This window comes from Neolamprologus brichardi, chromosome 20 (assembly GCF_056152115.1).
Source record: "Neolamprologus brichardi isolate AB-2024 chromosome 20, ASM5615211v1, whole genome shotgun sequence".
Classification (NCBI taxonomy): Eukaryota; Metazoa; Chordata; class Actinopteri; order Cichliformes; family Cichlidae; genus Neolamprologus; species Neolamprologus brichardi.
This window is the reverse complement of record NC_142123.1, coordinates 33,760,979-33,901,960: the sequence shown is the minus strand read 5'-3', so window position 1 is coordinate 33,901,960 and position 140,982 is coordinate 33,760,979. Positions and strand designations below refer to the sequence as shown.

Here is a 140,982-nt window from a genome sequence, read left to right as displayed (position 1 = left end):
AATCATTTGGAGTCAGTGGGGAGAAAGAACTCCCTCTGAATGGGAGTAGGCCTCTGGCAGAACCAGGCTGAGGAAGAGTAGCGTCTCCTACAACCAGTTATATGATTACAAAGATGAGACAGAAAAGATGAGCATTTTATTTGGTTTTACTCTGGATTAAGTCTTTTTATTCTTAGCTTTCCATGTGTTGGTCTGAACATCCCATTTGGTTTGATTTGGTCCACTTCATCTGAATCTGTGATTTGTTTCTGTGGGTTGTTCCACTTAGGCCAGATTAGCGCCAGCTGCTCTTTTATTCCACTTTTCCGGTTTTAGTCCGTTTTATTCTGGGTTAAGCCAAATTCCTATTGGCTTTGTTTAACTGGTCCGATTCATTCCTTTTGTTTGCTTTAGTTCTGTTTAGTCTGGAGCCTGTCAGCTGGATAAGTGGAAGAAGATGGATGGATGGATGGATGGATGAATGGATGGATGCATGGATGGATGAACAAATGGATGGATGGATGGATCCATGGATGGATGCATGGATGGATGGATGGATGGATGGATGGATGGATGGATCCATGGATGGATGCATGGATGGATGGATGGATGAATGGATGGATGCATGGATGGATGAACAAATGGATGGACGGGTGGATGGATGGATGGATCCATGGATGGATGCATGGATGGATGGATGGATGGATCCATGGATGGATGCATGGATGGATGGATCCATGGATGGATCCATGGATGGATGCATGGATGGATGGATGCATGGATGGATGGTTTTGCTGGGTTTCTTCAAGCTTAGACCCAGTTAGGTGCAGTTGAACTTTTGTTCCACTGTGTTTGGTTTGTAACTGTGATTAGGCCATTTAATAAATGTCAGAAACATTCTTTTATGGTTTGTTTTATTGGAGTTTGCTACAGTTTTGGTCTTTTTCATTCAGTTTGTATTTATCTGACTTAGTCTTGCTGATCCAGCTGATTGACTCTGTTCAAAGGGTTTAATTTGACCCTTTTGATGTGTTCAGTTTGTTTTTATGTAAGGTCCAGTTTTGTGGTTTGATTTGTGGAGGTGGATATTCTGGACCAAGGGCTGATGAGGATGGAGCTGCCGGGCGGGAGGAAAACAGGAAGATCTGAGAGAAGATTCATGGATATAGTGAAAAAGGACCTGCAGAGTGTTGGTGTGATGGAGTGAGATGGAGGCAGAGATTTATCTGATTATGGTCGATTTAAACAAATTCGTTCCAGTTCGTTGCAGTCAGGATTAGACCAGTTTACTCTGGTTTGGTCCAGTTTGTCAGGTTTGACCCTCTGGTAAAGTGTGGTTTGTTCTGTTAGTTTGTCTGGTTTAGTCAGTGTGCAGCTATTCTATCTGAATCTATTCATCTTTCTCTTTTCCCTTTCTTCCACTTTGCTCTTTAACCTCCTTTCCTTAATAATCCTTTCTTTCCCGTCTCTTCCTCACCATCTGTCCCACAGATTTCCTTTCTTTTCCTTTTCTTTCAGTCCATTCTTCCTCCTTCTTGTCGTCCTGATTCTGTTCTCAGTTGTTTGGATCAAGTTTCCTCCTCCTTCTCTGCATCCCACAGCTTCTCTCCCACCTTCTGTTTCATTATTTCAGCATGATTTCACCTGTAATCAGCAGCATCTGCAGATGGATGACCCGTCCTCTCGTTCTCCTCATGTTTTTGTCTCTTTCCTCGCAGTGTGGAGGGCGACTCTCAGTGTCCAGAGGCACTCACCTTTTCTGATTCATCCTTTGGCCATCCACCTCCCTTCCATCGCTATAGCAACAGCCCCCTCTCCAGCCCCTGTGACCCCTACGGCTCTCCCTCCTCCGGTGGGCCCCTGGGAGCCTCCCACACACATACACAGGTACCGACCCTAAAACACATGCACCGTCTATCTGCAGCTACTAAAGGTGTCTGAAGTTTATTCTGAAGTTTATGAAAGGAAGTGTCGCCTTCAGCCACATTTTTAAAAATCCTAATCCTCTCTGTGTAGAGCTTGGTGGCCCCGTTCTGCTGTAGTGGGACATTTAAGGTGGAAGGGGGTCGCTTCAAATGATGATGAATCTGAACCAGCAAACGTGGTTGGAACAGCAGCGATATCTCGTGGGTCTCCAGGGCAGGGGAACAGACAGAGGTCCAGAGGTCAAACCGTGGGCAAATTATCCCAATGAATAAATGACACACATTGATCTCTTTTTAATCCAACGTTCGGCTGAGAGCTAATTAAACTAAACCATTTACTCTTTTTTTTGACCAAATTAACAGTCTGACAGTAAAACCTGTATCAGTGGGTTATGTGTACTGTCTCCCTGAATAAATAAAAGCAGAAGTAAATCAAATCTGATTACATGTCTTCTCATCATGTCCTCTTCCAGGGCAGCTCACCCATCTCGCCTCCCAGCCCAGCGAGCCTCGCCTGGGCTCAGCGCAGCCGACACCAGCCAGCCAGCCTGGCGCTCCGCAAGCAAGAGGAGGAGGAGAGCAAACGCTGCAAGGCTCTATCTGACAGCTATGAGCTCTCTACAGACCTCCAGGACAAGAAGGTACAATGCCACAACAAGTCGGCCTCATAAGTAACACCTCTAAAAACACCACTGGAGCGGTTCCTGTGAGAGGTTTTCCGTGTAATCGCCTCCATTACAAAGCAGCCTTTCCAATCACCCGCAGGGTAGAGGACACATCAGGACACCTTTATTTTCTGCCCTTCTTTTTATCCATAATGCACACAGAGGCCGAGACACAGCAACGTGGAGCATGGACCAATAAGGAGGTTTACATAGGGAAGAGAAAAATTAGTGAAAGAATATGTATTTACTTTAAAATGAAGCAAAAGTAAAGGTATATGGTTAAAAATGTTAGCAGCTAAGGAGCAGAGCTGCCTTTGGAGGCACGAGGCGTCATTTAAAAAACCTTATTGGTCCGTGCTCCTTTTGTTTCCACTGCAGTTTAGGAACTGTCAGATGTGCCGAGAGGTGTAATAATTTTCGGTTTACTCACTAAAAACACAAAACTACACACATCGTAACACGAACATCACAAAGGTTCGCTGAAAGTTTCTACTGTTTTGTTTCCTGTTTCCTGTAAATGCAAAGATCGTTTCTGCTCTTCCCTCTCTGATTGGTTGCGTGATCGTACGGCCTGATAGGTGGAGATGCTGGAGAGGAAGTACGGGGGCCCGTTCGTGTCCCGGCGGGCAGCGAAGACGATCCAGACGGCGTTCAGGCAGTATCGCATGAACAAGAACTTTGAGAGGCTTCGCAGCTCCGCCTCAGAGAGCAGGATGACCCGCCGCATCATCCTGTCCAACATGAGGTTGCAGGTACACGCACACTTGTAAAAAAGCTCATAATGAAACACACCAGGTTCTGCTCGGTTTGTTCTAATGATCCGTTGTTTCTTCGGTGGCTGCAGTACTCATTTGATGAGCGTCAACCACAGGGTCAGGGACCACCAGGTCAGCAGGGCTCAGAGGACGCAGGAGATGTGGACGACTCCTTCTCTAAGCAGGTAGAGATGTTTGAGCGTCTTCAACAGTCATGAAAAATATTTAAAGAACACGGTGTGAAGTACACATGTGCAAAACGTGCACAACATTATTACAATAAATGAATATAATTATAATTCATTCATAAAAGAGTTTGTTGATACATAGTAATTATTATTCCTCAGGCAAAAAAGGATGTGGGGGTATTGTTATTACCCCACCCAGCTGCAAGGATGGGTGGATGGACGGGCGGGGGCTGCGTGGACAGAGGGGGGGGCTGCGTGGACAGAGCGGGGGGGCTGCGTGGACAGAGCGGGGGTGGACATCTAAGATTGTGAATGCGATAACTTGAAAACGAGGCAACGTAGAATCTTCAAATTGATGCCATAGGTGTAGCTACTAAAACTCTTAGACAAGTCCAAATCTCAGTAACCTTGACCTAAAGGTCAGAGTTCAGAGGTCAAATCTGCTGAAAATCTTGTGAATGAAATAACTTGAAAACGAGGTGACGTAGGATTTTGAAATTGATGCCATAGGTGTGTCTGCTTGGAGAAGTTTTAGAGTAAAACACCTTCATGAACCTAAAGAAGTCCAGTTGCTTCTTTTTAAGTCCTCAAAAGGTCTGAGTTATAGCTCAGGACCATCCGACCTTTTAAAAGTAATATGTAAAGTTTCAAAAGTAATCTCAGACTTGCTGCTGATCAATGAAAATAAACTCATTTTGTCATAGTCTGTACATTTTTTAGTTCACACATAATACTATCTAGATTATTAAAGTCTTTGAGTCTTTGAGATTCTCCAAAGCTGAAACAAAACTGCTCAGTTTGGTTTATAAAGCTACTCAATCAGAGGTTGCCAGTAAATACAATAGGAATCTGGGGGAAGCTTTATTTTCAGCAGTTAATCTCTAGAAGTGTTTGAATATTCTGAGTTTAAAAGGGAGAAAATCTCAGCTAAATGTTGGATGGTCTTAAAAGAGTCGCGATTATTGGAAAATGAATTGGCCCAGACAATGATCCCTGTGGAGCCCCACAAACAAGCTTTCAACCAGAGGACTGTTAGCAGCTGCTGCCCCAGCGGTCAGGGCAGCAATTAACACTGAAACAGTCACCGCAGGTTTGGAAGTAAATGTTCATTGATTGGGACCAATGGACGCTGAGGAATCTCCATCCTCTGAGACAGGAGATGCGTTTCAAAGTTTTAGAAAATGCTAATAGGCAGACCTTAACATATTTGTACGCGTAGATGTTTCAAATTAAAAGCCCGCTGGATTGTGCAGGAACTGTTACCTTGAGCCTAGAACCAAACAAATAAATATCCGAGTAGGCGAGGCACTCTGTGAGGATTGGTGGAGTCATTCTTTTCCTGATAAGCAGAAAAGTAATTATTTTAATCCTTTCCTAACCACAAACGATTTTCTGTTTTTGGCCCTTTCCTGACTCATCTTCCATTTTCTATTTGTGTGCCTCCGAGTACTCATATTATATTAAAAACTAACAAAGAAATCAGGCTAACTCAGCTGATATCTTGTTTATCTGTTATAAAGTGCTGGATGTCCCAGAGTTTCCTGAAGCTAAATGAAAATGAATCAGAAGTGATTAGAGCGGATCCCCGGGAGTCTCTTCCCATCCTGCGGCAGATTCTTAGCCGTTCTCAGCAAAGGTCAAACAAACAGAAAGAAACATGAGTGCAGATTTCCACAGCCGTCTTTCTCCTGACAGGAGTTGTGCAGCGATTTTCTTCTTCTGACCTTCTCATCATCAGCTCGGGATATTTTTTCTCTTTATATTTTCTCTGTATTTTTCTGTGTCGTGACGTTACCTTCGTGCACTGCAGGTTAAGTCCTTGGCAGACTCCATGGACGACTCCCTCACCTGCCAGTCCGGCCGTGAAGACTCACAGGAAGCGGGAGGAGATGGAGAGGAGGACGATGACGAGGACGAAGAGGAGGGCGATGAGGAGGAAGAAGAGGAAGAGGAAGAAGGGGAAGAGGACGAGGAGGAAGACGAGGAGGAAGACTACAGACAGTGTGCGTGGCGCAACAGCACGACATCTTCCCGACGTGCTGCGGGCCGGACGGGGGGAGGAGGGGGGAGGGCGGGGGCAGGAGGAGGTGCCTCCATGCATGAGGACAGCACCGCTACCTCCTTCAGTGATGTCACCCTGTACATGGATGAAGGCTGCCTCCCCTCCTCGCCGCTGTCCCGTCCCGCCTCCAGCTCTGATACAGAGTACTGGGGAGGAGGGGGAGGAGGAAGTGCAGGGGGGAGAGAAGACAGCAGGGAGACGGAGGGAGGCAGCAACACGAGCCGGAGGAGCAGCACCCCCTGCACAGAGTGTCGGGGCGAGTACAGAGGCAGGGGTGGAGGAGGAGGACATCTCCCCGTCCTGACCATCGAACCGCCCAGCGACAGCTCAGTGGACATGAGCGACAGGTCAGCAGCACTTAAACGTCTCGTTTCAGAATCTGCATGAAAACAGACGCAGACGCGAGCGTGCTCACCAGGGGGCGCTGTAGAGCAAGGTCGCATGCACGGTCAAAACACAAAATTCCTGCAAGACGTTTGAAATTAGTCAAAACTTCACATGAACACATGAAGTCCATATTTAAAAGATGAGCTTCCAGCTCGTCACTGCTGACCAGTGTTGGTCAAGTTACTTGAAAAAAGTAATCAGTAACTAATTACTGATTACTTCCCCCAAAAAGTAATCCCGTTACTTTGCTGATTACTTATTTTCAAAAGTAATTAATTACTTAGTTACTTTTTAAAAACATGATTTACAACCTGAATAGGTGATAAAGTGATAGATCTTTCAGCCCAATTCTACTTTTTCTGCATAATCATCATACAAAATGTAATCAAATGGAAAAGTCTCTTTTTAAAACTTGTTTTATTAGTTTTAATCTTTTAACTTTATGCATCAAGCAAAAATTAAATTATCTGCAACATTCTCTGACTTGAAGAAATTTGTTTAACATTTAAACCTATTTTCTGCACATTCCAGCACATAAAATAAAATATTTTTTGTGTGTTTACACTCAGTCTTTCAAATAGATGCAAGTAAAAGCTACTGTCATAGCTACTCGGTGCTTGTTTGGAAGTTTAGGGGTTTTTTCGCTGTAAAAAGAAGTTTTCTTCCCACGCACAACGGACACTAATGTTTTTGTCACTTTTTATGGAATCAAACTCAAAGTAAGGTCAGTACTTCCACGCTTTAAACACTGCACGCTCATACTCTCTCTGCACTCGATATATGATCCATTGTTGATCTGCACACAGCTTACGTCACTGTCATGAGACATTCTCACAAAAAATCTCAGTTTTAGTAACGCAGTAACGCAGCGTTCCTACGGGAAAGTAACAGTAATCTAATTACCGTTTTTGCAATAGTAATCCCTTACTTTACTCGTTACTTGAAAAAGTAAAAGTAATCGGATTACAGCCCATCTCTGGTGCTGAACATTAGAAACACTGCAGGAACTTTAATGTATGATTCACCGTCAAGCCTGGAAGCTACGTTCACCTTTTAAAGGAGGTCTAAATGAAAGTGAGGCTGAACCCTGCTGTGATTTTACTCATATGTTTATAGTCTCAACCTCTAGTTTTACTTTATATAACAGCACAATGTTCATTTTGTATATCATGGTCTCGTTTAGAGACAGATGATAACGTGGCAGTCGTTTAGGGCGTGGCTCACCTGGGACTGACAGGTTTCTATCATATAACCGTGCAGTGTCCACAGATTCTCAGGCAAATGCTCATCTGAAAGTTGTGCCTGTATTTTTCCACATCCTTAAAATCCTCCGTCAGTCTGATTACCGCTTTGCTCCATTAGAATCAGGTGACTTGAAGATGTGCATTTGTAATTCTTTGTATCGTTCCCATCTTCAGGTCAGAGCGAGGGTCTATCGGACGCCTGGTGTACGAACAGGAGCCGTCAGGAGTCGAGCGGGGAGGAAGTGGAGAGAGGGATAGGAGGGGGGGAGGAGTGGAAGGTGAAAGTGGAGAAGATGAGCGAGGAGGAGGAGGCGGAGGAAGCAGCGAAGCCGAATCTCCGCAGGGAACCATCAAACACAAACCCAACGGTCGCTCGGTCGCCACGGCGCAGGGACAGACTCGCAGCCCCTCCAACGTCCCCCTGCCGATGCCTTCGGCCCGCACCCTGCCCTCGCACCCGCTCCCTCACCCACTCCAGCACCCCCACCCTCACCCTTCACCCATCCCCCACCTCCCCACCATCCTCGACCACCACCCTCAGTACACCCAGCATCACATGATGCACATGCACCACGGACACGGCGGCAGCCCTTACATGCAGCACGCTCACCACTTCGCCCAGCACCACTACCACCACCTGCACCATCAACACCACCACCTCCCTCACGCTTACCCCGAACCCCCTTCTTCCCCGCTGCCATCTCCCGTACCGCCCCTCACACCTCTCTCCCCCCTGCCGCCGCTGACGCCCTCGCCGCTGTCCTCGTCCTCCTCTGCGCTCCAAAGCATGGAGGCGCAGCAGCACCACGTTCACCACCCCCACCTCCACCACCACCACCTGCTCTGCTCTGACGGAGACAACGAGAGCGTCAACTCCACCACCACCAACTCCAACGATGACACAACGGTCAACAACTGCAGCTCCGGCTCTTCGTCCCGCGACAGCCTCCGGGAGCCAATCGGAGGAGCTGCGCTGGGAAAGCAGACCTATCAGAGGGAGAGCCGTCACAGCTGGGACTCGCCTGCGTTCAACAATGACGTGGTGCAGCGGCGGCAGTACCGCATTGGACTCAACTTATTCAACAAGTAAGAACGTCTGCAAACATAATCCAGAAGACTCAGACTCAGAGCGATAACCTGCCTCCTGTGAGTTCAAAGAATCCAGACATAAGTCCGGGATCAGTAACACCTGATGTCAGACACAAAAATACAGCATGGAGGAAACTGTCTGCTCATACTGCAGCAAACAGAATAACATATGTAACCCAGCCCGAGTGTGCAATCGGGGCTGCTTAGTGTCAGACCATCTCTTCTTCGTCTGACAACAGTTCAGAGCCTTCTTGGTTGTGTCGTTATTTCTGAGCAGGGAGGTGGAGAGATAAGCACCCACACTGTTAGCAGCAGTGTCATTCAATTCAATTTTATTTCTACAGCGCCAAATCACAACAACAGTCACCTCAAGGCGCTTTATATTGTACAGTAGATCCTACAATAATAGATACAGAGAAAACCCAACAATCATATGACCCCCTATGAGCAGCACTTTGGCGACAGTGGGAAGGAAAAACTCCCTTTTAACAGGAAGAAACCTCCAGCAGAACCAGGCTCAGGGAGGGGCGGGGCCATCTGCTGTGACCGGATGGGGTGAGAGAAGGAAGACAGGATAAAGACATGCTGTGGAAGAGAGACAGAGAGATCTGTTGACACATAGTGAGCTTGGAACTTCCTCAGTGTCTGGACGACGCTCTGAGGAAGTTCTGAGGAAGTTAGTGAGTCATGTTGTTAGAATGTTTCATTCAGCATTAATGATGCCTTCGTAGACGTCTAAGTTACCCGTACTGTTGTTGATAACAAGTTAGATGTTAGCTTTAAATGTTAGATCATGTGGCCTCCATGATCCCAAAAACGAATGTTCGTTTATTTGATGGCTCTCTTCCACAGAGCGTTGTGCTGTCTCCCTCCCCTGACCCCAGCCGGTCCCTCCCTGAGCCTGGTTCCATCAGAGTTTCTTCCTGTTAAAAGGGAGTTTTTCCTCCACCGAGTGCTTGCTAAGAGGGGGTCATGTGATTGTTGGGGTCAACTCCCAAGTTAGCTGTAGCTCATCTACTAATCTGAAGGTTGATGGTTCTGCATGCCAAAGTATCCTTGGCCATACTGAACCTGATGCTCTCTGACGTGGTCATCGGATGTCAGAGAGATAGAAAGGGCTTGTTTAAATGTGTGTGAATGGGTGAATGAGGAATGTTTTATAAAGTGCTCAAATGGAGAATATAAGAACTGGTCCATTTTACCGTTTACTTAAAATAGTAAAAGAAAACTCAGGTGTTACATATACTCTATCCACTCGTTACCACTCGTGTTTCCCGACTAAGAAACATCTTAAAGGAGAAGGTGGTGACATTTCTGTTTGTTTTTTCTTTGCATGATTCTGAACATCTGTGAATGACCGATGGTGGTTTTCAGAAGTGTTCTTGAGCCCAAGCTCTAATTTCCGCTGCATCATTTTGTCTTCGTAATGCGGTGCTCCCCGAGGGGCTGAAGAGAGCACTGCCACCCAGTGTTGGTTTTTAACCTGCTCCCATGTGTACAGAGGATTCTCTGGACTCTGAATGTTTTACTGAAATTAAGTTTCCAAGTTTAGAGGAGTTGTTTTATGTATCAGAATTTTAAAAAGCCAAAATATTAGACTTCTCAGCAGCGTAGAACAGAGCAACCAATAAAAACAAGACAACCAATAAAAAGAATTTCAGTCCCAGAGCAAACAACTTAAGAGGCCGTGTTTCCTCTGGTCTACAGGAAGCCGGAGAAGGGGATCCAGTACCTGATTGAGAGGGGGTTTGTGTCAGACACGCCAGTGGGCATCGCCCGCTTCATCCTGGAGAGGAAAGGCCTGAGCAGGCAGATGATCGGAGAGTTTCTGGGAAGCCGGCAGCAGTTCAACAAAGACGTCCTTGAGTGAGTGCAAATGTTAAAGTCCTTTCAGTGAATGTTTTACTGTGGACAGGAGTCTGCGTTTATGTGGTTACGAGGTAGGCTTGTCCTAACTGAGCGATAATTATTGAAAACAGTGAAAGTTTAGCTTTGACTGGGGTGAAAGACCTTTACAGGGTGGTGAAGCAGACAGAACAGCTTTCTGTCTGCTTCACCACCCTGTCTATCTAAAGCCAGCAAGGAAAGCTGGCAGTGAATGTGTTCATCATTAACAGCACAGAAAGATCTGACTGTAATTAAAGTATCCAGTGACTTACGTCTGTTTTTACAGATCGTTTCAGCTGCAGCTCTCAGTCTGAGAGAAATGACTGAGAACATGAACAAAGCCTGTAATACATCACTGTGTTGAGTCATATCACAGCGTTTCCTCAGACTCATCCAATAAATTCATCCATGCAAGGATTTGTATTTTTTATTGATATTTACTGAGAAAGACGACTTTAGATAAGCTCTAACTCTTCAGGACATCCTGCTACCTCGGGGGGATCTTCTGGAAATGCTGACACTGGTGGGTCAATAGGCAGTGGTTTCATATCTTATCTTAAACATACCATGCTCTGCACCAGGTAAGACGGTATGAGCGGTGATGTACCTCAGAGAATCATTAACTACCTTCATAGTATTGAAACACCGCCTTAAACCTGAAGGGACCACATTAAACCCCGACTCCTGCTTCACAGGCCTCTGAGCTGTCAGGAGCAGGTGAAGACGAGGCTTAAGGAATGCGTTTGGGGATAATGATCAGCGTTTTCTGTCTCTTTCTTTAGCTGTGTCCTGGATGAGATGGATTTCTCAGGGATGGATCTGGACGACGCTCTGAGGAAGTTCCAAGCTCAGATCAAAGTTCAGGGTGAAGCCCAGCGGGTGGAGCGGCTGGTGGAGGCCTTCAGGTATTAAACTGCGTCGCGGAGGGTTTGATCAAATATCAAAGAGCTGAGTCGTCTGTGCAGTTTGTGATGCTCCCTTTGCTCTCGCTCTGCAGTCAGCGATACTGCGTTTGTAACCCGGTGCTGATCCGGCAGTTCCAGAATCCAGACACCATCTTTATCCTGGCCTTTGCCATCATCCTCCTCAACACAGACATGTACAGCCCCAACGTGAAGCCGGAGAGGAAGATGAAGCTCGAGGACTTCATCAAGAACCTGCGTGGTCCGTATAGCAGCGCCCTCATAATCAGTCTGAAACGATGCAGGGCTGTAAAATGTTCAAATCAGTGTTTGAGTCTGAGAGCAGCAGAAATGCTGCAGGCTGTTGTCATGTAAACAACAAATAAATGGTAAAACTACAGTTTAGGAAAGAGGCTGAAACCTCTCGACCTCCTCCTGGTGTGGACAATGTCCGCTCCATGTTAAAGGAATTTTTACCCGTTTGAAGCATTATTTAACCGTTAGCATGTGGCTAAAACAACACAGGTGGAGAGAATGTGCAGTTGTTCATTCTCATCTCATTTAACTGATGAGATCCAGAGCGAAACACTCGGTGCAGCACTGCAGTGTGCTCTGAAGCTAAGAGTGAAACTTTGCTGGTGTTTGTGCTGTTTCTGTCTGTGACTCAGCAATTTAGCCAAAAGACTTAACGTCAGATTTCTAGAGAATGACACATTTTTGTCTGACGACAGCTGGAACAAATCTGACTAATCATGGCACAGACAGTCACTGAGATCACAGCCGCAGACAGCAGCCAGCCATGTGGATGAACTGAGGAAAGGAAGCACTGGCTGATAAAACAGGAGTAAACATTGTGCCTGCACAAAAGATACATGTCAAACTCTTACCTGTGCTCCCAACAGGTGTCGATAATGGTCAAGACATTCCCCGGGACCTGCTGGTGGCGATCTATGGAAGAATCCAGAAGTGGGAGCTTAGGACAAACGATGACCACGTGTCCCAGGTCCAGGCGGTGGAGAGGATGGTGGTCGGCAAGAAACCCGTAAGATGCTCGTACACCCCGAGATGAAAATATCTGTTACACTGCACAAAGGTTTCAGGTGCTAAAGGTAAAGTGAGTTAAAAATAGCACCATGATGGGTTTTTATTTATAACTTAACTTTATAGCAACAGCAAAGCTTTTGATTTATCCAGACTGGACTACTGTAACTCCCTCTACTCGGGCCTCCAACACTCGTCTCTTTACCGGCTTCAGGTAGTTCAGAATGCAGCTGCGCGTCTCTTAACAGGTACTAGAATCTATGAACACATCACTCCAATTTTAGCCAACTTACACTGGCTCCCTGTTAAATATCGTATCGGTTTTAAAATTCTTCTGTTCACTTTTAAAATTCTAAATAATTTAGTGCCCAGCTATCTTTCCGAACTCCTCCACTTGTACAATCCCAATAGAGCACAAAGATCGTCCAATCAGATGCTCCTAGCTCAACCCAGGTCTCGACTGAAGTCGAGAGCTGACCGGGCCTTTGCAACCGTAGCACCTAGAATAACCTCCCTGTTCATGTTCGTACCGCCAAGTCTATTCAGTCTTTTAAATCACAGGGATGGACGGATGGACAGACAGACGGACAGACAGATTCAAATCCAAAATTCAAAATTTATTTGTATAGCACATTTGAAAACAACAGAACTGACCAAAGTACTTTACAATCAGTAAAGATGGATGGACAGATGGACGGATGGACGGGTGGGTGGATGGATGGATGGTTGGGTGGATGGATGGGTGGGTGGATTGATGGATGGACGGATGGACGGGTGGGTGGATGGATGGATGGATGGATGGATGGATGGATGGACGGGTGGATGGATGGATGGTTGGGTGGGTGGATTGATGGATGGACGGATGGATGGGTGGGTGGGTGGATGGATGGATGGATGGACGGATGGACGGGTGGGTGGGTAGATGGATGGATGGACGGGTGGGTGGGTAGATGGATGGATGGATGGACGGGTGGGTGGGTGGATGGATGGATGGATGGATGGACGGGTGGGTGGGTAGATGGATGGGTGGATGGATGGATGGATGGATGGATGGATGGATGGTTGGGTGGACGGATGGACGGGTGGGTGGGTGGGTAGATGGATGGACGGATGGATGGATATCCCTGCCTCTTTTTTAGTACATAATAACCTTTTGATACAGGGCAGGTCACAGAAGTGTGTGTCTGTCTGTCTGGGTGCGTGTTGCAGGTGCTGTCGCTGCCTCATCGCAGGTTGGTGTGCTGCTGTCAGCTGTTCGAGGTTCCCGATCCAAACAGAGCTCAGAGGAGCGGCGTCCACCAGAGAGAAGTCTTCCTGTTCAACGACCTGCTGATGGTAAACGATGCCCTCTGTGTGTGACATGTGCTTTTGCTTCTCACAGGGATATAAAGTCACCAGAACAACTCACTTAAATCTAAACCAAGGTTAGGTTTCAGTTTGTAGAGTCATTTAGTGTGACTTTGCAGAGTGTGTGTTTGGTTATTGCACCATTTAAGGACCAGTGTGACCACCGATTCTTGCACAACCTTAAGATTCACTCACATGTGAGATAAAAGGATTTTTGCATCACTGGAGCACCATTTTATCCCATAATGCCCTGCTCATGTTTAAGCAGTGCTGCAGAAATGTCAGGAAGTCTGACAGCGTGACTTTACGAGAAAAGACCAAAATAAACAGGATTTGTCAGCGAGTTTTACCCATCGGGTCTCGTGTTTCTCCAATGAGACTTTAAGTTTATGGTTTTCTCCACTGTTTTCGTCATGCATGCTTCAACAACCTGCTCAGCAGCAAACTGCAGAGTTTAGAGTCGAGCGAGCGAGTGCAGATGAACTGGAGAGAGTGGAGACCAAACCGCAGCTAAAGGAGACGCTCAGTATTTGGCTCAAATTCTCAGTTTTCTGGTCAGATGCTGCTTGATTTTTGCTGTTATGTTTTTAGGCACTGCTGCTAAGATTCAGTAGCTGAAGCAAAATCAGTAAGAAGTCCAGGGCCCTTTCTCAATTCTCAAGAACGCGAGCACGGACTCGCAATTTGTACAATTGGAACACCAGCGTACTTGATGATGTCACAGGTCCGGAGTTTTTACTGCCGTCCCCTCTTAATTAAACTGTGAGTAATATGTTATGAAGCTGAACTTTAATCACAGCAAACCGATTTTAATCGTGACTTATATATCATGTTTAACCTCAGTAGCGAAATCTCATTAATAAAAATAGTGTACATGTTTGTCTTAATAAAAACAAGCAGGTGAGATGTTAGAACGCTTTTATTTTTATTGTAGTGGACACTCAATACAATAGACAGCTGCTGGGGGTTGTTTAACCTGAGTAACGAAAAGACCGCGGGGGGTTGAAAACGATGTGCTGGGAGTCGGCTGTTCTCGCTGGCTCGAATAATCCTCGATCTCGCTGTCTGCTGTGGAGCTGCGGGTCACAGACGTTTCCGAAAACGTCGGAGCGCGTTTGGAAATATATGATATCCTGATAAATCGAGCAGATATTTGAAGTTTGCTTGAAAAGAACTTAAAAGTTTATTTTGTGACCCAGAAAGAGTAATATTTAAAAGTTTTTAGTCCCGCTCGTTCGCCATTGCCCGTTTGAGTTTTGGACGAAATGCATTCTGGGATATTTAGCTGTACCAAGTCCACACAAGTCACCACGATGCATGCTCGATAAAACGGGCGGAGAACACATCCGGGACTTTTTCGCGTTCTCGGCTTGATGCGTACTTCGAATTGGAACAGTACTTGGTCTCCGACTGATGACGTATCACGAGTACACAAGAACGCAAGTACGCACAAGTACGCATATTGAGAAAGGCCCCAGGTTTATCAGCTGGGAGAGCTTGGTTTAGACTTCGACCTTCGTATACCCAATTTCACGTTTTTCTTCACTCGCTGGTTATGGTTTGAACTCTCTGAGGGAAGACAGTGTTTTGTGTCTGCAGTCACCAGGAGCACAGAGAGATTTTAATTATCTTTTCTTTTCACTTGTTTCTTTTTTTAAGTTTTTTACAGATGCACATCTGCTTGTTTTCAACACCTGTCGGTGTTTTGGTGTTTGTGTGTATTTTCATGCAGGACTTCTTTACCTTCTTTTCCCTTATTTTAATTCCTCCTCCTCAGGTGACAAAGATCTTCCAAAAGAAGAAGACTTCTGTGACGTACAGTTTCAGACAATCGTTTCCTCTGGTCGACATGCAGGTCCACACTTTCCAAAACACCTGTAAGTACTGCTCTCTGCCTCTGCTGCCTCCTCTCATCCATCTTCCTCCGCCTCTCTCGTTTCAGTCTCTATGTCTCCTTTTCTTTTTTGTAATTGCTCGACTCTATTTTTACCCAGCAGTCAGCAGGCCCACTGAAAACAGTCACACATGCATGAAACACACGGTGCTGTAAATATATGAATACCCTGATCGCTGCACACGTGTTGTCTGTATGGATTTGCTCATTTCTCAGTGCTTTGCTCGATTTAAGGATATTTCCAAGCATATTTTTGACATCCCACTGAAAAAGATGCTGCTGTTGTCGAGCAACTCAAATACTTTGTTCTTTATGAGAAACTGAATCTGAACATGCTGAATCTCTGTAGAATTACAACGGTTTAATTTACAAGTCCTGCAACTTCCTGCTAATTTTGTGGCAGCTTTTCACATAATTGCAGGTCTCTTTCCAAGAACGTCCTACGTAATTTGGTATCGCTGACTGCAGGGGAAATGGAGAAAGTGTTAGTTGCTTCAGTAAGCAAATACCTGCTAGTTAACTTCACGTTTTAAGAAATAAAAATAAAAGTTAAAACATTAAAAAATGTGGAAAGTCTAAACTAATGTGTCTCCATTTCCTTATATTATTTCCACATGAACAAAGCGCTTGGAGGTTTCAGCTACAGTAAAATACCAGCTAAGTTCAAAATGAAGCGTTCTTGATTTCTTTGATCATAATGTCAGAGTCTCCGTCCTAATGCTAACGTCGCTAACGGACGAGGCTACACGGCTGCAGGTTGTCATTGTGTTATCGCTGTACTCATGGCAGAATGTAAATGAGGTTCACAGAGGTTTAAAAGATGCAGAGTTAGTACAGCTGTTGTACAGCTGCTGTGTGTACAGTCTGAGGGGACGGAAAGCTGCAGCGTAGCTAAGTGTAGCGATCTGGTAACAGCATATCCACAAGGAGGGTTTAAGGAGACGAGACGTCAGCCTGCGAGGTGCCTGTGTCACTCAGCATGTCTGCGATGCTTCAAATAAAAACCGTCCCAAATGTCGGAGTCACGGGAATTCATCAGGATCCGTCTTTAACATTATCACAATACATCTGGTATCTGCTGGGGCATTTCACAAGTGTTGAACCAACCAGCCACAAACGTCGTCTTTAGGTCACATCTCTCTCATCCTTTGGACTTGTGAAGGTGAGTTTTTGCAGTTTGGTGCCATAAAACATCCAGACACAGCCGTCAGGTGGGTGATACATATTATACATGTCAGCGAGTCGAAAAAAGGGGAAACAATAAATACGTTAGCTTGCCTAAAAGTTAATAACGGCTTAGATATGGCAGTCAAAACACAGAAAACAAAAGAACATGTTCTTATTTCTTATGCATTCAGTGGGTTAATAATTCAAACTGCAGCATTTGTAAAAGCTTGACCAACATTTACTCGACAGGCTGTGTTTTTCACGTCGCGTGCCTTCGTTTGGTACGAGCAGGACACTTTCTCTTGGATTTCATATAAAAAACAAAAATTGGAGGTTCTGTCCTAGTTGGAAATATTCTCAACAATCTGTTAATAATCTCTTGGCAAAACATTATTTTACTTCCTTTTCCAATTACAATTATCTGCCAGCCGTTTCTTTAAAAGACAGACACGTCAGTCAGCACAGCACCAACGTTTGAAAGGACGGTGGAAGCACATCACAGGATTCCCTAAATATACGTCTGTCAACCTGATAACGAGGCTGCTGGACGACGTTTCTCAAAAATCTTTCAGTAACAACGTTAACACAGTCCTATAGAGTTATGTTTGTTTGTGTGTGTGTGGGCGTGTGTGGTTTCCAAGCCTCTGCTTCTTCAGCAGAGATGAATTGGCTCTCAGCTCCACGCAGCAGATTGGAGTTGGAGGTGTTTCAAATCTGCCTGAGCGCCTGTTAACAGGATCCCTCACTCAGAGAGAGAGTTCGGCTCTGAAATTGCATACCCACCCCTTTCTTTCAAAGAGCCTGTATGTATAAATATATACGTGAAACGATGCAGAACCTCCCACAAAATCTCAGCTGACACAAAACTAAAGTCTCATTTGAAGCCATTAAATAGATCTTAACAGCTAAGTGATGTAGAAGCACCTAGAAGTGCCTCCACCACCACCACTGCTGGGTGCAGTTAAAAGGGCACAAATTCACACCGTGTCTCACACGTGTGCACTGGGGTTTAATGATGTCCTCAGATGATGGGAATCAACCATGTGTCTCACACTTTTTGAACATTTTGAATCCCCAGTGCTAGCATTTTGCTACCTGCCGTGTTGTTTGTTTTAGAGCTGGGCGATATATCGAGTTTTTAAAAAATATCGATATATTTTTATACGAGATATAAGATGTGACAATATCGTTTATATCGATATAGTCTATGTTACGTTATAACTATACTTGTGGAGCTGCAAGTTTGCCTCTCTTTCGTCCACTTTTGTCTTTACGCAACGTTACTCGGCCTCGCCTCTCCTTCACTGAACACAACTCCCCCTCCTCCCCCATCGCTTCACCTGCAGGAAGCGACAAGATGGACACGGCAAATCTCCGTTAACGAGTTACTGCGCATCGCTGGACGCCGTCAACGTGTTAGCTAGCTAACCACGCTAACCACGCTAACGCCATGCAGCCCAGAGGCGCTGCACAGCCTAAAATCCTTTCATTTTCTCAAAAGTTGACAGCGCGCCTTATGTATGAATTCTGGTTGTGCTTGATGGCCGCGAATTTTATGTGGAACACAGCGCTCAGCAATCTGTCAAAAATGTTTTAGTACGACTTTGCTAAGCTACGGAGCTGCAGCGCTTCATGGATTGTTGGAGCATTACGGCTACCGAGCAGCCTCGCGGAGTGATACGTACTGTGCTTCAACGTAATATTACCCTACTGTGTATAAGGACCATAAATGGCACCTGTTAAGAGACGTGGTTACGAAGAGGATTTCAAACTCAATGCTGTCAGTCACGCAGTAGAAGTTGGGAACAGAGCAGCTATGAAATCTGTCTTTGTTATTATGCTCAGTGTCTGTTAGTTTACATTTTGACTGCACAATTGTGAGCTTTTTGTTATGCACAAAAACAACATTGTTTTCTTTTATTTATGGAGCATTATTATTTAATAAATGCTCATAATTTATTTTTGAGTAAATTTTATGTACATCTATGCTCTATGTTAATAAAAGTGCCTGTGTGACATCTGGGACACAGCTTTGACTAAGAACTCTCTTTTTGTTCTTACTTTATGGCTTTAAAAAAATATATCGAGATATATATCTTATATCGCCGTCCAGGTAAAAAATATCGAGATATGAATTTTGGGTCATATCGCCCAGCCCTAGTTTGTTTATTTATTTGTTTGTTTGTTTATTTGTTTGTTTGTTTATTGTTGGAGCCAGCAGTTATCATCTTCAAATTAAAAGCGTGCAAACAGTAAACGAGCTAATAGGTGACACTGTAAGTCGTATTATTTGTAAGAAAACTACATTAAACTATTTTCCAGAGGAGACCAACTGCACGAAGCTACTACACCCATAATCCAGTAACCAGATATCCGAGTTATAAAAAGTAACCCACCTCACAGCTTTTTGTGTCAGGCTTTAAATGTCTTTCTTTCTTTATTTGTATAAGGTTGGACATTTTACAGTGTTTGGATTTATTCAGAGGTGTCCAGCTGCACACCGAGCATCCTTTGGTGACTCTCTGTCGTACAGGCTGCTACAGTATTGGTCTGAGGGACAGTTTTACAGAGAACACTGTAACATAAATCACAGCCATAACAGCTAAATCACTGTGGTCGGTCTCTGGTTGCGCACAAAAACAAATCTACCTGAATTGAAATTAAAATTAAAACTTTAACAATTCTGTTTTGCAGTGTTAGTCAGTGACTGGCTGCTCCCGTATGGGATCAGAACGATGCCACCTTATCCCATAGTCCAGCCAATAATGCGATTCACATTCGTATATACGCAGCTAATCAACGTCGCTGACAGGCTATGACAGCGTCCTTATGTGTTTTAGTTTTAGCTAGCAAAGCAGTGTGGCTGATGTGTTGGCAACTTAGCGACTTTGTCGCTATATTTAGCGAGTTTTCAAACCCCCTTAGCGACTTTTTTCCTAAAAAGCGACTAGTGACAAATCTGGCGACTTTTTCTGGTGTTATTGGAGACTTATTTATGACGACGCAGGGTTGGAATTGTGACATTAAAAAAAAAAAATTGCTAATAGAAATTTAATTTGTAGTTCTAAATAAATTCTAAATGCATTTAGGTTGTTTTTTACTCACTTTATGTCTCTTCCACGATGTTATTTCTCTCTCCAACAACGTAGGTTACAATTACATTAGCATGACCAATTATGCAAATTAGGCGATGACATCATCTAGCGACTTTTAGGATAGCCAATAGCGATTTTCCTTACGGAGGAGTTGGCAACACTGCGTGGCTGATGTTGAGTGAAGCCACGTTAATGACAACGTGTACAACCATCGGAGATGTGAGCAGGACAGACGAACAACTGACGGACAAAGTGTGGACTTTATACCAGTTTTTAAATTGTGTTGATCGGCCGTAAAACCAGAGTTATGATAAAACCCACCCTTTCTTACTGGTGGAAAAATGTACCATGTCGACCAATCAAAAAATGATATGGCAACATGGCGTTTAGTTGTTTAGGGAGGGGGAAGTTTTAGAAGTGACGGCGTGTTTGAGATGTGAGAGATTTGCGACGTTTAGCACAAATCTTGTGTAGTTAGTGTGTAGTTAGTGTGTAGTTAGTGTGTAGTGTAGTCAATAGTTTTGTTGTGTGTCAGAACAATGAGGCGACTGCTGAGTGTTACAGGTGTTACAGCAGTGATACATCTGCTGCTGTCAGGCCTGCAGGTATCAGGCTGTTGTTCTAATGTTGGGTCTTTACCTTACAATATGAAGCACCTTGAGGCGACTATTTGTTTTGATTAGGTCATCTAGTAAGCATCAACATCTTTAATTTAATTGAACTTTGTGCTCTCAGTGATATAGCCTTACACTGACCATGAACACCACAGCTGCTCTGCACCAGTCCCACAGAGTGCATTACTAAACATTACCACAGTACCACCAACCGGTATAGTTAACCTGCCCAGCAATTTCATGCAACATCTAAATAAGCAAAATATTAGTGTACTTTAATTTCATACCCCAGCATCACATTTGCTCAAAGACGCTAAAATAAATGAGGGCCATAACATGTAAGCTTTAACTGCTTTAACTTTAGTCTGTCAAATGTCACTGAGCAGTCCTTCCTCAGCAGCATTAGAAGATAACTCATGCTAATGCATACCGATTGGTCCATTAAGGATTTACAAAAGGAGACAGCTGTTGTACCTCGTTAAAATAAAAAATCTAACGAGACAGTGGGAGTGTCTGTGAAACCACAGCACAAACATTTGTGTATAAGAAGCAGCTGCTGGTCGTGGTTGAAGGTGATGCTCATCATGACATCAAGGAGGCTGTTGCCATGGCGTCATCAGAAAAAAAATATTACCCCCCCAAAATGGCATTTTGTATCCCACAGCTCCACAGAGCTTCGTTCACTCTCGGGAGCATTCCTGATATAATAGAAATCCTCCTTGGGTAAAATCAGACTGCGCCTCTGCACAGCTCACGATTATGCAATCTCCTGTCATTCCTGACACAAGTGTGCATGTTTTCCAAGAATCTACTTCTTCAGAGATGAATTGGCTCTCAGTTGCACGCAGCAGATTGGAGCTGTTGGCGTTTCAGATCTGCCTGAGCACCTGTTAACAGGAAGCCTCGCTCAGAGAGAGAGTTCAGCTCCCAAATTCAGAAAGAGGTTGTTTATTATGTAGCAGAGCCGCCCACAAGCTCGTGGCTTACCTAACAGGGACATTACATACCTGTAGGGAGCCATAAGATTATCTCTGAGACTCTGCCGGAACACGTGGATGAAGTCTGCTCCACACATTAACTCTGAAACAACCTCTGCAGAGTCACAGGTTTAGCTGCATTAACAATGCTCGGCTTTCTCATCTCTTCTGCTCTCACCTGGCAGTGATGTGGGTCTTTGCAGTGTGTTTCTTGTGGCAGACCACTGCGATGTGTCAGGCAGTGCTACTAATCATGGCACAAACAGCCAGTAAAGAGACTGTGGCTCATTTGTGATCATGTGAGACATTTGCTTTCAAACCTGTGGTCAGCATTATGTTCGAGTCTATTTGAATCTTTTCCTTAACTTAACCAACTATTCCATACCAGAGATGTGAAGAATAGAGTTACAGGGTTTTCATTTTCTTTAGCTTCTGTTTTTATTTCGTTTTAATCCAGTTTAGGTTTCAGAGTGAAAGGTTCTTTAACAACAACAAGCTATCAGTTTAAAGCCGTATGAGACAAGAAGCATATCCAGGGGGAGTAATCAAACCAAAGCTGTAAGAAAGCTGATGATTCCTGGTTTGCTCTCACATAATCCGGATATTTCCAGCCATAAAGCAGGACTGGACAGTCTCATGAGCTGCTGTGATTAAGGTAACTGATTCACAGTCTAGTCTCAATAAACACATGATATAAAGATTTCCTTCTTTTATTTCTCAGCATCATCATGGCTAAAACTAAACTTTGGCAGCCTTCTGAAAAAGAAAGAAGACTGTTGGCTGTAGGTTTCGTGAGACAGAGATGATAATATTTTGAGCTGTCTTCTGTTCCTTACGCTGTATTTGACTGGATTGCATCACATTACATCGTGTCACGTATAAGTCGGTCGTTCCAGTGTCGCCTCAGAGCTCGTTCAGTTGGTGCTTTTTGTTGCTGACAGTTCTGGTTCTCCAGTTGGAGCTAAATGGGTCCTGGGCGCTGATGACTGCGACCAGGACAGATTGTCCCATGTGATTCATCAGCACAGTCATGCATCAGCCGCGTGGGTGCGTGTGTTTGTGTGTGCACACGTCGCGTGGGAGGCAGGTAGGAAGGTTTGCGTGTGCGTGTACACAAATCTTATTTTCTCAATCAGATTAATGCCGCCCGTGAGGAGGGGTGAGGCGCAGAGATCAGCACACTGTTTTCTGATGAAACTGAAATAACACAGACTGCTCCAAATACCAATTCATTATTTTCAAAGTACAGGCTGTTAAATTACTTCAGTTTCATTACTGAACAAAGTTTAGAGTCTGTACAACTGTCAATCAAAGCAGATAAAACAATACAACATAAAACGCGCTTTAATGCAGTTGCTGCACATCTGCAAGCCACTTTGGAACCCACCTCCACCCCAGCTCCTGCTTTTAATGCATGTCTGCCTCCGGCTTTCCATCCACACACGTTGAGGCGTACATTACATCTGTTTGATTTGCAGAGCTTGGAGATGTGAGGAAGGATTTGAGGGAAGGAAATCAGTGCAAAACAAGCCCTTTAAAAAAATTGAATGGATCCATCCATCTGGATGAAATGTCCCTTAGATTAGACTCCTACTATGATTTCTACTTTCAGGGAGCGTTATTGTGCTCTTCATCAGAGTTATATTCCTATTCTCAGCTCTGCAGGGAAACCTTATTTATGTTATACTGCAGCCACTGAGTTCTGTTCACAGCAGGCCACTTTACCTGCCTCTGTGTCTCCAAATAATATCCACATCCAAAAAAAGAAGAAAAGACACTCTGCTCCCCCTGAAGCACGCCGGCGTGCTGCAGCGTCTTTCTTGCCTCCACAATCGTCACTTCAGATTTGAGTTGCAGGTATTTTCTTTTTCATTTGAATTACTTTCTCTTTTACATATTGTGACCATTTATCAACACCAGAAGAAAAATATCACAAAAAAACGTGAAAAAGAGGCAGTCTGAACCCCACACAGGTTAAGGACAGTTTATTAGACACGGCAAGGACGCTGACAAAGAGCCTGTGAGGAGCTGGGCTGGTGTTAGCATAGCAGAGAAAATACCAAGGAGCTAGAAATGGATGATGGAAAACTGGGAGTTAGGCTTGGATTTGTAAGTGAGAGCCTGAGACTGAGACCAAAGCTGGGGCTCGGGCTAGAAGGAAGCAGGGAAGAGCATCGAAAGGACAGAGCAGGTCTGGAAACTGGAGGTGGGTGAACCAAAAGAAGTGCAGACAAAGGGAAACATGAGCGATTAAACTGAATTCTCATGAGCAGAGATAACAACAGACGGCCGAACCAGGACTGACTGCTGATGCAGAGATGACATTGTGCTGGTGAGCTGGTGGCACGCCGTCCCAGCTCCAGGGTACGCGCCACCAATCATGTAATCAAACATAAAGGAGGAGAGCGAAAATAGAGGGCGTGGCAAAATGTCCTCTTTAAATACTTTGAGACCATTTGAGCTACACTAGCATGACGCAAATCTAACCGGATGTTGCTGACAGGTGCGCCAAATGCTAACAATCATCTAGTGGCTGGTGTTTGCAAAATTTGGGGGTCATTTTACTTTTTGGGAAACTATTACAGTTCAAGTTCATCAACAATCATCTCGCAGCACTTTCTAACCCCCAACCATCCAGAGATCAGAGGACTAATGAGGTTGAATGTCTTTGTGTTGTGTTTCACTCAGATTATCCTCACGGTATCCGGCTGACGTCCGCGAACCCCGGAGGAGAGAGGAAGGTGCTGATCGTCTTCAACGCTCCGAGCCAGCAGGACCGGGCACGCTTCACCTCTGACCTCCGAGAGAGCATCGCAGAGGTCCAGGAAATGGAGAAGTACAGGGTGGAGTGTAAGTGTCCCTGTCACAGCAGTGGGAGGCTCAGTGGGACCTTAAATAAAGGATAATTAGACAAAGCAGTACTGAAACCAGCAGTGGACACAAAGGTTGTGGTGGACGTGGTTGTAGCTGTTAGCAGTGATCGTCACGGGGTCAGAACCAGATACTTTGAGCGTGTCTACAGGTACAAATAACTATTTAATTAAAGTCGCTTCATTGGACAAAAATTTTTTTTTAAATAATAATTTTTCTGCCCCTCGTCTGGGCTCTGCTCACAGGCTTCAGACCAATCACAGGTGCTTTCATACACAGCGGAGGAGTTCCAGTAGAGCTTTGAGTCTGGAGGGTTTGAATTCCACATGAGCTGATTTGGAGTATGCACTGTGGGAGGGGTGGGCGGGGCTTAGGACAGGGTGCGCCGTTGGAGACTATTTTCAGAATCTGTTTTCTCATTTCTTTTCTCTTCTGGATTTGTGCTCACTGCAGCTAATAATGAGTTCAGGCTGATTGCAGTCACGGTATATGAAGAACTTCCCACACACTTCACTTTGGCAGGCTGCTCACATATATTAACAGCCAAACAATTATATCTGTCAACTCATCTTAGCATTTAGCATCCATATGTCTGCGAGTACAACACCTCCCAGTATCAGCGTGGACCGTCCGGGTTTCTGAAGTTCTTTTGCTGCTGGTTTCAGCAACCGAGGAATGAGTTGCTCCCCCAGGATGAGGAAGAGCTCAAGTATCTCAATCTTGTTCACTACTGAGAGAGGAAGGGAGCAGGAAATTGACAAATTGATTGGTGTGGTGTCTGCAGCGATGCTGTACCTGCCTGTTGTGGTGAAGAGGTAGCTGAGCTATCAGTTTACCGATCGATCTACATTCAGACCTTCGTCTGTGGACTCAAGCTGCGGCTAGTGAGCAGAAGAATATGAGTGGCGTACTTCTGGGTTCTTAAAAGAGGAAGAGTGAGGAGCTCGGTATTTAGGAAAGAGCTGCTCCTCCTACACATCGAATTCCTCCTCCATGCGTCCTAGCTGAGGGGTGTCAGGCATGTCCAGCTGAGAACACTCTGATGTCTGACAGGGAGAGCATCTCTGCTTAGGACTGCCCACACCCCAAGATAAGGGGCAGAAAATAGATGGGTGACATTTACTGCTGACACTGCGGCTCCAGCCTTATAATTCAGTTATTTATGTGCAAATTCAAATATTTCAATGTTATAATGCATCGTTTAGCCTGCATGTGTTGCCTTTCAAGCCTCCACGCCTGACTTCACCAGCAGTAGATTCCAAATCTGCAGTGAACAGCGATCCAGCCAGTTGTTGTTAATGACAGCTTTCCTGATTTTCCTTTTTCCTTTCAGCTGAGCTCGAGAAGCAGAAAGGCGTCATGCGTCCTGGCATGTTGACAGGCGGAGGACCGGGAGGCATGGGCACTCAAGGAGGCGGGGCAAACAGTGGTGGAGGAACCTTAAAGAGTGAGGTGGTGAACGGTACCCTGGGAAGGCCGAGCCTCGACGACACGTACGCAACAGTGGACGGACTCAAGCGCACGGCACTCAGCTCGTCGCTCAGAGACCTCTCAGAGACAGGTGAGGACAGGTGTTCGATGCGAGGCCTGCCTTGTTCACATGTTACAGATGTGTGTGGTTTTCGCTCTGCCTGTTCTGCGACAGAAGAGCAGCTCCAGGTTTTTAGTATGATGCATCGAGTCAGAGCAAACCTGTGCTCTTATGCAACTGATGAAATCTAAAATGGTAAAATGCCTGTAAGATGGAAGTTTGATGTGATGCTGTGGTGCTCTGTCTCCACCTGCTGGATAACTGTGGGAACTACAGCATGAAAATGCAAAACGTTACTGTGGAAACTGTGTGGTTTACTGCTGTGATTTAATCAGCCAATACAAGTAATGCACCCTTCTGTTAATTAGCACTGATGCACAAATATTTAAGTATGTAAATATCAGGCTGGTCAGCCTCATTAATAAAACGTTTGAACAGCAGGAAGAAAGTGTAGGTGATGCCCATATAAGGGTATTCCCTTTTCATGACATCATACAGATCAAAGAGTGGAAAAAACTGTTTACTGAGTGAAGAATGCATGTGAAACCACGTTTTAACCTGCCTCATTCTGATTGGGTGACAGGGAAGCGGGGTCGTAGGAACAGTGTGGGGTCACTGGACAGTACCATCGAAGTAAGTTGGGCGGGACATGACTTCCCAGCATGCCGTCTGTCACACACCCTGCTGATGCATGTTTGTCTGATTCATAACTTGTGTTTGTGCACGTATGACGTGAGCGCTGAAACATGGCTTCATTTGTATTCATGTCCCTTTTTCATTTCAGAGTTTAGCCACCGTGTTACCTCAAAATAGGATGGGTCAGCCTTTCTCTAAAGTTCTCTTGAGTACTGAGGCCTTTTCTGTGAAATAAGTAAAACATGAAGTGAAGAATAAAATGTAAAGTTGCTCCTATAAGGCATATTTGAAAATGTTAAAATAATTCAATCACTTGTTAGAATCAGTCAGCTGATTTAAGGATGACTGACAGCTTTGTGAATCAGAATATCCTGGTCAGAGCTTCGAGTTCAGGGAGCTTATGTCCTTGGGATTACAAGACTGAAAAGAAGACGCAAAACTGCTGTTCCTCTAGTGGCCACTTGAGGCTCTTTAGACGCTCGTCCCTTTGGATTTAGTTACGTCTTAACACTTCAATTATCTGCTTTGATTGACAGGCCTTCGTGATCTATCTTTCAGTCATCAATAATTACTTTCCTCTGTGGCAGAAAAGCACGTTACAGACACGTTACCTTCAGGAGCTCAGTGTGTGCATTTCTATTGTCTTTTAACCTCTTCCGTGATTCTTCTGCACGTTTGTCCTAAAATCTGCATGATTCATGTCAAGGTTTTTTTTCCATCAGAAAGATGAGATGGTCTGTGAGAATCTGAGGTAAATGCTGACCCAGTATGTTAAACTCTTCTTCTTTTCTTCTCAGGGTTCCATTATTAGCAGCCCCCGGCCTCACCAGCAGCGCCCTCTGCCTGATGGAGGTCTTTCCTACAGCCCTATCATGGTTCCTACATCTCCAGCAGCCTACCGGCCACACCGCCCTACTCAGAGCCCCGGTACGGGGGTGGGGGGTGGGCCGGGGCTCTGTCACAACCAGGGAGGGGTCACCCCCTCCCCACTCGCGAGCGGGGGAGGGGTTGGGGGCGGCGGAGGGATGCCGGCAGGGGGCGGACCGACTGGCGGAGGCCGACTAGGGAATTTCTTCGGCAGTCGCAGAGGCAAAGTTCCTGGTCCCCTGACGATGACCTCACCGCCTCCACAGGGTCCCCCGAGTCCCCTGATGATATCATCACCCCCCCACTACCCCGCCCCCGCGCCTCCCATCGCCCACCCATCCTCCCCTTCCCCATGCCCCTCCCCATCGCCCAACCTCGGGCAGTCGGACTCGGGAGGAGTTGGAGGGGGAGGCGGTACGGCAGGGGCACAATCCAAGCTCCAAGCGTTGCACGCCCAGTATTGCCACGCCAACAGTGGAGGAGGCGGAGTCAGTGTTACTGGGCACCAGCAGCAGCAGACACCACCCCCACCTTACCATCACCATCACCGCTACCACATGCAGAGCGTCCCGCAGCACCACGTCCTCTCGCACAGGTTTTCCGCACCCCGACGGCAAGGCCCGTCCGGCTGCGCTCCCTCTCATACCCAGCAGCATCAGAGGATGCAACATGTCATCATTCCGCACCCGCGCTACAACATGGCGTCAGGCTTCACCACGCCACCGCCGCTGTCCCCGCACTCCCCTGTCACCCCCATTACCCCACACGGACTCTTCCACTCGCACCCCGCGGCGGGGAGGCCAGGTGGAGGGGCCAAGCTCCCGCTGACCATCTCGCACTCGCAGCCCCACCCCCACGCTCACACACACTCTCACAACCACGCCGTGCACGCACACTCCCCGCTCAGCCCGTCCCCGTCCGCCTCCCCCTCCACCCACTTCATCTTCTCCACCCCGCCGCCCCAGACTCCCTCAGCACGCCTCGTCACCCAGACGCCTCCGAAACCATATACCCCCCAGTACCCACCGCTTTCGTCCATCCCGCCTCCCCCGCCGCATTCACCCTTGCCTCCCCCGTCAACCGCCCCGCTCTCCCCGCACCCCCCGGGGGTGGGGGGCAGCCAAGGGGGCGGCCCCAAATCCAAGCCCGTCAGCCGGATCAGCACAGTCGTGTGAGGAGGCAGAAGTCTAGGACAGTGGCGCGTCACCCTGCAGTGAGCCGCCGGGGGGTGGTAGTGAGCAGGAGAGGGAGGAGGAGAGGTGGAGGAGGGGGAGGACAAATGCAGCCGTATGAAAGCGGACGCCTGGTGAGGAGGAGAGCGGTGAGAGCGGGGAAGAGGAAACTTCTCAGCCTGTGTTATTTCCACATCCACTTCCCCCGCAGGTAGAAAGACGCACACACACTGACGGATGCTTCTTACAGGGAGCACATCCTCCCAGAAAAAGCTGCTCGCGGAGCGAAAAGCATCCAGAACGTGAATCATGCCGTTTTCAGTCACGTGAAGATGAAAACACCCACATTGTCCCGATGTCTTGGTGAAAACGTCCTCATCTTCCCCCCGTAGTGCCCTTCAGAGGTGAGCTGGGAGGACATATTTGTAGTTCTTCATCGACAGGGGAAGTGTTCGTGCCACATCGTAGGAATTTGTGTGCTGTTGTGGAAAAAAACGGTTCAGGGACCAGACGTGAAGGGAACAGTGCCTGAGAATATACACCCGAGGATTACGCCTGACGTAATGTACAGAGAGCGGAGAACGAAGCGAGTCCGGGTCGCGTTTTCCAAAAAACGCAGTCGTCTTACACCACCTTGTTTTCCGCACAAAAGCACTCTTGTTTTGGTTGTTGACATATTTACAAGCCATGAGGCGTTACGGACAAGCAGAGGTGGTTAGCGTTAATATGGTGCAGTTTCTGTGTCTTAGACAGGCATGCATGACCTGTGCAATAGCTAATAAGTGTCAGTGTGACTGTGGTTAAACTTCTATATGCAGGGGGAGGGAGTTGTTGTGATTTAAAGCCCCAATCCAGCATTTATTTGGCCATAAGAAGTGAAGAATACGGAACACTTGACCGTCTAGGTGGACAATAAACTTTCTAAAACCTTTAAATAAGCCATCATAACAAACACTCCAGGTGTCTTTTTACCTTTGCAAAAATAACTAAAAGCCTTTAGCGTCTGTGGATTACAGGGTTTCAGCAGGGACTGCTACGCTGTTGTTTTGGATTGGGACTTTAAAGAAATTCCCAATTATTTCCTCATGTAACGGGGATTTATTTGATCATTTGTGCTAAACCTGTGAATGCTCTCCCTTGTTATTAAGTATATATGAAAGCATAAGCCTGAATTTGTCACAAATTATGATATACTCAGATAATATAACACTGCAGCTTTCAGCTGTACTTCATGCTCCATGTTGTATGTGACCCTCTACGTTGCCACAGACGGAGATTGGGCCCAAAGCTGCCGGACAGGCAAATGAGAGCTGCGGTACCTAAACGAAGTGATGCAACTGTTCAGGTTAAATAACGTGTAACTCTCTCTCTAACTTATCATCTTAACAGAACTGGGTGGGAAATTAAAGGCTTGGATTTACTTTACGAAACCAACATTTTGACGCAAGACTCGTTTAATAATTCTGATAATCAATCTTCATCACAACGTACCAAACGTTTAAAATGTTTCATTTTTGTTTTGGTTCACAGCAGAACGTCGATCACTGATGAGGCTAAATTATGTTAAACATCTTCAGATAAAGATCCTTGAAATCAGGATTAGGAGCCGTAAAGAAAATAAATACGAGTGATTGTCTTTAGATGCACAGACAGATATTATTTAGATTATTTCAGGAGAGTACTTTTTTTATTTTAAATTACTGACATCCCCTGAACTCATCGCATGCAGGTGATCATAAAGCTGGCAGCTATAAACAGACTCATGATGTGTGATTGTGTGTTTAACTGCACGAGTGAGTGACTGAAGTCATTTGTCACAACAAACCAAAGACGACAGTGAAACGAAATTCAATAAAACTCGCCAGGTTTCATTTGTAATAAACACGATTTAGACAATCAGACTGGATTTTTTTAAACTATCAGAACTTCCTCTTGCCCTGCTTTCTTTATTACAACTCTTTAAAGGCACGTTTAAGGGTTAAGACTTTGCTTTAGCTTTGGCACTTAGCAGAAGAGGAGGGCAAAGACCCTGTGGCACCACCACTTGTGACCTTGTTGCCTTTGAAGTGGTTGTTTCAAAGATGGGGGCCAGGTCTCTAGCTGCCATCGTCACAGCAACTTTGGTGCATCGAGATATCGATAAAAATGCAATATGACGAGTCGGTCTGCTATCGATCTGCTGCCAGTCTGTGACTGAATGAGGCATTTACATGCAATCTGTTTGTGATCAGTGCAAATCTGCTGCCATCGACAGACACAGAAGTTCACATGAAATCCTTACAGTCGAACCTCATTGATTTGAAACAGAAATTCCTTCACAAGTAGTGACGTAGTGCTGCAGGGTAACGATTTAACTCCAGAATAACACGGGTGTAGGAGCTTAACCAGAATGCAACCGCCACCAGAGATGCAGAATATGTACGCCTATCAGGACGGGCTGACTCGGACTGATTAACATGTCTCTGTACAAGCCTTCACCAGTCAGTCTGAGCCGGACTGCAACTGTTTGGAGACAGGTGGCCTCCCATAAGGAGGTTGCAGTCCCAGTTTTATTCCAGTGTGACGGAGTCATAGAATTAAATATAGCAACTCAGGTTAGTCTTTACTAAGGTTCAGACAAGTGGGTCAAAGGGTGTTTTTCCAATAAACTTGATACAGCCGGCCTTTGTTTTGTAACCAGACTAGTTGCCCTCTGACTGACTGCCGTCAGAAATCAATTGGATTTAAGGCGCTTCAGCACCTACGCCTGTCTTCATATGTAATGGGTAGAAAACACTGGCAACAAGGAGCAAGCTTTATTCAAATAAATAAGAACCTACTCATCCAGATGATCTCAGATTCACCTCTGCACTTACTTGGGTTCTCAGCAGTGGTTTGAAACTCTCTATTATTTTACTAAGATATGAAACAATTGAGAAAATATGATAAATGGAAAATAAGGGTTAATTTCCCACCCAGTCCAAACTGCGTTAGCGTGTGAAAAACTCGGAGGGTGAATCAACTTTAATCCCATTCGATGTGTGGCAAAATAGAGAATAAGGTGCCTTCAGACATAGTGATGGTACAATATAAATAATAATGTTCACAAAAGACAGTTCAGCGTCTAAATCAATAATATAATGATTTGTGTCCATTCAAAACAGCAAATCGAAGCCATTTACTGCATTTTTTAAAAGTCTGGCTGAAGGACTGAGCCGCTCGTCGCCTTGTTCATCCAACAAAGACACAAAGGAGCCTGAAACCTGGACCGAATTTCATTCGAAGGACTCGCTAACATCTCACAGGACTGAAGTGCAGAACATGTTTCCGTGTCACACCGAGTGAAATCTTCTTGAACAAACTCATTTTTACACATTTTTGCACTTTGAGTTCAAATCTACCATGCCAGTATTGAAGTGTATTTCCTTTCTTCCTTTAATCAGTCTCACCGGATGTCAGGGCAGGAGGCCCGTGATGGCTGGTAGAAAGTTCTTCCACCACTTGAACGATTTTACCAGCCATTTGCATTTTTTGACTAGAAATGAAACTTTCAGTGTTGGTTGCTAGTCAGCCTCATATAAATATTTGCCAGAGTTTAACTGGTGGATGATGGGAAATTCCTCTGAATGCAAACATTAACGACATATTTTTAGTCTCCCTGTGATGACGTGAATGCACCAACTGTAGATATTAACTGTACAGTGTGTTCTGTTTTCAGTGGGGCCAACAGCATCGATCTGTAACTGAGGTTCAGAATTGTTTGGATTAACAAAACGTGTGCTCTAAAAACCAAAGTTCATCTGGGTTCTTCGGGCTAGTCGGGCTTCTTAGTGAGAACAGTAAAGCCCTGAGTGTGCGAGGTTTGTGGGAATACAGTCACATATTGGAATCGTTTGACGGCGTTCCTCAGGGAACCATCTTGGGTTCCCTGTTGTTTTCAATCTGAAGAACCCCTTTGACTTTTTAGAGCGTGCTACTGATATTATTATCAATATTGTTGTGTGGCAAGCTTCTACTAACATACTGTACTCCTTGGGCTGCTTTGTATTTTTAGCATTTTTAATTTTGTTATGTGCTTATAATGTGAGATTTTTTTTCTTTTCTGATTTGGGCATCTTATGGAAGTATTCAATCCTTTTTAATTTTAATATATTTAAAAAAACAAACAATAATGATTTTCTGTAACTGACATACAAGTTCTTCTAATATTTTGATTATAGACTGTGATAATTACTTTGACTCAACCCACAGCATGCTCAAGCAAACACACGCCTGCACACCTCTGAATCATCACAAAGCCTCTCTTCACCCTTTTAATGGAAACAAGCAACACCTCTGCTATCAAACAACATTGAAATTAACACTTCATGTTGAGCTGCTAAGAATTTTTGGACCGTAGGGCCATAGCATGCATCTACAATCACCTGCAGAAAGACTTTGTCTCTTTCTAAAGGCCTTACAGTAACCACGCCGACTCCAGACTAAAGCGGCAAACACCACAGAAACATCAAAACAAAGTTCTCGAGGAGCACTGGATCAAACCTACCTCGTAAGGGAAAACACAGCATTTCACTCAGTCTCAGTGCATGCCCAAGCACATCCTCAGTAAACATCCCATCTTAAAGCTCCGTACCCCTCGTTTGCATGTTTATGAACTTCAAACCGTATTTACTTTGTGTTACGGCGCCACCATGTTGAGATTTGTTACCTTCCTACGTCCACTGTTCGGTTTAAGTTTCACTTGCAGAGAACTTGACACTTGCTGCAGATAAATCATCACTGGTAACATCTAATAAGGCCCAGGGGCCAGACCATTCCCACTATACCAGAGCAATCACATAAAAGAAACAGAGAAATGATTGTAAAGTTCCTGTTTCTTCACTTTCTGCTATAGAAATTTCAGTTGTTTGTTTGGGTTTGTTTTACAACAGGTCCACAGTAAAAAATAAAGAAATTTTAAAAAGTATATATATACATATATATACATATATATACATATATATATATATATATATATATATATATATATATATATATATATATATATATATATATGTGTGTGTGTATGTGTGTATATATATATATATATATATATATATATATATATATATATACACTACAGGTTGATTACTGTCTATTCGCCCCATGGCAGGCATGACTGGAAACAGCCTATAATAGTTACACTGCCGGACTGCTGTGTCACCTGCAGGTGTCAGATTAGATTTCTCTCGTGTTTTGCTAGATTTTGCCTCTACTGCCTTAAACTGTGTGCTCTCTAAATTCTTTCTAAATTGCCACTTGGTCATCCAAACTGTGAGAACCCCAGATTTAGTCTTTGTGGACCAAAACAGTAACCGGTGACATATAAACGTCCTGGCTTCCTGGCGAGCCGTTGCCCACCATGTGCCAAGTGTCTGTGGGTTAGGATTAGGCCAAAATCTGCTTCTTCGTGTTTCAAGGCCACTTTTCTTGTTAGTTCTTGGATTGCTTTGCTACCATCGGAGCCAGCGGTGCAACACTTTTGTCAGGTCGCTGTCAATTCTTACACGCAAGAGATAAGAACAAAACTCACTGTGGTTGATTAGTTATCTGCAGCAGGATTCAAGTGTCTGTGAAGACACGAACTTGCAGTCTGGGAGGACACAAATCTGCTTAAACTGCGTCGGGACTCTTGTGAAAGTAATTTACAGTAAATCCAGTTTAAGAACATGCAGAAAAAAAGCAGGTATGGTCCTTTAAACGCTTAAATTAGGTCTTTTTCTCCCGCCCGGGTCTGCTCTCCACTATCGGTTTGCATGTGGTATTTATTACAGTATCTGCACTGAATGAAACTGTATTATAACATGAATGTACATAGCAGCCGTTAAATGAAAATAACATTGCGAGTACTCACTTTGCTCAGTTTGTCTGTGGCTGGGTTTGCATCGGGAATGGAAGGTCTGATGTTTTTTAAAGACCTGGAGAAACAGATCTGGTCTGACTGCAGCAGGCAAACAGGGAACATTTTTCAGGATTCAAAGCACATCAGATCTGCTTCAAGTACAGTTAAAAAATGTTGGATGATTCTGTTCCTGTGTAAAGACAGTCTGTGTTGTGTGCATCTATACAATGGCGTTGGACGGGGGGCGTGTCCAAGCTGCTGGACCGCTTTCTGGAGAGGACGTATTTCTTGTTTATAATGTAGAGCAAAGAGAGACTGGAATAGTCCTTGTAAAATTGTACGAGTAAAGTGTCAAATATGTGTCAACAGAGACGACATTATTTTAAAAATTACGTATGGAAAATTTTAGCTGTGTATATAAATATATATTACTTGTACTTTGTTTTTGAAATTGCAGAGAAATGGAAGAAGTGGAAATATTTATTGCTCTAAAGATATAAAAATCTGTTCATGTGGATGGAAACACGTGTCCTCTTTGTTTCACTGATTTCTCATTCAAGTGCTGTTTCAGCATTACAGCGGGTGGAAATCACAATCTTCATCAGACTTCATCATAAAACTGTAAATCTGTTGCTGCCTATAGAAGTCACATCACATTAAGAGTCCCATCAGAAGCTGGTAAAAATAATAAAATACAGAAATTCCTACATAAATGGTGACGTAGGTGCTCGCCAGCCTTCTATATCGGAAAATAACGAGAATGAAATTTCCTCATTGTGGGTTGTTTAGTGTCCTGTTTTTTACTCCATAAAAGAAGCATTTTAGCTCCTGCCTCCTTAAGACCAGGTGGTTGATTATACTTTTAAAATTTCATAGGAACAGAGAGAAAAAGATGCATTTCAGTTTGTGGCTTTCGTCAGTGTTTCTGAGCGTAATTCTTATTTATAGCTTGTAATTCTTCTTATCAAGCCAGTGACAGGAGGATCCAACCTGCGACAGTCTCCCAGGTATGGAGAGAAATTGAAGACACTAAATGTGTGGATCTACATAAGGATCTATCCCCAACATCTGCCTGCATATGGATTTGAAAACTGGTTTCCTCTCATGGTTTTACAGTTCACACATGGACAGTCCAGTTTCTTTTTGTTGTAACAACCTAACCTCCAGTCCACCCAGCATTGTGTGTATTATCATCAATATTCTCATCAGCACAGCGTATGTATGCTTTTAATGTGAAAAATGGTTCTCACACAGAAATTTACCAAAAAACGTGAACTGTGTGAAGCCTTTTTCAGATAACTAAATTACATAGTCTAAATAATCTTAGCACAAAAACAGGAAATTTGTGTTTGGTCAAACATTTCTTGGCAATAAATCTTATACTATCGGAAAAACTCTTAATTTCCCCTTAAATGGTGACACATTTGTGGCAGAGAAGATGTGTTTTTCATGGGTGCAACCCACAAACTCAACACTGCTGCTCAACCCACACATGCACCATCCTCACAAATATGGCGCCATTCAAGGGGAAGTAAACAGGTTTTTATATGCGGGAAGCATTGTTACAGCAAAGAAACAATCGACCGATTACAACTTTGTATTAAGCATTATGTACTGCTCAGAGAATTAAAGGAACACTTAAATCACATATTGGCTCTTGATAAATATTCAAGCCTTACAGAAATGCACTGTGTAATTTGTTGAGAACAAAAGGTTTTAACAATGCTTAGTGGAAACATCATAAAATGTTGTGTTCTCTTATTGTATTTATTTATTTTAGGCAGTTTATATTTTTTATTCTTTCAACAACCTTCAACTTTATCTAAATATCTCAGTCTGGCCCATTTTTCAAGAATGATTAATTTATTTAACATTTTAATGAAAATTTTTAAAAAATGTTTTACATTTTATGTGATTTATTGATTTATTTATTTTTTTAATTGAGTTTGAAAATATAAAATAATAATCTTCCGTTTCCGGTAAACCGGAAGTTCTTCTTTTAACTACTGCGCGTGTGCGTTGTGCAGTTTGTTTAACAAAGTTCATAAATGTGGTGAGTTACGGTCATTTCAACATAAATTACAGATTATTTTCACGCAGTGGTGACCTGGTGGACTTGTTAAACTCACCTGTGCGGCCGCAGAAGCTGTCACTGTGTACAAACGCTCATTTAAAGCTGAAGATTTAACACGAGTAACTCGCTGAGTTAGCAGGCTAGCACCGTTAGCTGTCTTTGCGTTTAGTTTACACCGGGCTAATGCTAACTGTAGCCGCTGAGCGATGAATGAGCAGAGGTCAGCGGTCAGTAACAGGTTCCTGTAGTTAGCACCTCCGTTAAAGGAAACAGCAGTTACCGTGACGTTTCAGCTGCCGGTAGGTCAGCGGCGGATTTAATTCACATAATTTATTTTAGGAGTCGGAGCGATTTGTAATCATTGTCCAACAACAAGAGTAATTATTAGTGACGTGTCGATCACGGAAACGCGGTGACGTGCAGAAGCTTTCAGCCGCTGTATCGTGCTATTGTCAGGGTAAAAATACCCTCTGCTCATTCTCTCCAGGCTCTTATTTTGAAACAAACCAGGAGAGAGCAGCTCAGCATGTGTTCACATGTGTCATGTGTCATAGTTCATGCTGATAAAATAAGAACTGTTGAGCCTCAAGATACTATGGAGAGTCTTTATTTCTGCATGCTGAGGTTCAGGTTTTCATAATTTAGTAAAATGATTTAACACTGAGCATCACTTCATGTTGTACTTCCTCCTCCAAACTGTCCGGTACACCTTCCTCAGCGCCTCCCTGTCTGTCCTTGGATCGTGGGTTAAATAGAGAGCGATGGCCGGTCCTGAGCTCCTGCTGGACTCCAGCATTCGGATGTGGGTGGTCCTGCCCATCGTGTTCGTCACCTTCTTTGTTGGGGTCATCCGACACTATGTCACCCAGCTGCTCCACAGCGACAAGAAAGTCAACCTGGAGCAGGTCTCTGACAGGTGAGTCTGAGAGCACAAACACATCAGAGCTTTGTTTTTTTCTTTTTTTAGAGAACTGAGTCCAGCAGATTTAGTAATATAATTATATTGCAGTACATCAGTCACATAAGAGTATTAATGCGATTTGCTGAGCATCCTGATCATATATATTGGAATTTTCACCTCTTCTTCTTTTTTTCACCTCTCGGCAGTAAAACGTTTTGGGGGTTTTGTTGTGTTGTTTTTCACAGAGGTCATGGTGAACCTGTTTCCCTTTTAGCTGGCAAATATAACCATTACATAAGCTGCAGATCAACAACGTGTCAGGACCGAGACGCAGCTTGACCCGTGCTGCGTTCACTGGTCGAGGGAGTAACAAAGAACAGAGGGAGGGAGTCCATCGTTACCTTTTACCTCGTTTTTACGCAGTTAAGCTTTGATAGAGCTGCTGAGTTTGGACTCATAAGAAAACCTGTCTGTTTACAGGATTCTTTATTGTGTCTTACGTCCATGTTTACTTATCAGACTGGTAGACAAGAAGAATGTTTGAAGTTAACACTGTTTGCCTTCAGGTGCTCAGCTCATATCTGACCTGTTATGATCCCTGATTGATCTCTCCTCGCAGTTATGTTGTGTGTCTGAAGTGAAGGTGGCGCCCGGGCAGCATCGTACCCTAACCGCTCCCATGTTCATGTTTCTGTTCAGCCAGGTGCTCATGCGCAGCCGCATCCTCAGAGAGAACGGGAAGTACATTCCCCGACAGGTGAGAGCCCCTTCAGTTTAAGCTAGAATTTGACCTTTAACCTAAACATTTATACCCTGTGCTTGAGGGCGTCAAATTTCCCCTCAGTACATCCTCCGTATTCTTTATTCTGTGGGTCATTATTCCATGCATCATGTATAAATCTGATTAAGAGCAGCGGATGTTTGTCTGTCTGCAAAGTAACCACAGACTGTTCTGTTAGAAGTTACAGACATTAAAAAATCATCCTTTAAATAATCAGCTGTGTTTAAATGTCACAGTCTGACTGTGAGTGCACAAAGTGTAAAACTCGCTGAGTGAAGTGTCTCCGCTGGTTTAGTCCTTCGCCATGAGGAAACATTACTTCAACGACGCCGAGACCGGCTTCTTCAAGAAGGTCAAGAGGAAGGTTGTCCCCAAGAACCCCATGACAGGTGTGTTTGAACACATGATCGTCCCTTCATTATAACCAGGTCTGCCTGTGTGAACTAACCGATGTTGGAGGGTGTAAATGTTTCTCTTTGGTTCTCGTCTTTAACGCGCCTCAGTTCTTTGTCTCGTGGTTTCTAAACAGACGCGAGTCCCTCAGAAATGGTTTAGCTGCTCTGTTCATGTTCAGTCTGTAAGCTCAGGTGTTAAATTCTCACTGTGATACTGCAGCCTGTGAACTCGCAGTGGACATTAAGCTCAGGATCGGGACGTCTGCATAGTGAGAAGCATTAACGAACCCCGTGCTGTGGATGGATCACCTCAGACGTCTGTAGTTCGTTTACTTTGCTCTTAATCAGTTGACAAGTTTGTAAACGTGTAGCTTTTTTTTCCCCATGTTTTGTTTTTTCCTTTAACCCGGATAAAAACTCAAACCTGTGAGAGCGTTCGCTCTGATTATTGGTCAGCTGTGTCTCAGACGGGAGCAGCAAAAGTAACAAGACGAAGGTGCTAGTAGGGCAACATGTAGACGCAACGTGTAGAGGCAACATGTAGATGCAACGTGTAGAGGCTACGTGTAGAGCCAACATGTAGGGCAACGTGTAGAAGCAACATGTAGATGCAACGTGTAGAGGCAACGTGTAGAGGCTACGTGTAGAGGCAACGTGTAGATGCTACGTGTAGAGGCAACGTGTAGATGCTACGTGTAGAGGCAACATGTAGATGCAACGTGTAGAGGCTACGTGTAGAGGCAACGTGTAGATGCTACGTGTAGATGCTACGTGTAGAGGCAACGTGTAGAGGCTACGTGTAGAGGCAACGTGTAGAGGCAACGTGTAGATGCTACGTGTAGAGGCAACGTGTAGAGGCAACGTGTAGAGGCAACGTGTAGAGGCTAGTTACCTCTACGGACCGATTCACACGTCCCAGAATGCAAAGCATACTTGGCTGTGAGAAGGTGTTTATTTGACTGAGACAGTTGTTTTGGTTCACACCTGAGTGACATCTCCGGTGAATAAAACAGTTTGATTTAAAGTTATGACATCACCGTCATCTGAAGTTCAGTCCGTCTTCTGCGTCTTCTTCCTGCCTCGTGATGGCGTTTGTCTCCGCCCATCAGACCCTCAGCATGACCTGTGATTGAGGTCGTATTTAAGCTCATCATCCTTCATCTTCCCGTGCTGTGTGTTTAGGTCCATCGAACCGCTGCAGGTCTGTTAGCTACCTTTGCGGTCTTTGTTTACGTCCGTTTACAACAGATGTGTGTTGTTTTAGGCTTCCTTCAGTCACAGTGTGGTTATAATCTTTGGATGGAAATCTGCTGTGAGATGATGAGGGAACACACTCGTCATTTCACTGCAGCTGAAAGAATCTGGATGTTTTTATCCAGCCGTGCTCTAAGCCTGTTGTTGTTGCAGACTCTAGCATGATGGTAGACATGATGAAGGGAAACCTGACCAACGTCCTGCCCATGATTGTGATTGGTGGATGGATCAACTGGGCTTTCTCTGGATTCGTCATTAGTGAGTTTGTCCACATCCTGATGTATGACACACACGCAGTTTAGGAATGATCTGTGAGCGCTGTTAGATACCTGACACGTACGCGCATCACTACAATCACATCTGTAAACAAAGCGGCACCCAGCAGGTCCGACTCGTCTCACTGGTTCCTGATGTTTTTTCACAGCTAAGGTGCCGTTCCCGTTAACGCTGAGGTTCAAGCCAATGTTGCAGAGAGGGATCGACCTGCTGTCGCTGGATGCCTCATGGTAAAAACTCAACTTGAACACTGAAACGCACAAGCTGCTCAGCAGACCGTGAATGCAGCACAGCAGAGATCAGAGTGCAAACATTTACCGCTGCAGCGTACGTGTATTAGAAACAGTTCATTTTTATTCAGCTTCAAAAGCATCAAACGGGACATACATCTGTCTTTTATTTACAGTCTGTTGCTTTGGCCCTGATGTGTGAATGAAATGTGATGAAAGTTTGTTTGTGAGTTTCATGAAGGAGTATTTTCCTTCCTGAATCTGAGTCATCTTACTTCCTGACATGCAGCTTCTTTAAAGTCACGTGAGTCGATGTTGCAGGGTGAGCTCGGCGTCCTGGTACTTCCTGAACGTGTTCGGGCTGAGGAGCATGTACAGCTTGATTCTGGGTCAGGATAACGGTGAGGTTTCACTTTCTCGTAAAGCTCAGCTCTGTTTCCTTTCACGGACTAACACCGGCGTTCCCTCTCAGCTGCTGACCAGTCCCGGATCATGCAGGACCAGATGACAGGCGCTGCCATGGCGATGCCCCCTGACCCCAACAAGGCCTTCAAGGTGACATTTACACACAACTGCACAAAAATGCTGCTTTGATTGTCTGTTTCCTCTCCAAAGTGAAACATGAAAGAATAACAGCGTTTGTTCGTGACCACACTGAACTTTGTGTGGGGGCAAAGCCTTCATCCTCCCAGTAACCAGTAACTCCCATTTAAAGTGAAGCCTGAGGATCAGGCCTGTCCACACTAATATGTTTTTGTTTGAAAACGCATCTTTTTCTCCCCGCTTTGGCCTCCCGTCCACACTGAGACGGCGTTTTCGGTCGAGGAAAACGCAGCGTTTTGAAAACGCTCTCCAAAGCGGATACATTTGAAAATGCCTTTTTTGGCGTTGCAGTGTGGAGGGCGAAAACGGAGCCTTTTCAAAAACAATGACACGTTTTAGTCATGTGATGCAGTCATGTGACCAATTAAACTAAGATAGCGGAGGGCATGTTGTTTTGTTTGACAGCCCTATTAAAGATTAATATCAGTGTACGTGCTCCAGCTTTTCTTCACATTCTTTAACTCTCACTCGCTTTTACAACTTTGCACTTTTGTGTTACTCGCAGCAACAACTCCACCTCATTGTTAGTCTGTTTAAAAAACTTGCTGCTTTTCCTCCACATTCTGCCGCGGCGTTTCAAAGAGCTGGAAAGTAAATAAACTAAGACAGAAATGAGGCCGAATCTTCTTGCGTTTTACGCATGCGCAGGACTTTTCAGCCGTTTCAATGTGGGCGAACAACTCTATGAAAACGATGGTGTGGACGCGGAACATTTTCAGACATCACCGTTTTCAAATTTATCCGGGCTAGTGTAGACGGAGCCTCAGTTTCCACACGCGAGCTGCTTTCTCACATTTTTACACGTTGTAGAATCGGCCCTGCAGAGGCTGCAGATTTCTCACCTGTCTGTGGCTCAGCAGGCAGAGCCGGTCACCCTCTGCAAAATACTGGAGCTTGCTTTGGCCCCTGAAGCATCCGCTGTGGTGTGAGGGCGCATGATTGATCTCAGTGTTAGCTCACACCTGAAGCTAGCATAGCAGAACTGTAAAGACGTGGATTAGTGCGTCTGCGTCCTTCACCTGAACCTGAATCATCAGGATTACCAGGGAAATGCGTTTAACCCTTTAAAGCCCATCAGAGTGTGCACGCTCTGATTTGCCTGTTTTTAAATCCTGCAAAAGTTGATTCTGTTCATCAGGACGTTTTCAGTGGGAGAAACGTTTCGTCACCAAGTGACGTCTTCAGTCTCAGCTGACTGCAGGTTTCCAACCTTGTAAACAGACATTTGCACACTAACTGAAACTAGCAGCACTGAACGAACACTGGGCTGGGAGGTCCGTTCCTTGATCATTAATATGCAAATTGTCACGACCACTGATCAAATAAATCCCGGTGCAGTTACAACCACATAAACTAGCGCAATCGTGTTTTTTTTGCATATGAAACCGGACGAGTTGAACTGACACGTCATGCACGCAGCTGTCCCAGGTCGCACTTTCCTTCCACGAATGGCTTTTTGCAAAAATCACATAAAAAGCGCTAACAAATACAAAACAAAATATTATAATCCAGAAACATCAGCTGTGCTGATCTGATCAGCTGTTCTTAGTCCGTCATTACCTGCAAAACCCAGAAGTGACGTCATTTTTCGTGGGACGTGTAGTTTTTTCCCTGCAGGGCCTTTCAGAGGTTTCAGGGTGTTTTAGAAGTCGTGTTTGACTTTGTGCGTTTCTGTGTAGATTGTGTGAGAACACAAACTGCACTGTTGGAAATAGTTTTATGCTGTTTTTTTGCAAATTGTGCGCAGTGATATTTATTTTCCTTTTCCTGCAGTTTATAAAAATAATTGTATCTTAAAACTGAAACTACGAAGACACTCCAAATACATTTCCTGTGCTCAGAAACTATTTTGTGCAACTTTCTTGCATTTACAGTTTTGAGAGATAAACCTCTGACATTTCTGTAACTACAAATATGTGTAAAAAAAATAAAAACGTGAAATGCTGCAAAAATGTCACTACAGTAAAAATATAAAGATAAGCTCTGTTGAGACAAAGTGATCGTCACTGTCGAGTTAAACGCTGCGACTCGTGTCCCTGTTGTTGATTCAGAGCGAGTGGGAGGCGCTGGAGGTCGTGGAACATAAGTGGGCGCTGGAGAACGTGGAGGAGGAGCTGATGTCCAAAGACCTAAACTTTGGGGGCTTCTTCAGCCAGGACATCAAGTCTGCTGTATTCTAGGACCACGAGGACGCGCTGGGATCCCGGGGATGTTCCTGAACCGCCCTGCTCTCCCCTCAGTCTGTCCTGATTCTCCGGGATCGTTTTCACAGTGCAGGATTTAAACACAGAGAATTATTTTTATGGAGCTGCCTCTGAAATCGTCTCTCTGCTGCCCCGGGCGCTTCGCTCACTCTCAGCTTTTGTACGTTTCCTGGAGTTCCAGCCGGGCTCCGGATCTTCCCTGGGTTGTTGTTAGTTTATATTTGAGAAAAATCTAAAAGAAAAGATTTTATTTGTACTTGAGATTTTACTTTGAAATGATGTTTGTGTTGTGTGTGTTTAAGTTACACATTTTTACATCTAAAGTCAGCGATTCAAGTCCAAATCCATTACACAGGAAGTAGTGACTTAGGACACAGGTCGGAGCTTTAAAATCCTCCACGCCGGCAGGCTGAGCACCTGCCGAGATCCGAAACGTTTCTCCAGAGCAACGCTGGAAACCGAAGCATCGTTTTAAAAAAACGGCTGGAACGTTTACAACAGGACGAAGCGGGCGAAGGCTTCATGTCGTCCCGCAGGACGTTTTGGATGTACCTCTGTGTGCTGTGGTGTGAAGCATGGAGTGAAATAAAGGTGCCATCACAACCAACCACATTTCTCATCCTTTCATCATTCAGCTCTTCATTCCTTTGTTTTTCTGCTTTTACCCGGTAAGCTGAGTTTGTTTCAGTGGTGGTGGGAACACATTCAGTGTGGCTCCACACATGGGTGGAGGAAGAAAACTGATGTCAGTGAAACAAAGCCTGCAAAAAGAACTGCAATTCCCCAAACGTCCACTAGAGGCTCCAGCAGCGAGTCAGTCCCCGTGTTAAAGGTTCACATGAAGCAAACATGTTGACAGTTTTTGGTGTCTGGATGTTTTGAGATCAATTTTAATTTTTAGTAAAGCTCAAATTTAAGGGCGTGGCCTATTTGAATGACAGGTGGCTGTATCTGAACGTCTGAGTCTTTGTGTTGTTTTAATAATCTGACCAATCATAAGGCTGCTGTGCTCCAGATGTGCAGAGTGAACTTTGGGGTTTGGTGTGGTTGTTATGTTGCACTGATGAGCGGGTGTCTGTGTGCCTCATGCTCCTATGCAGTCAGCTCGCCTTAGCTGCTAACTTAGTTCTACTTCTCGTTCAGCTGTGGTCATTTTAAAAACGGATGCGTCTCCTGTACGATGTGTGAGCGCGTCCTCCTCGTCACACACGCAATTAAAGCTAAAATAACGAGACAGAAGAGTACGAGAAAACTGGATGTCTGGTAATAATCGTGTTTTATTCATATCAAAAGATTGAAGTACAATAAAATATTCTCATCTGATATTTGACAGGAAGACCAAAGAAAGAAATCACCCCAAGCCTCCCTGCTGCTCCACCCAGGAATGATCATATTAATCTTACATTACTTACAATACAAAAATACTGTACACAGCGCTGGTTTAAAAATCCGTGAGCAGCTCGCTCTGCGCCCACCTCTGCACGCGCCTCTGCACGCGCACACCCGTCCTGTGTTTTCAGCCTGAATCAAAGGTTTGCGTATAAATACGAAAAATGTCCCACACCACCTGTAGTCATGTGACAGCTGCAATTATTCCATTAAAACAATAAATACCCGAAACAAAACGACCAAAATATACAGAGAAAAATTCATTTCTCATCCCTGACAGCTTTGTTTGATCCTCTGATTACCCACAATCCCCTTCAGCGAGCGACTGAGGCGTGCCTGTTTAGAAAGAAGAAATAAGGAAGTGAAACTATGCTTTATGGATTAGTATTTAAGTTTTATCTGTCGCAGGTCGACGTTGAGCTGCAGTTCAGAGCTGGATTTTTAAACGATGTCAGATCAACAAATGTTTGCACTTCAGGACGAATCGAAACTCGGAGGGGAGAAACAAACTTCAGAGGATGGCGTTTTTACAGGCGCTTATAATAAAAAAATCATTGCATTAATGTCAAAGTCAGTCTGATCATCGTTAGTTAAATCAGATTCAGCATGAACTCGCTGTGAAATCAACAACGTAAAGAAAGACTGGCCTGTTTTAGAGACTCGGATCAAAGCTGCCGCTGTAATCAGTGCATCTCCGAATACTTTACAGCAAACACAAAAGGTCGTCGCAGGTTTGAGCTGCTCGCGAATCAAGGCTTTAACTGAAACCTCTGTGCTCTTATTTCCTAAACATGTCTTAGCAAGATGACTTTTAACTTTTATCATTTAATTTCTGCCTCAAACATTTGCTACGAGAAACTGGCTTTTCGAACTCGCTCAGCTTGAATAATTGTAAAAACTTTGAATGTGGAAAAAGCAACAACGTGAACGTGAACTCGTCTGCTCTCAGCGCGGCCTCTTCAGTCAGCTGACGCGTGAGCGTCTGCGAGGTTTACCCCAGATAAACGAATGCTGGTGGGCACGTTCGCCGGCGCCCGTCGGCGTCATGTTTGTTGATGTAAAGAGGGAAAAAAAACATGAACTGGAATGACCTCTGTTAGTGGTAAATCTCGCAGATGTTCGCATGACCACAGAAATAAAACAGATGTGTGAAACTAATGCTGGTATTTTAAATCGGCCCTCTAATGACCACCAGGGGGCGACTTCTGTTTGTATGGAGGAACAACGACCCTCGCTCTCTGTGACCTCACTAAACACTGCTCGATGAGTCGCCGTTTAAGCCTCATGATTATAATGAGACTGTCTGTCTTTTATATACAGTTTAAGGAAAAAGTCAGCTGACTGCAGAACTGCTGCTGATTGGCCAAAGAGTCTTCCGAATGCGCGCTAATCTGGAGTTTGGTCTTCCCAACCTGGACGAGCATCAGACATCCAGAAAAATTCAAATGATTTTAATTAAACAGCTTTTCAAACGTTTGAATGTCAGATTACAAAAACTGAGTCAAGAGGAGATGAACTTAGAAATGTGAACAGTCAGAGCTTAAATGAGTTCAGTTCCTCCCTGAAGCAGGAAGCAGGCTGCTTCTCTGTATTCAGGTGTGAGTTTAAGCTCCGCCCTCCAGCAAACGTCACCTTCAGTCTTTGTGCACCAAACTACCTGAGTGTCGAGAGTTCACGGTGAAGGAGGAGGAGGAGCTGCGAGCGCCGCCTGCTGATGTGCTTTTTCCTGCTTTTGGTAACTTGGAATGAAGAGACGCCGTTAGAGGAAGTTCAAGTGTCGTCACCATAAAATTAATAAAATAAATAGACTGAGAATTCTAAAAAAATAAAGAAAAAACCAAAGAAAAGGCTGCTCTGATGGAGAAAGCAAATTACTCAATCATTCTGTTTCCATAGTGATGCTGGAGGCGGAGGCGGCGCCCAGCTCTGCGGCATCCTCGTCGTCTTTGCAGGAAGCAGTGTCACTGGATGTCTGGCTGGAGGAGGTGGGGCCTGCGTTGGGGGCGGGGCCTGCATTGGGGGCAGGGCCTGCGTTGGGGGCAGGGCCTGCGTTGGGGGCAGGGCCTGCGTTGGGGGCAGGGCCTGCGTTGGGGGCAGGGCCTGCGTTGGGGGCAGGGCCTGCGTTGGGGGCGGGCAGTGTGGGTTTTCTGATCTTGTCCTGTCGCTGGTAGAACAAAACGTAGGCAGCGTTGGTCTGTGGGAGGAGAGACGCACACAAACATTACGTTAAAATAAAGACGACGCGCTGCCGCTTCCAATGATCGTTAGTCAGGTGACAAGATCAGAGTGAAATCTGACTGAACAGGTGTGTGCGAGAATGAATGAGCGTGGGGGCGGGGGGTACTGACCACGATCTGGTCCTCTGTGGCGTAGGTCACTTTACTGTCGTCAAAGTAATACCACTGACCGTTGTCCTTGTTCTTCGCATAGGTGGTGTCTGCAGAAACACGTGATGGTTAAAGTCATGAAGTCATGTGACAAACAAATCACTGACCACAACATGAACGACGAACTTACAATGTCCATCTCTGAGGCCTCCGTAGTGATTGGACACGGCGATGAGGTCATAGCGGCTTGGAGGCTCCTCACTGGAGAGCGTCTTCCTCAGGAGGAAGCCGGAAAAGTCGAGGTCTCTGTAACATGAACACATGTCAGCTGTCAGTGTGCGACTCCTCCATCAGTGTGTGTGTGTGTGTGTGTGTGTGTGTGTGTGTGTGTGTGTGCACCTGAGGGGGAACTCCACGATGCTGTCCAGCTTCTCTCTGGTGAACTTGGTGTAGGAGAACCTCTTGAGGTGGATGATGAGAACCTCTGGCAGAGACCAGAGATCCAGCTTCTTCGTGGCCAGCTGGTGCTTCTTACACACCGGACAGTACCTGAAACACACACGGAGCAGATGTGAGTATCTGCAGGAAAGCTGTGCAGTGTAAAGTCACACAGTACAACATATACTGAACATGTCCCAACTGCAGACAGGCTGCAGATGTAGCCACGACATTCAGGGGTCGTTGTTTTTCTAAGCATGGGGCGTCTAGCCAGGACCCTTTTTCAATACCGGATGGGAATCAAACTTGTGACTCCTGCTACGAGGGCGTGTAGTCTCACCACTAAACCATCCAGCTGAGTGTTATTTTGCTGCTTTGAATGAAAGGTTTTCATTATTCAGTCAAGGAAGCAAAACAACAGCAAACCTACGAAACAAAGAATATCTCATCATGCCGGCGCCCCTCGGGGTTAATCAAGCACTTATTATCCGGCAGGAGGACGCCGGAGTAATTGGGGAGAACCCAGACTGGATTCAAGCTCAGGACCTGCTGTGAGGCGGCCATGCTACCCGCTGCACCACCACGCCGCCCAGCATCTCAGCTCATCAGGTTTTACATGTTGATGAATGTAAAACCTTGATGCATGCATACAGGCTTTGCACACTTGCCCACACTCATTCACTCAACACACTCATTGTGTTGACTGGACTGAAAGTGTGATCTGACTCCAGGGCTACCACTAGAGGGCGCTGTGTGCACCACAGCAGGTTAAATTACCACCACTGAAATGAAAACGTGGACGGCGTCTGCTTTTCAAACTCGGGGACAGAAGCTCCACCCTGGATCTGGACGTTACAGTAACAGACGTCTTTACCTGAAACAGCTGAAACCTTCAGAGTATTTAGTCTTTTAATGGAGCTTGTCCACCAGTTTACTTCTCACTGGTTTCTCACAGTGTGGTCAGCTCTGCTCAGACTCTCACTACTCTGTGTGTGTGTGTGTGTGTGTGTGTGTCTGTGTGTGTGTGTGTGTGTGTTACCATGGGTTCTCCTCCTCCAGCGTCTCCACAGTGGTGAACAGCTCGATGCACTGCTGCAGCTGAACAGTCATGTGCTGCTGAGGGACCTCCATGCTGGCATGCTTCACGTACTTCTACACAGGAGGAGGAAAGACAGGTTTTAATGTCAGAGGTGCCAGAGGACAAATGAGTGTTAAACGTCTGTCCTTCTGTTTGCACCTGTGTGTTCAATTACGTCCTCAAACCTCTCAGCCTGTTAACATGTTACAGGACTGCTGTTATTGTACCGTGGATGTTTACAGAGCCTCAGATCTCTCACCTGTTTAAACCACTGACCAAACACCAGATAATTCAGATCCATCTCTATATGAACCAACCTAGAAGGTCATGTTGTTTTTGTGACGCACTCAGCGCCATTTGTATTTAAACACGTCACCCTCAGTTATTCAGGACACGCCCTGTGAGTGTGTTACATTAGGGCTTAAATGTTGGCGCTGACCTCAGCCTCGTTCTCGTTGTAGAATCTCTTCTTCATGTCGGGCTCCCAGTCGATGGCCACGTAGGGCTGAGCTGCGGAGACAAAGGAAGCGTGAGCTACGCTGATACGCTGACAGGATGTGACATCGTCTGATAACATGGTGATTCTGCTTCTCCTGCTGCACTGATCCATGTTAAGCATGGTTCAAGTTTCCAGTAACTACCAATAATCCCCATCAGCCAAAAGCTGTGCTCCGCCCATCTGCTGTTCAAACCTACTGTTTAGCAGAGGCAGCCAATCAGAAGAAAGCTTACTTGAAGGTTGAAGTGAGCAAACGGCTCCACTCAGATGTTTTCATTTTATTCTGATTCATTCTCATCTGTCTGAAGCTCCTTCATCATCATCATCATCATCATCGCACTGATGAGTGACATCAGTGTGATGTCACAGAGGTTGTGTTTGTGCGTTCACACTCACAGCTGAAGGACACGGCGCTTCCTCCCTCTCCCATCCCCCTCTCGGTCGTCCCGTTGGAGTTGACCGCCTGGATGCTGAACAGACGCTTCCTCCTGACGTGACACGCCCTCCTCTTAGCCGGATGCTCATTGGCTGGCGGGCTGGGAGAGCAAGCCTCCTCCTGCTTGTCTTCTTCATTTTCTTCCTCGGTTGGCTCACGAGGCTGCTCCGCTGGAGGTTTCGAGCCGCGGTCGGCTTCTGCGGGACCGCTCGACTGCTCGCCGGGGGCCACGTCATCGGCGCTGATGGCGTCTCCGCTGCAGCCGGGCTCCGTCTGGCTCTGGGAGCCGTTACTGTTCTCGCAGGGGTCTCCGTGGTCCGGTGAAGGCTGGATGTGGTTCTCCTCAGCCTGTGGCTCTGTTGTGTTGCCGTCTGATTTGCTGTTGGGCGTCGTGTCACCGCAGGAGTAATCGGTCTGGGACGGGCCAGCAGGCTCCACTTCCTCCTGCTCGTCATCTGAGAAAACAACACAAAGCAGCAGCTGCAGAGCTCACTCAGCCCAGATAACACAAAACAATGTGTGAAAGACGCACAAACGTTGTGTCAGCGTTTTTATATTTGCTCGAGGAAAAGTTAAAACACTGCACAGCATGTCTTTATCCTGTCTTCCTTCTCTCACCCCAACCAATCACAGCAGATGGCCCCGCCCCTCCCTGAGCCTGGTTCTGCTGGAGGTTTCTTCCTGTTAAAAGGGAGTTTTTCCTTCCCACTGTCGCCAAAGTGCTGCTCATAGGGGGTCATATGATTGTTGGGTTTTTCTCTGTATCTATGAAGCGCCTTGAGGCGACATTTGTTGTGATTTGGCGCTATATAAATAAAATTGAATTGAATTGAATTGCAGAAGCCAAACAAATAAATTTATGACAACATGAAACGAACGGCAGCATCAGAACCAGAAAGATTTGTACCATCACTGATGCCGTTGGTCTGAGTCTTGTACAGCTCCTCTTCATCATCTTCCTCCTCTTCCTCCAACTCCTCAGACGGATCAGGAAGTCGCACATAACGCCTGCACACACAGCGACACCGCCCAGCAAAACTCAGTATATTCACAAACTCTGTGTGTGTGTGTGTGTGTGTGTGTGTGCGCGTTCTGCTCACGCCAGTCTCTGCAGGAACAGGTTGTAGAGCGCCTCCTGGCTGCAGCTGCTGCGCGGCACGTTGAGCAGCAGCGGGTGTCCGAATAGCGACGTGCCGTACGAGCCGCCGCCCGAGCCGTAGTCTCTGTAGTGCGAGCGCTCTCTCAGGTAGAGCGCCAGCAGCACCTGCTCCTCAGGCTGCTCCTCCAGCACGCTCAGCTCGTACCTGAACGCGGGTTCAGCAGGTGAGTCACAGAAAGTCTTTTGTGTTTGGTCATTAGAGGACTGATTCTTTTTTTCCTTACACAAAGATGTCGTCTCGGTCGAGAATGGCGCTCAGACTTTCGCCCATGTTGTAGATCTTATAGAAACGATGATTGAAGACGTCAGCGACCACCATCTGGAACACAAAGTCAGGGGGAGGAGCTTTAAGGGACAGTCTGCTTCATACGGATAAAGAAGGATTATTTTGAACTGAGTCATGCCAAGCTGCCCTAACAGAGTTCACACGCTACAAACTGAAGCCAGAAACTTTAAGAGAAGAGCAGACAAAGGCTGGATTAATGTGCAGTCAGTGAAACCACTTTTGATCTGCACGTGATTAAAAGTGTGTTTAACCGAACGGAAACCTCCTGAACACACTGACCTGAGTGGGCGGCACGCTGGTCATCTCTGACAGAGCGGAGCAGAGGTCGGACACTTTTCCTGCTTTAGGAACCACAACACGATGCTGCAGACACACACACACACGCACGCACGCACACACACACACACACACACACACACACACGCACACGTCACAGAAGTTAGAATTTTCCTGGATAAGAAGAGAACCAAAGACCAGAAACACACTTGGATCTCTTTATTCAGAGTAACTGCAGAGAACTACACGACCACGGTCAGTGATGAACAGTGTTGGTCAAGTTACTTGAAAAAAGTAATCAGTAACTAATTACTGATTACTTCCCCAAAAAAGTAATCCCGTTACTTTACTGATTACTTATTTTCAAAAGTAATTAATTACTTAGTTACTTTTTAAAAACACGATTTACAACCTGAATAGGTGATAAAGTGATAGATCTTTCAGCCCAATTCTACTTTTTCTACATAATCCATCATACAAAATGTAATCAAATGGAAAAGTCTCTTTTTAAAACTTGTTTTATTAGTTTTAATCTTTTAACTTTATGCATCAAGCAAACATTTAATTATCTGCAACATTCTCTGACTGGAAGAAATTAGTTTAACATTTAAACCTATTTTCTGCACATTCCAGCACATAAAATAAAATATTTTGTGTGTTTACACTCAGTCTTTCAAATAGATGCAAGTAAAACACAGCAGAAAATAAATAAAGTCAAAGACTAGCGGTCCTGTTGCTCTATTTTCACCTGTAAAGCAGGAGTGGGTAGGCGGAGGGTTACCCTGGTGCAGGTGTGCAGCGGTCAGTGGAAGAATCCGCGAGTTTCTCTGTGAGTTTCCCATTACGTCGTAGCTACTCGGTGCTTGTTTGGAAGTTTAGGGGTTTTTTCGCTGTAAAAAGAAGTTTTCTTCCCACGCACAACGGACACTAATGTTTTTGTCACTTTTTATGGAATCAAACTCAAAGTAAGGTCAGTACTTCCACGCTTTAAACGCTGCACGCTCATACTCTCTCTGCACTCGATATATGATCCATTGTTGATCTGCACACAGCTGTTGTCACGAACGTCGCACTCGCTTACGTCACTGTCATGAGACATTCTCGCAAAAAATCACGGTTTTAGTAACGCAGTAACGCAGCGTTCCTACGGGAATGTAACGGTAATCTAATTACAGTTTTTGCAATAGTAATCCCTTACTTTACTCGTTACTTGGTAATCGGATTATCTCTGGTGATGAGCGCTTACTTGGACAGGTTTGGCGTACGGGTCCAGGGAGACGAAGAACACCTCCATGACACGCTCCTTGCTGACAGGAAGCGGGACGCTCAGGTAGCAGAATGGGTCAAAGGTCACAGAAACCTTGTGGCACTCGGGACAGACCAGCGTGGACTTGAAGAGGCCGTGAAAAGTGTCGACGATCACAGAGTCGTTCCGCCGAAGGTGGTTACGCCACGCCTCCTCCGCCACTTCCTGTCAGATTAAACAGGAGCTGAATTGATTGCAGCTAAAACCAACGAAGACGCTTTCAAACACAGAGAATTACTGGAAGGTGAAATTTAAAGACAGGAAGTGAAATGAAGCCCATCACACGGCGAGCTGGAGTCGGCCTTTGCTCCGCTCACCTGGTCCTGTCGCCCATCGGCGTCCCGCAGCTCGATGTACTCTTTGTTTTTGACTCTGTTCAGGTCTTCGTGCAGCCCGTCCAGCAGGAAGGACAGCAGCTCCTGACTGTCGTGCTGCTGGTAGCCCAGAAACTGAGAGGCAAAGTGGCCCACCTTCGTCTGCACACAAACAGGAAGCAGGGAAACGTACCACCAATCAGACCGAAGCTTCTGCCACACAGACTAAGCTTACTCCCTGCCCCCCCGTCTCTCACCTCCACCCAACACCACTGGATGTAAATGTACAATTTACTTAAGTAAATAAGAAGAAGGAAATTCAAGAAGTATTTCTACGTTTGTAGCTTTCTGCTCTTCCTTCAGTACATTTGGGATGTTAACCTTTCATTTTTCAAGTTTTAGTTTAGTTGCAGAAACATCAGCCGAATAATAATTGATGTGCTCTGTGAAACACTGTGAGAGTAGCAGAGAAGTTTTGGGACATGAAAATAAAGCATCTGAGTGGCCTGAAGGCTTCACTGAATTTCTGCATTTACTTTTTGAGTTTTTCTGTTTTGCATTGATAGTTTAGTTTATTTTATTTCATGACATTTCCTTCAATTGGGAACAAAATAGAGAGAAAAGTTTTCTAATAAATCTCTAAGTTCACATTTCCTCCTGTTGCTTGTCCTGCTGTGACAGGTGGGATTAATAAAGTCTGTGTTTATATCTGTATTAGTTTCCTGTGTAACTGTAATCACACTTAAAAATGTTTTCAGGTCAGTTTGTGTCATTTCTGTCGTGCCGAGTCACAAACTCCGGCTCTTCTGGACGACCCGCCACGCGTCGCCGCCTCAGCTTTAGGGTGCGTCTCGACTCTACGGGTGAAACACACCCGAGTGTAACGGGACACCTGTCAGGGTAACGTGCGGCTACCTTGAAGACGCGCGGCACCACAGAGTAATGCCTCCCTGACCACATCTGCTTGATGACGTCGGCGTAGGCCTCGGCGATCTCTCCCTTCATTCCCAGAGGGTTGGTGAAGTTCAGCTCATCCACATAAGAGTTCTGCAGGAAGTACTCCGTCAGGGGCGGAGTGTTACTCAGACACTGCAGAGACATGAGGAGACGAGGAGTTACTACACATCTGTTAGTGATGGGCAGCCAATCAGAACAGAGTTAGCTTAAGGGGGGAGGAGCTGAAACAGTTGCTTAAGCCCGAGGATAAACAGAGGAAAACCGTTTGAACTGCGAGTTCTGCAAAGATACTTTAATCCGGGACAAAACTCCACAGAGATGGACGACTGTTTGCTGCTGATGGCGCCGGGTCAGAGCACGCTGCAGTGACGTCATCTAATTAAAACGTTAAAAAGTGTTCTCGTGCATGAAGTGATGTTTTCAGTGAATATTAACCTGAAGCTCAGCTCCAAGTGCCTTTGCAGAAATCCAAGGAGCAACACTGACACCACACAGGTGTTAATTATGCACCGAGCAGGTTTCAGGACTCGCTGTAAAACTCAAACTGCTAAAATCCAGTTAGAGAACTTCAAAGATACACAAATGTCCTCGAGTTCTGATGAACCAGGGATCCCTTTAGATCTACTGATTGCTAAAAAAGTGACATTTGGACGCTGATCTGAGCTCCACAAAGCTCGGCGCTGCGTCAGAGCAACAGAATTACAGGGCGAGAGGGATCAGACACGGAGGAAGACGCTGCAGCGTTTCACCTCTGCTCTGCCAGGAAATGCAGAAAACCTTTATGTGACTGTTTTACAAAACAACCAAAACATACAGTCTGCCATATTTACACAGTTACACATGTCTGGACTAACCTTCCACTTTATTCTGAGGTTCACACCCTGCACATGTTCAACAGTACCTGAACACTCAGCTGCAGCTCACACGTGTCGGCGTTTGAGCTGCAGCTGAGTGACGAGTGAAAGAGAAGCAAACGTCTCTCGCTGAAGGTGCCAAAATGAAAACAAGCTTCAGTCTAACAAGAAACACCAAACATACGTTTATTGTTATTTTCTCATGAGAAAATAACAATAAATGACAATGAAGTCTTCTAATCTGGTTCGCTAGTCGAGCGGGTCAAAGCACAAACGACAAACCACAAGTTGGAAGAAGAAGAAAAGTGTCTAATGTCCAATTACAAACTAAACTAGTTCAAATCATTCTATTTACACAGCGTCAAATCACAACAACAGTCGGCTCATACTGTGAGGTCGACCCTGCAATAACACATACAGAGAAAAACCCAACAATCATGTGACCCCCTATGAGCACTTTGGCGACAGAGGGAAGGAAAAACTCCCTTTTAACAGGAAGAAACCTGCAGCCTCTGCCACGACCAACTAATCACTGCATACTTAATAAAAACAACAACAACAGAACAAGTCAGGACGCCGTATAAAATCACAGAAACACATATTTGATTACAGCAGAAGATAAAAACCAAAGGTTTGTAAATCACAGCGTCGTCACAGCAACAGCGTCAGCGCTGCGTTTGCATTTATACAAATGGTGCTAATGGTCTGGACTGCACTTCCTGACTGACACTCGCAGGTATCAGGTATTTGTGTCAGTGGTCCCGGCTGCAGTCCAACCCAGGCCCCGCCCTGATGGATGTCACCTGCTCAGCCATGTGACATCTCTCTCTGACACATGATCCATGTGTCTGGTGTAGCAACCAAAGTAAAAATAAAATCCGTTTAAACCTGTAACGCTGAGTTCATGAAGCAGGTGTTGCCCAGGTTGGTGAGGCCGCAGACGCCCGGCTGCCCTCTGTACGAGTCCTGCTCCTCCACAGAGTTCCTCCTGCAACCGAGAACAGAGTCAGCAGCGTTTACAACACCTGAGCAGCGTTACGGTGACAGAAACGCCGTTTTGCTCTTGAACAGGAAACAAAAACAAAGGGTCAGCTGACCAAATATGTGGGAAAGTCAGCTGAAACATGCTCGGAGCAGCTGAATCCATTAAAGAGCACAGCTGTCCTGATATTTCATCATTCAGATCAACAGTCGAGTCAATGAAGGAAGCATTTTAACCGTTTTTGTGACATCTGGTGAGAGAGAGCGACAGACAAACATCACGATGGTGATGGTATCACGCAACTTCTCCAAACAGGAAGAGGCGAAATCAAAGATGAGGAAATGACAAATAAAAAAAGGAACAAAAAAACTAAAACTAAGCAGGTGAAGAAAAGCAGAGACGACGACAGCGACGAGAGAGGCGAGTGCTCTTACATGATCTGAGGCCTGGAGCTCGGCCAGGTGCCGTCTGCATTCCTCGTCTCCATGATCACCGTCTGACACACACACACACACACACACACACACACACACACACAGGCATGTTCCAGCTTATCTCTGAGGTGGACAGCTTGTTATTTTAGAGTGGTGCTATGAGGAAGTGGGAAACGTCAGCCGGACATGGAGAATTATTCCACATATGCAGCGACGTTAAGACTGTAGCGTCACGCTCACCATCCCCGAGCTCAAGCAGGCGTCCAGCACGCTCATGTGCACGTTCCTAAGACGCTCGCAGCTGCTGTCCGAACTCTTCATCCACAGGCGGCACTCTGAGCCCGGAGGTACGGAGAAGGCCTGACACATCGCCCTCTGGATCGAATCTACACACACACACACACACACACACACACACACACACACACACACACACACACACACACACACACACACACACACACACACACACAGTGTTTGAAACAGCTGTTTGTGAACCCTCAGGGGAACATATTCTGCCCCTGACATCAGCTTCCTGTTAACATAAAGACGAACACGTGTTAACACGACGCTCGTGATGAACCGCCCCTTCCTGCTCGTGAAACAGAGAGACCACAGCACTGACACTGATGCGAGAACTCTGTAACGGCGTGGAAGTTAAACTTCCTTTAATTAATGCTTCGACCCAACAAACTGCAGCGTAGCGCGACTTTGTATGTGGTGACCGAGGAATCTGTCCTCAGGTGAAGCTTCATGAGTGAATGTCATCAGTTTCAGTCTTTAAATCTTTCTGAGTCATTAGTTTGTAGAAAGACTTTCACAGGCTTCAGTTCCTCAGTAATAAGTAACTGTAAGCAGTTTATTAGTGTATGTATGTGTTTATCACACATCTTCACAGCTGCTGCTGTCAAATGTGCTGAATCTGATTAATAAAAGAAAACGAGCTCACATGTAAAGCAGGTCCCGCCTCCTTACCTAAACAGGTAACCTCTGAATGAACTGACAGCAGCTCCCCTTCACAGCTAGTTGGTTGAGAACAGGTTGTGTAGCCTGAGCTTTATCGCCTCATTGTTACCAGGCGGTTATTCACTCGTTTCCAAACTCTGTCTGCCGCCTTTGTTTGTGTTTGTGTTGCGTCACGCGGTGTGAAGCCGCTCCTGTGCATGTGACCTGGAGGACATGGATGCAGCGGCAGCCGGCAGGTTTGGACGAGTGTGGTTTATAAAGTCGGAGAAAGTAACTAAACTACGAAGCATTTTTGTCTTTAGGGAGAGAAAAGGCCGATTAAACGTGAACCTCGCCGACACACAGACCTACGGACGGACTCACGTATGCTGTCGGTTCGGCTGAACTTTGTGGTGACGGCGTTCTCCATGTTGCTGTGGAGGCAGAGGAAGATCTCGATGGGGTAAACCTCCACCTTCAGAGTGCTGGGCAGGTCCACCACCTGACACACACACACACGTACACACACACACACACAGACACACGCACACACACACGCACACACACACACACACACACACACAGACACACGCACACACACACGCACACACACACACACACACACACACACACACAGACACACACACACACACACACACGTTGCTTCCTACCCTTTGATCCAACATTGAACCAGTGCTTCACACAAGTGAATGATTTACTTTGTGGGACTTTCCTCCTGTCACCAGTTGAGGGTCGGCTCACCACAGCGTGGCTGCCAGCAGATTCATTATGGTAAAAGTTCACGGCTCCGCCCACAAAGCTCGCTGCTGTTCCTCGCCTCCTCGTGCAGCTCTGGCTGCTGTTTCACACCTCGCAGCAGCGAGTCTCATCAGAAACACGAGTCTTCATCGTGAAGTTTTATTTCAGTCAAGAGACAAATTTGACAAATCTGTCACGTAGCGAACAAAGACGGTGATGGCGTGCAGACAAATGTTTGCCTAAGGACGGATCGGGAACGTCATGATTTAAAATATCTGAATTTACGTGGAAGTTACATGAAAACGATGCGCAAACTTCACCAGGAAAAGAGAGCGTGTCACGAGTTATCTGGGCCGCTGAATAAAAAAGTCAAAGTTTTCATTCGCCCTCTTGTTTCTTTATCATTTCATTTCATTCCACCCGTCATATCAATGACAAGCGAATGTTAGTTTTGCTTAAAAGTCTCGTCCTTTCTCACGAGATTACAGGAAAACTGTGTTGACAGTCGGAGGACGAGAAACAGAAAGAGTGACGATCACGGTGACGTTCCTGCCCGGCTGCTCCGCCCTCGGGGGTCAGCACTGATCCTCGGTCTGACGACGGCGCTCAGATGTGAGAAAGAGATGCAAAACAGGGATTCCAGGAAGTGATGTAAACACAGCAGCCAGACTACGCGCAGCCCAGAGCTGTGCGAGGAGACGCCTTGAAGGCGAGAGCAGCCAGATTTACATCAGGGGAGGTTTTTCATTTTTATGTGTTTCAAACTCTCACCAACAGAAACTCTCCGCTCTCATTCTGGACTCAGGGCACCGCGCGGTGCGTGGTGACGTTACCTTGCGTTCTAGCGGCGGCTGATCGTCCGCCATGCCGTACCAAGACAGCAGCTTGTGCCACGCCTCTGCCGGCACCAGCACAAAGTCCTCGTCCTCCACCAGACGATCCTTCAGGTGGTACGAGTCCAGATCTGAAAGCAGGACGCGACACTTCGCTGAAGAAAACAAATCGTTTTGTGTCTCGTGAAGCAAACGAAGCGTAACTGACCCTCGAACAGCTCCGCGTTGTCGATCTGACCCGGGAAAGACGTCGAGTTCTGATCTCCGGTCTCCACAAACTCCTTCCATTGGTCAAACCAGCGGCGATCTACCACATACCTACAACACACACACACACATTATTACACCGCTCTTTGAGGACACTTTCATAAAACACTGCTGCCTCCATCATAAACTTTACGGCCAACAAATCAGCCGAACACGAATGAATCGACATCTTACCTGAGATTACTCCCAGGAACGGGAGGAAGGATTACTTAAAAAATCAGTTAATAGCTGGTAAACAAAACAAAGCAACAAAGTGACTGTTGATCATTTGTTTTCTTCAACCAAAATGTGGAAACCCCCAAAATATCCTGATGAAAGGCACCAAAAGCTTTGAATAAGTCGTTATTTTCATTATTTTTGCCTAAAAATGAAGAGACAGGATGATGTGTCACAAACATTATTTCTGTCACGGTTTTATTTTAGTGGATTTTCTTTTTAAAAACAGTCCAAACAAAACCAGCAGGCTGGGAAATCACACTAATGTAAAATCTACAAACAGATGACATCAATCACCGTAAACAGTTCACATTAGTGCGACATCACTGCATCCTGAGACGCCAGAAGCAGCAAATATCGGATGTTTTGCTAAAATAAATTCATGTTTGGGATTTCTTCTGTTTTCTTTGCGACCAGAAGCAAAATCCGGGGCTTAATAGGGGTGGGGGAAAAATGGATACTGTGTAGCATGGTGATATTTTGTTTCTAATAATGTATGGATACAGGGACAGCAGAAATCAATATTTTGTTACAAAAAGGTTTTTGTGCTCTGACTTCAGAGCATGTTGATCCTTTTTCTGAGCAAGAATCCTGACATTCCTTCACTGTCCAAATGTGTTTAACTTGTTTATGGCAGCAATAAACATGACAGTTTACTTATTTTAATTTAAGACATGTTTTATTTTAATGAAGTTTAAAACTTTTTTATTTAATGTAAAATTATATTTTGTTTTAATTTACTTTCAAATTCTTCAGTTGCTGAAGGGGCTGCATAGTTTTCATAAACTGCATAGTTCAGAATAGCTATAATTGTACCAGATGGTTGATTCAGTTAAGTTGGACTAGACTGTGATACAAACCGTTCAGTTTGTCAACAATAAAACTGAAATGAGAGAAAGACTGAGTGTGAGACTTTGATATTAGAGAAAATGAATATTGATAAAGTTTACCTTTATGTACAGAATCTGAATATTGCAAAATATTTTTAAAAATTGCAATAATATCGTATCGTGGGATGTGTGGTGATTCCCACCTCTAGAGCTTAACATAGTCATTACTTCATGATCCCACATTTCTAACCTGTTTTCATCACTTTCTGTCTTATCTGAAGCTGCAGCAGAGACATGACCTGCTCCAAAATTAGAAGTGAAACCAAAGCTGCTAAAACCAAAGCAGCAGAGCAGGAAGCGTCACAGTGGCGGGCGTTAATAAATCTGATGGCGATGAAAATCCGTCGCAGCATCAGTCCTCAGAGGTTAGACTGCAGCGTTCGGTCTCTGTGCTGTTCTGCTTTAAGGACTCATTATTCTTTTATTCCTGTTTGACAGAAAAACGCTTTGCCTGCCGACGCTTCATAAAAAATGTAGCTGGCACTTTCTTGTATGGATAAATCATTTTCCATCTGCTGATTTCCTGGAGGTGTAAATGTGAGCAAAAGGCCCAAACAGAAGCATCAAACTGTCAGCCTGGACGGCCTCACTGTGAGCAGCCGCCGGCCTGCTGTGTGATTTATTTGAATATTGAACAGAAAGTAAATCCCGGTGACGTCTGACGCTGCAGCGCCGCAAACCTGCAGAGTCACGGTGCTTCTGAAGACGGGTTTTTTTAGTGTGAAGGAATGAGGGCGTGTTCTAACCAGCGTCTGGATTTTATTGTTTATTTCCTGTCGCATGTCTGATGCAGCCGTTGTCAATCAGCCTCTCAGTTAATCAGCAGCTCGCTGCACCCGTAAACACACGAGTTTCCCTTTAAAGGTATTTTCTGTGATCGCAGCAGAATTCTCACTGACCGTCATCTAAATGTTTTAATAAAACAATATTTCACTGAAAGCTTTTTACAAATGAAATAACTCGAAATAAAAACGTGTTTTCAAAGACTTGCCGGTTTAATAAAGGCTGCACTCACACAGCGCTGATTCCTTCAGTGTCTGCTGAAGTTTGAAATAACTCTGAAGAGTTGTCCATGCATCCAGAAAAGGTCAAAAATAAAAACGCAGCAGTTCAGTAATAAGACGTTTAACGCTGCTTTTACTCTCTGTTCACTTGGCTGAAACAAGACGTTTTCATGGTGTGGACTTTGCAGGCTTCTCCTGTTTGTGCAGTCAAATCTAATCTCACTGAGCAAACAAGGAAAAAACAAACTGTCGTGGATGTGTGATGATAGCCTACCCAAGTTCTTTTTAATGCATAAAACGTAGAAATAAAGCTACTTCCAGCTGCTCCTCGTGGGCACCAGAGGGAATTGTGTTTCCTGCTGTGTGCACAAACTGTCTGAACCACTACACTGTGGAGTCGGCCCCTAACAAGGGATCGTCACAGCAGATCATCTGCCTCCTGCCCACCCCATCCCACCTCTGAGCATCCTCCTCTGTCACACCAGCCATCTGTATGTCCTGCTTCACTACATCTATCAATCTTCTCTGAGGTCTTCCCCTTTTCCTCCTGCCTGGAAGCTCTGTCTTCTCCATCCTTTGTCCAGTATATCAACTATCCCTCCTCTGCACGTGTCCAAACCATCGCAACCATGCCTCTCTAACTTTGAGCTTGTGTACTCATTTCCACTCCCGCCCATCCTGCTCACTCCTTGTGAAGATCTGAGCACCTTAAGATCAGCCACCTGTCTTTCAAATCACAATGTCTTCTGTGAACATCACAGTCCATAAAGACTCCTGCCTCGTGTCCTCACCTCACCTGGGTGTTAAAGCTAATTCACTGGAACTTTCTTTCCTTTTAAAAGGGCAAAATATTAACTGTGAGTAAGTGGACAGACATCGGTATATATGAGACGAAAGATAAAACTCAGAGTCCACAAACAGGTTAATAAATTATAGATTGTAAAAAATGTAAAACATTTAGATTGTCACTATTTCACGAACTAATTAGACTATTTTGAAAAGCCGGTCTGATGAAGAGCTGACTGATCAGCTGATTTACAAATATCATTCCTGCAGATAATGTTTCAATCATATTTTTCTATTTGACTTTCAGTCGTGACAGAGTGTTTTATAGTTTTACAAAACTGCAAGTTAAATCTTTCCTCCTTCACTGGAAAATGAAACTGAAAATATTTACTGGCGGCCCTGCTCTGCATTCCAACTCCTAAATGAGCAGGAGGTCGCCCAGAGGAGAATAAACTGGGACTGAAACCGGCAATAAATAAAAACACGATTCGGGGGATACGAGGTGACCCTGAACGCCTCACCAGAGACAGCTGGTCGACAGGCTAACGTTAACAGCGCATGCTAGGTCAGAGCAACGTCTGCCTGCTTAGCATAAGCTAACACGGCTAACACGTAGCATTGAGCCGTTAAACCGTCCCAGAAAAACTCCAGCAGCCACACCAAAGCTGCTCCACCCCACAGTTAAAGCGGTTAATCACCGTTTAGCAGCGTTACCCGTGTGGAGATAATCGTTAGCCCTGTCACCGTGTTTATCTGTGTGTGTGTATGTGTGGAGCGGAGAGGCGGTCGGACTCTCACCAGCTCTCCCCAGCGCGGAGCTCGCACTCCCGTAGAAGAGACTCGATCTCACGTCGCTGGGTCTCCAGGCCCGGGGACTCCGCGGCGGAGCAGCGGCTGTTGGCCGTCATGACGCCGATCAATCACTCATAAATGTCAGAGGTGTCGGAAATGTTAAAGAGAGCCAGGAAATGAGAAGCAGAAGTCCGCCGCCGCATTGATCTGCCGATAAACGGGGAAGCTCGCAGCCCTCTGTTTGCGGAAGTAGGAAACGGCTCAGACCCGGACGATGACGAATTCCGGCAGGAGACGTGCGAACTACCCCGGAGTCACCAGCAGGGGAAGCAAAACACCAAAACTAATATATTAAATTAAAATAAAATATTAAATAAAACAAACAGACTACGTTTAGATAAGTAAGAAAAGATTAAAAATAAAAATATATATTTTTTATAAAAATTTATATGGAGAGAATCATAAACAAATAGCAGCAAACGTAAAGAATTCATTTAAATAAATTTATTTTTTTAGTTAATAAAACGTCACAAAATTGAACACAGCAAAAAATTAAGAAAATTTTTTCAATTAGAGGATCGATTTAATTTGTCCCGTTCTGTGTTGTATCTTGGCTGTGAGCGGCAGTTCTCTGGGATAAAATGTGTTGTTGAGGCCAGAGGTCAGAGCTGATAGGAAGGCAGCAAGTCATACAACCAGTTACAACCGAGGCATGTAAAAGACCATCTCTGAATACACAACACCTTGAAGCAGATGAGTTACAGCAGCAGAAGACCACTACTGTCAGCTAATAACACGAAACTGAGACTGAAAAATGTTACGTGCTCTGAGCCTTGATTTGTTCTGCGTTTTCCAGACGGTTGGCTCAGGATTTGGGATAAACAACATAAAGACATGGATCCAGCCTTGTGTCAACAGTTCAGACTTCTGCTGGTGGTATAATGGTGGTGGTGGTGGTATTGGTGTAATCTTCCTGGAACGCGTTTGGCCCATTAGAACCAACTGAAACTCCAGTGTACCTATTGATACTGAGCATGAGTGTGCCTGTGTGTAAGGATATAACCCATTTCAAAACTACGTGCAGCCATTGAAAACAACGTGTAAATTATTTTCATGTAAAATAGCAAGAAAACGGCGAGAAATGTGCATTACTGATGTATTTTTTGTTTATACAGAAGGAAAAAAAATGTCTTTGTCAAGCATGACAAGAAGGTCCTAAAAAGTCAATAACAAAGGAGCAGGAATGAGTAAATGTTTAGTTAAAGCTATTAAAATTATTATTTAAATTGTTAACAATATGGTTCTGTTCTGAAATAATCGACTAATCTTTGCATTATTAAAGTAAATCATTCATATTGGAATTTGAAAAGACCCCCCCAAAAAATAAAAATAAAATAATAAAAATACAATTACATGTAGTTGAAAGAGTAAATAAATTCGTTTTCACGTGAAACGGTTTTTTGTTTTTTATTGACATCTCGCGTTTATACTGTTGTGAATGTGAAACATCGCGAGGTTTTCCTTGGCCAATCACGACCTTCGCCCATAAACACTTAGCCAATGAGGAGTTTGTTTGCTGTGGCGCTGTTGTCAGGGAGGGAAACCTCCGTTCGCGGGCTGTCAGTGAGCAGAAACAGACATCATGGAAGTGGAGATGGCGGAGACTGAGTGTAAGCAGAAACCCACAGAAAGCGGACAGAAGGCGGACACGGAGGCCGGAGAGTCCTCGTCTAAAGGCTCCGGGAGCGCTTACGAGCTACCGTGGGTGGAGAAATACCGGCCGCTGAAGCTGAACGAGATTGTGGGAAACGAGGAGACGGTGAGCAGGCTGGAGGTCTTCGCCAGAGAGGGAAACGTCCCCAACATAATCATCGCAGGTCAGTGAGGACTTTTACACGGTTAGGACTTCTCATGCACAGGGTTGGAAGGGTTACGTGCTCCCCAGGCTGCCGCTAGGTTAGAGATTAATTTACAGGAAGTCTGTATGGAGCAGAAGAAACAGTACAGCTACTTCGAGGAAGAACTAAGTTACCAAAAGTTTGATTACCTGCTGAGAAACTCCTAAATGACTTTTGTACCTACAGGAAAAAAAGCACATTTTCAGAGTTGAGAAGCACAACTTTTTTATGATGGAAATTTGACCATCATTTTACCAAAATGTAATGCAACATTACAGATCTCTGACACATGGTGTTATGTTCCTCATCGGTTTACTTTAGAGACCACGTGCCGTTTATCACGCTTTCTTTGAGCTCAGTCACGCACAACTTAAAAAACTAGATCCCAAATCCAGCTGTGCATCCAGTCATCAGAGGTATGACTATCAGGGTCATTTAGGGCTTTCATTTCTTTGACCTTTTCTTTTTCCAAGATGAAACAGCATACATCTTTAATAAATGTAAAAAACAAAAGCATTAATTGGATTTATGAATGTTCAGAGCCTGGTGTAGTTCTAACAAGGACAACTATAAATTCACAAGTTGGAGAGCTGTCTTTTAGTCATTTGTAAACAACTGCAGTTTCGAGGTTGTAAGGTTGGACAAATGCACGTAGGTAAAGTTATTTAGATGTGTCTGGAGGAAAACCTAAACTTTTCCCTTCAGATGTAAGGAAATTTGTTAGGATGTTCTGGAACAACTCAGGACCCGTCGTGGCACAACACGACCATGAGCTGGAAACTGCTGGACCACCAGTGTCACTGTCCACAGTGAAGCCAGTTTTGCATCTCCGTGAAGGAGAAGCCCATAATCCAAAATCGACACCTTCAAGCTCGCCTGAAATTTGCAGCTGCCCAGATGAACAAGCCAAATGCCTTCTGGAGAAGAGTTTCATGGTCAGAGGAGACAAAGATTGAGCTGTTTGGACTTGATGAAAGGAGGTATATTTGCAGGAGTTAATATGATGCTTGAAAACCCAAGAACACTGCACCAACTGTCAAGCCGTTAGTAATGGCAGCATCATGCTCTGGGACTGTTTTGCTGCCAGTGGTACTGGTACACTCCACAAAGGATGAAGGAGGATGACAATCTCCCAATTACTCAGCTTGATCTCAAATCAAATCAATTAGATGGTTGAAACTAGGACACAGTTGTGTGTTTGTTGTTGGTTCTAATGGGCCAAACACACATCAAAAGTAGTTTTGGATAACATTAAGGAATGGCCTTTCCAAAAGTCTGATCTCAACTCTGAGAATTTTGAATTACACTTAACAGTTGGTTGTGGGGCCGCCAGTGTAGCTCACAGTGATGAGCAGGTGACCATATGGCGTATGGCTGAGGGTGGCTGGCCCAGGTTTGAATCTGAACCCTTTGCTGCCTGTCTTCCCCTCTTTCTCCTTCTGCTTTCCTGTCACTCTTCTGTGCAACAGGCTAATAAAGCCTGTATCAGGAAACTCACCAATTTACCACAGCCGTCAAATATCCAGTCAGTTATAACAGAAGCTAGTTGATGGCAACTAAAAGGATCAGGTCAAAGTGCAGCTTGCTAAGGGACATTTAACCAAATATTAGTCTGGGAATATTTCTATATATGAACCCGTGTGGATTAGAAAAATCCAATTTAAAAAAACAAAAACAAACAAGAATTGTGTTCTCACGCTTTAAAGTCATTAAAGATGTGTGCTGTATAATCACCACCTACCACCAGGCAGATAATTGGGAAACCCTGGCTGAGTCATGCATGTTGTTATTCAGGTCCTCCCGGCACTGGAAAGACCACCAGCATCTTGTGTTTGGCCCGCGCTCTGCTGGGAACCTCGATGAAGGACGCCGTGCTGGAGCTGAACGCCTCCAATGACAGGTGAGGCGCCGCTCAGGACGACCTCTGGTTGTTTGGTGGACTGGGAGTTGACTGTGAGCTTTTTATCTGCAGGGGCATCGACGTGGTGAGGAACAAGATCAAGATGTTTGCTCAGCAGAAGGTCACACTGCCCAAAGGACGGCACAAGATCATCATTCTGGACGAAGCCGACAGGTAAGCAAGCCGTGCAGTGACTTTTTAAAAACAAGGAAATTCCAATACTTCGGCTAAAACTTCAAGGTAACATGAAGTACGGAATAATGATAACAAGAAAGATCTGCTGCCCTCGTCGGTCATCTTCACACTGAGTTTTTGTGTCTTGATCCCCGTCTTTGTGAAAGCTCCAGAAAACATGCTTTGCTCCCACGAAAGCAACGAGTCAAGCTTCAGTAGCTCTGCATTGCCCACAGTGGTGAAAGTCAACTGTTCTCTAAAGAAGCACAAAAAACCAACAAATCTCTAAGCCGAGGTCCTTCGGTCGTAAAGTCCGTTTGTGCTGAGTGAAAATGACAAGCAAGTAAAACTTTACTGACATCACACACTTCATGGAAAATCCCACCACTAGATGTCAGCAGATTGCAGTCAACTGAGTTATTTTCTCATCCCCCCAAGTCCAGGGTGTGCTCCTGGCTACGGTGGCTGCTGTAGGACAAATCGGTTTTAGTCCGCCAAGATATCAAAAACATTAAATCGATATCGTCCCATAACGGTGGGGACCGGCTCCTTCTGTTTGTGTCATAATATACATTTTGCACAAACAACATTTTAACATATTTGAATAATATCAACACTAATAGTTGAATAATAAATAAAAAACATACATGAATTTAAATATTCTGTCGGCTTTTTTACGCTTTTACGTCACCCCAAAAACTCTGGCCTCCATTCATCTGTGGCGAGCGTACTCCGACACAAAGTGACTCTGGACCAGGTCAGAGGTTTCCCCCACCTGTACAGGCGGTCAGTCCACCGTTTACCTCGGCTGTCAATGCGGGTCAGAAGTGTTCGTCTCTATTTACTCTGAGAGGCTGTAAATGTTTGTGAAAGGAGTCTGATACGATGAGTCGGAGAAGCTCACTTGTGTCCGATGGCAGCGATGCTGAGGTGATTCGTTGTGATGAACGTAGCTGCCAGTAACTGTTGCTGGTTTTGTTTCTGTTAACTGGTTTTAGTGAAACTTTCTTTGGATCTAACATTGTTAGACTCGGACGCTTGGTGAATAAACTTCATGCGATGTGAGAATCGAATCAAGCTGTTCATCAGAGTGAACTTAATATCAGCTGTGAATGAAAATAAAAAGTCATGATGCGCAGATGCAGCCGGACAACCTGCTCAGTTGTACCTGCCCCCATCACATGTGACTCGGCAGCAGCTGTTTGACAGTAAAGACTAGAATAGAATAGAACAGAATAGAATAGAATAGGCCTTTATTGTCATTGTACATGTACAAACAAATTATGGGTGCTCCACGCTGTGCAGCAATAAACAACAAATAGGAGAAAAACATAAGTAGTGCAAAGGACTTGATGTGAGTATAGAGTCTGTGTGAGTGGCCTGAGTGACGTGGGTTACCTCAGGCCGCGGGCGGGGGGGGGTGTAGGCGAAGCTGTTTGACAGTAAAATAGTCCGTCTTGCGTGAACGCTGATTTGAGAGCAGTTTGTGACGTTTCCATCCTCCCAGCATGACAGACGGAGCTCAGCAGGCACTGAGGAGGATCATGGAGATCTACTCGAAGACGACGCGCTTCGCTCTCGCCTGCAACGCCTCCGATAAGATCATCGAGCCGATCCAGTCCCGCTGCGCCGTGCTGCGCTACTCCAAACTGACCGACGGCCAGATCCTCGTCCGGCTACAGGAAGTGGTGGAGAAAGAGCGCCTCTCGGTGTCCGACGATGGACTGGAAGCCATCATCTTCACCGCGCAGGGAGACATGAGACAGGTGAGGGGCGGAGCTTAGTCGGGCGCACATCCCAGAGGTTGAACATGGATTTTCTGAACTTGTTTTGGCCTTTTCTCTCCAGGCGCTGAACAATGTGCAGTCCACTCACGCCGGCTTTGGCTACATCAACAGCGAGAACGTGTTTAAGGTGTGCGACGAGCCCCACCCCCTGATGGTGAAAAGCATGCTGGGACACTGCGTGGACGGGAACATCGACGAGGCCTACAAAGTCGTGGAGCAGCTGTGGGCGCTGGGCTACTCTCCAGTGGACATCATCGGGAACATCTTCAGGGTCTGTAAGACCTACCAGATGGCCGAGTACCTGAAGCTGGAGTTCATCAAGGTGAGTTCATCAACGGCGCCGCTAAAAATCAGCTGATCGTGACAACTTGTAAACCTCTGTGAAGGCAGATTATTATATCAGCATCAGCAGTTTATAAAATAAATAAAGCCCTTCACTCATATGCCGCCATTAGTGTTTTCAGCAGTGAGTTCGTAGGCGTCGGTATCTGGACTCATGTAACCAAACATCGGGGACGAGCAGGTGAGCAGTCAGTGTAAACTACATTTATCCATCACCACATTAATTCAAGGACGTTCCCGTGACAGCATGATGCACTTTTGAGATTAAATATATAAACAGAATTCAAATATAGTGTTTGTACAAGATGAGAGTTGAGTGTAGTTGTTCTGTTTTAGTATCAGGGGGTGTCCGAATTCATGGGCTGCTTCCTCCTGAGGACGCATTTGTGGACCGATTACGTCACAGCGACGCACTGAAGGCTGTCCAAATTCGTAGACTCCTCCGAATGCGGCCGACAAATGCGTCCTCCTTTTCCCCGAATTTGAATTCGGGTGTGTCCTTCGTGGCCCACGAAGGACACACCCGACCCGAGAAGTCATAGCGCGGCCCAGCCAAACTCCAGTTTCCAACAATGGTGGCCGCTACTAAGTTTTAAAATTACTCTTATTATTCTTTCTGGGTCACAAAATAAACATTTAACATATGTTCAGGTGAGAAAGTAGCTGTGTAAACTTCAAATATCTGCTCGGTTTATCAAGATATCGCATATTTGCAAAAGTGCTTCGACGTTTTCGGAGACGTCTGTTACCCACCAGCTCGATAGCTAACCGGGAGCTCGAGGGTCACTGGAGCCACCGAGAACGGCACAACTCCAGCACATCATTTTCACATCATAGCGGTCTTTTGCTACTCAGGTTAAACGTGATATATAAGTCACTTAGACAACCTACAAATGTTATTGTTGGGCTTTTTCAGTGTTTCATTTGTGAGTAAATCGGTTTGGCTGAGATTAAAGTTACAGTTTTCACACAGCTGAATAAACGTCAAACAGAAAACTGATTAAACAGAAGTGTGAGACATCGGGGACGAGCAGGTAGAACTACATTTATACACCACATTTTATGCCAGTGTCCTGTTATATTTTTAGATAGCAAGGAGCAGACGGCTGAATTTATTAAACTCCACCGAGTCAGCGGTGACGCTAATCTGAAGGCTAGACCGTCCCGTTTCACAGCCGTTTACTTCCGGCCTACCCGACCTTCTGAGGACCCGGCCCCACGTAGACGGAGAAGGCCGGGTCCTCAGGAGGATGCAGCCCATGAATTTGGACACGACCTCAGATGTTGATGCTAACAGAAAAGTGTCTGATTGTGCTGCGAACAGGAAAAAAGAAGAAAACACAAATTCAGACGCTCCCGCTCTCCCAGCAGAGAGTCGTCCAGGAGTGATGACAGTCTTTTTCTGGAGAATTGATTGGTCAGTAGACGATGATTTCATACCTGTTGGTCTGCAGTATAGTTGCCATGGCGATTTACCCCATTAGGAAGTGAACCACCTTCGGAGTCCAGAAACCTGAGAGTTAACCCTAATGTTACTTGGATACGGTGAAATCCTGCCGCGTGGAACAGATGCTGCTGCTGACCCCGAGCGCGTCCTTCTGTGGACGCTTCCTCTCTGACTCAGCTTTCACTTAAACGCTCACATTAAATCACTGAAATCTTTTACAGTTGAGTTCCTTTATTTCATCACGTTCATCGTTTACTCAAAGCGTCCTTGGAGCGTCAGCAGGTTGCTCAGGACTCTGCGAGGTACTCGTGTGTCACAGTTACTAATTCACTGCACCAGCTCCTTGTTAACTTCAGAGTGGAAGTCCAGATTCTGGAAGGTCCTGCAAGGATGAGGACCAGCATACATCTGAGAACTTTTACATGCAAACATGCCCAGTGGGTCTGTGAGATCATGTGATCAGGGTCTGAGATGTTTGCTCAGAATAGTAGCAGGTCAGATTTCTTAGTGTGCATCTGACGGCGAGGTCACGTTTTTCTGTTTACCCACCCTCACTCAGAGGAAACGCCTCACTCACTGCTTTTTCTTCCTCCTCTGACGTTTGTGTTTCAGGTTCTTGAGGCTTCTGCTTATTTTTAAGCGTGTAGGCAATGAACTGAAACCAACTTTCAACCAGAGGTTTCTTCCGCAACAGAACAGGAAGTAAAGTCTCACGCTGCTATACAAAGATCCCTGTTAGAGCACCAGATGTGACTGAATTTCCCTCCCGAGTCACCTGACGGGGAAATCCCCTGCTGACTGGATGGGACTGTCAGCGCTGTTCACACACTCTGGTTTTCTGTTCACTAGGAAACGGGGCTCAGCGCTGCTTCTCTTTGCGAGGCTGACTTGTAATATGCAAATCTTTGTCAGACTGACTGTGAGCGGCACCCAGGCATAAGTCAGCGGCTGCTAAGCCACGCCCATGCAGGATGTGATTACTCAGTGCTGGTAGAGCAGTTGAATGTCTGTTTACTCTCACTGGGCTCACGTACCGCTGTTTATTTTCTAAATTCAAATTACTGTCAACTGTGCTGGTGCGAGCAGCTGTCATCTGCTTTCCTTTTCAGCTTCCTGTCACGCGGAGAAACAGGAAGGACGATGCTGCTGTCTGCTGGGTTGCTGCCTTGAGCGGACGGTGGCCACTTGCGTACATCTGAGCGCTCAGGAAATACGAATAATAACTGAGGAGCAGTTCTACTGATGGCTACTGATTAAAGGAAAGCTTAAACAAAGTGCTGAACATGATTGATGGACGGCTCCCCGCTGCTGTTACAGATCTGGATGTTTTAGGTTTTGGGAATTTTCCTGAACTTTCTGAGCTCATAAACATTGATTTTTACCTGGATCGTGTTCCTGAGGGCAAATGTCAGAGCTGAGATATCCAGACTTTCCTCTCCACAGCCACCTCCTTCCCCGGAAACTCATTCCAGCTTCCATGATTTATGTTGTCCTGTTCTGAGGTGAGGACGGGAACAGATCGAGGAGTGAAACAGCTTCACCATGACCGACCGTCTGCATCCATCAGTCCCACTCATCAGCTCGTCTCTAGGCAGAAACCCGTGAGCACTTTATGGTGTTGTTTCGGTCTGACGGAGCATGAAGTCGAGCACTGCAGCAGCTTCAAGCTGCTGGTCAGTCTGAGCTGGAGGAGCTCAAGTGTTGAAATCTGCTTTGTAGAAATCTGTTTACTTTTTATTCTAAATAGTTTCTTGAAGCAAGTCTTGGCTTCAGAGCTCACGGATCCTTGGACATTTTAATTTCACTGGGATTCTCTTGGTGTATTTTCAGGCTACTTTGAGTTGATTTTATATTTTTTGTGGGAAACATCTGAAGTTATTAAAATACAAACCAACTTTACCAGGTCAGATGTGTGACTGAAGTAAAACCTGTTGGTAATCTGAGTATTGTGACTGTGATTCTTCAGTTATAATACTCAAAGGTAACTTCATTTAAACTCTGTCTCGTTTCTGACCGTCTGACTCGAGCAGGCGTGCAGTTTTGCCTAAAAGTTTCAGCTGTTCCTTTAACGACGACTTTACACGCAGATTCGTCCCATCTCGTTGTTTCTCTGTTGCAGGAGATCGGCTACACCCACATGCGGATAGCTGAAGGCGTGAACTCCCTGCTGCAGATGGCTGGTCTGCTCGCACGGCTCTGCAGCAAGACGGCGCCCGCCGCTGCCAGCTAAACCCCAGCGACCCGCCGAGCGCGTCGAAGCTGCCCGCTCAGTATCAGACTTGTCAAGACTGTAACAGCACATCACGCATTCCTGCAAAACAATGTAAAGAAACTTAAAGCTGCATCATTGGATTAAATGTTCGTCGGTCAGGTTTTGTCTTCTGCTGCTTTCTGGTTTTTAGCTGTGAAGAAAGTTTTAAATTCAAACCTCAAAAGCTGTTAAAAATATTTGTGTTGCTGACCAGCAGAAGTGTTTTGTATGCTTTGAGATCTTTGAGAAAATAAAGGTGAGACTGTTGTGAAGGTAAACATGAGATATCACTGATACTTATTTGAACCTGTAGGGTCTACGGTCTACCTTAAAGCGCCTTGAGGTGACTGTTGTTGTGATTTGGCGCTGTTTAAATAAAATTTAATTGAACCACAGAGGACATAAAAAGACCCCTACTTGAATCAGAATCTCTCGCTGTGGGACTATTCTGGACCACGTCCCACTGTGGACGTGCCATCAGCTTCATTGAACAGCTGATTTATTTCCAGTAGAATCTGAATGTGAGTATTTTTACCCACTAAAGAAAAGCTGAGACGCTCGGGCTCGACCGTGTCTCTGGATAACGAGTTTTATTTCATTACAAACCGTGTTTACATCGTGGAACATCCAGTGAAACAAACTTCTCTGTAACAGAACCGCTACCAAAGCTTCAGTAGAAATTTCCAAAGTAATAATACACAAATAAGTGTAATAAATACAACAAGGACAGAACCACAGTCAGAATATAGAGAAGAAAGGAAGTGAACAGTTTATGGGTCGACCCTGCTGTCCCCGCCAAACCTGAATGTTTCATAAGAGTCAACGTGAAAAGCTGCTGACAAACACTGGCGTTCGTTTCCTGCTGAATGGTCCAGCAGGGGGCAGCAACACTACTACCACGACCAAGGTCACCCTTTGGCCTCGGCTGTATTTTCCATCACGTTCCAAGAAAATGTTCCTTGAAAGCTGCAGGACATTTCCAAGAAAGCCAAATGGCCTGCTGTCAACTGCAGGAGAAAAGCAGCTTCTCAGTGGGTGAAAAAAACCTGGTTCATTCTGTTTCTTTTACACATCAGCTGTTTGTTTCCAGTAGAAACGCCTTCTGCCAAGTGTGACACTTTTATTATGCAGTGAGAAAACTGACAGCAGCTCCCATCTCACGTCTACAACATCTACTGCAGAGATCTCAGCCAATGCTGAAACAAGGCTGAGCTGTACTATCACGTAATACCACTTTGATCCACTAGATGGAGCCGTGAATCAGCATTAGGGTGGCTGTAGCTCAGGTGGCAGAGCAGGTCAGCCACTAATCAGAAGGTCCGTGGTTCGATCCCAGCCAAATATCCTTGGGCAAGATACTAACCCCATGTTTGCCTACTGGTGGTGGTCAGAGGGCCCGGTGGCGCCAGTGTCCGGCAGCCTCGCCTCTGTCAGTGCGCCCCAGGGCAGCTGTGGCTACAATGTAGCTGCCATCACCAGTGTGTGAATGTGTGTGTGAATGTGTGGATGACTGAATGTAGTGTAAAGCGCTTTGGGGTCCTTAGGGACTGAGTAAAGCGCTGTACAAATGCAAACCATTTCCCATTTAACATCTGTACAGTAGTGTTTCTTTCACATACATCACAGCTATCTGGTAAAACACTGCCACCTTGTGGTGTAAGTTTTCATTAACATTTTTTCCCAAAAAACAATTCCTACAAATAATCAGAATCCAAGAAATGCTCCAAGATTTCTGCAGAAACTACGACCACCTCAATTTCCTGGTAACTTGTCCCGCATCACGTCGGGCTGTCTTGGGAATGCAAACTTTTTGGTTCTAGGAGCGATTACCTGAAAAATAAAATCAAGTGTTCAGATAGCGTAGTGTGTCCTGGCTGTGGTTTTATCAGGATGGTGTGTCCTGTTTTTCACCCAGTGAAATCATTTCTTTTGAACCTTTTACAATAAACGCAGCAGCGCCCCCTGCTGCCAGCTTCAGCCTAGAGAATCCTCATCTGAGGTTTGGTTTGTTTCAGATGGAGAGCAGCAGGTTTACAGCTGAACAACATCTCATTACTCACTACACTGACACCACGGCACAGTTTGCATGCCAACACTCTACAAGGAGCATGCTGTGGACGGGCCGAATGAACCGAGCTTCAGAGACGGGAAAGAGAGGAGACTGTGGAGGTAACTGACAGACTTCAGGATGTTTCGCTAAATTATCTGGAAAAAAAAAACTCTTTAAGTTGTTTTTACACTTGAAGCTCAGGCAAAAAAAATTGCACGGCCACAGAAAGTGAATGAAGAAAATCCTGTTTAAACATCAGCAAAACAGCATCGGACAAAACCAGCTCACAGTTCGGTCCCACTGACCTTCATGTTTTAATGTGTTTATTGAGCTGTACGAGGACCCGGCTTCATGGTGCACGCTCACAAACACCGAGGGAACCATTTAGGGAACCGCGGCTCGCGATGCCGTTTTCTGTCGTTAAACCAGGTCAAACTCACGTCACAGATCTTCTGTCAGTGCGATTACAAAAATACATCTGGGTCGGAAGCACATCCACTTTGTAATGGGCACCAAAGACGGGTTCATTTAAGAAACGAGCTTCATATCAACCAACACCACCAGCAAAGATAAACAAAATATTGATTATATAAGAGTAAGAACTAAAAGAAGAACTCAGGAGTGAGAAAGGAGCAGTGAAGGAACACAACAGCTGTGTATACATACAAACCGACTGGCCTGTGTGCAGTAACGCCTACAGAGCGCAGGAAAAAGGAGCCAACATGGCGGCAGCTAACACCGAAATGTTTATGACATCATTCAACGAACCCTAAACTCACAGGGAACATATTTAGAGAACAGGCGGCTGGAAGTGAAGCTTTTGAGGGCTTTCTATTTTCAGGAAAAACATTTACAACTAAAAGAAAGGAAGGATCTGATTGGACGAGAGAACTGCAGGTACACAGAGGAAACGGGAACAGTCCTATGCAGTCATTTCAACGGTGTGTACTGCAGTGTTGTCAGCCTCGGCGCAGTTGGCGCCCTCGTTGGTGGTGCTGCGGCTCCGGACGCCGTCTGTGGAGCCCACGCTGGAGGCCGAGTGAGTCCTGGAGCGAACCAGCCGGGTCATCCCCGCCGTGGGCACTGAGGGGGCGACACAGATGAGAACGCGTTAGTGACAGAGTAACAGAGGGCGGAGCCAGCGAATGTACGAGCGGAGGCTGATTTGAATCGTCCACGGTGAGCCGAGCCGCTGGATTCAAATCTGATGAGTCTGTTCACACTGAAGCGTTGTCCTGTCATGCGTGATGCTCACTTTACACACAGACGAAGAGAAGCCGCTGTGACATTCAGGCCTTCTGCACAACAGGAAGTCCACGTGTTCTGCTTTCATCCCACTGCTCTCCTTCTCCGGATGGATGACTACACGAATCGAAGGTTGTGGTACTTTGTTGTCAAAATAAAAGGCCAAAGAATAATGTTGCAGTGGATCCACCTCTGTTTGGGTCCATGTTTATTACTAACTTCAATATACAAGATCAATATTCCAAACACTGGGAAACGCTCACCTGTCAGCACAAAACACAACCTGTAGCAACCAAAAGCTTAAATAAACTAGAATACCTCAAACAGGAAAAGTAAAGATGGCGGAACAAACAGAGTTTTTGAACTGCGAACCTTGTAAAGCTACTTTAACGAGAATAAAATATGGATATGGAAATGAGCAGAATTGATACCCTGTGCTTGTGTAAATGCAAATCCTGGATCTTTAAGCTCGCAGGTCCTCAGTACAAACTCAGATGTTCTGCTGTGCTCGTGAATATCGCAGCTAATGGTCCAGTGTGGGCTCCCTCTGCACGCTCCCTCATCTAAACACAAGCCCTGTGAATGGTTCAGGTGCAGACTATCACCTGCAACACATCCTGACCAACTCTCCAGCCCTCCGTTCATGTGAGAAAACTCACTTCGACTTGAGCGAAGGGCTGAGTCCTGATTGTCCTGCTCTGTCTCTTCGCTGAGTGTCCCGGTGTTTTGATAAACTGTGTCAAAAGTGACACTTTCAGAGCTACTTCCTTTTGTGTAGCATGTTTCTGAAGCGCTGAGGTTTGTACAGCAGTGGAAACAAAGCAGAAGAGTTCACAGGAAGTGTTGGATTCCTGCGGTGGGACAGGTGTGTTCTCGGCCTCATAGCTTTCTCATGTCTCAGTGTTTTCAGCCTTTCAGACACGAGCAGCAGCTCAGAGTCGAGCCCGAGAGCCGACAGTGTGAACAGAGAGATGTGCTGGCATGCAGCGCACCCTGCTGGTCGCTCACTGCAAAGGAAGAAAAATGTCAGCGTGATCAGCTGATCGACAGCATGCACACACACATGAGGGGGAGGACGATGGAGAGGACGAGAGGGGTTCAGATTCTGGTTGGAATCCTGATACCTGATTGGCTGCTGACGTGGTGTAAAGCAACATGAGGGACTGGAGGAAAAGAACAACAGAGAGAAACAGGAACAGAGAGGAAGGAGGGCAGGGTGAGAAACCAACATGCTGTAGTCTAATAACACACACACACACACACACACACACACACACACACACACACACACACATCAGGTGTGTGTGTTTACAACAAATCCTAAGGCAGGTCATGCTGTGCAAACTGTTACTTACACAGAAAATCTAGTGAAGCTGAGCTACAGACAGACAAACAGACAAAGACACGAGTGTGAGGGCGCCACACGCTGCGTTAGTCCTGCAGGAGGAAATGTCTACAAACGTAACGGCACAACCACTGTGGGCGTGTGCAGCTAGCCAAGACCTGTAAACGTGCTGCCATCAGACATGCTAGCTGTTTAACATATTTACTCATTCGTACAGGACAGTGATGGGATTTCCGTCTCTCTTTAGAGAGCCGGCTCTTTCGGCTCCCAACCGGCTCTTCAGGTTGTTTTGTTGCTTTAATTAATTTATTATTAACAATAATATAAAATTATGTACAAAAGGAATTACTAATGTAAAAAACAAAAACAAAAAAAACCACGTGGTTTTATTTATATATGTTTATATATAAACAATACTCCAGAACACATTTCTAGCATTAACTGAACTTCAAAGCAGAGCTACCTAGATCACTTAAATTACACAATTGAAAGCATGTGTGTATTGTTTGTACACAAGCACTCATATATATTCAAATAATTCAAAAAAAACCTTTCCATTTACCTGTTACTACCACACAACAAATCTGGTCGTTGGTAGAATTCATATGTTTTACACTGAACACAGTGCACAACTCGGGTAATGTGCAAACCATAAACCAAAGCTGAGATCATACTTAACAAACTGTTAGACGCTTTTCATTTAGTATTAAGGGGAGTCATTAAATGGTACTCACTGTAACCCATCCCCTGCACAAAGTACTTGAAGGCCTCGGCTAGTTTTCCAGGCTGGTGAAAAACAAAACACAAATTTCCTCAATTTGACACAATTACTAACAACTACAAACATTAAAGTTTTATTAAGTTTCAAAACTTCAAATATGAAGGACAAATCCTGGTGCTAATCTTTATTACAACAGGATTATTTTCTTATTATTAAAACAGGGTGGAGGAGAAGGAACAAGCAGGGAGTTGCTGAGGCTCACCTGAACCACCTGAGGAAGTCCTCCACAGTCTGCCATCTAGTGGAGACACATAAAACATCATGGGGATAAAACAGTGACCCTTTAAACCAGGGGTCTCAAACTCCAGTCCTCGAGGGCCGCTGTCCTGAAACCTTTCCATGTGTCCCTGTTGCGCACACCTGAATACAATTAGTAGCTCATTAGCAAGAGTATAAAACCTGATTGCATGCTGAGGTGGAAACCCCTAACATTCATTCACTCATGAGCTGCTGTAACATGAATCAAATGGCTGAATTGCCTCCTCAGCATGCAGTCAAGTTCTAGAGTCTTGCTAATGACATACTAACTGTAGTCAGGTGTGTTGCAACAGGGACACATGGAAAAGTTTCAGGACAGCGGCTCTCGAGGACTGGAGTACGAGAGCCCTGAACGCTACGATGGCGAAAACTAACAAGCACATTAAAGTCCAGGTTTGTAATACATACAGAGACTCTTTTACACAGTCTGAGAAATATTTATTAAGCAGATTCATTTTTGGATATTCAGATCACATTTCAATAATCCCTCATCAGTGGTGGTGGAGTGTGATGGGAAGAGAGATTAAATTAACCCCCATGAAAATCCCACTTTCACGATAAATTCATAGAAACAAAAACAAACAATTAAAAGTTAAATTCTAAACTCAGAAAGTCAAACCTTGTCATCGGCCCACCCAGGGTGACGACTTTACCCCATCAGCCTTTTACAGCTGAAGGACAAAAATTAAAGATCCAGATCTGTGGAGGGTGGGGGTTTTAAAGGGTGCAGGGTATTTATTATGATACATGAGACTCTATTAGAAACATAAATAACATAACAGCACTGATATGGTCAGCTGTGCAGTTCAGACCATCCAAGATGTTTGTGTTTCAGCTGCAGTGAGTGAAATTCAGGTGTTTTTATGGGTCGCTTACTTGGCTTGTGTGCGCTGATACATGTGTTGCATCCACATAGTTTAGGACTGCAGCTAATCAAACTAACTAGCCCCCACACCCCCACCCCAGGTGACATCATCAGGTTTCATAAATAAAATGATGAGTAGAGACGGTACCTTGAGCAATGTGGTCTTGGTGGGATTCATTCTGGAGTTACACTCCACCTGCAGAGCGCACAGACACAGTGTTCACTAGAATGTGACATCATTTACTGGCTGTTGTCATGGAAACAGGGCAGCCACTCACCACCACATCAACGGCAGGCGACGAGTCTCCGACGACCAGCAGAGTGGGACACCTGAGAAACAAGCACGCCGAATAACGGAACGAGTCACATGACCGTCAGACATGTTGAACGAGGTGAAAGAAGACGAAGACGTACCTGACGGTGGTGGCTGTGTTCTCATTCAGACCAGAGACAGGACGCTCCATCTGCAGCTCGGCGCGACTAAAACACACACGCACACACGCACGCGCACGCACACACACACACACACACACTGAGCTGCTGCTGTAAAACACGGCAGCATCAGTGAGTCTGGGATTTTCTTTCTTTGAAAGAAGCTCGGATCAGATGGAAGCAACGATAAAACCAATGAAAATCTGAAGCTTTCTGAAGGCTCCTCCAGCCTGTTAGCACTCTGCACTGAAACTTGATGTGAATAATGATTTGCTCACACCTGTGATGTGAGGATGTCTGTTCTGCCACCTGAGCTCTTAAAACACATGTGTGTTCTTTCTAAAGATCAGCGCAGCTCTTATTTCCAGCTCCCGTCCGCTGTCACTGATGATGATTACAGGGGCTGGAAAGCAAAGCTGTCAGTGTGCGCTCTGCAGCCTGCTCTCTGTTAAACACTGTTTGTCAGATAATTACGGAGCATTTTGTTGCCCTGAAAGATGCAATTAATCCAAACAACCTCAGTGTTTGGATCAGGGTGCTTCTGAAAAATGAAGCATCACTTTAGCTTCAGATCGAGCTCTGAAGCAGGAAACATCCAGGTTTCCAGCACATAAACCGACAGCTGTGGAGGACGATTTGAGGCGAGGATTAATGTGGTAAACAGAGAGTTCATTTCTTCTCCCACTTCCAGCATAAAGACAAAGTAGCGTGTATACAAACACCAGCAAACACTAAGCTTGATTAGTGGAAGGAAATCAGCTGAACAGGTAAAATATGATTACATAATAATAATAATAATAATGGATTGCATTCATAAAGCGCTTTACAATTCCACTATTCATTCACTCTCACAGTCACACACTGGTGGAGGCAGCTGCACTTGTAGCCACAGCTGCCCTGGGGCAGACTGACAGAGACGAGGCTGTCATATCGCGCCATCGGCCCCTCTGACCATAATGAAGTCTGGATGTTTTTACTGTTTTTTCAGATGATAATCCAACAGTAGCTGTTAGTAACGCACGTAGCTGATGTAGAAGGTTGTCTCCTTAAGTATTAAGCTGTGAAGGAAGACAAAATATTCCTCTCCCACTTCCATCATATCTGTCCATCAACACAATTCAGCGGCATTCATATCAATTCTGTTTCTACTTCTGTTTACATTTATTCATCACATCCACTCAGTGTTCAGTGTCCTACCTGCTGTAGCTGTTGTAGAACATGACCAGGTTGTCCTGTGGTATATCCTGAGAGATGTGGAGTCGATACGTCTGGATTATTTCCTTGTTCTCTGTTAACTCGTCCTACACACACACACACACACACACACACACACACACACACAGGTTTCAGTGGTGGTTAACCACAGCAGAGTCATACAGAACGAGCCTGCAGTGCCTGCTGTCCTCACAGTGCTGAAGTGATGCCCCATGATGATGTCCACCAGGTTGCTTGTCCAGCCGCTCAGCTGCAGGAGACAAAAGACCAACAGACAAACTGATTCTTGGTGTTCAGCTGACAGTTGAACGGATGCCGTCTCTGTTCACACACAGTGACTAACTGCCATCTGTAAGGACAGTTGAACTCTGGAGCTCGTTCAGAGCTCGCCTGCAGATGTGTCTTTCTGGTCTGTATTCTCACTCACTCGACCTGCTCTCTGTGGTTTAGACGAGGATGCTGCCTGAGCACAGCTGAACCTCTCACTGTGCATCCATCAAATAATTACCGCTCGGACATCACACAGACTTTTTGTGGCAAAACTGAGCATGGTGACAGTTTTCTGTGCATCCTGTTGGTAAATATTATATGGCACGAGCCACTTTAGCTGCTTCAGCCTGCTTTCAGTTGCTGCTGGCTCTGCAAGCCACTCTGCAAGCCACTCTGCAAGCCACTTCCACTGCAGCTTCTCGATTTCATGCTTTGCATCCTCTCACTTTTTTCTGTGTGCGTCTTAGTACTGCACTCTCTTCCTTTTGGCTTTACATGCATGCACATGGAAAAGTGGTGGTGAGAACATTTCTTTCAAACCATTAACGATAAGAAAGTATCTGAAGTTCACTTTTAGTTCAATAAAATTAACAAACTTCCTCTTTGTTGACTTTCTTCTTTTTCAAAAGATGCAAACTTAAAAAAACAAATCATACATATTCATTTTATCCTGACTCCACATTTCTCCACCTGCAGATGTCTGAGGACAGCTGGAGTCGGTATCCAGAGTTTGTGTGTGTGTGTGTGTGTGTGTTACCTTGGAGGCAGCCCAGTCGATCCAACCCTTGGCACACGGGTCAACGTTAATCAGAACTAAACCCTCCACCAAACTGGGCTCATTCAGCTGAAACACGACAACAACCATCATCAGTTACATCATCATCATCATCATCATCATCATTATCAACGCTGAAAACCAGCGACCCTCCTGTCCCTCCTGTCCCGTCCTGTTTGCTACTTACTGCCAGTTTGGTGAGGACGTATGCTCCGGCTCCAACGCCGATACCAATCACGCTCTTTATGCTGATGATGTCACACAGATACACATTAGGGTATGCTGTCTGTCTGAAAATTACCCATCATGCACTTGACTGAACAGAAGACAGCAGACTTACTGAAGCTGGGTCATGACAGATGGCAGCATCTCAGCCAGCTCATCCATGCTGGGATACTGGTACCTACACACACAGTCATGTTTACATCACTTCAGAGGACATCATACCCACTCGGGGACGGAGTAACTCACACAGATGTGTGTCTGATAGTCTTTGTTTGTGTAGAACGGAACTTTTGAGAGACGGGGAACTTTGGGGAGAAGCTTGTAAAGAAGACAGCACTGCCACTGACTTCTATAAATAACTGACGCCTGGAGAATAGTTGAGTGGGTTATTATTTTGTCAAGACAGAGACCATCGTAGGCGGTCTGTGTGTCATTTTACTTCCAAAAGATGGAAGGTTGTCTTCAGGTTGTTTTGTTGCTTTAATTAATTTATTATCAGCAACAATATAAAATTATGCACAAAAGGAATTACTAATGTAAAAACAACAACAACATGGTTTTATTTATATATGTTTATATATAAACAAAACTCCAAAACACATTTCTAGCATTAACTGAACTTCAAAACAGAGCTACCTAGATCACTTAAATTACACAATTGAAAGCATGTGTGTATTGTTTGTGTATTTATACACAAACACTCATATATATTCAAATAATTCAAAAAAACTTTTCATGTACCTGTTACTACCACACAACAAATCCAGGCGTTGGTACTTCCTGGCTTGTGTAGCCACGAGGTAACAAAAGCTCAACACTGCGCCCTAGCATCCTGGAGCACTTCTGTTGTGTTTGTACGTGTTTTGAAGTTTTTACGTGTTTTGTCTGTAGGGGCCACCGTAAATATACTTTTATTTATTCACTCCACATTTTATGTGGAGTGAATAAATCATATAATACAAAAACCAACTATTTACATTTTAACTTTTGACTATTTAAATTTTCAGCTTTTTCCTTTTAAACAAATTTAAAGTGAAACAACACAAAACACTGCAAACCACAACACAATTAAATATAAATTTAAATATGAAAACAAAAAGAAGATGCATATTCTCTGTCATATGGACCTGCATGAATAAACTTTCTGAATCCTTTATCATCTGCAACTGAAAATAGGTATAGTAATCATCCACAACTTTCTAATGTGACCTTGTTGTTCCTGCCTCTCTCTCGCTCTGTTCCTGTGCTGCTGCGAGTGTAACTACCGCCCCCACCCAGCGCAAAGCACAAGGCTCGCGTGCGGAGTGAAGCGGAAAAAAGTGCGAGAGAGAGAGAGAGAGAGAGGAGAAAAAAAACATGGCTCCCAATAAGGAGCCGCTCGCGTCGTTCACTTCGAAGATGCAGCTCTAGGAGCCGTTTCGCTCGCGACCGACATCACTAACCAACATTTTAAGCGCCGTTAGAAAATCTTCTCCAGAGTTTCTTTGTTAGATTTAGTCAGCTGCTGTTTACTCTGTAGGTCAGTATTTGTTGTTACTACTATACCGGTAATGTAATGTAAACCCACTACATAATATAAAGTCATTATTATTGCCTGAAAACAAAGTTCTTGCTGAAATAAAGAACGGGCATCACAGGCCACATTAACCCTTCCACACAGTCAGTCCTGCAGCACTTTGTTCTACAGCTTTTCCCTATCATGCACACACACACACCAGTGGACAGTTAAAGCAGTGCAGCGATCATAATATCCAGTGCTGTGAAAATCATTCTTATCAGCTGTAATCGTATTCATAACAACAAACTGCTTCTGCTGTCACAGTGTACAGCTGCTGTGGGTGGATTGTCCCAGCTGTGTTTCCACACACCAGCAGAAGCTGCTACTGCACAGCTGAAGGTGGGAACAACCGCCGTCTGACACCGTCTGCCTCTCTGCTTTATTATTTACAAATCTGAGTGGAAAATTAGCAGATTGTGAAGAAGCATATTCTACACAATAGCTCTGCATAGATTTAGGGTGCAGTGTTAATGTGACACTAATGTAACCGATAACTGTAACTGTAACTGTGTGTAAAGGAAGAGTTCTTCCTAAGCTGGTGCAGGTTTCTCTGAGAGCTCCTGTTTCTGCTAACAAGTCAAAATGCTGCAAATATCAGGACACTTCAGGTTAAATACGGGGTTTTTAAAAAAGCAGCAAGCATTCCTGAAGTATGTTGTTGCAACATTATAACTGTTTTTATTAAATATAGTCATTTTCTTCTGAGTTTGCAGAATCTATTCTAATCTAATCTATGATTTAAAAACACAGCAGCTGTTTAATGGGGACCGTTTTGTGTTAACAACAGATCAGCCACAAGACAACACTGGTGAGTGTTACACCATGGAAAACGGCACCTGTGTGTGTGTTAATACCCAACAGAGCATGCTGAGTGTGTGTCAGAATGAGTGTGTGTGTGTGTGTGTGTGTGTGTGTGTGTGTGTGTGTGTGTGTGTGTGTGTGTGTGTGTGTGTGTGTGTGTGTGTGTTACCCTGTAGGGAATATGGGAGCGTTCTCCTGCTGTCCCGGAGCATCAACATGCAAAACTGAGAAGTGCTGCGTCACTTCCTGCATGTCTTCAAAGTTAAAGAGGCTGTTGAAACATGACTTATCTACACACACACACACACACACACACACACACACACACACACACAAAGAGAACAATGTGTTGTGTTTTTGTTGTCACATAGTTCGTTGCTTCATTAACCGTGTCCGTGTTTCACTCACGGTTGAGTCCGATGTCGTGGTAGGTGAGGATCGTGGGCCGGTTGCCTTTAGCGGCGCCCCTCATGGTGACGTGCAGCACGCCATGGGCCGTCTCCACATCGTGCTCCTGAGCAGCATCGCGAACAACACACAAACCCCGCCCTGTCAGCACCGACAACAAACATGCACTGCAGCATGGAAGGGGGGGGGGGGGGGGGGCTCTAATATCTGGAGTCATTTTAAAACAGTAAACAAGTGTCAGCAGCTCTGAACAGATCACTCATGTTCATGTGATCAGGAAGCACGCCACACGAACGCGTCGTAGTTTCCTTTAAAAAGCCGAACGGCGCCATGCGAAGCTGCAGCGCGGCGACTCTCAGCCGGTCACAGGCTGTGTAGGAAATCATCCACATTCATCTGGTAACAGATGGAAACACAGGCGGGCGCACAGACCCGTGAATGGATTCATGGGTGCTGTAATCTCATTACTGACTCATGGAAACACCTGACAGATCCCATTAATGGATCTGAGCTTCATACTTACTCACATGCACACACAGTTTTACATGTTTGCATCTGCGGCACAGTGAGAGCATTCGTATGCTTTTACTCAAAGACAGAGTCAGCGGACACACAGAAGAGCGCATCACTAAATAAATAAACTATAAACGTGCGAATAAACAACATCATGTGACACGTGACTACGCCATTTTCACACCTGCACTGCATTAACCTCAGCGGCTCTGTAACACCAGGTCTTCAGCTCCATTTGAAAAAGTCTGCATGAACAAAATGATCAATTTTTAATTTCAGTTACAATTTTGGGTTCCAATTAATATTAGAACAAGAACAGAAGTTTGTTTCAGCACATTTTTCTGTTACTTTTTCCAGAAAAGTCCAAACTCTCCCCTCCAGGCTGTGGAATAACTGCTTCAGTACACAGATTTACTTATTTAGCTTTTCCAGTCCAACTGTAATTAAAGTTCAAGCAAATCCACTTCATTAAAACACAGATTTCTATTTTGATGTACTCTCAATTTTTTCCAGTCTTTGAGTAACCTTGTTAAATAATCGTGTCCACAGTACCTGGACTTCTGTGCGAATTATTTAAGGTACTATCAGAATGGTGTCTAAAGCAGGTCGTTTCCTGTGGAGAGGAAAACTGTGGAAAAGATCCCAGGACGACTCTTCTGAAACTTCCTGCGTGAAACCAGGCTGAGAACAAGCCTGTGTGTGAGGTTCAGTGCACGTAAACACGAGGATGCTTGAAAAGTCACAGTTTCTTTGACGAGTCTCATTTCTACAAGTGAGCACAGCAACAAGACACGTGCTTCAACGTGAGGACTGGAAATAAGCAGACCTGATGATGTGAATCTGAGGACTCGCTTCATGCAGACCTTTATTCAGGAGTGCGGTCAGACGGGCTCAGGACCTCTGATGTGGAAGACAAGTGGAGGGTTTCACCTTTGTATGAAAGTGTGAGAGCTTTTCTCTGGATTGGTGAGTCAAACTGTGATACTTCCTCTAACAGAAGTTTGTAGGATGAAAGTCTGCAGGCAGCAGAGTGAAGCTCCAAGCATGTTTAAAACAAAGTGCTTCAGCTAAAGTGTTGTGTTACAGCTATTCCTGACTTTGGGGAAACAGTATATCTTTAAAGAATAAGAAAACACATTATGAAGCCTCTATACCGAACTGAACTCAAAAATTTGTTTTCACAGTTTTCCAATGCAGCGGTTCAGTCTCTGCTTTGACAGCACGCTTTATTCAAGTGGACCTCACACGGTCCTGAGGTCCACTTCGGCGACCTCTGAACCGTGTGAGGCAGGAAGTGAATTCCCTGCAATCAGAATTAGTGGTCTCAATGCTGTTACTCAAGCAGTACCATCAGAGCCCAAACACGCAGCCACAGTCATGAAGAACAGTCCTCAGACACGATAAGCACGTCTGAACTGGCAGAAACAGCGCTGTACATAGACGGACGTGTTATAAGTAACATTTTAACGGATTAATATCACAGCATGGAAAAGCAGCCGACTCCTCTCCAGCTAACTCGAGGCAGCTAAAAGCAGAGAGCAGGCTACGAAGCAAACTGGCTCAGCAGCTGTAAGGTATCAGCTGGTGAAGCGTGACTCCAGAGGAGCTAATGAGCAGCTGACTCACCACCCCAACTTCTAAAGAACAGAAGATCTGGTGCAGATCCAGAGACATCCTGACAGAAAGGTTTCAGAAAGATGGAGGTCAGCCGTGCTGACGTCCTTCAGCCTTCTGCTGAGTGAACACAGAGACGGGAAGCGGGGGTGGTATGATTGGATCAAGAGACATAATCCATGTGGTCATTGGCCGAGAAGTGGAAGGTCTTAAAGTCTAAACAGTGGAACCTGCCTCCTCTCTATCTGCAGTCTCCTTCAGCTTCGGGTACTTTATTTCTACCTGCAGGAGGTTTGATGAGAGCTCCCTCCACTCCACCACACAGACGACACAGGCGTACTGCAGGTGCAGCTGCCAGCACAACAGGTGGATTTAACACCATTACCCAGAAATCAGTGGATTTATCCCCCCGGCTGTGTTCTTAAGAAAAGCTCAGATCACTAGAAAAGAAGCAGACTCACAGCTGCACTCTGAGTGAACCACCTGAGACGTTTGTGGAACTTTTTAATTAAACTTCATCTCCTGCTCTTGAAACTGATTAATTTAAAAGTCTGCTGAGAATTTACTGTCCTGATTAATCTTCAGTCCTCTAACAGACACACAGACACCCGAGTCTGGACCTGTGGACCGTGCTGTTGTGCTGATTTGGGAAATCCTAGGATTTTTTGCTCCAGATGTTGTGGAGCACTATCTAGCAGGTATCTGTGTCAGTGTGACGCAGCTGTCCAGTTTATGGGTGCAGGCTGATATCCCAGCTAGCTAGAATTAGCTAATAACTTAGCACTGTGCCCACTTGACTAATTCTGATCTACAGCAGAAACAGTCTGTAACCAGTGGGTGATATGAAATACACTGAATGTCATCTACTGTATTATTGGCGTTTTTATGTTTTGTTTTAAATTGTGAGGAAAATGTCGATTTCCCTGACACGAACACAGCTGGGGAACAAACAGTGCGAGCAGCAGCTCACTGCTCTACATTACCCCGTCGCTGATGCAGACTGACCTGCTGTGACGTTAATATGACGGGTCCAGAGGATCGATCCGTGTGCAGTCCTGCTGACTTCAGCCTCACAGTTCTCCTCAAATATGACAGCCTGGGACACTTTCCATCCATACAGTTAAACTCTGCTTGTTTGTCTTTTTTTGGACCAGCCTTTGTTTTTATTACAAGGCAGGAAGATTGCATAGTGTATTATCACATCAGCTGACATCATGCATGTCATCTCAGGATCGGTCCAAGCAGGTTTAGAAGACCCTAAACTCACACTGAGGTTGGACCAGAGGGCCACAGCTAAATCAGCTGAGAAAGTCCAAAAACTGAACAGCCCCTCTCACAGTCAAACCTTCAGATTAAAACACAAGAACTAGATCAAAGTCAGGGGGAAATAAACACTCCAAAATGAAGAAAACCTCCAGTTCTCTACAGTTAGAGTGCTGAAATAGCCCAAACACATACCACAGCTGGGTGATGATACAAAAACAGGCTGCTCTGTAAATGCTTCCACCCCCTCTGCTTCCACGCATGTAAAGGTGAACAACAGTTCAATAAAACATGTGCCTCCATCAGCGCCGCTTCTAATAATAGCTAATATTGAACGTGACTGATCAGTGTGGATTGTTTCCTCCTAAATCGATTCTGCTCAACAACACACAGCAGCCTTCAAACAGCAAACAGTTTGATGGGCCTGTAATTACACAATGATGAAGTATCTCTGAGGTTTTATCCACGTCTCTCACACAGAGTCACTTTCATTCTCAGCTACAGGTTATCAAATAAACTTCACTGTTCACTCTAAGAATTTAAAAGAAGACCCTGCTGGGGTCATTACTAAAAACTCTCACGGATGGTGGCCGTGTCACATCTCAGAAACAGTTAAATGTTGTCCATGAATACAATATGAACAGAATTTCTGCTGATGAAGTGTCAGTCACTCACCTGACAATCAAAATCCTGGAGATTCCTCCCATTCTGGAGAGACGGAGACAAAATTGTCACTCGCAGTTTCCAGGAACTGAACACAAAGATGACTGTACCTCTGTATTTTATAATTCATTCAGAAATTAGTTGAAAAACAGAAACAGAAAATCATTTTCCTCAGAAGTAGCTTAATAAAAGTTCACAGTTTACTTCATCCAACTCCTGGAATCCAGGTCTGAGGGCACCCTGTAAGCCCCGCCCCCTCACCTGTCCTGTCAGCAGTGGTTTGATCTCAGTGAGCTGGACATCATGAAGCTCCTCCATCATAGGACAATCCACCTGTTAAAGCACACAAACAGGAAGAGGAACAGTTTGTTTTACTTGCAGTTGTCGAGACTTCTAATAAATACATTAACAAATAAATACATCTATAAATAAAAACAACGTTCCTGTTTGTTTTTTGGGGGGGGTGGTCAGAAGCAGAAGCGAAAGTAAGTAAATAAAAAACAGCTGACACAACAATTTAACTTTTAAACAAACAAATATTAAGAACAAACTGTGTAGGAAGTAAAGCTCGGCTCATTTTACTACAGTTTATTAGCCTTTAAAACAACGACTTCACTAAAACGAAGCCTTCTGATTCCTGTGCTGCAGGAAGGAAACCACACAGCCTCAGACCTGAAGCTGCTGGGCGTACGTGGCACATCAAGATGCTGATGTTTAATCCAATTTTATCCATGCATGTGTCTTAAAGCCCCTCAGGCCTGAACATGGCAGCTCTGTAGTTTACCTGTAACCCTTCAGGTCAACTTTACCAGCACAAAAATGTGAAACTTTCATATCCAGCTTTGAAAGTAGACTCAGAGAAACAGCCCGCTGTGCCAAAGCCTTGACCCCTTTGTTCTTTGTTGGCAGCTTCTCTTTGCACTGACTGGAGAAGCACCGAGTTTCTCAACTAGCTTGGAAATTCTCTTCAGCATCAACTTTCATTTTTGCTGCACTTTCTGTTGGCTGCGCCCGTCTCTTTAGTTTGCCCTGCGTGGACTGCAGCACTACAGCTACAACTCCACTAAGAAACTTCGACACGCTTGTTTTTAAGATAAAGATTTGCTAAGAGCTGAATTTGGTTTCAGTTGGTACACGTGAGCTAAATGAGCACATAAAATGTTACAACAGACTCACGAAGAATTTAAAGAATTTCAACGTTTTAATTCAATGGATTTTATAAATGAGTGCTGGCATTAAAGTTTATCATCCAGCAGCTGTGAAGATCTCACAGGTGTGACTGTCACAAGTATTTAACAGTTTTCTTCCTGAAGGTTTCCTTTAACACAGACAATTTCATTTTTGTGAATGTGTTTCCATGACGTGTGTAAGTGTGGAACAGATGTGTGTCAGCGTGTAATAAAACAGTTGTGAGAATATTGTTTTCTTCTTTTTTGATGTCTTATTCATGACACAATTATCTCATTTATTTTCAAATTAACTTGGTTAATTTCAATGGAATTAAAAATAAAATTTTCATGACTATTTTAAAAACAATATTATAAATGAAATACCTAATACCATGATGCATTAGAGTCGAGTTAGAGCTCTATCAGTGGAAGAAACACTTCCTCACCCATCTAAGTGAGCTCCTCAGGCCCAGCCAACAGCAGTACAGTTGTCCACTGACCAACAATGGGCCGTGAGCTCATACAAACTAATATAGCGTACACGGTTATGTGCCAAAATCAACACTGCAAATTAGGGCTGGGCCATATTATACCGTTCACGGTAATACCGGTACAATGTTAGGCAACGATAAGAAAATAAAATAACGCGATAGAATATGAGTAAAACTCGCATGTGCAGTGCCTTTGTTTTCATACGCACATGGCCGAAAAGCATGGCGGCGACGGAGAATGAGGGAAAGCGGATCGTTGAGTGAAACGGATGAACCAGAATTGGTTTGTAAAAATGCTGCAACTTCAGTGATGTGGAACTGGTTTGGTGTTTGTCCGTCAGATACACAACAAAGCACATTTTTTTGTAGAACATGCAAGCGTTGCTGCTTTACCAGGTGTGACTATGAAGTTTAACATCCAGACATACATGAAAACAGAATTCATTACATTTAACAGAGTTAGAAGTTAGCAGGAAGTTAGCTCGCTAGTTTCGCTAGTTACCTAAGTATAATATAGCATGTTCTGACTGAGAGATTTCTGAAACAAATTCAAACGTACAGCTCTGCTATCACTTCCAACATAAATGAAGACAGAAAACTAAACAGCAGTGACGTTTGTAGGATTACTGAAGTTGGACTAGCTGGTAGATAATATGCTGTAAACGGACCAAACTTCAGTCAGGAGAACAACTGAGATAATTCATCCACAATACGAGGTTAGTCATTCATATACTGCAACAACATGGGAACAGAGCAGCTGTGAGAGAATACAGCATTAATGAATCAATGGTACAGAAGTGGAGGAAGCAAGAAGAATGAGTTGAGTAAAGTTTGATTTATCTGACTGCTTTGTTTTGCTTAATGTGTCTTATAATCCCGTGCACCTTATGGTCCGAAAAATACATATTGGACTTTTTTGCTGCTCTGCTCTACTGCAAATCACATATTGGGTAAACCAAACAACCAAATTAGAGGAGAGCAGAACACAGAAATCATCAGGCTGGGACTCGGCAGTCAATTTAACACCTGCAAGCCAGTAGGCAGGTGTTAAACCAACACAGAGGAACGTTGGTTTAAACAGAATCAAGGAAGACGCTTACGTGAAAAGGAAAAAGAAACATCTCTGAAATGAGGAGGAGGTCTTAGAGTACATCTTTCACCATCTTAGCAATGTAGGATCCTACATTGCCAAACAGAGATGGGCAGTAACGCGTTACTTGTAACGCGTTACTGTAATCCGATTACTTTTTTCAAGTAACGAGTAAAGTAAGGGATTACTATTGCAAAAACGGTAATTAGATTACCGTTACTTTCCGTAGGAACGCTGCGTTACTGCGTTACTAAAACCATGATTTTCTTGCGAGAATGTCTCATGACAGTGACGTAAGCGAGTGTGATGTTCGTGACAACAGCTGTGTGCAGATCAACAATGGATCATATATCGAGTGCGGGAGAGAGTATGAGCGTGCAGCGTTTAAAGCGTGGAAGTACTGACCTTATTTTGAGTTTGATTCCGTAAAAAGTGACAAAAACATTAGTGTCCGCTGTGCCTGGGAAGAAAACTTCTTTTTACAGTGGAAAAAACCCCCCCTAAACTTCCAAGCAAGCACCAAGTAGCTATGTCGTAATGAGAAACTCACAGAGAAACTGCGGTATCCTTCCACTGACCGCTGCGGCACACCTGCACCAGGATAAACCTCCGCCTACTCTACTCCTGCTTTACAGGTGAAAATAGAGCAAAAGGACCGCTAGTCTTTGACTTTATTTATTTTCTGCTGTGTTTAAGAATGGTGCATATAATTAAAATTTTGCTTCATGCATAAAGTTAAAAGATTAAAACTAACAAAACAAGTTTTAAAAAAAGACTTTTCCATTTGATTACATTTTGTATGATGGATTATGTAGAAAAAGTAGAATTGGGCTGAAAGATCTATGCTTTATCACCTATTCAGGTTGTAAATCATGTTTTTAAAAAGTAACTAAGTAACTAAGTAACTAAGTAATTAATTACTTTTGAAAATAAGTAATCAGTAAAGTAACGGGATTACTTTTTTGGAGAAGTAATCAGTAATTAATTACTGATTACTTTTTTCAAGTAACTTGACCAACACTGTTGCCAAATAATGCTAGTTCCAGTAACCACACAACTGCACCGTTTGTTGGGGAAACCTGCAGTCGGCTCACAGTGCAGAGGTCACCCGGACGAAACACCCCTCCCACCCAAAATCACACATCCAGATGAACGGAATCAACTCTCACTAATACCAGAAAATGTCATGGTGTGAATTAATTTCCATTGGACTGACATTCTATCCATGGGTGGATGGACCCCAGTCTCTGTGCCTCTGTCACAGTCTACCTGTGGGACATTTCACCCTGTGTAATCCAACTGTGTGACTCTAATGGAAACACTGATCTCTGGCTGGAAGTAAGCCATCCTCCTGTCTGTGTGTGTGTGTGTGTGTGTGTGTGTGTGTGTGTGTGTGTGTGTGTGTGTGTGTGTGTGTGTGGGCAGACAGCTTGGGTAACAGTGTTTCAGCAGAGTGGTTTGGATGGATGTTGAGCTTCCTGTGGGCACTTTGGCTCCGACCCAAACACACTATCGGCGTGCGAGTCAGATGGAGCTCAAAGTGAAAACAAAACGAGATCAATCCCAAACCTAAACATGAACGGTACAGAAATTAAACGGCTCTTTTTTACATTAGATTTTACTCTTATTATGCGGCACTGAGGTGAAACAGATTTATGCGTCTTCTAAAAGAAAAAGTCTTCTCAGGACCGGGGATCAGAGACCAGGGAGGATAACTGTTTCTATGCAGTAGTTGAGGCTCCTTTTGAACATTTGCAGCAACCTGATATGAGACACGGGGCGAATCCAAAAACTACACCTCAATTCAGACATGCTGCAGTTTTTATTTTAACTACCATTCTGAGGAAAAACATAGACATTACCTATTATATCAAAGTTATATCATAGTCCAACAAGTGCAAAATTAAAATTCACAATTAGTGTAAAAATCCATCTGATTTCAACATGATTTATTTCAAATGTGGCTCATCGCAGCTTTTAGAGCTCATCTGGCTGAGAATGATGGGCCTCGCATATAAAAGCCACTATGTGATGAGCTGGGGGTGAGAATCTGGGTTTGTGTCCACCCCAGGCTCTTTGCTGCATCCACAGTCTGCAACAAAACCGATGACCTGATGGTCCAGGCCCAATAAAGCAGACTGGCCAGCCATTGGTCTGTTCCTGCCACTGATGCTGTTTCCAATCAGCAAACAGACTGTAACAACCCTGACTAACCAACAGTTTTTCTTCCCTGATGGTATCTCAGTGTTGTATTAAGGCAGCGTGTGAGGCGACTGAAAAAAAAAGAGGCTGTTATCAGTGGTGTGGTAAACACAGGTGAAGGTGTCTGTGGTGACGGTTTCATTCATGTGTCTAAAAATGGAGTGCAGACTTTAAAATGTGTTTCGCAGCACACCTGTGACTAAAACAGCAGCACAGATGGTGCTGTGGTAGTTTATGGTGAGCCGATGCCTCTTCGCTCACAGCAAGTGGCAACGAGGCGGAGCCACGACCGAGACGGCGAGCCCAGGGGGAGTGAAAGAAAAGGACTCAAAGCAACAGCAGCACCACTCGTCACTGTGATTAAAAGCTCAGTGGGGGAAAAGCCATTAATAAACCGTGTGATCAACTGAAATATGAAGAAGTGACTTTTCAAGCCGCTCCCGTCTACCACAGGTTTGTTTAACACAGAAACAAAGAACAGGTGAAACAAGTTTATGCTAAACTTTGCTATCCTCTCAGTTTTTTGAGAGCGAGGCTGAGCATTGCCGCTCCTACATTAAAGCTCAAGGTACCAGCAGTACATCCTGTAATAGAAATGAGCTTTTCGAGCCTCCCAGATTGACTTCTAACCAATGTGTGGCTATTAACCACGTTTGATTTAGTCACTCCACTCTTTGCTTCATGTGTCTTTTTTCATTAAAGGCTCCCAAGGCCCAAACAAACCAGGCAGGTACTGTTTGTGAGTGGATTTCTGTTTGGTGGATTCATGAGTGGATCACTCAGCCTGAGGACACGTCTGCTAACAGAACGACTGTTTACATGACACCGTGTCCATGTTTACGTGTGCTCCAGGCAGCAACGAGGGCTACTCTGTTTATAAAACAGAGATATAGTGACTACATGTGTAAACATACAAGTGGGATACTCCACAAACCTGATCTCACTGACAGAAGAGCACACATACAAACACACCTGCAGGAACACCTGCAAAAGGTCGTCACGTACAGATGACAGGCCGACCAAAAGGAACATTTTAAGGACCAAAATGATCAGTTGGCCCTTCTCCTCGTTCTTTTGCTTGTAATCTCACAGAGTCTGAGCGGTCCTGGTGCCTCTAGTCCTGATCCAGCTCTCCTGCTGAGGGCTGTTAACAACCCTCCTCTTCCTCATGTACTGTTTGCACCGCTGGTTCTTCCTGGTTCGCGCCACACATCAAAAAGCTCAGTTTACCCCCCTCCTGTTATTCAGGACTGCTGATTAGTCACAAGCTCATAATTCCCATCATTCAACAAGTTACTATTATAAATACTGTTATTTCTTTAACATAGACTGTCATATACACTGCAGTTTCTCAACTTCATCGGTTTCTTTTTGGTTCCTGTGAAGCTCCTCCAATCCCTGGAAAAAATACTCCATAAATAAAGAAGATTCCCATTTTTATTTTTATAATACTTCCAGGAGGAACAAAGGTTTTGTGGCACATGGGCAAAAAAATTGTGTTTCATTTATTCGCAGCTTCAGTTTTTATTTCTCTTATTATTATTTTTTACATGTTTCTGTGATGTAATGACTGTACATGTACATTAGACTGTGAAACTGATAAGAAAGCTGTGCTGTGAGCCTAACACAGGAGTCCTTAAAGCCATCATATATTCGCTCTTTTAGTGCCTTTGTGTGCGTTTCTGTAGCTCTTCATCTACAGATTCATACATGGTCTCATCCTACACATTAATATTTATCGGTGATTCTTGCAGGGTTTATGAAAGCGCTGTTGAAACACATTTTTAATGGCCATAAATCTCAGGAACCCACACAGACATTTGTTATGTCAGATAACACAGACCCTCTGCCTTAACTGTATATGGAACAGCCCCATTTAAGCCAGGAACCTCAATAAAGAAATCAATAAAATTGATTGATTATGCCCAGACTATAAACAAATGGAATGAACTGCAGCTTTATATCAGAAGGGGCTGAAAACGAGCTGATAAAATCAAAGGTAAATGATCAGGACGTGCGGCACTAGCAAAAGTGAGGAGGCTGACATCATGAGCGGATTTATTTAATCCCAGCTCTATAAACAAGCCTCATCACGACGTTCTTGTAAACGCCTCAAACAGCTACGCACCTGCCGACATCCATCCGACTAATTAACGGGCTGTAACAACAATAGATGCGAGGCTGGGCTGAACGGGATGTACCGAGGCTGTCCGCCCACACACACACACACACACACACACAGTGGCAGGAGTTATGCTGTGGAGGATCTTTAACGTTCAACGTTAATGAGCGCGGATGCTAAGCCGCAGACCGACCGTTGCTACGTTACCGACACACACCTGTTACCAAACACACCGCTGCCATGTAAGCTAGTTCTCCGAGCTAATAACCTCCACCACTAACTAGTAACAGTTAACAATGAAACTAACCCGCTCATTTACCCGTTAACTGGTTAATTATCCTGAAGAGCAGTCATTAGTTCGTGCCGAGCCGAGTCGGACCAGACGCTACTCACCGTGTTTTGTTAACGCCGGAATCTGCTCAGGTTACCGGTTTAATCCAGCCGCCTGTGACCGTTTCAACGTCAAAGACAGCCGTTAAGATAGACGTGGTCGCGAGGATCTTCTCTCACTGACTGAGCTCGCAACCAGCAGCACGCGGACAGTCCGGGGCGGAGCTACGTCAGCGTAAACAACAAGTCACGAGATCAGCCGCCATATTCTCAACAGGTGTCAAAATTTTCCACGAGCACCAGATGCTTTGTTTCTGATATATATATATATATATATATATATATATATATATATATATATATAGATATATATATATTTTTTTTTTTTTTCTGGGAAACTTTATTTGTAGTTTTTAATTTGATTAAATTAGCAAATTAGCCAGAGGTCCCTTTTCTACGGTTCGGAGCCGCGGACCTTCAGTAACAGTAATAAATCACAGCAATAGTACATTCATGTAGTTGTAAACAGCATGATAATATATTAAGTAATCCAAAGTATTCCGAATACGTTACTCTCGTTGAGTAACGTAACGGAATACATACTTCAATAACTACAAGGTGCCCAAATCACCAACCTTCAGCCTCCGTGCTTACAGTTGGTGTGAGGTGTTTGTACTGATGTGTTGTTCTGTGCATTATATGCAAACATCTGTCTGAAGGACATTGTTCCAGAAGTCTTGTGGTTTGTTAAGATGCAGTAAATCTACGCTGTGCTGCCATGTTCTTTTTAGAGAGACAAGACTTTCTTCTGCAAATCTGCTAATAAACTGTACTTGTTTAATATTCAGTCTTTCAATGGTCCTGGCCTGATCTTAAACATTTAAATGCGGCCTGGGATCTTTTACATTTCTCTGAGCATTGTATAGTCTGACCTTGAGGGGAATTTGCTGGAACATCGACCACTTTAAAGATTGTGGCACTGTGTTCACACACCTGAATGCTCTTGTACAGCACCTCTCTATCACAGAGATGCTCCCAAATCCTGATAATCGGTTAATCAAACCAACTGACCTGCTTAACTTGTATGGGAGCAGTAAGGGACTACTACATTTTGTACACACTTCTTGAGGAGTAAACAATGACACAGTGTAATATATCACGTGTTGTTCATTTAAGGTTGGATTTACCTCATTTCAAGTCCTGAAATAGACACAATGCTTTTTATTATGTCCTGATATATTGAATGTTATTACTCAAAGAGTGTACTTTGTTTCATGACTATATGTAGAGACATTGGTTTGTTCTTCCTCTTACTGTAAATGTGTTAAATATTTAATAAACCTTAATAACACACCTGCAATGACTTTATGTTGTATTACGATATATTTATGCCACACTATATTAACAAAAGTATTCACATATATGTGAACTTGAGTGACATTCCAATTTTAATCCATAGTGTCAAATATAATGTCGAACCACCCTTTGCAGCTGTAGCAGCTTCAACTCTTCTAAGAAGGCTTTGTGCAGGTTTATTAGAGTTTTTGAACATTCTTCCACAAGCGCAGTTGCCTGCCTCGCAGTCTCCACTCGAATCCATCCCAGAAGTGTTCTGTCGGCCTGAGTATAGGACTAGGACTCTGTGCAGGCCCGTCAGGTTGTTCCACACCAAACTCGCTCATCCATGCCTTTGTGGACCTTGCTATGTGCACAGTCGTGTTGGAACAGGAAATAATAATCAGTCTGAGACAAAACACAGGATTACATTTGATCTCTACCAACTTTGAGTTGGTAGTTTCTGCATTAATGTAGGAGTAATGGAGAGTTAACCAGTGAGGAAGCCAGATGGGATGTTCGGTTTTCTGGCAAGAAGAGAAACAAAATCCTGGCATTTAGTTTCAAACTGAAAAAACACGCATGTTGTAAAAACAGATGAAAGCAAATTAAAGTCAAAATTATTTCAGCAGCAGCTGAAAATCGTCCAGCACAATGAGATTAAGCTCAAATATTGGTCACCATGCAGAAACAAATGGATCAAAGACCTTAGTTCCTCTGAGCAGCTTTATCCACCAGGACTGTGTTTTTGCATTTATATTCTGATCAGCTGATCTGATCTGTTGTCCTGGGTTTTTTGGAAATTGTGTGGATATTACAGGCCTGTTTATCAGACTAATGATGCGATCCTTACTGTCCCAGCTCGTCTATAAAATCCTGGAAATACCATTTGTATGTTGCTGCTCAGTGAACTGTAGTGTGTAACACAGTCTGTGCCAACAGGAAATGTCCCGGTGGTCTGCGGACGCACAGTGAGACCATCTGGCTGACTGGACCTGAACACAACACTCTGTGTCACTGCACACACACCAACACATCTATCAAAGGACAGGTATCTCAAAACTGTTGCTGTCCTGAATATTTTCACCATTTTTTCTCTCATTGTTAACATGAACACAAGTGAAGATCATGGGATGGAAAGAACCATAAAATCTCATCCCATCCCTTACTGATGCAATCCTGGTCAAATCTAGTAAACTAACTGCTGAAGATTGCAGGACATTTATATCCCTTCTTCACTCGTGGGTATCAATGACGCTGGTTTGCTCTTTAGATCAGAGACGGCACCGCATACTTCAACAGGGAAGAGCGGCAGATGATGGACGTCAGAGGTTTAAACATGAGGTTTCGCTTCTCTGCTGAGGACTCTAATCTGTGACCCTGGATCAGCATAATCTGTAGATGCTGTTTGAGAGACGATCACACATTTAGCAGTTTCCATCTTTTCATTTCTGTATGTTAATGGGTTTTTTTCCATTCACCTTTTTATTCTTCACCATTATTACATTTTTTATTTCGCCTGGGAAACCTCTCATTCAGATTAAAGCCTCTGATTTTAGGTTTAAACACAAAGAAAAACCCATCAGTGTCTCAGCGGGACAACAAAAACTGCATGAACCAAACAGGAATATGCTTTGGGTTAGGGAGTAACTCGTGCTCTGTGTGTTACCTTGTAAACATCTCGGGGTCAGTTATGAATATTACATTTGAAATGATAAATATTTGCCAGTTTTATGGATAATTGTCATCTTATATTTGAAGCGTAATCTCAGATCTTCAATAAGTATCAATCTTTTCTAATCCGTTCAATTCCAGTTAGAATAAAAAAGCTCTCCAAGCTGTTGTTTGTGTGATCTGGATAACTCCTTCACCCAGTGTGACTCAACAATGCTGGGATACATGTGGCCTAAAAAGTCGTCTCAGTAATGCGAATTATATCTTTAAATAGCTGAAAAGCATCCAGATGTGCTCATTTGTTGAACTAAAAAGTTGACCATAATAAATAAATTTTTAAAAATAACTCAAACCACAAACAAAGTAATGAACACGTCTGGAAAGCACTGCGGTCTTTAAATCCAGACACTTGAATGTGACACAACCACACTGACTGGGATTTTATACCTTTATTCAAAGCTACAACTCCTCAGAAAAACACATTTCCTCGTGCTTTAAACAAGAGTATGAATATAAAAATGAAAACTTGGGACTGTATGAAAGAAAGACGTAAACGCCTTAAACCTGCTTTCTGATGACAAGCAGAGGGCGGCGACTGTGAAAAGCTGTCTGATTGGATGAAATGTCTATGAGACTCTTCCTGATATCTCAGGAATCGCTGTTCTGGTGACTTTATGTTATGTGTCCATCTTTTATATACAGTTCATGTGGTGTGAGTCAGACGCCCCCGCGGGCTGCGATACGTAACACAGAGCATCTTTAGCCGGCGTGGTAATAAAACTTTAAAAAACTGAAGCAACAGGTTGGATTAAAGACACATCAGCGTTAAGTCTTTCAGAGAGTAACGAGACGCTGAAGGAAAAACTGAAAATAACATGAAACGAACAACTGTTTTCCTGGAAAGTTCCACTTTCAAGCCATTCTATCAAAATAAAATCTACAGCTATATACAGTTAGCTTCTTGTTCAAGAATATAAAACTTCATTCAGACATATGTACATTTTAAAGCTGCTGGGGTTTCTTAATCTAACAGCTGTTTGCTTTAATGGCAGACTGCACCAACAACGGCAAAAAGCACCAGCAGTTTTCTCCATCTGAATATGATTCTGTGCGGGACAGTCTGGTTCAGGACTCATACATATAAAACTTACTATGAGCCAGCTGTTAGAAAATAAAAAGCCGGGGACATACTCTGCTTTTCCTTATTTCCAGGGCCAGCAGTGGAAGTTCATGTTTAACATGAAGAACAATTCGCTGTGAGCCCACATATCAGGCAGCTTTTTTTCTATCCCTGGATCTGTATGATGTCACAGAAAGAGGATATTACTAATATGGTCATCTCAGGCACATAAGCCCCACCCACCTGCTGTCCAAATCTTCTATTTAAGAGGAGCAACCAATTAGGAAAGAGTAGCCTTAAAGGCAGACGAGCTAAAACAGTTTCAGAGCAGATGAATTATTAACTGTGAATTAAGCAAAGCTACCACTGTAGAGTCCAGAATAAAAAACATATCATGCTGTTCACAACCCAAGATACTGCGTATTTGAGCAAACAAATAAATGCAGAAAAGCAGATAAATGAGGACAGGAGGAGGGGAAGAAAACTGCTCCCTCAATGAGGCTTTTAACAGAGAAACACCAACAGGACGCCAAAGCACAACCTCCTCTGGGTGACCTCTCACAGCTCGAGCAAGCAGTGAATCATACCATGAATGAATGAATTCCTCCTGCAAAATGATTCCCAGAATTTCCCCAAATAACAGAACTGAATGTGATCGGCTCTGCAGTTAGCCGTTTACATCCATTTAAACATGCGTGTTTTTAAACCCTGTTTTTCTGGAAGCATTTAGTTTGTTGGACTCTTGTAGTGCAAACAGCGCTCAGCAGAGGTGAGAAACGACAGATCAGTACAAAGAGCTACTGTTTCTGTGTCTTTATAAGTGGTTCACACCATTTGGTGTCGAGTTTTTGTGCTTTCAAAAGATATATTGTTTGATTGTGAATGAGTCAAAAATGCAGGAGCAGAATTTTTAGTTGTCTGAAACGGTTAAACTGACTGCATCAACTTCAAATTAGCAACTGAAACAGCTCGTGAAAGGAAAAGCTCAGTATCTGTTAACCTGCGGCTGAGTTTTCCATCTTCCTTCTCCCCGTCTGCTGGTGGCAGTGGGCTAAGTAGGTATTCCAGGCATGGACTCCCTCTGCAACAGTTTCATGACCGGGCTCCTTTAGACGTGGAGGTGCAGCGACTACTCTGAGCTCCCTCGGGGACGCCACAGCCCCTCGTCCACTCTACGGCTGAGCCCACGCGTTCTTTGAAGGGAAACCTTCAGCTGCATGTACCTGTGACATCATTCCTTCAGTCAAAGGCCAGGAACAAACCATGGCCCGTGGGACAGATCAAGGCCATTGCTCACCACTGAGTCCCCAGTAGGTTTTGCCTGGTTGTTGCTGCAGTCTGCACAGTGATGACCTCCTGCATCTTTGTTGACTGGTTCAGAGCTTTACACACATGAAAACTGAACCATATTCAAGATTTGTATAACACCAGCCTAAACATGCCTCACTGTTCAGTGTGGTACAAAGCCCGCTGCTCCATTCTGGGTTTAAATTATTACAGAAGACAAAAACGCTTGGAATCAGTCCAATGTTGAGCAAAAACGCTGAAACTGCTGCAGAGTCCCGCAGATGCTCACGAGTCGTCATAATCAGTCGTGACTTTACACAAATGTGTAAACGTCTCTTCATGCTGGGAGTGACAAATAAACTAAAGGTGGGCCTCACACGGGGCATAATGATTATTGATCAATGATTAATTAACCTGTGGTGCTGCCCCACCCCAGCGGTGATGACATCAGTCATCAGGAACCACACAGAGGGTGGATACAACAATGAAGCAGTGACTTTCAAAATAAAAGTAAGGGATATGTCCTGCAGTAAATTAGTCAGATTAAATATGTGTGGGTAGGAAAATAAGCTGCTTTTTGAAGGCTATCCTTCCTGAGGAACACTGAAGCTGTTTTGTTGTTGCTCCACATCGCACTGATTCCTAACATTTTTAAAAAAAGATTTAAATGATTTAAAAATAATACAGCTTGCCTTTAAGTCAGCTTGCCTTTAAGTCAGCTTGCCTTTAAGTCAGCTTGCCTTTAAGTCAGCTTGCCTTTAAGTCAGCTTGTAGCGTTCTTCCTCTCCTCATTGGTGAATAAAACGATGAAAAAAAGAGAGAGAGAGGAGCTCTGAGAGCTGCTGCGACTAACTAGCACTAGTTCAACTGGCAGTTAGTGGTCACCAACCCTTGTAAAACCCTCCAAGAGTCTTTAAAACAAACAATTATTAGTACTGGCAATATTAGTACAATTAGAAAATATACGATATCCAAATCCTTTGTGTGCGTTGTTACACTTCGATGCTGGCTGACAGAAAAACAACGAGCTGATGGCAGACGACGCGTCCGTTCAGCCTCCAAAGAGACAAACATCATCCCGTCCCGATGAGACGGATGACAGCTGATCAATGACCTAACTCGTCCTCGCCTGGTGCTCACACGGACTCTCAAGTCCTGCTGGAGGCGTTTCAGGAACGTAAATCAGCAGTCGCGTTGTATTAAAAACAAACAAACAAAAAAACCACCATCTTGTTGCAGAGCACCTTTTCTCCACCACAGGGGGGCGCTGTCCTGTAACTGCAGGGAAACAAACCACAGTCAACTCGGAGTTTCACGCTCTTTGTCTCATCAGAGTTCAGAGGGAGGGCGGTCAGCGGCAGACCGACAGGCGCCTCACGGTGCACAGGTCACACAACAGCCGTTTGATTCGCTGTTTGAGCTGCGGGAGGCGGGACAGAGGGTCAGGAGGCTCGAGCTCGCCGGAGTGGTCCAACCAGGACTCTAGAACTGAAGACAAAGAAGAAGAGCGAGTTTTACGACCAGCAGCGAGCACATGTGGACACAAACTAACACCGAGGTGTGACTTGACTCTGACGCTTCATCACGTCCAACCCAGCGTTGCTGTATCACGCTCAGGCACGCGCCACTCTGTCAGTCACACAAGATACATGATGTACAACAGTGAAGCGAGACCTCTCTAATCCCAATTCAATTAAAATGAAGGCCAAACATGCAATGAAGTGTTATTGAATGAAATACGGTGAAAGTAGAGCAGCAGGCAGGAACACGGCGATCAGGAGGATGTGTGCATGAGCTTCACACGACCCCTCCAAGTGAAGCGACGCAAAAAACCGAACCTTCTCTCTTCCTTCCTCCCACGCCTCAGTAATTATTCTCCTCCAGCTAGCTCTAACTCGTGGTGGATAATTACTTACTTGCTTTCTCTTTCTCTCTGCTTTCGTAACCAGACGAAGCCACCGTGACTATTTGAATAACACTGAATGATTAATGTGGAGCGTCGTGTGCAACTCTGTGTTTTACATTCAACGTGTGCGTTACCGTCCAGCTCTCTCTCGATCACGTCCATCCTGGCGCTGATCTGCTGGTGCAGGGACTCGATGTGCTCCAGCAGGTTCAGCTGACACTCGGCCACCGACGCCGCGCGAGGCTCCGCTGCGCACGTCCGAGTGTGCGCCTGCTCGCCGCCGCCTGCGTGATTCTCTGTTTTTATGTTGTGCACATCTGTGAGTGCGGTGGCGTCTCCGTCTGCGGCGGTATGAGCTGCGCTCCTGTTGACATCTTCAGGTTTTATTTCCTACACAGAGAGAATGACAGATGCTTTTAACAAACAGCAGCAGAGACGAAGACGAATTCGTTTTTCAGTGAATTTGACAAACTTGGAGATTGCAGTAGTAGTTTGTAGTTTGAATAACGACACTCTACCAATGATGCTTGAAAATTCCCTTTTCTGGAGAAAATGCGGTCCCCCCCTCGCCCCCCAAAGAACCCCGGGTCACACATGCAGGGTCCTTGTTTCTGTTACATCACAGTGTTAAACCTCTACAATACAAGCCGTGATGCTCAGAGTTGGTTAACCCTTTAAAAACGATCGGAGCGGGCACGCTCCGTTTTGCGCATCTACTTTTAAATCCTTGTAGCTCTGCAACCACGTGAGCTAGCGCAATAATTTTTTTTGCATATGAAACCGGGGGAGTTGTACTTACATCTTATGCCATCAGCTTGTCCTCGGTCACAGTTTCCTTCCACATATAGCTTTGCAAAAACTGCATAAAAAGCACTTGCAGCAACAAAAACATAATATTGCAGAAACACGCTTTGCTGATCTGATCAGCTGTTCGTAACACTTCCTACATTGGAATAGACGTCAGCGTGAGCTATCACATGTCCGCCATGTCCTGCCCGAAACCGGAAGTGATGTCATTTTCGCAGAAATGTAGTTTTTTTTTTTTTACCAGCAGGGCCTCATGAGCCTATACTGGTGTTTTTAAAAGTTATGTTTGACTTTCTGACTTTCTGTGTGGTTTCTGGGATGCTTAGGACTCATATTGCACTGCTGGAAATAGTTTATTTTGATGCATATGCTGCTTTTTTGCAAATTTGCATTATAATATTTATTTTTGTTTTTCCTGCAGTGTATAAAAATTGGTGTATTTCAAAAATAAAACTATGAAGACACTCAAAATAAATTTCCTGTGGTGGGAAACTATTTTGTGCAACTTTTTTGTATTTACAGTTTTGAGGGATAAGCCTCTTAAATTTCTCTAACTAGAAATATATGTTAAAAAAACAAACATGATTTTCAATTGTTTTGTAGTTTATTGCACTTTTTTTGCAATTTATGTAATTACTATGCACTTAATGCAGACATATTATTAAAATCTGGGCTGTAATGGTTGTATTGATGTATAGCAACTTGAAATGCTCCCAAAAATGGCTCCACAGCATGTAAACATATAATATAAGCTCTGGCGGACTTGGTTCTATGGTAGGTCTTAAAGGGTTAAACACATAATAACGCTGGCTTTGGATTCTGAGTCCTGGAGATTTCTGCTGTATTTAAAAAGTTCAAAGAGATCAGCTGATTCTGAAGGGTCAGGCGGACATTTTTCAGTTTTTATCGATTTTCATCTAATAGCCGAACTGAAATTAGAATATTATTAGATTACATCTCCAGTTTATATTTCAGTAACTTTACAATTTAATATGAAATTTAGGTTTTTACAAGTCATGGCCTGCTTATTCTGTAATAAATAAATAATTATTTTCTTTTTTACAGGTGATCTCCTTAAGATTTAAATAAAAATTCAGAGACAGTTTACGGCCACAGCCTCTACAGACTCATGAGCCAATCAACAGGGGAGCGTACAACCCCTCCACAGGCTCACCTGTCGAACCCTTTTGCTTCTGTGACCGTCTCTGGAATAAAAGAATCTCTCTTACATCTCACATCTCGTCTTCTGGTCTACTTAAATAAATTCACTGTGATCTGCTCGTTTCACTTGTGGATTCTCCATCAATCGTTTATTTTTAGCTCCATTTCGTTGCTACTAATGATGTATTCTTTCTATTCTACAAGAATTCTCCACCAGTTAAGAGAAATAAAACAATTCAGGATCAGAAACTGGCCATGAAATCAAACAGATGACAGGTTTTCATGATCTACCCAAAGAGCCTCACGTTTGTAAAATCTCTGGCTGTGTGACTGTGCAGAGGAAGCCTGTTACAGCTTTTCTGTTGGTGTATCTTCACAGAGTATCCTCTGCAGCTCCTCTCCCCTCACACTCAGTAAAAGGTAAAAATAGTTCCACATTCACCAGAATGAGCTTCTAACTGGTCTTCACTGGTCTCATAGCAACAGCAGGAGCTTAGCGCTGCGAGCGTGAGGCGCCGCTTCTGCTCAAGGTCTCTGTGAGCCAGGCTTTGTTTTTTTTACTACACCTAAACCTCCCAGCAGCTAAAGATTCACGCGTCTCAGATTCACAGCAGAGAAGAGATTCATCGTCTTTGCTCTAAATAATCAGATTTTATGATGTTCAGCCTTAATGCAGGAGTGAAATCCCAGTTTAGATTTTATTGCTCATGTTTCCCCCCATCAGTGTGAAGAGCACAAATACATGAAAACACAGATGTTTTGTGTCCTGTTACCTCGGGCAGTGGAGAGAGTTGGTGAACGAGTGTTTCAGGTTTCTGAGTAGGAAACGTGTTAAAAGGCTACACGAGTGTCTGCTGAGTCTCTACCTTCTCCTCGCCACTGCGCTCTTGCTTCACCGTCACCATCGGCCTCTCTTTCTCCTGCTCCTCTCCTTTTTCCCATGATGCTCCGGGCTTCTGATAGCAGTGCTCGCTGCTGACGTAGCAGACGGGCGGCTCTCCTCTCGGGCTGGACGTCAGTCTGTGCCTCTCCTCCTGCTTCCATGGTGACCTCCACAGCTGCTGGTCGGGGTGGGACGGCGAGCTGCGGGGAAAGACGGCCACAGTCAGACCGAGCTAAGGTCTCTGCGGGCTCGAACGGATGAGCCGAGCCGCCGGCGCGATCGCACTCACCGCAGCAGGCTGATTTTGAGCTGCAGGGCGCTGAGGACCTGGCTGATGCTGTACGTGTGCGCCAGCAGGTGGCTGGTGTGTGAGATCTTGGAGGCGTTGACCTCGGAGTAGTTCTCCTTCACACACGACAGGCCAAACATGTGACCGGATTTCAACAAGTCGGGCTCAGACCGGAAACGCTGAGCACACCGCCAACCTGGACCAATGAGGATTACAGATGAAAACAAGATGAGAGGAGAAGCACAAGCACCACACAGGAACCCACAGAGAGCCAGCAGGTCTCTGAAAACGGCTTCAGCCTGAGCTGTGGACTCGTGTCGTCGAAGCCTCACACACTCACTGAGGTACAAACATAAGTCACATGGCTCCGTCCTTTTCCAACCAGTTAGAAAAGGTTACAATACAAACACACACTTTGACTTGCAGTGTCACATCTAATCAAAGCCTCCTCGTGCTGCTGCTCTTCACCAACCTGACCAGACAATCAGCACAAATGCAGTTTCACCGATTTGTCTCTGATCTAAGACATACAAGCTAGAGGTGCAACGATACACAAAATTCACGGTTCGGTTCGATATTTTCTCGATACAAAAAAAAAATGTTCATGCCTTTTTAATTTGTCATTTATTAAAATTATAAATATATATTTTAACTCAAAATTACAGTTTTTAAATTTAATGTTGCTGAAACAACAAAGTAATAAAAAAATTAATCTATCTGATGGAGAAATCACTCATCTTTGGAAAAGAGAGTTTATTACAGAGAAATGTCTCTTTCCAAAATAAAAGCTCTACTATACGCTTCTTCTGGGCTATATTCTCAGCAGCATATTAAACATATCAGGTCCCCATAAGGAGAATCATGTGCTAACGGCTGTCTAAATGACTCGGGTAAAGTTTGTAGCATGCGTGCTTGTTGTTTTTGTCTGCTTCCACTTGTCTTTGCACGAGGATGATGTCGGAGTAAATGTGCAGTCATATTCGTTGTGTTCCCACTAGTGCTGTCAGCGTTAATCTGAAATGACGTTAACACCACAACACGGCAAATCTCCGTTAACGAGCTACCGCGGATCGCCCCGTGCGTGGGGCTGGACGGCCAACACGTTAACGAGCTAACTGCGCTAACACACTAGTTCCCGCCAATGTAATTGAGCATTGCGTGGCACATCCGACATACTGTTTTACTTTAGTCCATGACGCGCTTACCTTCAGGGTCATACGTCACATGAAGACCAAAATAGTTCCAAACGCCAGATCTGAATGAGGGTGGGGGAGGTTCAATTTGCCATGTTGCAACGAGCTTAGCTTCTGTCTTGCTAGCTTGCGCTGCGCTCAGTGAATCTGTGTTCGACTACTCCGCCTAGGCTGCACTGTCGAGCGCAGATACACTGAGCGCTCAACGCAGACAGCATCGTCAGAAGGAAAGTTGATAAAATAAATTAGAAATTTTGTATTGTTCATACATATGCGTACCAAACCGAAAGCACTGTATCGAACGGTTCAATATCGATACGAGTATCGTTGCACCCCTAATACAAGCGCGTCCATATACTTCTGGACACTAATGGATTCTCTGTTATTTTAGGCTTCGGTCACACAGACCTAGAGACGGATCAGCGACCCCTGTGGCGTCCTCCAGTCACAGGAGAAATGTGTATTGACCGCCTGCTGAGTGTTTCCTGCAGGTTCCTCATGATGGCGCTGGTCCCCTCGCAGTTTGAATGGAAGACGCCGACTACGCTGCAACCTCTCTCTATTAACCGCTGAGTGGGGGTAAAACTCGACTCGGGGACCGGTCGCCTTTAAATGAAAAAGTGATCACCTCTACAAACTGCAACTAAAGCAGCCGCAAGGTTGTTCTTGGTGCAACACTGTATACGTCTGGAACTGATTTCACCTAAACACAGAGAGCTACCTCCTACTACCACTCAAGAAGGGGTCGAGGAACTTTTCCAGGCCTTTGCTGTAACATATAAAATGCTTTGAGTTTTATATCACACCAACTATCAAATAATCCACCTTTACCTGCTTTCTTTCTCAGGCTCGGCACAGCAGTAAGTGCTCAGTGTGAAGCCTACCTGCGGTCTGTCTGCAGTAGTAGCAGATGTAGTTGTGTGGGACGTTGTCCTCGTATAAACCCATACAGGTCCCGTGCTGCCAGCACAGACACGACTCGCACTACAGACACACACAGAGAAAATGATGGGATCACAATTCTGTGTTTCTGAGCACGTTTCCTCAGACAAAGGCCTTCAGTGACAAAAGAAGTCCTAATAAAGATAATCTGCTAAATTTTCACATTGAACAGAACCTGATGGATACGAATGATGTAAAATATTTCCCATGATTCATTTCTCTCCTTCCAGACTTGTTTGTCAGTTCTGTGGATTCATTTTAAAAGCAGCTACAGATGACACATTCCTGTGCGTGTCTCACCTGGATCATGAAGTCATTCTCCTCGTCCACCTCGCACACACACCTCACCACCTCACACTCCTCCGTCTCCGTGCCAACAGGCCAGGAGGGCGTGTCCTCTCCGCTCTCTGCTGTCAGCGTTGACCAATCGCTGCCGTCGTCGGCTAAAAGTACAGAAACTCAGTTTTTGAATTTTTACATCGTATCAGCGTTTGTGATATTAGCGTGCGTGTGTTTTCCCACCTTGCATGTGTGTGTTGTGATGTTCAGTTGAGAGCTTCAGAGTGATCGGAGGTCTGTCTGAGCTCTCATCGTCGCTGCTGCAGAAACCTGATGAGAAGAAGAGCGAAGCAACAAAATGATTGGACGCTCAGTGCTCGCGTGAACGCTGTCACACTTGTTCTGGTGCTCAGTAACTCACAGTAATGACAACAACTAATGAGAAGCGGCTGAAAAAGAGGAGTTTTAAATCACAAACAGGTCGTGAAGGTGCTTTAGCTTCGTCTGCAGCGTTTCCAACACAACATAAATGTTTTTACTTTCCCGTTACACTCGTGTTTGTGAGCAGCCAAAACGCCCTCAGCAGCAAATCTGAGCCAAACACGCTGCAGTTCATTTTCTGCGGTGTTACTAATGCGCAGGTTCACACTTCTGTCAGATCGGACTCTATATTTAAATCTGAGGATGCAAGAAGTGCAATAACAGATAAAATGTGAGTTGAAGATAAATAATAAATAACATTTTATTTATATAGCACCTTCATTCCTTCATAAGATAACAAATAGTAAAAAGGTAAAACAGACAATATAAAACAGGCAGAAATTTAACCAAAAACTGTTTTAAAAGGTGAGTTTTGAGTTGTTTTTTTAAAAACAACGACCGAGTCCACAGTCTTAATGTCTGAGGGAGAGAGTCCACAGTCTCGGGGCCACAGTGGCTAAAAGCTCCGTCACCCTTAGTTCTCGTCTAAGGCTACGTTCACACTGCAGGCGAAAGCGCATCAAATCCAATTTTCTGACCCTATGCGACCCATATCCGATCATGACAGTGTGAACGGCACAAATCCGATATTTTCAAATCTGATCTGGGTCACTTTCGTATGTGGTGCTGAATCCGATACATATCTGATGTTTTAGAAAGCTGCTGTTTGATGGTCACGTCACATTAAATCCGTCTTTTACGTCACTGACACAAGACAGACGCCAATTATCAGCGCCGGAGAAGACATCGCGAACGCTTCCTGTCCATCCAGTGAAACTGTTGGGAAGACAACGTTGGAGAAACGTGAACATTTTATTTGTACTGTATAATCTGCAGATTCTGACAGAAATCTGCAACTATCCTTTGAAGCAGCGCTCCTCTAAAACAGCAATAAGGATCATTATTAGGTTATTTACATTATTATGTAAATAACAAAATAACTTAAAGCAAAAATTGGGAAACGTGAAGTCTGAAGTCTTTATATTGAGGCCATCAGTCAAACATACTGTTGCTCTGGGTCTAAACAGAGCGCGTTGTGTGTGACGTCTTCTTTTGTGCATGCGGGCGCTTTGAGCGTTCACACTAGAGCGCGTTTGCTGTCGCATTTTATTTGTAGTGTGAACGAGCAGACAAAAAAATCGGATTTGATCAAAAAATCGGAATTGAGCATCAAGACCTGCAGAGTGAACGTAGCCAAAGTCTGTTTTATAGTCCTGATCAGATGACCTCAGGGACCTGCTGGGGACATCGGGCTGCAGCAGATCGGAGATGTAGGCTGGTGCCAGTCCATGCAAGGCTCTAAATGTCAAGACCAGGATCTTAAAATGTACTGAAATTCAACAGGAAGCCAGTGTAGCTGAAATGGATGGAGACTGGATGATCTCCCGTGTTTGGGTGGGTCCTGTCTTCCTCACAGGGTTCATTGGTGATGCTAAACTGGTCACAGGTGTGAATGTGAGTCTGAACAGTTGTTTGTCTCTGTTAGCCCTGCGACACACTGGTGACCTATCCAGCGTGTACCCTGCCTCTCGACCCGTGGAAGCTGGGACAACCTGACCTCCCCATGACTCTGACTTAGATAAGTGAAAGAAAACGGATGGTAAAATATGACACTTCTACAGTGCAGACCTCTGATTTTAGGCTCCAAATATCTTACAAACCTGTTAACCTCAGTTTAAGAAGGTCAACAGACACAATGAGTCTCACCCGTCTGACTTTTCTTCTTCTTCTTCTTCTTTTTCTTCTTCTTCAGTTTGATTCGCAGGAAGTTCTTCCTCTCCTTCTTATCCAGTCCTCCCGTTTTCTCCTTCCCCCCGTCCTTCTTGGCTTCTACTAACAGGCACACATGAGAGAAATGACCAACGCTGCTGGTTGGCCTGGTTTTCTGCTCCTATGTCCTGATGTTGTGCTCTGCTCTGTACCTGTTCCCACGATGCTATGTTCTCCGCTGGTCGAGTTCTCACTCCTCCTGTCTGACACCAAGTCGCCGCCCTCTGAAAAAGATCGCTTCCTCCTAAAAAAAACCCAAAATAGCTCCAGTCAGCGTTAAACTCACCGGCCTCTGCTCACCGTATCTACTCCGTGGGACACAAACCGACCTCACGGCCTCCTCCGCGCTGCTTTGCTCCTCCAGCTGCTGGTCGGAGTGGTAGTACTTGATGTGGTAGTGCAGCAGGCTCGCCTTCCTGAATGACTTGGTGCACCCGGGAGCAGGGCACTTGAAGGGGTTGTGGTCCAGCTCAATGGAGAGGATGGGTGGAGGCTGGTTCTTTATCACCCTGTACACTGAGAGGAGAGGATACACCGAGTGTTTCTAACTGCTGTGGGACTGGATTAGGAAACTTTCATGCTTAGAAAGAAGAAGGGAGCAGCTGCACACTGATAATATGCCTTTGTACTGTAACCCCAAGCACGAAGAGAGGACAGGAAGCTACGTTAAATGTCTGCTCAGAAGCACAATTTGTCAATTTAAGACGGCGTCTAAAATTCCTCTGAGCTGAAGAAAAACCTCAGTTCCACAAAAGTTTGGATGCTGTGCAATGATTTGCAAATCTTATGAATTTTATTCACAATAAAGCAGAAAACAAGTTAAATATTTCAACGGAGACATTTTAGCATTTCATTAAATGTTTCAGACAAAACGCTGGAGAAGTGAGTGACAGTAAGAAAGAAGCAGCTGGAGGAACGTGTTGCTCCTCGCTTGGTTAATTAGCAGCAGGTCGGTATAAAGAGAGGCAGACGTTCTCAGAATTAAAGAGGTTCAGCAATCTGCAAAGAACTGTGTCGACAAATTGAACAATTTCACAATAATGTTGTGAAATTGTGAAGACATTAAATGTCTCATCATCTACAATAAAATAAAATCATAAAATAAATTGGGATTATTTGGAGAAGTATCTGCGTGCGGATCGAGGCTGATGCTCGTGATCTTCAGGCCCTCAGGCTGCAGGCTAAAGCTCCATCGTGCAAACACGTCGCCACATCCAAACACGATCAGAAACAACGTCGTCTTCTCTGAACCAAAACTCACAGAAAACTGTTCCCATGTCAGACACATGTTTTCATTACTTTTGGAAAACGTTCTTCTGGAATAAAGAGACGGGAGACCCTGTGGCTCAATATCAGCGCTCAGTTTAAAAGCCTGCATCTCTGACTTCTACCTCTTCCTCATGTTTCAGCACAACGATGCTAAAATCACATAAAGCATCGATTCCAACAGCACGGCTGAAAACATTCGGAGCATGGTGACACCAAAGAAGAGCCAGGACTGCTGAGCAGCTTTAACCTAAAAACGGGACAAGCTTCCTCTCCCAAGAGTCGAGCTGCTGGTCTCCTCGGCTCTGAGATGTTTAAGACACGGAGGAAACATCACCCTGTACACGTTCTCTTGAGAGGCGTCGCTTCCATTAAATTTTCTCAATTAAAACATTTGATATCCTTTCCATGTTCAATCTGTTCCCATGACAAGTGTGGATTGAGCAGCCGACAGTCTTTATCTGTCCTACTTGTTCTCATTAGACAAAAAAACAACTTTTAAACTCTAAACTTTTGTCCCCAAAGTTTGATTCTGTTCATCTGCTCGTAGCGTTTTCAGAGGGAGAAACGTTTCATCAAACACTTTTGATCAATGGTCATGAGAATTTGCATAATTAAGATTAAGGAACTGCCCTCACAGCCCATTGTTCCTTCACTGGGCTGGTTTCAGTCTAATGCAAATGTCCTGTTTATAAGATTGAAACCTGCAGTCAGCTGAGACTGAAGACGTCACCTGGATGTGAGACGAAACGCTACGACCAGATGAACAGACACTTTGGGGATTTACTTCCCTGGAGGATTGAGCGTACATCAAGACGTTCTAATCTTTTGTGTTTATGTGGAGGACTGAGCGACTTACATGGTTCTCTGCTGAACTTGTGTGTGGTGGGAAGGTGAGCCTGACGCTCCAGCAGGACATCTGAAACAAAGATTAAATAAAACAAACGGGTCAAGTACGTTACAGAAGCATAACCACTTACTGATCCAAATAAGAGAAGCACCTCCGAACAAAGTTAAACTGTTTCCTCTGTTAAGAAGTGGATTGTCTCACGTTCACCATGGTTTTATCCTCGGGTTGACTTCAACGTTCTTACCGGTCAAAATTAAGATTTTACTTTATTATATGCTCACATACACTAGCAGTATGCACTCAAAGTACACTTGTATAATATTCTACAGTACATTAGTCATGTTCAATGTGTGACACAAAATAATTAATATTTAAATCAAAATTAACATTTTATCTTCACTTTGGAGTAGAGGTCGTCTTTAAGCTGCACAGAAATAGTGATTCGACTGGTATGAAAAACATGTCACAGTTTTGTCCATCTCACCCAGGTCTAATAAGAACTACGTCCAGTACAGAGTTTGATCTCCTCTGTTTAAGTATGGAGTTCCTCTGCTGTCCTCCTGAGTGAGACAGTCCCCACAGACATCGTCTTAAAGCTAAGAGAACCGTGTAAAATGTGCACATGTTCTGTGGAGACGTCACTCTCATGTTCTCATGTTTGGACCAATACACGCATGTCTAAAGTCCTCCTCTGTCGACACCATCAGCGAGTCTGCTGCTGTAGGATTTGCTGGTGCAGAGCCGCCGGTGTCGTCTGTTGATATTCTGGATGAGACTTGCAGCCCTTTTCTAATGCAGACATTGTTAGAAAAGCTTATAAAAGCCTAAGTTGTTGTTAGATTGTAGCTGCAGGTTCTCAGGTTTTATTTCGGCAAACAGGACCTCACTTTTTCATGCATACTCAAACCGGTGGAAACCAGAAACCCTTTATGTATTCTCCATATTCCTGTGCAGATATCTGTTTACAATGGTCAATGGTAACTTTATTGTCCCTAACGGGAAATTGATTTGCAGTATGTCCGTACAAACAAACAAACAGACAACCAACACATCACATACACTCACCAAAATAATATAATATAATATAAGCCTTAGAAAACAACCTAGATTTTTCATCAAAAAAGTGCAGATAAGTGTACCTCTGTCTATGTGGGCGGGGTTAAGTGCTGCTGCTGCTGGGGGGGTGGAGTCAGCTGTGATTGGCTGATTCTGAGTTCCACTGCTTCTGCCTGGAGGAGAGACAGACCATTGTTAACCATTTGACGAGCTGCAGAGCCTCCAAACATCTGGACAGATCTACTGTGTGCTAACAATCAGAGGGCGCTTGGGGTCAGAGGTCATCTTACTTACTGTCATCTGTTTTCTTCTTGGCAGGTGGATTTGAGGATGAAGGTTCTGCCTTCCTCTTCCTGTCCTCCTCCCTCTCCAAATCTGCATCAGTCTCTTCTGTTGTCACCTTCTCATCTGCCTCCTCTTCCTCCTTTTTCTCCTCCTCCTCCTCCTCCTCCTCCTCTTCTTCCTGTCCTTCTCCTCCTTCCTCCTCCTCGCTCTCACCCTCCTCCCATCCCTCGCTCCCCACAGCACTTTTCTCAGATCTGGATTTCTAAGAACAACAAACAAAAACAAACACATTTAGGATCAAAGACGTTGTGATTGTGTGAAACACTGAGGAGACGAGGACCAATTAGCGAGAAGCGTTTCTTACTTCCTGGAAAGGTTTGACTTTGGTGGGCTTCACAGTCCGAACCACGCCATCATAGAACCGCACTGTGTAGGAGTCTGACACAGGAAAACACAAACACCAGGTTTAGATCAATGATGTTCCAAAAACAGCCGATTCGCTTCAGTAACAACAGGAACGCAGCACAAACAACCCAAAGACGGACAGCGGGAGTCAAACAGCATGAAGGAGGACAGAAAAGACGCCCATCCATTCACCGAACACTTTTCTGGAGCTTATCTGGGTCAGAGCCGACCGAACCGCTTCAACCGGCACCTTTTGATGCAAAGGCTGTACTCTGAGCTCTGTCTGAAGGGAGAGCCCGATTTTTGCCACTTGAATGCACAATCTTATTTTCTGGTAACTACCCACAGCTCGGGGTCACATATGAGACAGGGAATGTAGATCAACCAGTAAATTGACAGCTTCGCCTTCAGGCTCAGCTCCCTCCTCACAACAGACGGTCCAGCTGCACCAGCCCTTCTGTCAATCTCCTGCTTCAATCTCCACCTAAGTACCTCAAACAAAGCCCAGAGATACCTCACCGCTCCCACCTGAGGCAGCAACTCGACTCTAAACCAGAGTTTTTAGCATGAATTAATCAGGATTTATTTGACTTTTCTTTAATGAAACGCTTTTAACAGACCAATCAGCTTCAACTGTAAAAATAATGTAAGCAGCTTTATATCATTAATATCATTGAATCAGGAAAACCACTCAGGATTAGCTGACTTATATTGTAGAGTAACTAATGGACCCACACACAATCCTACCTCCATACTAGTCAAGTTACTGGAACAAGAAGCACAGAGGGGTGGGCTGAAATTTTGGGCCTCTCACCTCATTTTTTCCCAGTATTATTAAGACCTCCTCACTTCTTAAGTGCAGAAGCAAGCTGAATCTGAATCGTTACGATATACACTATGAAAGAAAACATATGCATGGGTCCGCTGAATAGCCAAAAGTTAGTGAGGGGTGCAGATGGCAGGTGCTTAGTGATTCATCAGAAAACCTTGTGATAAACAGCTGCACTGACCTTTTTTCCCCAAAAATCAGTAAATCAACCAGCAGTAGAATACAGTAGAAAAACAGCAGAGGTAAAAGGTCACAGCTGAACCTCACCGTCCTTGTTGACGCGGAGGATTTTGGCCGGGTAGAAACGACAGTCGGTCCAACAGGCCAGAACCTTTGAGCCTGAAACAAACGTCTGAGACGCAGAGAAGAAGTCTGTTAGCTTACACAGTCAACATTCTCCTAGCTTCAACTTATTATTGTCATAATCTTTCTAGTCTTCTTGACCAACATTATTAAAACACACTAGGGCTGCCACAAAGTCAGATCATCATCCATTGGCTGTAAAACGTACAGCTTATTGCACCAGCAGCATCTGCTCTTATATAACTATCATTAGTATCTGTAGTCTCAATATCAGTGTTGCAAAAAGTGCATGCACTCGTATCTATATTGAATTTCTTGTGAAGACGGTCCGTGGACGGGTATATGGCATTTAAGATTTTAAAGTGATTTTCTTTTGCTTTTGGTGGAATTGGAAAAGAAAGATACTCAGTCAAAAACCTCCAATTATAATCTTTAAACAAATATTTTCTTTTTAATTGAGAAGGAAAAAGTTGTTTGGTTAGAATTTTGCATGTCTTTCCTTTAGATTGACGATCATCAATAATTAAGGATGGTTCACGAATTATAGAGGATGAACAGGTTAAACTGGCTTTAGCCATCTGAATCATTGCAGGGGAATGGCTTTCACAACTTTAATGAATTTACTTTGAGCCATAATTATCTATGAATTTATTAGACGATAATAAATTGCCGTCATTGTCTAAAAGGTGTAAAACGGTCCAAATTCCATGATCCATCCAATCCTTATAAAAGATGGATTTTCTTTTTATCAATACACATCTGTTGTTCCAAATCGAGTTTGTATGTGGAGAAAAATTATGCTTGTAAATCATTTTCCAGTATTGGAGAACCTGTTTATGAAAACTGGATAATTTAATTGGTAATTTGGAAATTTCAAAGTCACACTTTAGGAGAAATTCGATGCCACCAAGCTTCTCAAAGATTACTTTGGGGAAATAAAACCAAATACTGTTTGAGTTATTTATGAACGACTGCAACCATTTGAGTTTGATGGAACCATCACTGCTTCAAAATCAATCGCATTCAAACCTCCTTCTTCAAATGACTTCACTACATCATTCTTCCTAACATAATGTTGCTTGTTTCTCCAAATGTAATTAAAGTTAATTTGATTTATATTATTGATTAGTCTATTGGAAACATATAAGCACTGTGATGGATAAATCAGTCGAGAGATACCTTCTGTTTTAGATGGAGAGGTGTTTTTGTAACCAGCTGATTAGGATCTTTTTAGATTTCTGGGTAATATGCTCAAAATTTAGATTTTCTCTATTATTTGTATTCTTTGAGATTATAATACCCAAATATTTAATTTCAGTTTTAATAGCTATGTTAAGAGAGATACTGGGTTTACAATCATGAATAGTTAATAATTCACATTTTCTAATATTCAGGCACAAACCAGAGGCCTTTGAAAATAGTGAAATTTCATTTAGTGCGAGAGGAACCTGTGACATGTTCTTTAAAAACAGTGTAGTCTCATCTGCTGATTGACTTATGATCAACGGGGCTCCCATCAAATTCAGTGGTTGAATGTTTGGATTGTGTTTCATGAAAATAGCTAAAAGTTCTGTTACAATAATAAAAGTAACGGAGAAGCTGGACACCCCTGACTCCTCGACTGACGTTAAATCAGACGCTCCAAAAGGTAAAGAAACAGAACTATTGATGTCAGAGGATAATAAAGAAATTAAATCTATGAATTTTTTACCAAAACCAAAATACTGTGAAGCTTTTAAAATGAAAGGATGTTCGACTGTATCAAATGCTTTATAAAAGTCTAAAAAACGAATCACACCATCATCTTCAATTAAGTGATTATAATGCAGTAGGTCTAAAACCAATCTAATATTATTGTGGATAGAACGATTTTTAAGGAACCCGGATTGTGTTTCACTAATAATCTGATCTAAGCCGTCCTTTAATCTGTTTGCAATAACATGAGCAAGAATGTTATAATCTGTATCCAATAGAGTAATTGGTTGTAGATTATTGATTAATCTTTTATCTTTACCAGGTTTGGGAATAAGGGAGATAAGACCGTTTCATTGTCGTTGCTAATGTTTCATTACTAATGATTTCATTAATAGTTTTGAAGAAAAATTATTTTATTTCTTTCCAGAAGAATTTATAAAAGATGGCGGTCAAGCCGTCCTGACCAGGAGCTTTGTCCATTTTCAGTTTGTTTAAGGCTTGATCTCAGTCATGCAGTCATATATCAGAATCACACATTTCTCTGAATACAGAATCCATTTTTGGAATATAAGTTTCATCAAAAAAGGAACCAGTAATTAAACATTTAGATGAGTATAAATTTGAATAAAACTTATGTATTTCTTCTGCTATAGTCTTATGATTTGTGCATTCTTCCCCATTTACAGTTAATGTATTAATAGATTTCTTCTCTTGCCTCCGTTTCTCCAGATTGTAGAAATATGAAGCACTTTTTTCACCTTCTTCCATTTTGCATAGAAGAAAAAAAAATGCAAACTTGCACTAAAAAAATCTGTGAAACAGCGAGGTGAAAGGTGAACCGCGTTATAACGAGGGACCACAACATACCCTTCGTAAATACTAATGTATAGAAACCGTTACCAGCAATCATTCATTTTTTGTGTGGCTTTCTTCACGGTTTGTTAACATGCTGTGTAGGTGTGTACTTGACTAGCTGATATCGACATAACGGGAAACATCTAGTTTGACTGTTGTTCACCTGTAGTTTGAATGCTGAACATTTGCCTGTTTAAATCATGAGACCAGTCACTACACAGAGATGAGCTTCTGAATGTGGACGATGTGTCTTCTGCTGCAGTAAATGCAGTTCTGCTTGTGTTGAGTGATGTAAACAACTGATCGATCTAAACTCTTTAAACCTCAAAATTGATCATTCGATTTTTTATGACACATCAGTGGTGAGTGTTCCCACCTCTGCTCTTTGTAACTTAACGCCATCTTTCCGTTTTCGAGTTTTGGACATGATTTTGGAGAATATCTTCGCAGTAGCGATTGATCGCAAAGTAAAGCTACCGGAAATGTACAACCCCACATCCGGTCTCAAACCAGGAAGTTAGCATTTTCTCGTGCACAGGGTCTATTGGGACACAGCCAGCTACGATACTGGAGACTGCTTCTTTTTCTTCTTCGGGGTTTAACGGCAGCTGGCATCCTTGTACATGCAGTGCTGCCACCTTCTGTTTCAGTATGTTATTACACTCTTAAATCCTACTACTTATTCCTGCGTCTTTCTGGATCTTACAAAGCTTCAAACGACGCGTCGACTATTAAATTTGTCATCGAAATTTTTGATAGTCGACATAATCGTGACTAGTCGACTAATCGTGGCAGCTCTAAAACACACACCCAGTTTCTGCTGCTCTGTCCACAGCAGCTGCTTCACTGTCAGTCTGTATTATGAGCCTAACCTCCTCAAATGTATTTAAAATGACTGATGGTGGGGTAAATGATAACAGAAATATATTGTGGATACGATGAACCAAGTCGTAGTACAGGCTCTGATATTTTCACATTTACTTCAAAAGCAGGAATTAAATATATTATTTCAGTTCATGCATCTTAGAAAATAAAATCTTATTCAGAATCAGCATCCCTGCCACGACACCGATACTGATGTTATAAAAACTATTTAAAAAGAAACATCTGTGTACGTCTGACGTGTTTTATACCGGCTGTGATCGCGTTGGATTCAGGCCCTGCCTCCTCAGGCTGACTCGCTCCTTCGGCCGCAGGTACGGCGAGTTCCACTGAAACCACTCGTCATGGCGACGGCTCCACTGCAGGTAGTGGATCAGGACCCGCTCTTTGTCATAATCAATCTTCTCAATGGTGGCCGTGTACCTAAAAGAAGGACAAACTTTAAGTACACCATTAAATTTGAAGTATGTTCTCCCAAAAATCTTTATAATTTCCACATTCAAAATTAGCTTTTGTTTAGCTACAAATTAGAGGATATTTACACACCACAGGAAAGGTTGGGCCTTTTGAATTCACACATGAGCACAGCTGGTTGCATATCTTTAAGGCAATGAGTCAGTGTTACCTCATTTAATATAAGTCTGTTCCTTTTGCTTTTTTGTTGTTATTTGGTGGATTAAAAATCATAAAAAAGTTAAATACTTTATTAAAATCCTGGAAAAAAAATCGGCACCAGTATCTGAAAGTTTCCTGTATGTTGGCTGAACTGCTGTGGGAACTTAAATGAATCATCCACTCATCGGATTTCCACAGACCAGACTCATAACAAAGGGACTATTAAGAAGTCGCTAACCCACACTTTACTTTAAAAGCTTGAATGAGTGGGTACATCATAACAGCAGAAGCTCAGTAAAACAAACAATTAATTTTTGGTATTTTGAGTGTGTTAGTGCACAGGAGAGGTGAGGAAGAGAGTGCAAGGAGGGTGTACATGAGTGTCGGGGTGATTAGTGACAGAAGGAGAGCAGCAATAGTGAAAGGGAAGGTTTACAAGATTGTAGTGAGGCCCATTGTGATGTTTGGTTGTACAGGAGGCAGAGCTGAAGATGTTCAGATGTTGAGTAGGAGTGAGCAGGATGAACAGGATTAGAAATTAGTGCATCAGAGGGAGGGCTCAGAGTCAGGGAGGAAAGGCTGAGGTGGTTATGATGTGTGTAAGAGAGTGAGAGTGGATATCTTGGGCAAAGGCTGTTGAATATGGAGCTGGTGGTTGGAGTAACAGAGGAGGATGCAGGGACACAGTGAGATGGAGGCAGATCATCTGCTGTGACGACCCCTAAGGGAAAGAATAAGTGTGTGTGTGTGTGTGGAAGGTGGTGGTGGGGAGGAGTCTTCTGACCAGTTCTTGTGGCGGTCTCGAGCTTCTAGCTTGGCTCCGACTTCAAATGTGATGCCTGATCGGTCTGGAGGCGTCTTCATCTGGTACAAAAACACAGGAAGTGTTGATGTGAGCATTTTCTGTCATTTTACTGTGGAGTTTATTTGACAGTTCAATATTTTTAAGCCATTTTCTTTTGTTTTGATGGAGCACAGCGGTTATCTTCAATGTTGGATATAAATATTCTATTTGCTATGTTTCATTATTTGTGGAACAACAAGTGTAAATGGACAAGGTGAATAAAAACTCAAAGGCGGTCCATTCTAATAACTTAAAAACAGAGTATAGGTTGAACTAAGCAAATTCCTAAATAAACTCAAACTCTAGATATGCCAAAGATTTATTTTCTTTACAGTTTTCCCCCATATTGTATTTATTACCTTAACAAATAAATGTTTGAATTTTCTTTTTTCTTCTATTTTTGCTAACTATCGTTGTAAGTTAAAAAAAAAAATAAGCAAGAACACATAAAGGTCAAAGGTCGCGAACGCTACTGTACGTCACGTTGCGTGATGACGGCATACATATGATGACGTTGCGCCCGTCTCTGATAACGGTTGCAGCCCAACTTTTTTTAGTGTAGTTATTATCAGCTTTCCAGGGGTGCAGTCTGAATTTCGACTGAACAAATGTGCGAATGTTAAACTCGAACAGTTTGTAATGAATGAAACAGACATTGTTTTGACTTTCCGCTTGATATTCCTTAGCTTTCTTAGTAGAAGAAGATAATTGGTCTTGAAGACTCCTAAGGACGCCTACTCTCAATTTTATTGGCTGTCTCGGTCGTCAGTCGCTCTAAATGTCCCTCCCCTGTCTAGCTTAACAGATATTTGACAGCGGCTAAGATGCTAATGCTATCAATGTTAGCTCTAAATATTAGCACAGAATGACACCGGACGAAGCGGAAAGTAGTTTAAAAGAACACTTCAGTAAAAGACACCAGCGTAAGAGAAGATACAGTCGCATGTTTAAAGCTGTCCCCTGAGCTGGTGCAGTTCAGCGGAGTTGGATCGCCTCTCCATTGACTGTGAATACAGAAGCTAACACAGCTAACAGTTCGCTCCTGCTGAAGCAGCTTAGGCTGACAAGTCTCACTGACCGCTGCGAGCAGCCGCAGGCCTCCTGTCGGCCAGCGGAATATTTAATAAAATGTATCTGCACTTTAATTACAAACATGAGCGTGGAATATGTAAACGAGAAACACAAAAGCTTGTTTACCTCTGACGTTACTTGTTCTCTGCACTCCTCATACTGTGATGACTATAGAGCGCATGCGCGAAGGGGGCCGAGTTTCTGGCAGGGATGGGACGCTTGAAAAGCGTTTCTTCGCTGTGTCGAGCCTCCGACGCGAAGACGTTTCAAAATACTGCACCGAACACAGAGATCACGTGACCACGAATAAACGAGGCTTTGGTGCCCCAGTTCCGACAGGTGGTGTACCTGCTGCTTCCGGGCACTGCGAGGCGTCAGGATTCACATTTTTTTAATGAGCCAGAGTCATTTGTAATTACTGAATTAATGTTTTTGTATTTATGACACGCGCATGTGGAACAGAAAACAAGGCCCTCTCTCTCTTTATTATTTTCGTTGTGGTTAATGGAGACCGATATTATCTAATTATTTAAATCCAAAGAGAAAGAGACGTCGGCGCTTATAGTGTAAAAGAAATGTTAGAAAAACACATGAATACAGGTGACCTACTTCTTAACGATTTTCACCACATGCGTTTTTTTCTTTCATCTTTTTAAGTTCACTGACGCTTCTGCTGCGAGTATCTCATAAACAGCATCTCCAAGATGTGGCGATAGTACAATTGTCCAGCAGGTGTCACTGTGGAGATGTTTTCAGATCGTCTCGAAGCCTGAATATAATTCCAGCACACATGCGTGGCGTGTTTCAGTGTTTCATGAAGCCTCGCTTTGCACATCACTGCCATTAACCAGCGCACAGTGAGATTTGGAGAAGAAGAGACGTGGCTTCAGTTACAAGTTCTGCCTGTTTATTAAAAGAAATCAATTACTTACAAAAGAAAATAAGATATGTTCAATAACACTTAATGGCATTCATAAAGAAAACCGAGCTAAGCCTGAAGTTGTACAATTGCATATCATAAGTATTACTGTGTCAACGACAGGGCAAAGTAAACTGCAGCAAAAATCTTATTGAAAATCATATCAGGCTGTGAACTTCTGGGACTAAATGCACTTTTCACACACAGAAACATGCACTAGCAATGAACCTGAGATAAAACCTGCAAGTTAGGACAGTAACTTGGACATAACCTGCAGAGTAGATCAAAACCACAGCTAAGCAGAGCATAAGAGACAGCTGATGAATGCATGGGAGCACAGTGGAGTGAGCACTGAAGTAAATGGAAGTGACAAGCGTGCAAAAATGAGCTGATCTGGTGTGTTTTCATTAGTCTTGTTGAAAATGAAAATGATTAAAATGCAGTTCACTAATGTTCACTTGAGGCTCCAGTGAGTCAACCATAGACTTGATGTCCAACTTTACACCGGAAATAAACACGTTTTACAAGGGTGACAGACAGAGACCAAGACGTTTTTGTCTTTCTATCTGCAATTTCCTCCTTTATAACAAACATTCAGGGAGTTGTTTATTTCTAAAACGTAACCTATTAAGTTGTATTGAGGCTTAAAATGTGCACATTTATGGGTGTAGTTGCTGTGAATTTCCCAGGTCTGTAAAAAGACTGAAGTCTTCAAGTACAAAAACAAACCCAGGTGTGAATCCAGAGAGTCTCATGTGTGATGTGTGAGTGTAGAGTAGGTCTGGTCCTGGTCCCTGCCGGCTGGATCGAGGCTCTGGTAGGTCGAGTCTTCACGTGTAGAACCTGGAGTACAGTTCTCGTAGTGGACGTCCTGAAACAGAGACAAACTGTCTTCTTCACATAAAAAGAAGAGACTCTGACTTGGTTAAATCATTCGTGCTAGAAAGAAAGTCACCTCCATGTTTGTGCCCTCTGAGTTTGCTCTGGTCCTCAAACCTGTGGAACAAACAAAGGATGTTCCTCTGTTAGAGGGAACAATCATTCAAAGTGCACATGAGGCTGAAGATCACTGCTGCCCCTCCTGTTCTTCTGCTTAGTTGGACTTTATTAGGCTTCACTTTAGACTTTGCCTTCAGAATCAAAGACTCACATTTGCTCGAGTCTCCTCCTGTGTACTGAAGAAGTGATCCACAATAATTATTCTATTTTACAGTTTTCATGGGTCGTGTAGTCAGAATATTTTTCCTGTTTTTACTTCACACGTCTGAAGCAGAGAACATCTGGATCTGATCCTGCTGACAGTGTCCAGACTTCATGTGTGACACAGTTTAGGATTCAGTTACTTCCAGTGTTTAACATCATCTCTACAAGTCACTCCACTCTCCTCTTAGAGCCCAAAGTGGACGAGCAGGATGAAATATTTGGATGTTTGACTGCAGCTGTTTGAACAGACTTCAAGTGAAGTGAAAAAAGAGTTTTTGGTTAGAAACGAGACGTTCTGTGTGTTTCTGTGTCTCTGTTATCTTACCTCTGCTGCTCTTCCTCTTGATGCAGATTATTAGAACAGTCAGTGATGAGAGGATGATGATGAGAGCCAGAGTCAGACCCACGACCAGCAGCACATCTGCAGCAGATTGAGAAGAACAACAAGCTGAAGACATGCGTACAGTATACAGAGCTGTACAGTAAGAACTCATCAGCTACAGACTGAAATAATATGAAATAGAGTTTGTGTTATTTTAGCATTTCACAGCTTCTAAAGAACATATTCACTTCAGATTGTTTGCTAATGTCATTTGTCAAACTAAATGAAAAGCATATAACAGGACACATTAAGGAGTAATTATGATAATAATTAAACCAGTTTTCACTCAGGTTATAAAAAATCTGTCAGTGTTTCTACTCTCAGACTCATAGATGGATGTACCTGTAGATGCTGCTCTTCCAGGCTGCTCAGTGCTTCCAGTCAAAGTTAATGAAGGTGTGGAGCTTCCTGTAGTTGTGGCTGATGGTCCAGCTGCTGAACAAGAGCAGAGAGGAAAGTTTGACTTATAAATGTTTGGAGCTGTGAACAAGAAAAACACAAAGATTCAAAAATCAGCTGAGAAATCAAACGAGCCTTAAATGGATCCACTGATTGAGAAAAAACAGTTTGGCAAATTTAGTTTTAGATGAAAAAAAATGCACTAAAATAGTTTAACAATGAAATAAAATATGAATGTATGTTGAAATATCAGGTTCTTGGAAACAATAAAGACATTTCGGGACATTAATGGTCACCTGTTCATTTCCAGCTCCACACTCTTATTCCTGCTCTCCATCACAGTAACTTTACAAAATTCACACTTCAAAATAATTTTGTTTCTAAATAATTCTGTTTCTATGTTGAGATAAACTGAGTGCTGAGAGCAGCCTGAGCTGTTGGCTCACAGGGATTACTGTACAGACACTGAGCTCATTATTAGAAACTTTGCTCGTGTTTAACATGAACATCCACCACAGGAACAGCAGATATATGACAGGAAATAAGGAACAGCTGAACAGCTCCACTCTGACAACATTTGATTAACGTCAGTAAAAACTCACCGTCTGTGACAGTGACCTCAAAGTCTCTGAATGACATGCTGGAAGATCCAATCAGTAAACATCTGTACCGTCCTGAGTCAGACTTGGTCAGCTGTGTGATGCTCACATACACAACTCCTGGACCATATCTAATGTTGTATCTGTCTCTTTGACCTCTGTTATCATTTGTGTCAACAAGAAAGTTGTCTCCTCCACACGCTCCTCTGCAGAAGAACGCTGTGTTTCCAGAGAGTTTAAAGGAACATCCGACTGTGAGAGAGCTTCCAGTTTCTTTATCAAAGTGTTTCAGCTGATCATCGTTTCCATCCAGCAGTGCTGTTAAAGACACAAACGATCAATAGTTACTATCAGTGCTGAAGATGATGCAGTCTGATCAGAGTAACTCCAGTTTGATCCACAGTTACACTGGGAGCTGCCCAGTTCAACCAGTCTGACAGAGGAACTGTTGAACTAACTGAGATTTAAACGGCTTCATCATCAGACTGATTGGATTCATGAAAAATCAGCTTTTATGACAAGTATAGACTCTAAAATGTGAACACTTCATGGTTTTAAGTACATTTAAAGTCTGGATGGACTTTTGTGTTCTGAATGTGATTTTCACACATTCATTGAGGAATAAAACATTTTGCTGTGAGGGGAACTCTTGGAAAGATCAAACTGATGACACAGAAGCAAAAAGTCATCAAAGAAAATCAAAGTTACATCAGAAAATCTTCTTTCATTCATCAGCGTCTGTTTCTGACATTTCATTCACATCATTATCAGCTGACACACTCACTAATATTCACACACACTCGTGTCCCAGCTGCAGTTCATCGGTTACTTCGAGGAGTCCAAATGTAACCAACAGTTTACAGAAGAACAAACTTCAGCTTCTTTAAACCGTCAGCAGCTGTCAGTGAAAACTTTGCTTCAGAAACAGAAACTAAACATTTCCACAGCTGAAACAGAAACTCACCTTCAGCAACAACGATTCTAAACTGTCTGAATGAAGCTGGTGATGAAGATCCACCCAAACCACAGCTGTACTGTCCAGAGTCAGACTCAGTCAGATTTGAGATGCTCACAGATAAACCATTGTTTTCATATTCAATGCTGTATCTGCCTGTTTGAGCTCTGACATCAGTTGTATTAATGAGAATGTTTTCTCCTTCACATTCTTCTCTGCAGAACATCTTCCATGTTCCTGAAGAATTAAAGGAGAATCCTTCTTTAAAATCTCCTCCAATGACTCCATAGTGAAGAATCTGAGCATCGGTGACTTCAGGGTTTCCATCCTGCAGAGCTGTTGGAAACATGAACCATCAATAGTTACTGTTTGTACTTCCTGTAAGAAGCTGCAGTCTGATCACAGCATCCACACACAGACACACTGAGACTAAAGTCTGAATAACAACAATGATTCATGTCAAATACATTTTATTGTCTAAAGTGGTGGAAAATCTTCTTCCAGTCGACATGACTCAAAATATATCTGAACATGTTTCCTATGCATGAAGAAAATGACAATAAAAGATGAAGATAAACAAAATATGACATGTAAATGACTCATAACTCCTCTGTGTGGTACTTGTAGTAATTATATGTTGAGAGATTGAAGCAACAGCTCAACATGCAAGTTCTTCATGTGTTTCATCCACAGGAAGTGATGTCATCATTTAGTTTAAATGTACTGCTGGTGTCAAAGTTCAGGAAGCAACAACAAAAACAGTGATGAAGTTTTTATTTGTGACTTTGTTTTACTGAGGCTCATCGTGGGTTAAGAGTTGGGAGTTCACCTTGTAATCTGAAGGTTGCCGGTTCGAGCCCCGGCTTGGACAGTCTCGGTCGTTGTGTCCTTGGGCAAGACACTACTTTTTTTTTTTTTTTTTAAGTAACAAATACTTGCAATGAACGACATGTTATTGAGTAATTTATGACTCAATTTAAAGCTCTAAAGCCAAACTCAGCAGCTGATGTGAGTCAGTTACTTTATGTAAATGATTTCAGTTCATTCCAGCATTTAAACTCTGTGCAGTCGTATTTCTGTTCAGCTCGAACACGACAAACAGGAAGAATTAGGAAATAACTTTCCACAGAACTCTGGGTTTGAAGATGCTGACAGATTTCACTCACTGGTTTATATTTGTCTGCAGGAAGTGATGTCATTTTGTCAAATCTATGTGCACTGTGGGAGTGAACTGTGAATAGTCACAGTGAAGAAACACGAACATGTAACAGTAAAAGCAACAAAATGTGTTTTTGTCTTTCAAAGAAAAATTCATTGACTTGATCAACAAGTTTGTATTTTCAAATAATAACTGAAAGTATCAGGTGGAGTTTTTACTTTTATGTTACAGGTTATTTTGAGGAAGTAACAAACACTTGTAAGAAACCATCTTTGAAAGGACGAATCCTAAAGCCAAAGTGAGCAGCAACATGTCCATGAATGTCTCACTGTGATGGTTTCTTCTGTCCATACTGGCCACAAACACATCCATGAAATCATGAATAAAAGCAGTTTGAATGGAAGAAGCGTCCATGAAAGTGACTCATAGCTGACCATCATCATGTTTAACAACAGAAACATGTTGAAGAACGAGAGTGACAGAAAGAAAAAGTGAATGTACTCACAAAGGAAGAAGAAGCAGATCAGAGTGTGATGGACTTTCATGATGAGGCTCTGATGGTTTACTGCTGCCTCTCTTCTTCTTCACTGGAAACCAGGAACTTGTGACGCCTCACTTCTCTAACTGAAGGAGTCCCTCCTCCAAACACCACAGCACCTCTACACTCCTCCCCTCTGCATCCGTCTGTGAGTCTGCTGCAGGGCCTCAGGCTTCCTCCTTATATTTATAGTATTATGTGCAAAGTGCTGCAGAAAATACAATGATGACACTTGACTCTGTTAAATTCAGCACAGTGACCAAAACCTCCAACAATGATCATCATTCATCATGAAATCATTTCTCTTACTGTATCTGAAGATAATGAACGTTAGTTTGGGATCATTTAGAAAAACAGTTTGGGTCAAATGTTAGAAAAGAGTCAGACTTTCTTTCTTCTCACAGTTTGTTTAACATGAGTTTGAATCTTTGAACATTTAAATACATCTATTAACAGAATATGAAAGAACAACAGTTCTGATATTATATCAAACATTTCAATCACCTTGTGGTTCAAAGTGGTATTACATGACAGCACAGCCTCATGTAATACCACTTTGAACCACAAGGTGATACATGAGTCAGTAGCTTTGTCTCCATTCAGGGGGCTGCATCCTTCGGAGGACCCGGCCTTCTCGGTCTACGTGGGCCGGGTCCTCCGAAAGCTGAGAAGGGCTGAAGTGCGAGCTGGGAAATGGGGAAACATGCCAGGAGTTCGCTGTTCTCGCCAGCTCTAGTGACCCTTGACCTCCAGGTCAGCTATCGAGCTGGTGGGTAACAGACGTCAAAAACATTGGAGCACTTTGGCAAATATGCGATGTCTTGATAAAGTCACACAGTTTACACAGCTACATTCTCGCCTTTAACTTTGTTAATAGAAAAAATGTTTTGACGGAATAACGTCCATGCTCATCTGTTTGTCAGCTACAACTTTGACTAGATTACATTTTAAATCAGCTGTAATCTGATATTTGTGGCCTACCAGAGACTGAGAGAGAGCAACTTATGTTTTTGGAAACATTTGCTGTATTTTGAAGTGTTGCTGAATTCCAGTGTAAGGCTGAGGGTTTATCTGTTTATCTGTTTATCCTCGTCTGTGTTCGCATTATGTTCCACGGTTGATGTACCTGATGTTTGTTCCAGAACCACACCCACTGTTATACACTCTGAATGAGGCAATAAAGGGAATCATCTTCCTATTGCTGCCTGGCTTCATTCTGTTAAAGACTTTATTCTTTCCCCCTGAAAGGAGACCTCACTGTGATGGTTACTTTGATGGACTGTCTAATCTTGAAGAATTTGTCTCAACTTATTGAACTGGCCATGATTAGGAGCCAGCAAATTGGGACCAGGTTATCTGAATCCTGCTAAAAATACAGATACACAGAAAAGTGTTTCAGTTACGACTGCCTCTAGAAATGACGCCTCCTGTTGTTTGTGCGCTCGGATTTTCTTTCCCTAAAACCAGACGGCCTGTTTTCTGTTTGATGTAATCAGAGGACTACCTGCTTGGTGTTTGTAGGCAACTGTCCCAGGTTCATGTTTCATGGTAAAAAAAAGTTTCAACCGTATTTCAGTATGATTGAAACTGAACTGATTATGACAGGAGACCTACAGTTTAATGTTGTTTAAGCACATATGTTATGAATTTTATAAATCAACAGGATGAAGGAACAAATCAAACTCATTCTAAATATTCTACAAGCTCTCGCATTTCTCAACATTGTTACCTTCAGACTAATGTATGACGATGGAGCTCTTTCTCAGTTTGAGACAAATGTCCCAGACAGGTCTAGCCCACTGTTCTTCCTCTAATTTCACAACATCAAAAACCTCAAAGTGCTGACTGACTGCTAAATACATCTGTAAAATCTGTCATAGGACCACTAATTTCTTTTATTTGCATCGGTGTGAAGGGAACTTCTCTGTATGTAATGACGCTGTCTGCAGCCAGCAGATGCCTGTTTACTGTGTGCTGAATAGGGATGGGTATTGATAAGATTTTCACGATTCCGATTCCATTTTCGATTCTGTTTAACGATTCGATTCTTTTTAAAAGGAGAACACTGAGGTCGATTAGCTCAGAACTTTGTTTTATATCTTCTCTTTGAACAAGATAGAAATTTAGGAGTAACATGGCCTTACAAACCCAACAGTGAGATCTTAACAGATCTAACCTACGGCTCTTCAATGGGGTGTCACAGGGTCCCCAGGAAAAAAAATTGTGAATGTAAAATAATAAAATAAATATTCTTCTGTAGCGGGGGGTCACGTGACGTCAATGGTGGAGTAGCTGTGTTTCTCGCCCGCTCCCGCAGCTTGGCATTTGTTTAGGCCTTTATATATGTCTTATTCGGTTAAAGTCTCTGTTTATTTCGACTTTTAAACTTCGTACGATGCCAAGCACCCAGAAGAAGCTCAACCTCGGGTCAAAACCGGGCAAATCCGGAGAAAATCACCCTCCGCTCAGCGACCATGCTGCAGCGGTAATGGCGGAGGCCCAGTCGTCCCCACTTCCCGGCCAAATGGACGTCGACAAATTGGTGGAGAGGATATCGGCGGAGGTGCTGAAGGCTGTGGAGGCCTCCTTTGAGAAGAAGATTGACCCAGTTCTGAAAAGACTGGAAACATGCGCAGCTAACATCTCTGCATTGGATGTTAAAATGAAGGAGGCAGAGGCGCGTATATCAACGCAGGAAGATGTTACAGCGGGATATGGCGCCAAGATTTCTGAAGTGGAGCTTAAGCTGGAGGCCGCTTTGGATAAGATTGATGACTTGGAGAACAGGAGCCGGCGGTGTAACATACGTGTTATTGGGCTACCCGAAGGCAGTGAAGGTACCAACCCTGTGTCTTTTTTCAAAACGTGGTTACCGGAGTTGGTGGCTGTGAGTTTCAAGGGCGGTGCTGTTAAAATTGATCGCTGCCACCGGGTGCTTGCACGCCTCCCTTCCAGTGCCCAGCGGCCCCGCGCGGTCATCATAAAGCTCCACAACTTCCAGGATAAAGCACGGATCATGCAAGCGGCTAGGAGGAAGCAGTCCTTATTTCATAACGGCATTCCTATTATGATATTCGAGGACTTCTCCGCCGCTGTTCTGAAGAAACGCCAGGGATTCTACCACGTCAAACAACGCCTCAGGGAAATGGGTGTCCCCTTCGCCATGATGTACCCGGCTGTCCTTAGGATCAAGATCGATGGCCAGGAGAAATCTTTTAGAACTCCAGAAGCAGTCTCAGCTTACCTGGATAACGTGCCTCAAGGGGCGGGACCGCGCTCATCCTCAGTGGCTCCAGCGGACTGTTGATCTGTGCTCCGGTCCCATACGTGAGGCATTCGCCAATCCCTCGTCTCCTCCTTTCCTTTTTTCCTGTTTATTATTATTGTTATTTTTTCTGTTTGTTTTCTTTTTTTCTTTTCGGGTCTGCACGGAGATAATAACCCTATACATATAGACTATTTTATTTAGCCATTTATAATCCGAATCCTTGTTTTAGCTGCGGGTGGGCAGCTATTTCACGTTACTGATTAAGAAAAGACTCGTACTCTGGTCCAGCATCTTTCTATGTCCAAGTTGGAAAGTTTGCTTGCGCCCCCTGCTGGGCGTTGGAGACCTTTGTCTGACCTCCATACTCACTGGTTTCTTGACGGTTCTGTTTCTTGTAAATAGTTTTTTGTTAATTGTTAGCAAAGCAGGACGTTTGTTTTTCTATGTGTATTTTACTTGCCACTGGTGTTGTAGAGCAGTGTTTGGGAGCCCTACATATCAGCTATGCTTTGGTCACCTGAGCGTGGTTCCATGCTTATTTCAAATATTGTATGATAAGTGATAATTCAGTGTTAAATGTTTGTTCCTGGAATGTAGGAGGTATACATAACCCTATCAAACGGAAAAAAATATTGAGTTTTCTTAAGAGGGAGAATGTCCATGTTGCCTTGTTGCAAGAAACTCACCTGTCTCCTCAGGAGCATCTAAAACTGAAACGTGATTGGGTCGGTCAAGTTTTTAGTTCCTCCTTTACGAGTAAGAGCCGCGGCGCATCCATTTTAATACATAAACACCTACCGCTGATAGTTGACCAAACAATTTGTGATAAGTCTGGTAGATATGTTTCCTTAAAGGGCACCCTAGGTGGTCAGGCGGTGTCATTTCTGAATATTTACTTTCCACCGGTACAGTCTAACGACTTTATTGCTCATACTTTCTCTTCCTTTTCTGACTGGGTTTTTGATAATTCTGTGATAGCCGGTGATTTTAACTGTTATTTTTCTACAACTAAGGACAGATCCCCTCCTAAACAAATTCAAATGTCTACGAGGGCCAAAGCACTTTTAGATACTTGTAACGAACTTGATCTGGTTGATACCTGGCGGACCCTTCATCCTAACGATAAAGAATTTACTTTTTTTCCCGGTCTTCATAGAACAAGTAGTAGAATCGATCTCGTCTTCACCCCCAAACAATCGTTGGGAAACATTTTGAGATGTACAATAGGCGATATTATTATATCAGATCATGCGCCGGTTTTTGTTCAGCTAAGTGATCTAAATCCTGTCCCTCGGTCTCATACCTGGAGATTTAACAATTTTTTGATTCACGACCCAAAATTCGAAATATTTTTAAATGATCAGCTTGAACATTTTTTAAAGGTTAATGCAACCCCTGAAGTTTCTCCAGGCCTGCTTTGGGACACCCTGAAGGCTTACACCCGTGGGCTGATTATATCATATTCAGCAGGCCAGAAGCGGAAAAATCAGATGGAACAACGGAAATTAGAACTGGAATTGCACAAACTGCAAGCTGAACATAATGAATCACCTTCAGAGCAATTAAGGAATGAAATTCAGGTGGTTAAAACAGCTTTGGAGGCACTATTGACAAGAAAGGCTGAGAAATCTCTTTTCTTCATGAGGCAGAGGTTATATGAGTTTGCTAATAAACCTAACCGCTATCTGGCCAATCTTCTTCATAATAAGGGTGCTGGTTGTAATATCCCATGTGTTAGAGACTCATCTGGTTTACCTAAATATGACAATTTAATTATTAATGATACTTTTAAAACTTTTTATAAGCAGTTATATACCTCCCAGTTTAAATCAACATTGGAACAAGGTATGCATCACTTCTTCTTAGGACTAAATTTACCTAAAGTTACTGAAATCCAAAGGGATGATTTATGTAAACCTATAACGCAAAGTGAAATTCTGAAAGTTATTCAGATGCTTCCAAATAACAAAGCCCCGGGTCCAGACGGGTTCACGGGGGAATTTTTTAAGAAATTTAGTAAGATTCTGACTTCCCCACTGTATAAGATGCTTCTGTCCTCTTTTGAGGCAGGCACTCTCCCCCCCCTCCTTAATGGAGGCTAATATTTCGCTAATTTTGAAGAAGGGGAAACCTCCTGAAGAATGCGCTTCTTATAGGCCTATATCTGTTTTAAATCTTGATTTGAAGATACTTGCTAAGGTCCTAGCTATACGTCTTGAGCCAATACTACCTTCGATCGTTAAGAATGATCAAACTGGTTTTATACGGGGGCGGTATTCCGCACATAGCGTGAGGCGCCTACTTAACATTATTCAGCACTCATCTTTGTTTAACCCTGAGGCTCTAGTCATCTCACTTGATGCTGAAAAGGCCTTTGACCGTCTGGAATGGCCGTTTCTTCTTTTCACACTTCAAGAATTTGGTTTAGGTGACAACTTTGTTAAATGGATCCAGATCCTTTATACTTCTCCTCTTTCGGCAGTGATTACCAATGGTTATAGGTCGGACAATTTCAGTATTGAACGTGGCAGTCGGCAGGGCTGTCCGCTGAGCCCTTTGTTATTCGCCCTGGCTATGGAACCCCTTGCCACAGCCATTAGGAAGGATGCTGCTATTGAAGGACTCTGTTTGAACAATTCTCAACATAAGATTTCACTTTATGCAGATGACGTCTTAATTTTTCTAAATTCTCCTGCTCACTCAATTCCTAGATTAGTTGCGTTAATTTCCCAATACGGCTCCTTCTCAGGCTACAAGATCAATTTTTCTAAAAGTGAGGCTATGCCCCTCTCTGTTCTGAATGAGGTTGATCCAAACATTTCTCAGCCTTTTCGTTGGTCTCCCTCCGGTTTCACTTATTTAGGAGTAAATATTTCACCGAATCTAAAAGAAATGTATAGTCTGAACTGCACCCCTTTAATTCAGACCATCAGTCGCGATTTGGATAGGTGGTGCAGCCTCCCTCTGTCTCTCTTAGGTCGTATTCATCTGGTCAAGATGAATATCCTCCCTCGCCTCTTGTAGTTATTCCAGATGTTACCGCTTGCTCTGTCCAAAAAGGTTTTGTCGAAATTAAATGGTTCAATTATTTCTTTTATATGGCGTAAGAAAAGACCTAGGCTGAGATACCGTTTTCTGTGTTTGCCTGTTCAGAAAGGCGGTCTTGCCGCTCCCTCCTTCCTACAATACCTCTTGGCTGCACAGTTTAAATTTCTTACAGAATGGTTTATGGACGATCAGGATTCCATTTACCTCAGCGCTGAGTCCACTTCTTTAAAGGGTCTTCCGTTGCGGAACCTGCTATATATTTCCTCAGGTAAAGCCACAGTTCTAACACGAGATAATATGGTGCTAAAGAATATGCTCATTATTTGGCGCAAAGTCAGGCGCCTGGAAGGATATTATAATTGTTTCTCCCTTCTTACTCCTATTCATGAAAACCCTGACTTCTTACCTGGTCTTCGGGCTGGTTTTGCGGACTGGTCTCAAAAAGGGATTAATACAGTGGGTGATCTTGTTCATGAGAACTCTCTTCTTACTTTTACTCAACTGAAAAGCAAGTTTGGTCTGACCAATAAGGATTTTTTGAAGTACTTTCAGGTAAAGCACTATATTACTTCTAAATTGAAGGATTTTAATGGAGGGTTTGGTCTTTCTCCTATAGAATCACTCATGGTAAAAACTACCCAACTAAAATGTATCACTAAAAAGATTTATAACATTATGTCTGATCTTAGAATGGATAACTCTAACAAAATCAAGGGCCAATGGGAATCAGACGTAGGCGCTATAGATGCTGAAGCTTGGGATGAGTTGTGCTGTCGTCCTTTTAAAGCCTTGGCATCTAATTCTATTTGGGAAAGGCAGTTTAAACTTATAAATAGGCTTTATATTACACCTGAGAAGAGACACAGAATGTTTCCAGCTTTGCCTAATCTCTGTAACAAATGTCAGTCTGCTGTTGGTTCCTTTTTTCATTGTCTGTGGAGCTGCCCTGTTATTCTACAGTTTTGGAGATCACTCATAGATAAGCTATGTACTATATTTAATTGCCGACTGCATCTGGGTCCAAGGACTTGCTTGTTAGGACTAAATGATGAGCTACCTGCCGGCTTTCGCAGCAAAGATCTCCTTCACATACTGCTACACTATGCTCGAAAGTGCATTATGGTACTGTGGATTTCTGATAAGGCTCCATCTGTCAACCAGTGGCTACAGTCTGTGATATGTATTGTGCCAATGGAAGCCTTCTCTACAGCACTTAAGGACAAACCTTTCCTTTTCTGTCGCATATGGGACCCTTTTTTGGCCCATCTGGACACTCCTTCTGCAGAGAGGTTGAAATCGGGCTTACGGGATTTAGCCTGGCAACAAAGGGACGATTGTTAACCTTTTTCATTGTTTATTACTATTGCTGTTGGCTTTTTCTTTCTGCCTCCCACGTCCTGCTATACATGTAGATGCATCTTTGTCCTGTGTATGTATATGCTGGTAACTGCTGTTTTCCTGCTTTGCAATTAAAAGTTCAATTTAAAAAAAAAAAAAAAAAAAAAATTCTTCTGTAGCAATTACACAAGAATATCCAATAATGTCCCTGCCTACAATTAAACACATTCACTTACCAAAAATCAGGGGCATCTGCTGTGGCAAATGGGTGCAAGCCTTTTACCACAAACTTAGTCACTGCTCGGTGACATTCGTCTATCCTGGCCTGAAAGGAGACGCTACCGGTAGACTGTAGCAAGAACTGCCAGCATCTGAGCCAGACTCTGTCTGTCTCATCATGGTCACCTAAATGCACAGTAATGGCAGGTTTGTAATAAGGCAGATCGCGCTAACATAATATACACTGTTGTTGATTATTTACCTGCCGCATTAACGGGAGAGGACGTGCAAACGTTACCGCTGCTGCTGGGTTGAGATTCACGAGTCCGGAGCGGAATTAAAAACACGACATTCATTTAAGGTCATCGCGTATTTTGTGAGCAAATGCTTTTGCATATTCGTAGTGTTTCCTCCCTTAAATGAAATATCTACTTTGCAAGTATTGCAAGTTGCCCTGTTGTCATCCGTTCTCGTAAAGTGTAACCAAACTTTTTAGCGTTTGAGCCGCCATGTTTCCTGCCAGGTAAATGACGCTCCGCAACATGGTGACGTCATTCGGGGCGACTGGAATCGATAAGGGAATCGTTTGCAAAAATGGCAAACAATTCCAAGGAATTGAAACAGTGGGAACCGGTTCTCAACAAGAACCGGTTTTCGACACCCATCCCTAGTGCTGAATCACTCCACCCTGTCTTTCTGTAGGCCTGTTTGTGTGGCAGGTCTCATGTGCAGGTACTGGAGGGTTAGTGCAGCTCGATTTCCACCAGTGACACTGACAACATCTGGCTGGTTCCCCTCCCTGAGACACTTTTTGAGTTTTGCTTTGGGTTCTTGAATCAAACAGCACTGTGTGCAGCATTTCTTCACCCACACACTCGTTTACTGCTGATTATACTGACTAGACTCACCATGGTTATCACTCTATCCAATGGCTGTTAATAGCAGTTATCACTGCCAAGTATGGCTCAGATTGGCCCTCCTGTTCTGCAGCTTCACCCCAGCACAGTCTATCATCCAGTTCCTGGGGCTTCTCCTGAACCTGCTCCTTCACCCGTCCCTGTTCCCGGGGTGAGAGCGACCAGCGCCCGGCCCGGCCCTGCACCCGCGCCAGTTCCTCAGGTGGGGACAGCTGTAGGGCTGCAGCTATTGATTATTTTAGTAATGGAGTAATTATTTTTAAAATGTGCTGTTCAAATGAAGCTGACTTGACTTGAATATTAATACTGAGTTGACAGAATCCATGTGTGTTGCATAAAGACATAAAAAGTTAAGACTTTACAGATATACATGTATCTGATAACAGGAGTTCTAAACTAAAACTTCCGTTACGTTACTCAATGAGAGTAACGTATTCTGAATACTTTGGATTACTTAATATATTATCATGCTGTTTACAACTACATGAATGTACTATTGCTGTGATTTATTACTGTTACTGAAGGTCCGCGGCTCCGAACCGTAGTAAAGGGACCTCTGGCTAATACGGTGGGTTCATGTCGGGCTCGTAGCTGAAAACTAGCTTTACTTTGTTGTCTGGGTCAACTTTGCTAGCAGAGACAGAGAGAGGCGTTGAAAGGCTGCTCCAACAGAACTTATTGTTTCAGAGGAAAACACGAACACGGTGTACAGTCGAGTCTTAATAGCTTACTTACAACTGGGCTCGTCAGGCTCTCTTCTTGGCTGCAGTGGTTATTATTATATTTACATGCTTCCAGCTCCCGTTTCTGCTCGATGACAGCTCGTACTTTTCCTTTTTCTCCCTCCCTCGCTCACAGACACATAACGGGTAGTGATGTGCGGATCGATCCTGAAATATCGATTCCTCCGATACCAATCATTTATGTTCTAGAATCGATTCTCACATTAAAATATCGATATTTTAGTAATTTAGGGTAAATTTGTAGTTTATCATTAACAGGAACACAGTGGAAAGAAACTATAACATTCGGATTGTCTACATTCAAAGGAACTACTTCCTCTTCCGCCTTTCATAGTCATGTGCGAAATATGGCTGTCTGTCTCGCAGCCCTTTGGCGTGCGCACTCACAACAATGGCTGAGCGTAATTGGAGTCATGTGCGAACGTATTTTACCTCCACAAAAGCTGAAACGTGGTTTGCGATACATGTGGCAAAAACGTGAGGTGTTGTGGCCACACTAGGGAGATATTCAAAAGGGCTGTTGGGGGGATAAATACATTTTACAGTGTTTATTTATCGGATAAAATACGTTAAATGTCCGGAAACAGCGGGGGTGTCCAAATTCAGAGGCTGCTTCCACCTGAGGACCCGGCCTTCGCGGTCTAAAGACAGCCGGGTAGTACGTCATGAGCTCCCTCGGTGGAGTGAAACTCTGCAGTCTGCTCCTTGCTATCTAAAATATAACCGGGCACTAGCGTAAACTCTCGACCGTCTCACACTTTGTTTAATCAGTTTTCTGTTTGACGTTTATTCAGCTGTGTGAAAACCCAGAGGAACCCTCCCGAGGGATTAATAAAGTTAAATTTAATTTGATCTAATCTAATAACTTTAATCTCAGCCAAACTGATTTACAAATAAAACACTGAAAAAGCCAAACAATAACATTTTTAAGCTATCAAAGTGACTTATATATCATGCTTAACCTTGCTTGGGTCTTGGGGGGAAAGCGAGTGCCTCACTCATGTTATTGCCTGGCCCTAGACGGGTCGTAACAAACCCGAGTAGCGAAAGACCGCGGGGTTTGAAAACGATGTGTCGGTCGGCTCAGATATTTGAAGTTCACACAGCTACATTCTCACCTGAAAATATGTTAAAAGTTTTTTTACGACCCAGGAAGAGAAATAAGAGTAATATTAAAGCTAAGTTGCTGCCGACATTGTTAGAGACTGGAATTGGCTGGGCCGCGCTATGAATTCTGCAATATGGTTTTTCAATTTTGTTGTCCGGGTGGAAAATCGGGAGAAATTTGGGAGAATGGTGGCTCCGGGAGATTTTCGGGAGGGGCACTGAAATTTGGGATTCTCCTGGAAAAATCAAGAGGGTTGGCATGTATGGTGGTGGCAACATCACAAACCTTGTCAAACACCTCAGAGCAAATCATATCACAGAATATGACGAGCGTATGTTGAGGTGAACTGAAGAGGAGGACAGGGACAGGTGCTGCTAGGGCGAGACAGACGTCTCTCACGGAGTCCTTTAGTGCTGTAGGCAGGCAACATGTTCAAATAGCACACAACTTCAGTTTTTTTTTTATTTCTATGTGATTAACTCTGCATTATTAAGTGATAAGAACAAGTAATCTGATGTCCTGTAATCATTAGGACGCTATAATTTGAGATACAATAAATAAAATACATTTTTTTACAAAGTATCGGTATCGGATCAGTATCGTCGATACCACCCTGAATATTACTTGGTATCGGATCGGAAAGGCCCCTATGAAAAAAACACAGAGGGAACAGTTTACCCTGCCCGGGATAGGGTTACCGGGGCCCCGCCCTGGAGCCAGGCCCGGGGAGGATGCCCGAGGGCGAACGTCTGGTGGCCGGGCCTTAGTCCATGGGGCCCGGCCGGGCACAGCCCGAAGAGGAGACATGGGCCCATCCTCCCGCAGGCCCACCACCCGCAGGAGGCGCCATAGGGGTCGGGTGCATTGTGTGCCGGGTGGCGGCCAGGAGCGGAGGCCCTGGCGGACTGACCCCCGGCTGCCAAGACTGGCAATAGGGACATGGAATGTCACCTCTCTGGTGGGGAAGGAGCCTGAGTTAGTGCGTGAGGTTGAGAGGTACCGGCTAGATATAGTCGGGCTCACCTCTACGCACGGCTTGGGCTCTGGAACCAGTCTCCTGGAGAGGGGCTGGACTCTGTCTCAGTCTGGAGTTGCCCCTGGTGAGAGGCGGCGGGCTGGGGTGGGTATTTTAATATCCCCTCGGCTTGCTGCCGGTACGTTGGGGTTTTTCCCGGTGGACGAGAGGGTTTGTTCCCTGCGCCTTAGGGTCGGGGAACGGGTCCTGACTGTCATCTGCGCTTATGCGCCGAGTGGCAGTTCGGAGTACCCAGCCTTCTTAGAGTCCCTGGGGGGGTGCTGGAAGGTGCTCCACCTGGAGACTCTGTTGTCCTGCTGGGAGACTTCAATGCTCACGTGGGTAACGACAGCGAGACCTGGAGGGGCGTGATTGGGAGGAACGGCCTCCCTGATCTGAACCCGAGCGGTGCTTTGTTATTGGACTTCTGTGCTAATCACAGTTTGGCCATAACGAACACCTTGTTCGAACATAAGAGTGTCCATAAGTGCACGTGGCACCAGGACGCTCTAGGCCGTAGGTCGATGATCGATTTTGTAATCGTATCACCAGACCTGCGACCATATGTTCTGGACACTCGGGTAAAGAGAGGGGCTGAGCTGTCAACTGATCACCACCTGGTGGTGAGTTGGATCAGGTGGCGGGGGAGGACGCTGGACAGACCTGGTGCACCTAAACGTGTAGTGAGGGTGTGCTGGGAACGACTAGCAGAGGCCCCAGTCCGCGAGATCTTCAACGCACACCTCCGGCAGAGCTTCAACAGCATTCCGAGGGAGGCGGGGGACATCGAGTCCGAATGGACCATGTTCAGCGCCTCCATTGCCGAAGCTGCTGCATTGAGCTGCGGCCGCAAGGTGGTTGGTGCCTGCCGTGGTGGTAATCCCCGAACCAAATGGTGGACACCAGAGGTGACGGGAGCCACCAGGCTGAAGAAGGAGTCCTATCGGGCTTGGTTAGCCTGTGGGACTCCGGAGGCAGCCGACAGGTATCGACAGGCCAAGCGGAATGCGGCTCGGGCAGTGGCTGAAGCAAAAACTCGGGTGTGGGAGGAGTTCGGAGAGGCCATGGAAAAAGACTTTCGGACTGCCTCGAAGAGGTTCTGGCAAACCGTCAGGCGTCTCAGGAGGGGAAAGCGGTGCTCTACCTGCACTGTGTATAGTGCTGGCGGAGCGCTGCTGACGTCGACTGAGAAAATTGTCAGGCGGTGGAAGGAATACTTCGAGGACCTCCTTAATCCCACTGACGCGTCTTCCAAGGAGGAAGCAGAGTCTGGGGATGAGGGGAATGACCCGCCAATTTCTGGGGGCGAGGTCACTGAGGCAGTTAAACAACTCCTTGGTGGCAGAGCCCCTGGTGTTGATGAGGTCCGCCCCGAGTTCCTGAAGGCTCTGGACGTTGTAGGGCTGTCCTGGCTGACACGCCTCTGCAATGTTGCGTGGAGATCAGGGGCAGTACCCGTGGATTGGCAGACCGGGGTGGTGGTCCCCATCTTTAAGAAGGGGGACC

The 140,982-nt window shown here is 44.1% G+C and overlaps 7 protein-coding genes and 1 long non-coding RNA gene across 21 annotated transcripts in view; 4 read left to right on the top strand and 4 right to left on the bottom strand.

The window, feature by feature from the left end:
- The window catches only part of LOC102776246 (IQ motif and SEC7 domain-containing protein 1-like), a 165,214-nt gene extending 131,969 nt beyond the window's left edge, over positions 1-33,245 (top strand). For all 7 annotated transcript variants that reach the window (XM_087833936.1, XM_087833935.1, XM_087833932.1 and 4 more), the window contains 16 exons: positions 1,698-1,866; positions 2,378-2,545; positions 3,148-3,321; positions 3,414-3,509; positions 5,323-5,921; positions 7,380-8,291; positions 10,002-10,160; positions 10,964-11,086; positions 11,179-11,345; positions 11,986-12,125; positions 13,334-13,459; positions 15,249-15,348; positions 23,907-24,068; positions 25,423-25,650; positions 26,204-26,253; positions 27,054-33,245. In XM_087833936.1, the coding sequence (XP_087690062.1) occupies positions 1,698-1,866; positions 2,378-2,545; positions 3,148-3,321; positions 3,414-3,509; positions 5,323-5,921; positions 7,380-8,291; positions 10,002-10,160; positions 10,964-11,086; positions 11,179-11,345; positions 11,986-12,125; positions 13,334-13,459; positions 15,249-15,348; positions 23,907-24,068; positions 25,423-25,650; positions 26,204-26,253; positions 27,054-28,298 (4,618 nt within the window). In that variant the 3' untranslated portion in view covers positions 28,299-33,245. The remainder of the gene's footprint in view (positions 1-1,697; positions 1,867-2,377; positions 2,546-3,147; positions 3,322-3,413; positions 3,510-5,322; positions 5,922-7,379; positions 8,292-10,001; positions 10,161-10,963; positions 11,087-11,178; positions 11,346-11,985; positions 12,126-13,333; positions 13,460-15,248; positions 15,349-23,906; positions 24,069-25,422; positions 25,651-26,203; positions 26,254-27,053) is intronic.
- A 2,896-nt stretch (positions 33,246-36,141) lies between these two features.
- zgc:86609 (TMCO1/EMC3 family protein) lies at positions 36,142-43,886 on the top strand. Its single transcript, XM_006806288.2, has 9 exons — positions 36,142-36,208; positions 36,948-37,145; positions 37,830-37,887; positions 38,207-38,300; positions 39,714-39,818; positions 39,985-40,066; positions 40,388-40,467; positions 40,539-40,621; positions 42,721-43,886. Exons 2-9 carry the CDS (start codon positions 36,991-36,993, stop codon positions 42,847-42,849), a joined length of 786 nt encoding a protein of 261 aa, XP_006806351.1. The 5' UTR covers positions 36,142-36,208; positions 36,948-36,990; the 3' UTR covers positions 42,850-43,886.
- Positions 43,887-45,697: 1,811 nt separating this feature from the next.
- Positions 45,698-62,393, bottom strand: usp11 (ubiquitin specific peptidase 11). Its single transcript, XM_087834456.1, has 21 exons — positions 62,107-62,393; positions 58,354-58,463; positions 58,146-58,276; positions 56,938-57,055; positions 55,849-55,994; positions 55,609-55,670; positions 55,081-55,180; positions 53,297-53,470; positions 52,385-52,543; positions 52,008-52,232; positions 50,765-50,848; positions 50,424-50,518; positions 50,141-50,344; positions 49,948-50,048; positions 49,001-49,495; positions 48,545-48,615; positions 48,067-48,179; positions 46,989-47,138; positions 46,780-46,895; positions 46,611-46,699; positions 45,698-46,456 (listed from the first exon to the last, which is right to left on the bottom strand). Exons 1-21 carry the CDS (start codon positions 62,214-62,216, stop codon positions 46,142-46,144), a joined length of 3,168 nt encoding a protein of 1,055 aa, XP_087690582.1. The 5' UTR covers positions 62,217-62,393; the 3' UTR covers positions 45,698-46,141.
- A 1,271-nt stretch (positions 62,394-63,664) lies between these two features.
- rfc2 (replication factor C (activator 1) 2) lies at positions 63,665-72,177 on the top strand. Of its 2 annotated transcripts, XR_015717048.1 has the most exons (7): positions 63,665-63,977; positions 65,793-65,898; positions 65,971-66,072; positions 67,580-67,838; positions 67,921-68,181; positions 70,758-71,249; positions 71,768-71,824. XR_015717048.1 is itself a non-coding variant. In XM_087834214.1 (6 exons), exons 1-6 carry the CDS (start codon positions 63,743-63,745, stop codon positions 71,876-71,878), a joined length of 1,074 nt encoding a protein of 357 aa, XP_087690340.1. In that variant the 5' UTR covers positions 63,666-63,742; the 3' UTR covers positions 71,879-72,177. The 2 variants fall into 2 exon arrangements, 1 of the variants encoding a protein (XP_087690340.1); XM_087834214.1 differs by lacking the exon at positions 70,758-71,249 and having other exon boundaries at positions 63,666-63,977; positions 71,768-72,177.
- A 297-nt stretch (positions 72,178-72,474) lies between these two features.
- LOC102800122 (protein NDRG3-like) lies at positions 72,475-95,793 on the bottom strand. Of its 2 annotated transcripts, XM_087834212.1 has the most exons (16): positions 95,648-95,793; positions 88,442-88,513; positions 88,193-88,225; positions 84,128-84,233; positions 83,889-84,009; positions 81,476-81,538; positions 81,323-81,383; positions 81,118-81,204; positions 80,284-80,340; positions 80,073-80,176; positions 78,858-78,923; positions 78,722-78,773; positions 78,592-78,639; positions 77,523-77,558; positions 77,274-77,325; positions 72,475-75,032 (listed from the first exon to the last, which is right to left on the bottom strand). In XM_087834212.1, the coding sequence occupies exons 2-16, from the start codon at positions 88,499-88,501 to the stop codon at positions 74,872-74,874; spliced, it is 1,107 nt and encodes a 368-aa protein (XP_087690338.1). In that variant the 5' UTR covers positions 88,502-88,513; positions 95,648-95,793; the 3' UTR covers positions 72,475-74,871. The 2 variants fall into 2 exon arrangements, with proteins under 2 accessions (XP_087690338.1, XP_087690339.1); XM_087834213.1 differs by lacking the exons at positions 88,442-88,513; positions 95,648-95,793 and adding an exon at positions 86,267-86,371 and having other exon boundaries at positions 88,193-88,211.
- On the top strand, positions 95,471-98,291 carry LOC148097062 (uncharacterized). Its single transcript, XR_015717049.1, has 3 exons — positions 95,471-95,861; positions 97,862-97,970; positions 98,193-98,291. It is a non-coding gene; the product is annotated as an uncharacterized LOC148097062 (long non-coding RNA).
- A 742-nt stretch (positions 98,292-99,033) lies between these two features.
- Positions 99,034-121,881, bottom strand: LOC102799837 (PHD finger protein 20-like). 2 transcript variants are annotated; one of them, XM_087833681.1, is made up of 18 exons: positions 121,793-121,881; positions 120,536-120,615; positions 119,388-119,559; positions 115,669-115,753; positions 114,532-114,605; positions 114,177-114,429; positions 113,966-114,055; positions 112,836-112,895; positions 111,040-111,226; positions 110,863-110,954; positions 110,648-110,773; positions 108,704-108,790; positions 108,482-108,624; positions 108,124-108,223; positions 106,047-106,242; positions 105,741-105,957; positions 103,041-103,296; positions 99,034-102,488 (listed from the first exon to the last, which is right to left on the bottom strand). In XM_087833681.1, the coding sequence occupies exons 2-18, from the start codon at positions 120,613-120,615 to the stop codon at positions 102,352-102,354; spliced, it is 2,355 nt and encodes a 784-aa protein (XP_087689807.1). In that variant the 5' UTR covers positions 121,793-121,881; the 3' UTR covers positions 99,034-102,351. The 2 variants fall into 2 exon arrangements, with proteins under 2 accessions (XP_087689807.1, XP_087689809.1); XM_087833683.1 differs by having other exon boundaries at positions 110,648-110,770.
- Positions 121,882-122,568: 687 nt separating this feature from the next.
- On the bottom strand, positions 122,569-137,009 carry LOC148097061 (fibroblast growth factor receptor 4-like). Of its 5 annotated transcripts, none has more exons than XM_087833378.1 (8): positions 136,602-137,009; positions 127,788-128,028; positions 126,133-126,459; positions 125,172-125,486; positions 124,513-124,650; positions 124,114-124,209; positions 123,541-123,581; positions 122,569-123,456 (listed from the first exon to the last, which is right to left on the bottom strand). In XM_087833378.1, the coding sequence occupies exons 2-8, from the start codon at positions 127,825-127,827 to the stop codon at positions 123,337-123,339; spliced, it is 1,077 nt and encodes a 358-aa protein (XP_087689504.1). In that variant the 5' UTR covers positions 127,828-128,028; positions 136,602-137,009; the 3' UTR covers positions 122,569-123,336. The 5 variants fall into 5 exon arrangements, with proteins under 5 accessions (XP_087689504.1, XP_087689500.1, XP_087689501.1 ...); XM_087833374.1 differs by having other exon boundaries at positions 124,513-124,605; XM_087833375.1 differs by having other exon boundaries at positions 124,513-124,602.
- Positions 137,010-140,982: the final 3,973 nt, after the last annotated feature.

What these genes read in the sequence shown, in the direction of transcription:
- zgc:86609 (XM_006806288.2), top strand. Translation starts at nt 36,991, where the DNA reads ATGGCCGGTCCTGAGCTCCTGCTGGACTCCAGCATTCGGATGTGGGTG. An exon ending in CTGTCGCTGGATGCCTCATG is followed by an intron (nt 40,067 to 40,387) that starts GTAAAAACTCAA and finishes TCGATGTTGCAG; the next exon opens with GGTGAGCTCGGCGTCCTGGT. An exon ending in ACCCCAACAAGGCCTTCAAG is followed by an intron (nt 40,622 to 42,720) that starts GTGACATTTACA and finishes TTGTTGATTCAG; the next exon opens with AGCGAGTGGGAGGCGCTGGA.
- usp11 (XM_087834456.1), bottom strand. Translation starts at nt 62,216, where the DNA reads ATGACGGCCAACAGCCGCTGCTCCGCCGCGGAGTCCCCGGGCCTGGAG. An exon ending in TCATGAACTCAGCGTTACAG is followed by an intron (nt 53,471 to 55,080) that starts GTTTAAACGGAT and finishes ATGTCTCTGCAG; the next exon opens with TGTCTGAGTAACACTCCGCC. An exon ending in CCAGCGTGCCGCCCACTCAG is followed by an intron (nt 50,519 to 50,764) that starts GTCAGTGTGTTC and finishes TTTGTGTTCCAG; the next exon opens with ATGGTGGTCGCTGACGTCTT.
- rfc2 (XM_087834214.1), top strand. Translation starts at nt 63,743, where the DNA reads ATGGAAGTGGAGATGGCGGAGACTGAGTGTAAGCAGAAACCCACAGAA. An exon ending in CCCCAACATAATCATCGCAG is followed by an intron (nt 63,978 to 65,792) that starts GTCAGTGAGGAC and finishes GTTGTTATTCAG; the next exon opens with GTCCTCCCGGCACTGGAAAG. An exon ending in ATTCTGGACGAAGCCGACAG is followed by an intron (nt 66,073 to 67,579) that starts GTAAGCAAGCCG and finishes CCATCCTCCCAG; the next exon opens with CATGACAGACGGAGCTCAGC.
- LOC102800122 (XM_087834212.1), bottom strand. Translation starts at nt 88,501, where the DNA reads ATGATGGAGGAGCTTCATGATGTCCAGCTCACTGAGATCAAACCACTG. An exon ending in GCTCCCATATTCCCTACAGG is followed by an intron (nt 81,539 to 83,888) that starts GTAACACACACA and finishes CTGTGTGTGTAG; the next exon opens with GTACCAGTATCCCAGCATGG. An exon ending in TCTGTCATGACCCAGCTTCA is followed by an intron (nt 81,384 to 81,475) that starts GTAAGTCTGCTG and finishes TGACATCATCAG; the next exon opens with CATAAAGAGCGTGATTGGTA.
- LOC102799837 (XM_087833681.1), bottom strand. Translation starts at nt 120,615, where the DNA reads ATGAAGACGCCTCCAGACCGATCAGGCATCACATTTGAAGTCGGAGCC. An exon ending in CGAGACCGCCACAAGAACTG is followed by an intron (nt 119,560 to 120,535) that starts GTCAGAAGACTC and finishes TCCTTCTTTTAG; the next exon opens with GTACACGGCCACCATTGAGA. An exon ending in ACATAGCATCGTGGGAACAG is followed by an intron (nt 110,774 to 110,862) that starts GTACAGAGCAGA and finishes TGTGCCTGTTAG; the next exon opens with TAGAAGCCAAGAAGGACGGG.
- LOC148097061 (XM_087833378.1), bottom strand. Translation starts at nt 127,827, where the DNA reads ATGAAAGTCCATCACACTCTGATCTGCTTCTTCTTCCTTT. An exon ending in TAGAATCGTTGTTGCTGAAG is followed by an intron (nt 125,487 to 126,132) that starts GTGAGTTTCTGT and finishes TGTCTTTAACAG; the next exon opens with CACTGCTGGATGGAAACGAT. An exon ending in TGAGGTCACTGTCACAGACG is followed by an intron (nt 124,651 to 125,171) that starts GTGAGTTTTTAC and finishes TCTTGTTCACAG; the next exon opens with CTCCAAACATTTATAAGTCA.